At 30.3% G+C, this 144,179-nt stretch overlaps 1 protein-coding gene across 1 annotated transcript; it reads left to right on the top strand.

The window, feature by feature from the left end:
- Nucleotides 1-44,464: 44,464 nt before the first annotated feature.
- Nucleotides 44,465-104,766, top strand: LOC145310023 (uncharacterized). Its single transcript, XM_080150377.1, has 4 exons — nt 44,465-44,679; nt 69,671-71,292; nt 97,439-97,646; nt 101,194-104,766. The coding sequence occupies exons 2-4, from the start codon at nt 69,697-69,699 to the stop codon at nt 101,352-101,354; spliced, it is 1,965 nt and encodes a 654-aa protein (XP_080006503.1). The 5' UTR covers nt 44,465-44,679; nt 69,671-69,696; the 3' UTR covers nt 101,355-104,766.
- The last annotated feature ends 39,413 nt before the right edge of the window (nt 104,767-144,179 follow it).

Here is a 144,179-nt window from a genome sequence, read left to right as displayed (position 1 = left end):
TTAATTTTGGGGTATTTTAGTCAACTTTTTTAGTCACACAGTTGGTATTGTAGTGGCTCCAAACATTCAAATTTCTCTTTGCAATAAAGCAAAAGAGATAAATTTTGGAAAATATTATTATCAGTGGGCTTGTACAACGCAAGAAAAGTTAACAAATCCAGGGATCTAAAGGGATAAGACAATGGCCGAAAAATTTATGTACATCCCTAATGATTATATACAAAATTACCCCTTCTGTCGATTAAAATTAGTGGATGAAACGTTTGAACTTACAACTTAATTAGCCAACCAATCAAAATTAACTAAAGTCTCCAAAGTTGTTAAGCTAATGAATAAGAACACGTTATTATAAAACTTGGGGGGCTTTTAAAAAGTAAAATAAAAAGTCCATTGTCCCCCCTCTCTCTGCAACAAATGACAAAGAAAAACATGATGGAAAACAAATAATAGTTATTTCTCGCATCGTATTATAAACGGCTTTCCGCGGATATAGAAAGTACAAAAATAAGATTAAAACTAGTTTTTTTTAGCCCCGAGGTGCCGAAGGCACCGGCTAAAAAAACTGGTTTTAATCTTATGATTGTACATTTCTATATTCGTAGAAAGCTGGATATAATACGATGCTAGACATAGTTTTTTCGTATGGATGAGAACCGGTTCCTATTTACCGGATTCGAATGAATACGAGAAAACTATGTATGTTCCTTTCTGTGAGGTAAAAAATGAAAAAATCATATAGAAATTCTTTCAAAATTTTGTTATATTTTTAAAAAATTTATACCCTTAATATTATGACTATACCCGGAACAAAAATATGCACAATCACGTGTCAGAAGAGATTAAACCGTTATACAGAGCAGCATCGTAATAAAAAACGCAAGTTAACACAAAGGTCAAATTCTTTAGTTTTGTAGGTGGGAAGGGGACATTGGACTGGAAATATTAATGTAAAAGTTTTATGAAAGTCTCATTCGTTGGCTTAAAAACATGGGGCACTTTACAAAGCTTCAGTGATCCAAGCATTCCACCAATAAAATAATCTACAGAAGTAATAATTTCTTATAGTGATTAAGGGTTGTATATACAATCAATCTTATTCATCATATAAAATCCTACTTTTAAGTTTTATGGAAACAAGGAAAGTTATGTCCATAAGTATCGAAGCATTGACATTAACTAAAAACAAAAAGAAGTCAGTTATATTTAAAAATCAGGGAATTATAAAATCCAAAAGGCTTTCTATAATGATTCTAAATGTAGTGAATTATTATATCGTCACATTAATTTATTTTGCTTCCTGTAATCTATGGCTGCTAGTCTTCTAGGGCAATGATTTTCTTTTATATTTAGACAGATATATTGGATACTTGGGATATTTTTGTAATATAACAATTTTAATATTAGCGCATTCTCATCTTTTATGGTTATAAACATAAAGATTAGATTTAATTTTCAAATTTCATAAGATTGGTCAAGGTTTGAATATAATCAACATTGTCTGCAAAGAAATAATAAGCTAATATATACGTTGACAGTAACCATCCAAATAATGCAGCTATATATATTATATATAATTAAGTACTAATTTGATAATCGCTGCCATTTTAGCATAGTTTCTGTAATGAGTTTTAATCTTAATATAATAATTCTTGAATAAAATTTATAAGAAACTTTCATTTATTTTTATAAGCATACTTAAATTTAGCTAAAAATGCTATTTTGCAAGAGCACACGCAAAAAAATTCTAGGTCAAAAGTTTAGGTTTCTACACGAAAAAAAAAACAAGTGGGTTTTAAAATAGGCACCTTGCATTTTAGTTTCTTTTACAATTCATAAAGACCTCCAAGAAACAGTCCAAAGAACACAGAAATAGTGTCTGACTGATTATGACGTAACAAAAAAAATTAGCCAATGAGAGGCCACTATAAATTTAACCACTGGTCAATAACGGCCTCTCATTGGCTATTCTTTTTTGTTACGTCATAATCAGTCAGACACTATTACTGTGTTCAGTCCAAAGGGTAAAAATCACGAAATATAAGGGAAAATAGTTTTGAATAATGTTTTATATCAAAAATTTCATAATGATTTACATTGAATATACGGTATTAAACGAAGGTAACCACTGGGGCTTTTGTTATTGAAACGAAATAAAATGGATACTGTATAAAAAGAAACAATAGCAAAAAAGTTGGAATTTCCTTAAATTCGTCATTTACGTTGTATACCATGTTTAGATAAAACAGAAAAAAATAATTTAGAAAGATATCTCTGTTGCTTTATCTAGGTACTAGCGGCTTCGCCCCTAGCCTCTAGGGGCTTTGTCCCAAGAGGATATAAAAAAAATATTAAGTACTTCTGGTGCCTTGACCATTATATTTCATTAATCTTAAATTTATTAATCTAAACAAGGGGTAACTTTTTGATTTTTGGGGGGTTGTTGGTGTCCCACAACCACAAGAAAATAGCCTAAAACAAATACAGGACCAGTAGGTATATTCCCTGAAGAGGAGAATCCAATCGGTTCGGTAATTACCGAGATCTTAAGGTACAGACAGACGGACGGACGGTCGGACAGACAGACAGACGGACTTTGTATTATAGGTTATGAATGTTTTAAGTAAGTGTGTATGTAATTATAATTTCTTTTAACTGTAATGTCGCTGCTATGTCAACTATTACCAATATTTTCAAATGTCTTGAAGACGACCTTGTTTATGACAGACTTTTGCATTATATTTGCCTCAAAAGTAAAATAAACATTCAAAACCTATCTATTGATTTTTAATAAAATGTGGGCTTAGTCATTCTATTGTAATAGTAACTCTAGTATTTACAGTTTTTATTAAAGCAGAAAACAACATATTTAGTAGACCAGTAATTTAGTTTAAAATGGGGTTAAAAATGCCTTTTTTAGTCTTGTCATGATCTTTTCTTTTTTAACCCTAGTTTAAGAATCACAGCTACTATTTAGATAAATTCGAGATTATAATCAGTTATTTTTTTTGCAAGACACAGTCGAGTCCATACAAAAGAACTGAAAGCAATTTGCTCGCAGACGAAAAGAAAAAATGCCTCTAGGGGATGGATGTTATTGAAATAACCTTAAACCTTTCCAAAAATGGAGACCTTAATAGGTTTAGTGGTAAGCAAAACGAACACCCTACTACAATATAAAATAGGATTAATTTAAGATTAAACCATCCATGCACCTATCTCAAGCTTTCCTAAAACGTAGAACTTGTTATTTCAGTGGACTGCAAGATTACAATGGACAAAAATACCTACTACATTACTAATTTCAAAACAAAGATGCCTATTAATTTTTGGTAAATACTGTAGTATAATCATGCGAAATATTATTATTTAGTTAATTATTGTTGCGCTCGATATTTACATATTTTCTCTTGTTTTTAGCTAAATAGGTAACAACATGTGCGTTGCTGAGAAGTGACTTGGCTTTTTTTATTTTATTCAAAAATCATTTTTGAAAAGAGGTAATTTAATTAATTTACTAGATAGAACAGGATATACCATACCAAAAACAAGAACACAAATAAATGTGAGTCTTTTTTATGGTGTGTCTGTCCGTCAGTTATGGCTAGTTCTTATAATTAATATAGGAGTGTTAGGTTAGGTCCACTAATTTCATATCTTGCATGAGGATTCCTGTCAAAACTGAGTACAAATTTTCTTCTTTAAAATATTGATTTCTAAGACTATTAAACGAAATGTTATTCAGGAATTAAAATAAGAATATATGTTCATATTCAGCAACCTTTATACATGCATAGTCATTTTGTGACTTGTCTGTATAGTTTCCATTTAGTTTCACTTTCATGGATTTTATCAACCTCGCTTAATTCTAAGTTGTTTCATTTCATTCACAAGAATTCCGATTTCCAAACTGTAAGTATTTATTGCTTGAAGGCGTTGACCATTGAATTTCAAAGTTCCAGGAAGAGAAGGTGAAAAATGCCTTTTTTTAAAATGATATTTAGGTTCCTCCTTTGAGATTTTTTAATATCAGTAAATGTAGTCAAATATTTCCTTCTTTCTTGATATTGGTAGGTTGATCTTTTTTGATATTTTTGTCTTATTTTAATATCACTCTTTTTTACCAATTTTAGATATTTTTCTGTATATAAGATTTTAATTGTTCAAAATTTATGTTTTAATCCATATATCTTAATCCTCATAATCTTTTAATGTAATACTTTACAATTTATTTCACAATTCTTTGAGAATGTCTCTATGTTATGGTTTCACTTTCTTTATAAATGCATGCATTAAAGATTAGATAAAATTCTTATTTTTTGTTTAAAAGAAGAATGCTATGTTTTAGGGGAGATCAATTGATCTTCCATTATTTATAAATTTCGTATATCTACTTTATTTCATAGATACAGACAAATAACAATTAATCTTCCCTAAACTTCTTATGTGTAAAATTCTACCATTGTTCTACAGTTAGGCGAAATAATAGCATATAGTTTTTTTTACCTGCGAGAGTCCTTTCCCTTCCTGAATTAATCCTATATTTAACTAGGTGTATCAACTTTACTGAAAGACATGAGAAAAAAACCTCAACTCCTAGGAAAACACCCTTGAAATATAAGTTAGATCTCTAAATAGGACTATAAATCTTTTTTAGAAAGATCATAAAGAATAAAAGCAATGATATGATATTTAAAACATTAGAAATAAGAATGACACTATCCATAAAATGGAAGCTATGAAATCAAATAATCTAAAAAAAGAACATGAACACCTTTAGAGTGTCAAAACTGAATAGGTAAGCTGAATATCAATTTAAAAGTATGAATAAAAAAATATATAAAATTGTTACATAAATACAGGATTCTGTTTAAGGTCATACTTAAAGTTTTAAGTCTTGATTACAGAGATGCTTACCTGAAATATTTTACTTTGTATAAAAAAGAAATAACATATTTTGAATGGACGTTGGGACTTTATGGTAACGATTATATAAGTGTACGTTTTGATTGACATACAGACAGAAATATTAAGGTGCCCTTGTTATAGAGCAACTGCGCTTCTATTAAAAATAAAAATCAAATTCACTATACTTAAATATCTAAAAGCGTTACCTTTAATGATGTCCATTAAATAGCCAAAACTGTTATGTTGGGAGTAGGTTGATTTTAGATTAAAATAAGGAAGAATTCGTCTTTGTAATGCTTTTATGGCACACTTCAAGGGTTTAAAGGTACACTCTGCATTTTTTCTCTTATCATGAGAAATTGAGGAAAAGGTTTCCTCAGTTAAATCTGACAGCAGAAAACACATAAAAAACTCCTTATTCATTATCAGATTCGTTTTTGCAAGATAAGACCCATAGAATAAGGAGGAATAGAAATGAAAACCATAAATATTTCTGGGAAATTTGAAGGAATCTTTGACTTGCGCAGTTAAGACAATAATGATAAAGTACAAATCACAATGACTAGTTGGATAAAACTAGAAAAGTTTAATTTGTATCAACATCTAATATAAGAAACATAAGAGCGCAACCTAGTTTTATAACATAAATACTGAGACCAATATTTTTTTGTAAATTTTCTTACATAATTATTTTTTTAAGGCTTAATATGCACATTAAATTCATTTTTAATCCATTGTGAATAGGGAAGAGGAAGCTGGATTCTTGGCTACATGGCTTTTAGTAAATCATTGGAAAAGAAATTTATTTTGAATATTTTTTCGTAATAATTACTGAAATCATGTTATTTACTAACAGCCTTGTAGCCGTTTTGGTCTTTCAAAAGTTCCAATTTTACTTCAGGCTAGCAAGGCAGAATCTTCTACCTGGATTCTATTCTATACTTTATCTTCTTTGGATAAGACCAGTTCTAATTCGTGTTGAAAACACATGTATATTGTATATATATGTATGGTTGCCTAGAAATTTTCCACGAAAAAAAAAATTAATTAAAACTTTAAACGCAAGGCATTTACATATCCTCAACGAAATTTTGAGGCCTTTGAATTGGATGTATATGGAATGTCCATTTGAAACTTTAAAATGTTATTGTGGGGCAATTAGTTGAATCCAAAGAGTTTATACCAAAATTGGATTTTTAAGGCCCATAATAGTTGGCTTAAAAGGTAGACAGTAAAAGGATGCGTCTTTTTTTAAAGCGAGCTTTTCTATAATTGGTGTCTTTACGTTTTTTTCTATAGAAACAGTTATGCATCATTGTCATGTTTCTAAACACTTTTTTAATTCTTTAAATGTATTAACCCTAAATGACGAAGATATTTAGGTGGTTTCCCTCAAAGTTCCTAGTCGATCACAGAAACAATCCACACTCTCCGCCACATAGTATTAAGAAATGAAATGAAAAAAAAATGGGATTTTTTTTGTTTGTTTATTTATTAGATACTTGGTAGCCCTGCAGGGTTAGGCATATGATTTTTTATTTATAATTTTGCAGTATAATGCTCAGTAGTGGCGTACTTCAATATTATTGTGTTGATATGATAACATCAAAACTGATTGATTGGGACAACTTTCCAGCATTTTCTACATTACTAAGCTTTGCCATATAAATATTATCATTCTTTTTAAACTTGACAAGTTTTAGATAATACAACATAGCTGTAATTATAAATGGTTATTTTTGGAAAATTTTTAAAAAGGTTTTATTTTTATTTTAATGGGCGGGTTATTTTATGTCATTTTTATAGCTTTTAAAATCCCGTTTTATATAATGTAAAGGCGGTAAAAAAGTTTTAAAGTTTATTTTGGGATTGCCTAAATCTGGAGTGGGGACAAAACACCTAATTTAAAAATGCCTAACTAAAAATGCCTAACTAAAAACACCTAAGTTTAAAAATACCTAATGTTAAAAACACCTACGTTAAAAACACCTAATTTAAAAACACCTAATTTATAAATGCCTAAATCAAAAACGCCTAACTAAAAATGCCTAACTAAAAATACCTAATTTTAAAAATGTCTAATTTTAAAAATGCCTAATTTAAAAATCATCAGACGCATCTCTCTTTTTGACTGTGAAGGCCAGAGAATACGGACACCTTGTTCCTCCATGAATTCCTGCTGTCTTTGGCAAGTTTCTCAGCTTCTCCCCATGTTAATTCCAAATTAAAGAGGTCCTTTTCAGTGCTCCGCCTCCAGGTCATTTTTGGTTGTCCCCGATTACGTTTACCAGTGGTGGGGTTCCATTTTAAGCACTTTTTTGGAAACCTATTTTGTTCCATTCTGAGCACATGTCCTAGCCACCTTAGTCTTTTATATTTCACTTCTGCTTCAATACTATTGCACTTGGTCTTAGCATACAGCTCAAGGTTTGATATTTTGTTTGGCCAGAATATTTTGCAAATTCTTCTTAGGCAGCTATTGTGAAATGCATTAAGTTGATTTGTTTCAGTTTTCAAAGTTCTCCAGCATTCCGCTCCATAGAGAAGAACTGATTTCAAATTACTGTTGTAAAGTCTGATTTTTGTTTTTAGAGCAAGTTTCTTTGAATTCCAAACGTTGTGTAGACTGTTGAAAGCAACCCTAGCCTTATCAATCCTGGTTTTAATATCAGCTTTTGAGCCATTTTCACTGCTGATAACACTCCCCAGATAGGTGAATTTGTTGCTTTGTTTCAATTGTTCACCATTTATTGTTATAGTTTGATCAGGGTTTGTAGGTATATTCATAATTTCAGTCTTCTTGACATTAACAAAGAGCCCGACTTGTCCTGCATATTTGACTAGTCTATCTGTCTTAGCTTGTAGATGTTTAATTGTTTCTGAAATCAGTGCAAGGTCATCAGCAAAGTCCAGATCTCCTAAGTGTCCTAGTATGCCCAGCTGGAGACCACGTTTTTTGTCCTCTGTGGTTTTCTTCATCACCCAGTCAATGACCAATATAAATAGAATAGGTGATAAAATGCATCCCTGTCTAACTCCAGTGCTTATTTTAAAGAAATCAGATGTCTTATTGTTTCCAACTGAAACACAGGCTTGGAAGTTGTCATACAATTTAGTTATCATAATTATCATCTTTTCTGGTATACCATAACTTCTTAGTATTTTCCAGAGTGTTTGTCTGTGTATGGAGTCAAAGGCCTTAGAGTAATCAACAAAATTTACGTGAAGTGGCTTGTTAAATTCAACACATTGTTCAATAACTGTCCTAAGGGTGAAAATTTGATCAACACAGCCCCTTCCAGCATGGAATCCAGCTTGTTCTTCTCTCAGTTTATTGTCAATTTTCTCATCAATTCTGTTTAAAATAACTTTACATAGGACCTTGCTTGGGATAGAAAGCAGCATAATTCCTCTCCAATTATCACAATTGTTCAAATCTCCCTTCTTAGGTAGTTTTATGATTATACCTTTAGACCAGTCCGTTGGTATCTTTTCTTGCCTCCAAATTTTATCAAAAAGATCAGTTAGAGTCCTAGCAGAAAGATCTATGTCTGCCTTAAGCATTTCACCAATTATCAAGTCAGGTCCTGGTGCTTTGTCATTCTTTAGGCTATGTATAGCAGCTTTAACTTCTTGAATAGTTGGTGGTCTTATATCTATGTCTATTTCATGTCCTGGTTCTGGTTCAGCAGTAATTTCTGGTTCAGGTCTGTTCAACACTTCTTCAAAATGTGATTTCCACCTTTCAGCAATTTCTTTTTCTGTAGTGAGTAATTTACCATCTTTAGCCTTGATAGTTTCACCACTCTTTTTGCTATATTTGCCACTTAATTGCTTGGTTATGTTGTATACTGTTTTCATGTTACCAAAGTCAGCTGCTCTCTGGGCCTTTTCAGCCAGATTGTCAATGTAATCTCTCTTGTCTTTCCTTGTGCACTTTTTGACTTCTTTGTCTTTAGCAGTATATTCAGCTTTTAAATTGCTCATGTCAGCCAAATGTTGAGCATTATGGATTTTGTTTTTGAGCTTCTTTCTCTCTTCTATTTTGATCCATGTTTCTTCAGAGATCCAGTCCTTTTTCTCTGGTTTCTTGTGTCCTAGGATTTCCTAAGCAGTAGATTGAAAGTTTTCTTTAATTGAAGTCCATGTGATCTCAGTCTCGTCATTTAGGTCCTCTAAGACTTGAAATCTATTTCTGAGTTTTAAGACAAATTCATTCTTTATCACAGGGTCCTTTAATCTTGAATAATCATATTGTCTACCAATCTCACTCTTTTTATCATGGCCAGTACGCTTCAGCTTTAATTTAATCTTACTGACAACTAGTCCATGGTCACTAAATATGTCGGCTCCTCTATAGCTCCTACAGTCTTGCATTGACTTGACCCATTTTCTATTGATCATAATGTGGTCAATCATGTTTCTTGTTTGTCCATCAGGTGTTCTCCAGGTATATTTGTGAATGTTTTTGTTATTATTTAAACAGAATTCAAGTAAAAGTTCTCCATTTTCATTTCTTGTACCTATGCCAAAGTGTCCCATTGCATTCTCCACTCCAGTCCTGTCAGTTCCTACTTTAGCATTCATATCTCCAAGAACTAGGCACATGTCATGTTTGGGTACTGAGTTTCTGATTGATTGCAGTTGATCATAAAACTCTTGTTTTACTTCTTCATCTTTGTCATTTGTTGGGGCATAGCATTGGATAATGGTCAACTTGCAGGGCCTTGATTGGAATCTAGCCTTAATTATTCTGTCTGATATAGGTTTCCAGTCTATTAGTGAATTGACATGTCGTTTTTGAATAAGGGGGGGGGGGGTTTAATGCAACCATCTCGTAATCAGTGAGCAAATGGCTCTTAGAATTCGAATTCCCATCTGAAATTTTACATGAGTAATCCTTGGTAGGTCTATTATCCCTAAATTGAACAAAAAGTTGGAAAAGTAACGGCTAACGGCTCAGCCGTTTTGCCATTTTTTGGATATCTATATTTCAAATTAGTCACGAAACCTATCTCAACATAATATTCTTTTCCACTCCAAAATGCTTTCAAACGGTTCTAGACGGCAGCTGTTGGTACTAGAAGTTTTAAAAATGGTTATTGCTATCATTTAACATGAATTAAACCAAAAAAGTGTTTTAAATGTTGATTCCTACGTAATTGATGATAGATTTACCCTGAAAATAAGCAAAAAACGGCTAAACGGCTGAGCCGCCAGCCGTTACTTTTCCAACTTTTTGTTCGATTTAGGGAAAATAGACCTACCAAGGATTACTCATGCAGAAGTTCCGATCGAAATTCGAATTCTAAGTGCCATTTGCTCACTGATTACGAGATGGTTGCATTAAAAAAATACCCCTTATAGCAACACCATACATATGTTGGCTTTCATGACCAGAATAAAGTATTAGGTGGCCATCTTTGGTAGTAGTTTGTCCTTGTCCTGTCCATCTACATTCTGCAATCCCAAGTATTCCAATATTGTAACTTGTCATTTCTTTAACTACTTGGGCTGTTTTAGTTGACTCATACATTGTTCTAACATTCCAGGTTCCTATCTTACAGCTTTGCTTAGAACTTATTGGTCCTGTCATCAAGTTGATAGCTTCCTTTCGGATTTCACCATCATCTTTCATATTCTCAGTAAACTGAGCATCAGTTCCAACGGTTCTTGTTTCATGCACACCTCTGGCTGTGTGAAAGCCATTAGTGTTTGAGGTTCTGTGGGTGTTTTCTTGAACTTTTTGGTTTTATAGGTAGGATAGTTAGTCCTACGCAAACCTTCCATATCCCTGGAAGGATGGGTGACTGGTAAGGGGAGGGACGTCAATATCCCCCAGTACTTCAAGAAGTACCTCCTGCCCTTAATTAATTTAAAAATACCTAATTTAAAAATACCTAATTCTAAACTATCTAAACGCCTAATTTAGAAATGCCTAATTCTAGAATATATAATTTTTTCACTAAACTACCTAAAATTTTGATAACATTAATACAATTGGATAATGATTCTTGCTGAAGGAGCTCGATAATCGATGAACCAATATGATTCATCTTTACAATGAAGCTTCCCATAGGTCATGGGAATGTTTATATCGCTTTTGGGGAGGTTACCAACACCTTCCAATGAGAAATTGCCCTTTGAAAAAATCCTCCCCCCCCATTTTTTATATCTCTTCAATTGTTCTAGAATTAAATTTTAAAACTAGAATTAAAATGGGGGATGGTCAACTACCACCCCCCAAAAAAATCAACCTACTCTTACCTTTCTCTCTATTACCTCTGACTGACCATCCCCTTGACGAGTTTGTAATGCGACGCTACGGCTACTTAGGTTAGGGAAGAAACCAATAAAAAATAAAAATTAATTTGCTTTCTTTGTCCTTCAACCTTTGATTTTACTAATTAATTTATTTCTCACGTGAGGTGCCACAGCTTATACCAACAATGAAATTAATTCAGAAAAAAAATCACGAAACCTATATGTTTTTTTCAGCTGTCGTTGGGGGGCAACACATCATAAAATTTACGACCTCTCCATTTGACCCCCAAATATTATTTTATATTTATTTCGCTTGTTGGTTATTTACTAAGTATATTTGCGATAACTTTTATTTAATAGATTCTTCCAATTTTTAACATTTACAAAACAGCCTACTTTATTGCTTCAAGATCCATGTCAGATCTATATAGGAAATAAATGTCTATAAATGAGCTCAAGTCTTCCAAGGGATTAATGTTTATAACTCATAGTGCTCCAATAATCCATAATAAACTCTCATTGCCCAGAACGATAAGACCCAATATTTTACTTTATTAAGAATAAATTCATTTTTTTTATTTCATGTTGCTATTTAAATAATATTGAAGTATTTAATTACTATTCTTAAAACAGAAAATTTAAATTCATAATATAGTAAATTTAAGAAAACTGAGTTTTAAAATAAATTGATTCTAGCGCCACTTTTAATGTGTTCAGATTTACAAACAAAAATTAAAAACATTTTAACCCTTTCATGACGGTTATATAAAAAAATATATATTGGAAAATAAATTCCATAATTCAAATTGCATTTTTGAAAAAATGAAAAAAAGCATTGTTATAAATATGTATCTGAAGATTAATTAAAGAAATCAAAAGAAAAATGGAAGAAAAAGCGAGTGTGAGAGAGATTTAAAAAAAAACAAGAAAACGCTAAGGCAGAATGTTCATAGTATCAAAGGCTTTTATTATAAAATAAATAACTAAAATCATCCGGACAGAAATTCTAACGTAAGTAGTTGAACTTGAAGTAATCTTTATATGCAAGTTAATATATTTATTTTCTAATATTTCCCCTGTGAATATACAGTGACCCCCCCCCCCATAAAAAAAGGGCATAGGAATTGTCAGGGAAATTTTAACAAAATCCATATTTTTAATTCTGAATAAAAAAAATGCATACCTAGCAGATGCGTACCTAGCATCCAGGGGCTCTGTAATTAAAGTGGCAGAAAATGGCTAGAAAAAATAGCTTAAAACCATCTGAAAATGAAATAGCCTTATACCCTCATGAGACCTATTTGAAGCTTACCTAAAATTATGAACCCAATCGCTTTAGTAGTTATTGAGATTTAAACCTTCAGACAAAAAAACTTTTTATATATTATTAGCGTTTGGCCCTTTATTATCTACGGACTAGAAAAAAAGCTTAAACCCATCCCAAGACTTACATCTAAAAATTTAATAGCCTAAAACCATCACGGGACCGATGTTAAGTTTATATAAAATAGAGAACCCAATCAGTTAAGTAGATTAGATATTAAGAATGAGACATCGAAACCAAATTGACAATATATTTACAAATAAAATATTTTGATTAGTTATTTATTGTTGTATGTTGTAAATCATACAAAACTTGAATAGAAGCTAAGATAATAAAGTCTTCCCTGGAAATACTAAAAACTATACTGTCAGGTCGACGGTAAAAATGTGTGGCCTCTAGACTACTGCAGACAGACTGACCGGCCAATTGAGATGTAGAGTAGGTGCTCATCGCCCTGTAAAATTTTACCTGAGAAAAATCATCTTTCTATCAATCAAATGACCATCAGAGCATTACCGATAGACTGACAGACCAGGTAAATTATATAATGGATGCTTATTTGTAAAGGAGAACCATATCGATTCTGCGTTTATTAGGGTTGGGCCGGATATCCGGCCGGATATCCGGCCATTTTCAATATCCGGCCGGATACCGGATATTGAAACTATCCGGCCGGATATCCGGCTCTATAATTTTTTATACTTTACACCAAAAATCTCTGCTTTTTAAAATCTTAAATGGCTATAATTTTCTTATTATTGAAGCTAGAAGAACATTTTTTCTGAATAAGTTTAACTTTATGTAAATTTATATAAGATTTCTGAAGAAATTTTTTTTTACTACTTTAATATCTGGTAATTTGGCCGGTTATCCGGCCGGATATCCGGTAATTTGGCCGGATAACCGGATATTTGCCGGATATCCGGCGTTGGCCGGATATCCGGCCGGTTACCGGATATCCGGCATTTGAAATCAGCCGGATATCCGGGTATATATTTAATAATAATTAAGCAAGGACAGCCAAAGTAAGGTTTAGGGTGCTTTCCCATATCGAGTACATATCAAGCATTGAAAATACACTTCCATATTTTATAAATAAATTGTAAATTAGAAGGGATAGGTTTTTCCCATAAGCCTAACTCTTGCAGGGGGCCCTAACCCACCAAGGTTTACACTTGATGTGCCTTTACTCTTGATAGGATTAATTATAGAATATATAGAAAATCTAAGAAATTTTAAAGCTTAACAAGGATGACATCATTTATAAGTCCTTAGTAAAGCTAAAAAACATGGAAAGGTTTACAATAGAATTTATACAATATCTTTGATAGTAGATGCATATCAAAGCATTCCAACAGACGGACGGACAAAGTAAGTTTTATACTGGATGATCATCAGCATGGGGATGTTTTTTTAATTCCAGCCATTTATCTTTAATAACTGAAGAGAAATTCACGTTTACTCCTTTACGGTTTCTTACAGACAGACAAACATTTCAATTAGAGTACAGAGAAACATATGATAACATCCATAAACTTTGTGAAGTTAATAAAAATCTAATAAGATAGAAAATATTTTTTAGTAGAGAAGCTACTATATAATTTGAAATATCCCTCTGTTTTTTTCTAATAACTCGGACCCTAAGGCGGCCTAAGGCCGCTTCGTCACTTGTACCTTATACCTGGAGGTGCCACAAACTAATCATAAATTTAACATCATTTAACAACAGTTTTAAGATATGCTTAAAATTAGGTTTTTTTAAATTAGGTATTTTAAAATTAGGTATTTTTAAACTTAGGTATTTATAGTTAGGTATTTATAAAATTAGGCATTTTTAAAATTAGGTGTTTTGTCACATTAGGCATTTTTAAAATTAGGCATTTTTAAATTAGACATTTTTAAATTAGGTATTTATAAATTAGGTGTTTTGTCACATTAGACATTTATAAAATTAGTCATTTTTAAATTAGGTATTTTTAAATTAGGTGTTTTGTCCCCACTCCCTAAATCTTGCAGACTTTTGTGCTGTTAATGTATTAATGTAGTAATTATTTTGGTAATATTATTGTCATGAAATAGGCGACATTAATAATTTAATTTGTGTGCTATTTCCAGTAGCGGGCTTAAGGTTTGCATACAGGGATCTAAAGGGATAAGACAATGGCCGACATCACCAGTGATGATAAACAAAATGATAAATGCTGCCTAATAAAGTCCTAAACAGCATACCCCCACCCATCCATGCATCTGAAAAGGAGCTCTTCAGATGAACCAGATCCACATTAGCCCAGCTGCGCTCTGGATACAGCAACTACCTGTACAGTTACAAGGCCCGGATCAATCCAACTATACAGGACAAATGCCCACTCTGTTTAAACCCTTCACACTCAACAACACACCTGTTTGATTGCCCAAATAACAGGACCGACCTCACTGTCTATGATCTATGGAACCGACCAATGGAAGCTGCCAGATTTCTGAACCTGGCCACACGTGACAACGACGATAATGGATGAGTAGAAATGGGCTAAACAAACAAACAAACATGATAAACAAAATTACCCCTTCTGTAGATTAAAATAGTGTAAAACTTTTAGATACTCAAATTAATGAATCAACCAATCAAAATTAACGAAAGTCCCCAAGGTTGTTAAGCCAACGAATAAGAAAGTTATTGTAAAACTTTGGGGACTAGTGTAATAAACAGCCCATTGTACACACTCTCTCAGTTATATTTCTCTATTTTTGTTAATTTTCCAAACAAAGCCCCTATCACTATTAACATGTGAAAAATTGTGAAAATTGATTTGAACATATCAAAACATCAAAATTACATTGAAAACCGCATCTATCAATTTTTCATCAAAATTGAAGAAAATTCGTCAATATCTTTTAAACTTAAACATGGCCCACCTTCATTTAAACAAAATTGTTTAAAAATACTTTTTCAAATGTATCAAATATATTTGAATATCAAACATTTTTAAAACCTTTTTGGCCAAGGCATCATACCATTGCATTGAAATAAAATATTGGAGTAGTTGGTTTCATTTTAATACTTTTACCTATTTATAAAGAAAGTTTATTATCTGAATAATTTTTGAAATCTTGCCTTATTTTAAAATTCACTAGAAGTGGGATGGGGGGTTAAAGAAGTTAGAATCGTCTTACATGGATAATGCTTTAAAAATCTATTAACGCTATAGTCTATAACAATTCCTTCAGTTTTAAACGTTGGAATATCATAGTTTTTTTTTCTCTTTTCGTGTTGGAATTATAATGTTACTTAACTAAAACTGTTATAGATGAGACTCGAAAGGGAGCATCAGTTGGGTAGTTGACAATATTTATCTTCAATTTACAATCATTCTTGATGAAAGTACAGTATTAAACATTAAAAAAAAAACAATAAAAACAATATATTTTACAAAGGTTGATAGTGGGATGATTCTAGAGAAGCTATGCCAATTCTCAAAAACTCTCAAAATTGTGTTTTTTAAAGTCATTTCTAAGGCTAGGAACAAGATATTTTTAAACCGAAAAAAAGTTCCTGATTCTATCCCCCGGGGCCTTTTTTTCTGTTTCAAGAAATTCAGCTTTTTATAGCTGACTTATTTCATGGATGAAAACCTACCCTTCTCATCTGCTTAACTGTGTTTTATAACACATTTCTGAATTAACACAAAACACGTAAAAAAATGTATAAAACCGCAAAGAACTGTTGTCGCTAACATAAGACATATAAATACATAGTTTTCTTTGTGTTAATGAAAATGAAAAGTCTATGTATGAATGTTTTTCTCAATGTTTAACAAATAAAGAGATTGTCTGTTCTAATAAAAATACTTTAAAAATTAAAATAGTATATATTCTAAATCTTTTTTCTCCATTATATTAATAGAGTGTTTTAATATCACTAAAACGTCTGGTGTGAGTTTATATAGTAAACAGTCTCGTGTTTTAAACTTTACTTCTGAGGACAAAAATTATATTCAGTCCCCAAAAAATAAGTCAACTGGGATTTGAATAATTTTTTTCTAGATTCGAAATCGTATTCAGCCTTGTTATAAATATCAATTTCTAAACGTCTCATCTCTAAAAAGAAAAGACAACAAAGAAAGCTTGAACGAGGGCATATTTGGAATTTTCAAAATGGAAGATTTTTATTTTAAACAAATACTATTTTCATATTCTAAAGTAATTGAATGTTCGTCTGTAAGTGTGAGTGTACAGTCTAGAAGTATTTCAAGGTCCACTGGAAGGTCATATTCTTGTGTTTCAAAACAAAAATATAAAATTTACCTACAAGTTGATTTCTATTTAAATCTTATTTATCTACGAAATAAGATCAAAATTTCTTCCTTCTTCAAGTAGTATTTATTCTGTATAAGGCTAGGGAAAATGAATGCAATCATTTAAAACAGGAACTAGCCCTGCACTCCCCTAGAAACGACATTTTGCTAGTGTGCATATTTTTGACATACAAATTCATTTTCTATACACTCTGCCTAGGATGATCAATCGTTGATATTAAACTTTTACGCATTTTATTTAGACGATAAAATGTTGACATTGATTAAATTGATAAACTTAATTGCTGTAGTAAAAAAAACAATAAACTATGGACTCCTAACAGCTAAAAGCTCATAATATTGATCTATTTAGAATATTAGAAGCAAAAAATGTAAAAACAAAGAATATTTTATTTATCGCTAAATTACACACATATATATAAATTTGTTGTATATCAAATACTGATCTTCAAAGTCTGTAGATTTTCTTTTGTATTATGAATGACGACTGTTGCTTTTATTACAATGCAAAAAATAATTCAAGGATGAAATAGTTAAAAACATGGGGAGTATTTATTTTTCTTTAAATGGTATTCAACATACACTTACATAGCTTGTTGCTGCTTGGTAAGTAAGGTGAGTCGGCAAACTGGTTATGTAACTTTAGGAGAAGTAATGGCTCTGAAGGCTGATTATTATCCCTTAAAGAAAACCCTCAAAAGTATCTTAGTGTTGTCTTTCGACTTAAAATTTTTCGATATGATTCGATTTACAAATAAACATATTATTTCAAATGATATTTCTTATTTTGAATATTATTTTACAAATTTTTCAGTAATCTTCGGGAGTTAGAGAAATTGACTTATATTATGATTTAAAAATACTACTACTTTTCTAGATAAAAGTTATTTATAAAAAAGTTCTGCTAGTTAGTATAGTTAGTATAATCCAATCAAGTACCCAAAATCTTAGCCCAGCGAATGAAAGAACGGATTATGTCCCCTTCCTTTCCGTACATTTCTATAAGGTTGATAAAAATCTCCAATCTCAACCAGCAATAATTTCTTAGAGGTGAGCGGAAGGTTTTATTTTGCAGGAGGGGTTGTCCCATATCTATAAATATACCTTAAATAACCACAGTTAGGTAAAGATATGTATGACCCAGACAGCTAACTGGCCCAAATGGTGGATACATTTTTAATCTGCTAGCGAATTGCTTTCTTCTCTTTTGTAACAATTTTGCTGTGTTAATATTTCCGACACTATTAGCAGATATTCAAAGACCTAATTGAAATGGCAGTGTCCCCACCTCGTGGATTAAGTTTCATATGACTATTTTACCCTTTGTTCTTTAATTTTCTTTCATGTATGGTCATCAGTTTTATTCCCTGTAAGCAAAATATTATCTATCCAACCATCAGCGAGATCTGACAAATCAGTAAAGTAGAGTTGTTGAAATCTGTATCTCAGCGTCTCTTTGTTATTGAAATGGTTATTGAAAATGTCAATTTTAGGCACAAATCATCAACTTAGGATAATAGATTTATTTCTAGATTCATCAAAACCCCAAATTCGTTAATAAGTCGGACAAAAGCCATACATGATGAGTACCTGAACAATTAGTCATACTCAATCTTTTTAAGAATAAACCAGGATAAATTGTTTCGCTTTTCAAAAATTTTGTCTTAATAGTCATAACAATACTAACGCTTTTTCTCTGAATATTTAATGAAGTATTTTTTTCTTTTAAAATATCTTTTTTTATTATTCTGTAAAATTAGCCTAATACTGCAATCATAAAATGAAAACCAAGCACTTGTTATTATATTAGCTAGATCAAGTTTTGTATTGTACATGGACATTTCAGCATTTTTGTTTTAATTTAGCAATTTAATTATTTTATCCATATTTATCCCAAAAGAATAATCTTTAGCGAAATCATCAAATTTTGCATTTAATTTTCTGATAGACAATAAAAGATTGGTTTCTTTATTTCATTTTTGACACTTTTTATACTAATCTAAAAAAGGTTAAATTGAAAACAAGCCTTTGTATTCTATTGTAGAGTATTTGTAGATGTTGTTAGCTTGTGCTCGGCAGTTCTATTTAGTACAAGTTTCCCACTAATGTTCGATTCATAGGCAAGCTCAGTTATAGCAGTGGATTGACAAAAGGGGGGAGTTTGTCTGCGGCTAGGTTGCAGCTAAGGATTGTTGAACTAATTGCAGCAACAGCTTTGGCTGTAGATTGTTTATGAATTTGACAGCTTTAGTGCAATTATGGCATTCATAAAACAGTCGCAACTGCAGTCTGCAGATAATCGACTTACTGCCGGTTGCGGATAGTCAAATTTAAAGGCTTTCGACGAAGTAACTACATGTTTTAGTTAATCATTAGTTTGGAAATTGCAGAACATTTTTTTTACTTAAGCTTTATTAAAAAAACTGATTACAAATTAAAGACTTTAAGATTCTTAGATAAAAATAAAGAAACAAGAGAAAATGATACTTTCTTGGAATGAAAATGAATACAAAGACAAAGCTTATTTTAGAAGTGAAAGGGTGGAGTAAAAATAAACTTTGCCCATAAAAGATCAACACAAGTATTACCTAAATATAAGAAAATAAATGCCGTATTGACAGGGAGGGAGATGGTAATGGACTATAATTTACAAACCCCTCCATCATTAATCTTAATCTATCAAAGGGGTTTATTTGGTTTATCATGAATAGGGGATAAATTAATTAATTTTCCATTTTCAATGTCTAAAGATATCTGGTTTAAACATATTTGAATATTTGAAATGTTAGAATTAATATTCTCATTACATTACAAATACCAAATTGTGCTGATATCATATTAAAATAAAACCATAAAAAGGGAATCAATTGCTCAATGTTGGTCATAGTGTCTACCTTTTTGTTATTTTTTTGATAATCTTTTAGAAAAAATCCTCTAAATTTCAAACCTTATGAGCAAAATTCTTGGAGAAAAATTAGGAAAACTCCGCCATATTTAGCAACAAAAAGATATCAAATTAGTTATGTTTAACTAACTTTCAAAGTTTGGAAAACAATAAAATATCTAAAAAGGAGGATTTTTACCATTATGTTTATGCTTAATTACATCACTGACTGGTAACAAGCTAGATTTTTATTTTTTTAGGGGGGGGGGGGCAGAGATCTCATTATAGCTGCAAAATCCGAAACATTTTTAGCCATAACAGTTTTTTTTCTTTCATCGGAGAGAAAGCAGTAAACAACATTCAGTCCTGTTTCACTGTGAGGGAAAAAGGGAAGTTAATTAGTCAAATAATCGTTTCCATATCCTTAACTTGCAAAAAGTAAAAACATTTTATCAGTATGCAATTTCAATACTTATGTCGACTTACACATAAAGTGGTGGTGGCTGACATAGTTTTGAAATACAACTCTTATAACATAAGTTATATTCAATATTCTGTTGACTATATGGTATTGGTCTTGGCTGACATAATATTCTAGTCACACTATAAATACATACATACTTAAATTTGCAATGATATCCAAGCTCAGCAAAGTATTGGTCTACAAAGATTAAAGTCTAAACTGAAGATGGCATTGTTTGGTGTATATTTATTTCTGCCCCTCCCATTCTAACATAGATAAATATTCTCAAAATAAATTTTTATTTTTTAGTAGCGAAGCTACTCTATAATTCACTTTGTCCGTCCGTCAGTCAGTCAGTCAGTCCGTCAGTCCGTCAGTCCGTAACGCTATGGGGGAAATGGGATTTACTCAGCTCCTATAAAAGATAGAATTCTGAAATTTTTTGACAACATTCCCATTATTAAGGAGCACAATTGACTATAAAACATCATTTGCGGTCGGACCGATTTTTAGCAGGTTTTAGGCTATTTTTATATTTTTCACATTTTTCTCCATATCTTCAGTGTTTATGGTCCGATTTTCAAAATTTTTTCAGTTACAGATATAGAAAATTAAATTTCCTGTCGTTTAAAGAAACAATCATGAAGGCCAGACTGCCTTTTTAGCAGGTTTTAGGCTATTTTTATATTTTTCACATTTTTCTCCATATCTTCAGTGTATGGTCCAATTTTCAAAATTTTTTCAGTTATAGATATCAAAATTAAATTTCTCGTCTTTTCAAGAAGACAACCATGACGGCCAGACTGCCTTTTCAGCAGGTTTTAGGCTGTTTTTTTTATATCTTAAACATTTTTCTCCATATCTTCAGTGTTTATAGTCCGATTTTCAAAATTTTTTTCAGTTGTAGTTATCAAAATTAAATTTCCCGTCTTTAAAGGAAATAACCATGACGGCCAGACTGCCTTCTTGGCAGGTTTTAGGCTATTTATAAATATATTTAACACTTTTTTCCATATCTTCAGTGTATATGGTCCGATTTTCCAAATTATTAAAGTTTTTAAGGATTTAAAAATTTAATTTTTTGTCGTTTTAAGAAAACAACCATGGAGGCCAGACTGCCTTTTATCAGGTTTTTGGCTATTTTTATATGTTTTACATATTTCCCAAGATCTTTGTTTATTTTGATCCAATTTTCAAACTTTTATGGGATATCAGTATCAAAATAATTCCCATTGTTATGAGCATCTTTAATATAATTAACTTTGACCATCGTCATCATACAAAATAAAACAAGGTTTCATATTTATTTTATCCAATAAATCCATTCTTGATTTTAGTAAAAACCTTTTAAATCTACCTGTACGTATTCCCATCTACGATTTTTTGTGCTTCGCTACTTATGGATGTTGTCATCCTTGTTTTATTCTAAGTAAGAAAATGAAATCATTACCAAACAACAATTATCATTATTTTTCTTCTGTTCCAAAAGAGACTTAATAAATGATTAAAAGACTTAGGTTTAAATTCTCACTTTTATTAGTAGCGAAGCTACTCTATAATTCACTTTGTCCGTCCGTCCGTCAGTCAGTCCGTCAGTCCGTAACGCTATGGGGGAAATGGGATTTACTCAGCTCCTATAAAAGATAGAATGCTGAAATTTTTTGACAACATTCCCATTATTAAGGAGCACAATTGACTATAAAACATCATATGCGGTCAGACCGATTTTTAGCAGGTTTTAGGCTATTTTTCTATTTTTCACATTTTTCTCCATATCTTCAGTGTTTATGGTCCGATTTTCAAAATTTTTTCAGTTACAGATATCAAAATTAAATTTCCTGTCGTTTAAAGAAACAATCATGAAGGCCGGACTGCCTTTTTAGCAGGTTTTAGGCTATTTTTATATTTTTCACATTTTTCTCCATATCTTCAGTGTATGGTCCGATTTTCAAAATTTTTTCAGTTATAGATATCAAAATTAAATTTCCCGTATTTTAAAGAAGACAACCATGACGGCCAGACTGCCTTTTCAACAGGTTTTAGGCTGTTTTTTATATTTTTAACATTTTTCTCCATATCTTCAGTGTTTATAGTCCGATTTTCAAATTTTTTTTCAGTTGTAGATATCAAAATTAAATTTCCCGTCTTTAAAGGAAATAACCATGACGGCCAGACTGCCTTTTTGGCAGGTTTTAGGCTATTTATAAATATATTTTTCCATATCTTCAGTGTATATGGTCCGATTTTCCAAATTTTAAAGTTTTTAAGGATTTAAAAATTAAATTTTTTGTCGTTTTAAGAAAACAACCATGGCGGCCAGACTGCCTTTTATCAGGTTTTTGGCTATTTTTATATGTTTTACATCTTAGATCTTTGTTTATTTTGATACAATTTTCAAACTTTTATGGGATATCAGTATCAAAATAATTTTTACCATTGTTATGAGCATCTTTAATATAATTTACCATCGTCATCATACAAAATAAAACAAGGTTTCATATTTATTTTATCCAATAAATCTATTCTTGATTTTAGTAAAAACCTTTTAAATCTACCTGTACGTATTCCTATCTACGATTTTTTGTGCTTCGCTACTTATGGATGTTGTCATCCTTGTTCTTTTATTCTCACATAATATTTTTATTTTACCAAATAATGTTAGTTTTTGCTATTTTCAGGAAGGGTGTTGGTTACATTGAAATTTAAATCATACTGGTCCTCAAAGTTGAACTAAAACGTTCTCTCATTCGTTGGCTGAAATATTGGGTACGTTTTTCGAATTTTGTTTGGTTGATGCAAACAACAATGTCCACAATTCTATACAAATGATTTTATTCTACAAATGAGTCAATCATTGTCTTTTACTATATATTACTTTTGGCTTTCTGTAATTCTTTTCAGGATATTTGTCTCTATCCCACCCACAACCATTCAAACATTTAGAAACCAAAATTTATGTTACATATTACATAATAAACAATTACAAAATTCTATATTGATTTTAAAACAATTCTAATGATAATGTTTAATGAGAAATAAAATCAACAAAAATTTAAGAAAGTATGATAAACTAGCCTTAACAATATCTATTTAAAACTACTCTCCTTGTTTTTTAAATTGAGAGTTCAAGTGTCAAAAAATGTTTTGAATTATAAAAGTATAATAAATTTTTCATTAAGAGTAGCATTTCTTTTAAAATGTTGTCTTTTTGTATCCCTACTTTAAATGCTATTAGTAAAAATTGTAAATCTATGTGCGAATAATTTATAATGTTTAGTTTGGTTGTCCCCATAGATAGAGATTTATTTTCTTATAAACAAAATTAGCAATGTAAGCCATGTTAGATATTTTGTTTAAATCAAGGAATAAGACTGTATAATCATTGTAAAAATCAATCTAGCTATAAACAATAATCATCTCAGTTTATTTATCAATAGACAAATAAAGAATTTTCAAATGAACAGTCTATAATTAGACCAAACAATATATTTGTCTACTTTGGTTTTCTAATAAAGAAAATTTTGTTTTTCCGTGAATACTAATATGAAAAAAACCTACCCTCTCATTCATTAATTATTCTTCATGGCATTGAAATAATTTCATATTCCATTGCCATGTCCCTGGGTGTGATTTTGTTTGTTAATGTGTGGGTTGGGTTGCAGGGGTGTGAGGAGAACGGGGTAGAGGGTGTCAAGGGGTGCATTCAAATTTTGGGAGTTAACCTAATCTTTTTGTTTGTTGCATAACTTTCTTTATAATTTGGTAAGTCCGTCTGTTTATTACTCAGTAAGTGGGATACGGTACCATGTTAAGAAAAATATTTCATTCAAAATCTATATCTTTCCAAAAGTTTATTTTAGTTATAACACTCACAGCATGCTGGTCTAAAGTAAAAAGTTTAAAGCTAAAATATATCGGTCACAATAATGATAATTTTTAACATAGATCTCTTTATCTGGTGTCACAACCCTAATTTGGTCAATTAGTCAATTTTGTAAGACCTAAATTTTGGCTTGTGAAAAAATTCATTAAGTTTCTACAGAAGTACCATGTACCTCATAAAGTTATACTTTATAAGCATACCTATACTAGAGATTAGTAATCCTTTAGAAATTTTTAAAAAGCTTTGCATGCCTAGTCTACCATTTATTTTGCCGAATCTGTGGTTTAATCCCATTTTTTCTCTCCATAATAATGGTTTAACCCTTTTTCTTTGTTTATCATCTGTGAGTGGGAGAATTTTCAGAACTAATATTTTGGCAATACAGAATAATAAAAATTTACATTCTTTTAAATATAAAAGAAACAAGGACAACAAAATCAATGGCTAGCGTAACTACTATTCCATGAAAGACAATTGCTTTATGAGACTCGGGCACATAATTTTTTTGAGAAGTTGTGCGCGAAGCACCCCGAATTTTTCTATAAACAAGCAGTTTAATAGTATAGATGTATATACATACAACTATTCCCCCCCCCCCTTTCCGTCTGCTAACAAATTGTTTTCGCCTACTTGGCTATGGTAAGATTCCAAATACTATTGGTTGATTTTCAAAGACCCAATTGAGAGTCGACACAAGGCTCTTTGGATGGGGACTTATAGTTATTATTTAACCCCTTCCCCCTCTATTTTTTTACTATAATTGCCGTTTAATTTGTTGTTTAGAAATGTATTTTTGCAAAGGTGAATTTTTTAAAGAGAGGGGGGGGGGAGTATCACCCTTACTTAAATTCAGGAAACGCCCTTGCTTAACATGTCCCTCATAAACATAAATACTCATTGCTGCTGCTATCACAGGAAATGTAAGTTGACCTTTTAACAGGTAAATTATATGGCTGCTACGTTCCAACAATATCGTAAATATTTATTTTGAAATTTGAAAAAAGATAAACCTTGTTGAAAAAGTCAATTAATTTTTCCTTTTCAACAAAAATTATTGATTTAAATGGTCCAATGGTGACCTCTATAAACAATTGTCTCCAGTCCTTCGTTGTAAAATTTGGCATCTCTTAGTCGATTTTCATCTGATTTTCAATTTTTGTTTGGCTAAACGTATTACAAAATTATCAGCAGTTGTTTTATGTAGTAATTGAATGTCTGTATGGCAAAGGAGTAGAAATTATATGTGTCAGTATATATGAAATTTTGTTTATTTTGTGACCTATAAACATCAATCTTCCTTCTTTTTATAATGATTTTTAACCCATTTGTGAAAACACCATTTTTATGACAAAGTCTGAATAAAGGGCATGGAGTAAAAGAGTTAATAGGTGGGGATTTCAGTCAGGAAAGGTTAAGTAATAGGTAAAAACGACCTTTTAAAGGACTTCCTATTTTATTTTCACTTGGTAAAGATCGATTCTAGTCCATATTGAAAAATATCAATGTTTGGTTGTAGAAATTGGATATCCTAGAAATTTATCGTAGACGAAGTTAAAAACAATTTGATTAATCACCTTACAAGTACTAGCGGATACGGCCCTAGAGGTCTCTAGGGAGACTTGAGGGAAGTGATGAGCAGAGTCGATCATCCTTGAATGATTTATAAAGAAAAAGTAAGAAACATTTTTTTGGGGGTGGGTGATCTCTTCCTGGGGCGATTTCTCTTGGAAGGGTGAAGGTTTCGTCCTCCGAAATAGTTATTAAAATCCAAGGACCTATGAGAAGCTTCACTGTAAAGAGAATCATATCGGACCATCAGTTAGCAAGATTCTTTGGTACACAGTCCGACTTAAACATCCTGTTACATTCTCCAACACTCATACACCTCTGCCTGTATCCGTAAGAAAGAAGGATGTATGGATGATTTGTTAGATGGGTAATAGGGTTAATCCTTTTATTAGGGGGGAGGGGAGAAGGTTGTTTTACAAATGAATATTGTCAGGCGATTTCAAGTCTTATGTTATATTATTACCTTGATTTTAAGAAAAAAGAATATTTAAACATTAAAGTAAGGCTACGCCCTTAGAAGCCTCTAGGCGCACTTCATGTGAGTGTGGAGGGGGAAGGGGGGTGGGGGGGGTGGGGAGAGTCGACTCCCAATTTTAATTTTAGTATTAAAAGTTAATAATAAAATTATTTTTATTGCAGAAGGAGGGGGCAAATAGTTTGAAATCTTCTCAAGATACATTGTAAAGGAGAAAACTATATTGCTTCAGCGGTTAGCGAGATCCTTCGGTACACACATACTGTCAGGTAGACATCCTGCTACTTTTAATATTAAAACACAACAAATTTAGATTCTAGTCGATTTGAATTTATATATTTATTTTGTTACCTTTACGGAGAATCAATTGTAGAAGACAATTAAAAGCAGTATTTTCATTCAATGCTATAGTGCTTTACATAGATTAAAATCACTACATATCTACTCTTACGGGAGGTATCAAAATTTTGGCAGTTATCGATACTAAATCTTAAAGTTAATGGTAAAGACAGCTAATAAAGAATGTATAGGGGAAGTGAGAGAAATGGGGCGAGACACACTAATTACAATAGGATGATATTAGACAGTGAATTAATAGACTGGTCGAAAGGATACCTTTTCTTTATCATAGCTGCTCTACTTATGAATATGATTGTATTTTTAAAATACTATAAAGTCTATTTTGATAAAAATAAAAACAATAATTATGATTGATTGATATATTTCCAAAAGTCAGATAAATAATAGTTATTTCACGCGTCGTATTATAAACATTTTTCCGCGGATATAAAATTTTAAGATTAAATTAGTTTTTTAGCCCCGAGATGCCAAAGGCAAAGGCTAAAAAAATGGTTTTAATCTTATGATTGTACATTTTAATATTCATAGAAAACTGGAGATAATACTATGCCAGACATAGTTTTTTTTGTATGGATGAGAACCGGTTCTAATCAGCCGGAAATTAGTCAGTTTCGAATGAATACGAGAAATGCAGTTCTATTCTTTGAAAATCAAGTCATGAGCAATTTCATTAGAAAGAGGAAAGATTTGGGGTAAACAATCTATGATTGGTTTGTATAACAGGATACATATATTAACAATTATTAAAAAAAATGAAAAATATATAATTCTAAACTATACCAAAATGTTAAAATGAATAACTGGATAAAAAATTATATTTTTGAGCATTTTTAAAGATATTGATCTAATTTTAAGGTGCATATCAAAGACTAGCTTCATAAAGGTTAGTAAAATAACAACCAAAATTTCTAATATTTCAAAAAAATAATGAAAGATTTTTCTTTTAAAACTAATTTTGGTAGTACAACTACCCTATAGCTTATTCTAATATTGGCTATATCTAGATTGCTTAACCCTAACTAAATAACTAAAAATGTAAGCTAAAAAAATAACAACATTATGAAAATAATTATCAAAAATTAAAATGAAGGTAATGTTTGCCTCTTTATAGTTTATTATAGAGCAGTTTCTAACTAAAGATTTTATTTGACAGCTATAAGATAATTCTTACAAACCTTAATTTTCCAATCCTAAAGAAAACATACCTTGGTGCCTAGTACTTATTTTTTGACATGTGTCTTTGTATTTTAACGGGACCAGAATGTCAAAATTTGGTAATGGAGTTGTTGGTTAATTTTCTAGTGTTTACAGTATAAAATTTTATATCAAAGCTATTGTCATTTGTTTCTAGATTTGTGCTGTTAGAACATGAATATAATACTACTGTCATAACTTATCATTAAATTAAAATAAGTGTTTTAACGTAGTTATATGATTCTATTGGTACTAAAAGTGGTTATGTAAGACATGAATTCTAAATTATAATAGTACACAAAATCTTATAAACATGTTCTTTGATTTGTTTGCTTAAAAACTTTCGGTAATTTTATTAAATTTTGATCGGTTGGTTCAAAATGAGATTTTCCCAACTTTCCAACAAATAATCTAAATCTGCAGAAGGGATTATGGAATGCACATTTAGTCCACTGTTTTATCCTTTATGATCCCTGATCATATCTATAAATTCCCATCCCTCTTCTTTTTTTGTCACACACCTGGCATAATAGCAGAAGGTAATAACCTGAAGACGATAGATTTACACTTTAATATTAATACAGTATAAAAAGTAACCATTTACCAGCTACCATAGAATTTAACCTAATGACACAGTCACCCAAAACTACACTGTAATACACATAGGACAATTTCAAGTCCCCAATAGGAAAACTAAAAATCACACTTCATATACTAGAGGTTCGTCGATTGATGAAACCACTTGGTTATTACATGTTTTCTAGATTGAATCGTACTACATCTCGCTTACAAGGCACATTAATAAAAAGACCCAATTCTACTATGTCAAGTGCATGACAACATTAGTAAGATTTGAGGAATATCAATATGACCAAAAACAGGTTCATATATCTCAATACCCAGCTAGAAAGTTTTATTCCATCTTTAATTGTAACCTTATAAACTTTAGTAACTCTACGATAAGAAATGAGTTTTCAAATGGATAATTCAACCTGTGTTTAAAATTCTCATCACTCTAAGTATATTGTATATTATAAGATGCTTCAAATTTAAAAAGGAAAAATCCCGTAAAGTTAAATTTGTATAATTGATTTGATACACATTTTTGTTTGTATATTAATTTGATTAAGAAATATATTTTGTTTTTGTTACATAAGATAATTACCGTTTGGATGTCAGACGTTCGGATAGTATAGTACACATTTATAGCATGAAGCAGACTTTTTTAACTTGTTTATAATTCTACTAGTGGTTTCAACCTCTAAGAAGTTAACTATTAAATGGACAGTACATTAAGTATGTTCCCAATTGGATTATCTGTTAGAAAGATCTTAAGGGACCAAAGAAAACAAAAAATAGACAGACGGCTAACTAGCAAGGATGATTTCATTCTTATCAAGAAATTTATACAATAAATGAATATACAATATACATCCCCAATGTTGATTAACTTCGCTGTAAATTGAAATTATTGGTTGAAAGTTTGGAACCCAAATTCATTCAGTACTCAATTCAATACTGTACCTCACCTTATTGATTTTGTCCGTTTATAAACTACGAAGAATTATAGAGTAGCCACGCCAGTTGGGGGCACAAAATAGGTCTCATAAATACGCCATATGACTTTGTATCGCGATCACAACTTTGATAAAAATTTTAGATTAAAAATTAGTTTACATCAAAAATGACATATTACATTTGTTAATAAGATTATATTACAAGCTGCATGTGTTTACTAGTGAGCGAAGCAACTATACATTGTTGCCAGCGGCTTGACTCTAGAGGCATGAAATTCAGCTTAAAATAGGAGGGGGGGGGGGTGACCCACAACCTTAAACGTCAGTGTTATGAAGAACAAATAAAAATAAATAAAGGGAGGAAATCTAGGGACGATTTTAATTTATCTTTATAAAAACTTACCGGGAAAATTAAGAATTTTCTTTATTAGTGAAACAGACAGAAAGACATGTATCCTGTTAAGAAATGTCAAAAAATATTAATTTACCAATTGGAAATAAAGCTTACTACTTATACAACATGGATGTTGTCATCCTTGTTAGATAACTCATACATGTGACGTACGTAATAAAAGGGATTATCAAACTAAAAACAGTTTTAAAAATATTTTTCGACTTAAAAGTTCACAAAATATTATTGTACATATTTCATGCTTTAACATTGGTTAGCCCTAATATGTTATATCCTGGAAACTTTTGCTCTATTTTATAGTTTACATAACACCACATAAATTCATTTTGTTTTTTCAAGTTCAATCTTTATCCTATGCATCCCTGTAAAGATGTACTGATATTGTGAAGCCATAAAAAGTAGGTAATTCTATCTAAATAGAAAATATGTTAGAGGAACATATCTAATAAAAGAGAAACTATTCTATTATTATGGTCAGTCCTTCCCTACATCAGTCCATAAAGGTTTGCTCTTTTTTTTATATTAGACATGTTAGAATTGTCCTATCAATTTCAAACTTTGCATGATGATTTCCATAACAGTTTAGTAAAGTTTAGAAAGCTTAGCAACTCTATAATCGTTACCAGAATGTCCGTACTTACAATTTTGTTAAACCATATACATTTTTATTCTGCTTATTCAGTTTTGACATGAGTTAATGTTCACTTGTCCTGTCGTTTCAGAGCTTTGGTTTAATGAATATTGTCATCCTTGTTTTTGAAATCTTAAATACACTGTGGTAGCTAAGGGTAATTGTGTGTATGTAAGATTCTGGAAACCACAAGAAAGTATGTTTATGCAGGGTTTAGGCTATTAGCCAAGGTGAGAGAGCTAGGAAGCTAAGAGGGGGTTATGTCTCAAAAGAAATGATCAGCTCCCCTTTCCTTTGAAAGTGCAGTCAGATCGATTAAGCTGTTCAGAAGATTTTAAGTAACTAATAAATTTCAGATAATAGTCTTAATCTAAATAACCCTTTTTATTATATTTATTGCATAAACGTAACTTTTACATAATCTTGTATGAAGGCTAATAAATTATACAAGAAGTTACTATATAACGTGTAATAACAAGTCTAATTATATCTGTATCAAGCAAAGATAGAAATTATATTAGGGTTACATGTTTTAACGTTAGGTTAAAAAAAGATGTAGAGTAAATTTCATATTTTTTCTGTCGAAATCCCCAACAGATAACCATCAATTTGATTTCACGAATAATGTCTCAAATTCCTTCTGTTTAACAGAGAGAGAGAGAGAGAGAGAGAGAGAGAGAGAGAGAGAGAGAGAGAGAGAGAGATTAAGGACAAGCGCTGTTTATTACACTAGTCCCCAAAGTTTTATAAAAGTTTCTTATTGGCTTAACAACTTTGGGGACTTTAGTAAATTTTTATTGGTTGCTTAGTTATGTTGAGTTTTCAAACGTTTCAACCACTAATTTTAATTTTGATAAAATTGGGGGTACATTGTACACCAATTTATCGGCCATGGTGTTGTCCCTTTAGACTGCATAATGGGAATGAATTTTCACATGTTTCAGTGCCAAGACATTCCTCCACTTACTTTCCATCAGCGTCATGTTTTTAATGATGTTTATTGCTGCGCTAGCATAGAATAGTTATTTTTCGCTTAGTATTATAAATAGCTATAATCTAAGCTGTATAGAACACAACGTACATATACTAAAGAAATAAATTCAAATTGTGTTCTATTAATTTATGATAAAACTTAAGTATAATCGGTTTAACATATTTAAATATGACAAAAAGAATAATTTCTTTAATAACTTTAGAACACACAAAGATAAGTATACTAGAAAATTTTTAAAATATAGTTTTTAAAATCAGCACTTACAACAGAAATAGCTCGGACAACTTAAATATTATTTTTACATTTTCGATCGTATCTAAAAGCCTGCTCATAAATAATTTCCTTTTAAATAGAAATATAATTCTAACTTTAATCAATATAACAAGTATTTGATAAATTTTTATACTTATCTTTACATGTGGTAAAGCTGCTCTATAGCTCAAAATAACCGCCAGTCTGTGTTTCACTAACGTTTTGTTAAAATGTTAGTATGTATATCTTTTTTTTTTATTTTCCCGGCAAATGAGCTTTTTTTCTGTAAAATACTTTGTCTGTCTTTCCGTCCATAAAGCTTTATCAGCAACGAGATTTTTTAAAAAAGAGTAATGTATTCTAATATTTCTATCCTGTATCTTACTCATGTAATTTGTCATCCTTGTTAGATTATGTAAATAAAATGAACAATAATATGAAAGGATTAAATTAAGGCTTCTTGCTAGAATTTAGGGGGAGTAACAGTGTCCAAGTATTGTTGTTTCGAAACTATTTACACCCCCCCCCCCCTCTTGATATTTATATCATGCAGTGGGGAGGGGAAATTAGTTTGTAAAATATAGTTGCCTCCAAAGTTTTACAAACACGCTTTCTCATTAGTTGGCTCAAAAACTTTGAAGGCGTTGATTAGATATTGATTGATTGTTACATACTATACTAGCAGTGTCCAAACTTTTCAAAAATATACTTGTATGATTTGACTATCAAATTGAATATTACTTGATTTAAAAAGTCTATAATTATTTTAATTTGAAGAATGTAGCTTCCTTGTTTAATTTATGGTATGATTTGCTATAATTTGTAATATCTTAGGTCATACTTATATTTAAAGTGTCTAAATAAAACAAAATATAAAATTAAAGAAAATAAAATGAACGGGGCAAATAGAAAGGGATTTACATACAAAAACAAGGATGACAACATCCATAAAAGCGAAGCTCTGAAACGGTAGGACAAACGGACATTAACACTTGTATAATGTCAGAACTGAATAATTAGAATGCGAATGTATAAGAGTCAAAGCAAAATTGTAAGTAAATTTGTTGAAAAACTGCTTGATACAGGATAATGTTTATGGACATACTTACATTTTTAGGACTAGATTATAGAGTTGCTTCGCTTATAATATTGTACTTTGTTGTCCCAGGAATCAGTATACCAAAAATCAGACAAATCGGATAATTAGGTCACATATAAATTTGTTGTTAAAAATGTAAAAAAATCAACATGTTTAAAATAGACGTACGGACATTCTGGTGATGATTATAGAGTTGCTACACTTTCTAACTCGTACCTAACTATTATAGGAATCACCATGCAAAATTTGAAATCGATAGGACAATTCTAACATGCCTAAATTGACGAAAAAAGCTATTTAAAAAAGTAAAAAAATCAACATGTTTAAAATGGACGTACGGACATTTTGGTAATGATTATAGAGTTGCTACGCTTTCTAAATCGTACCTAACTACTAAAGGAATCACCATGCAAAATTTGAAATCGATAGGACAATTCTAACATGTCTAAATTAACGAAAAAAAGCTATCCGTTACGGACGGACGGACGGACGGACGGACCGACCCTAATTATAGAAAAGCTTCGCTTTTAAAAATAATAAGAACATTACATCTAGAGCCGCCCTAAAAAATTAATTCAGTCGCATCTGTGTAATTAAAGGCGCGGCTGCTGAACTTGCTAAAATTACCTGGAAACCAATAAAAATGTTTATCTGATCTTTGAAGTGTTAAACTGTTTTATGAAACTTTGTGAAAACATATTTAAAACTGACCCATAAAATGAAATATCTCATTGATATGATAATTATGACAAATTTACTCAATCATTTGGTACTATAGGGCTGCAAAATAGGGGGATATACAAAGTGGTGTTCACAGCAAGGGGGGGGGGGTGCGAAACCAGGAGGTGAAAAAGGGAAATGCTGGTCTTCCAAATTCTAAATTTATTGGGGGTGTTTACACCCCCTACAGCACACGCCAGTGGGTATATATAACTATTCAGCAGTAATATTCTTATAACATGCACGAAGACTTCAATTGTATTTGAAAGCTGAATAATGAGCAGCAATTTTAAAAATTCAAGCAACCTTTTCAGGAGAGTGTCTTATCCTGGAGAAAAAACAGCTTGAATGGGTTCCATTAGTCTTAGGTTACCTAAAACAGAACTTGCTAATTTAAACTAATACTAACATGTAAGCATTTTAATTTTCCAACAATTTTGTAAATTTTCTTGAATTTGCCCATAGAAAGTTTTGAGAAATTTTCTCTGCTTCTAGCTAAACGTTTCTGATTCTATTATGGACAAATAGATAGATAGATAGAATTTGAAAAGTATCCTTAAATTTTGATAGTTTTAATGAATATATCTAACTGACCAATGACATAAGTAATGGGCTTTCATAGTGATCCTTTCAATAATTTTACATATTGTATAAGTACTATATGATGTAAATATTTTACTATTATATTATCTTATTTGAAGACTTTAAAACCAAGCAAAGATTAGATTAAAGTTGTAGGAAAACGGGGGCAAGTTTCTGATTGATTTGATTGTGGCCTGCTTATGATAATAAAAGTTCAGGGATATACACATTTCAAATACTAAATTATCGCATTTTTAAATATCTTATACCTTTACCAAACATCCTTTCTTCTAGAAATACAATTCAAATATTTGTAAGTAGTTTTCCAGTATGGCTTCGAAACCGATTAATATTCGCTAGAATACAACTGGTTCTCAGCAATACTGAAAAATCATGTATAGCATCGAAATACAGACAATTTTTCACAATTAATAAATTAAAAATCATTAAATTAATACCTATAATCTTAGCCTGGGCTTTCGGCACCGCCGGGTTACAAATCTGGTTTCAATCTTAATTTTCATTTACTCTCCGCGGAAAGCTGTCCTAAAAAGAGTTATTAATCTATTAAGCAATGTAGGCTGCGCATCTAGCTCAACCTCTAGTCTAAATTTTTTGTTGAGGTGTTCGACATCGACTTAATAATTATCTGACTAATACTAAAACATGCAAACTGATTAAATTTGAAGTAAAATATAAATTGAATTAAATGCAAAGATCCATTATAAATCAATTTTCTCGTTGTACCTTATAGTTTGAAATTTTGATTTTATACCTATATTTCTGAACTTAAATAATCTAATTGATGAGGTATAAGTGATAAATTTAATGAGCGGATATCACCACAGAATAATTAAGTAGTAATTTCCACCAAGTTTTTAAATATATTGTTCAGAATAAATGTTTTGTTTTTTTGTTCGTGTCTTAGTGTTAAATAATTCAATTCAATATGGCTTTTTTGTGTTCAAAAATATTCTATGATTTGTTATATTTTGAATGATTATTCATGAATAAAGATAAATTGTATACCTAATTATTTTCTGTCTACATGCGACATTTGTATTTTAAACTGCAAACCTTTGCCTATCAAATGAGCATGAACCACTGACGACCCAGCAATCTATAACTCAGTCGCTAATTTAGTCTAGCCGGATTAAAAACTAGCGACTATTCAGAAAGGCTATCCGTGTCTATGTAATATTTGGGTATAACCATTTCTTACTCACTCATTTGATTCATTATCAGAGATTTTAATCAAAGTTATCATATATTGTGTAGCAAATAAGAACTATTTCTTCCAACATATGCATAATAGCAGATACTTTTTATTCTGATAGGAGAGAGGGTAATTGTTGATCAAATAAGGATAACAACATGCATAAAAGCGAAGCTAAGAAATTGCAGGACAAACCAACATTAACGCTTGTAGACTGTCAAAACTGAATAAGCAGAATGTAAAATTTTAAAAAATAGTTAAACACAGGATACTGCTAAATGACATACTTACATTTTTACGATAACATTCTCTCTTTGATGTTTTATTTTTCTATAAATCTTTTATTGGCTTTATGTTCTATTGCCATCTTTTTGAATGAATCTAATTTTTCTCCCTTTGTGTATTATATAATTTGTGCTTTTTATCTCTATTTTAGAAAACGCTGTTTTTTTTCTTAACTACTTACTATGATCACGTTGGACCAATCTTCATATATTTTGTTTGTCCATTTAAATTTTGATCAATGAATATCTCTTACCTCCTACCCCATCTATGGCCCAACCCCTTATCTTCAATTAATTTATCTAAAGATCTGTTGTATACAGCACGTAGCTACTTTACTGATGACCTTGTCCGTCCCTTGTTGTAATACTGTAGCATCTAGATTTATTATTCAAAGAGGTAAAGGAGAAGCAGATAATTAACCAATCTATGACCATAATAAAGTAGCCTAAAACCAACCTAGGAACTATATGAAACATAATCGTTTCAGTAACACATTGAAACAGAAAAAAACGGTACTACTTTTCATAATAACCTAAGATAAAAAAAATTGGTGTGAATTTACTATTATTAAGCATCTAAAATTACATGTTATCATATGAAAATTAAAAGTGATTCAACTAATTAATCGATTGAAAAACTGTAAATTTGTTGCTGCGCTATTTATAAAATCATCCTTGTTTATTGAGATAGCTCATGGTTTAAACCCTTCTAATATTTCATTCAATAATGAAAGCATTGAAAGATATGATAATTCTAAACATTTTATGTAATAAGTTGCATTGAATAAAGCAAAATTATTTAACCTCGATGACCTCTTGATGACGTGTTACATCCTTTTGTCTTATATTAATGTTATTTCTAAACCAGATCTTCTTCATAAAGTGCAGGTTTGCGTTCTAATAGACAACCAACTCTTTGATTGCATGACCTTTGTCTGGAAGTCCTGACTATGCATGTTAATTAGTTGCTTGGGCCCCGAAAAGTAGTAGGAACAAAATCTTTACCTAACAAAGTCCAAAATAATCATGTGAATAAAATTTTTCCAATTAAAAACTTTGGTCCTTTTCCTAATACCTATCTCTGCTTATGTTATTTGTATTGAAATCTAAAGAGACAATCAATTATGATTAAATTTAATATTACAATTACCTAACTGTTATCAAAATTGGGGATAAATACTAAGAAAACAAATAACACTAAAGAATAATAAACCATAAATGGAGGACGATAGAGTCAGTTTTATATAAAATAAATACTGTCCCAGGGAATCTTCACAAAAACTCAACTCATGAATCTTCAATAGCAGCGTAATAAATCAAGACGGCATCATAGCACTATTTGAGAGAACCCCCCCCCCCTCCAAAAAAAAAAAAAAAAAAATTGCTGTCTAAATTAAATAACCTAGAAAATTACGTTTTTGTCAAAACGTTCTTTTTTTGACCTTGGGCATAAGCAGACTGATAGACTGACGGACATTTGAAAACGAAGCTTTGCTAGTAAAAATTATCTTTCTCCTTTACATATATGTATTAATGTTACATTGTAAATTTATGTCTCTCCAATTATGAATGTATCAAAAAAATTGTGATTTCCTTTTTAATCTTTTTGAGCCTAAAATGGCCTGCAATTAGGATTAACAAGTATCAAACTTTCATAAAAGCGAACCTCTAAAATTGTACGTTATGACTAACGAATAGAAACTCTTGCAGATTGTCAAAACTTAATAAGCAGAATATAATTTTTAAGTGTAAACAAAATTGTATTAAAAAATGATGAAAAATTACTTGAATACAGGATACTGTTTAAGGAAAAACTTACATTTCTAGGCCGTAAATTATAGAGAAGCTTCGCTTAGAATATTGACAATGACACCTCAAAGCCGCTATATGCAGTTAAGATATGAATGTTTAGGGGTTTGTAAAGGATCTAAATTGGTCCAATTACCACTGTAAAGGAAAGCGCCTGGCCTATAAAAACGCCCTCTTGTTCCTCCTTCCTCTATAATGTTGTCCGGCCATCATAATAAAGGAAAATGTGATTTAATCACCGGATGTTGATTGTGATTTTTATGGATTACTTAAATACACGTTAGGAAATAAACTATTCCTTTTAAATCTATAAATTATCAATGATCACATTTAATTTAAATTTTCGCCCTTATCCTCTAGAATGGTTGGTTGGAAACTAGTACATAGTGTCGTATTTATAAATTAAAACTGCATAGGGGTTGATTTGTTTAACATCAATAGGAATGTATATCAATTGATCGTTCATTGTCTTATTTCTTTAGATATCAGAATTTGTTCTAAACTTTACCTATCATATATATAATGTAATTTTAATATTGATTACTAAAGGAAGATGTCTTATTTAAAAACTTTTGAGAAAAAAACCCTTGAAAATTTAAAATATGATTTCCAATGAGGGCGTAATAACTAAACAACTTCAACAAGTTAATATATGTATGTAATATGTATGTACATTTAGTTACGTCACTCCACTATAATTTACTTTGTTAATATGTACACATTGTCCATATGTCTTCTTTTCACTATTATATAATAGAACATAATATCATTGTCAGAATATTTGTTTGTCTGTCTGTCTATCGTTAACTTATTACTCTTGTATTCTACTTGTCTGTCTTACTTCTCTAGTCTATATGTCTATCTGTAGACTGTTTCATCTATGTTTAGAATGCCCAAGAAAATTTGTAAGAAGATTCTTATTATTTTTCATTGAATATATTTATGTATTAGAAATTTCTGCTACTGTAATACTCCGATTTTAAAAATGTATGAAGTAAAGTTGGAATAAAAATCATTTTCATAAGAATAAAATCATCTCAAAAGTCACAAAATGGCCGTGAGCTATGCGATATGGTTTCTTTAAATAAACAAGGATAGATTTGTCAAAAAAACATCGAGAATTATGCGTTTAATAGAGCTGTAACTCTGTTAATTCCACATCAATGTAAGCAAAGAATTTTAGTATTGTAAATGACCAAAAAGATAAAGAGAGCCAGAAACAATAATTTTTGAGGATTATAACTTCTTCTTTTATTATCGGGTTTCATTCAGAATATTGCCCCCCCCCCCCCCCCACCGCAGGTCTCTAGGGGCTCCACCATAGGGAATAATAAACTGATAGGAAAGGTATAAAATATATTCAGTCTTAGAGTTGGGGATTAAAAGAGCTGTAGCAACTTTATTGTGTGTAAAACAGATTTATAACTTTATTAATTCTGATAGAAAAATTAATCATAAATGATTTTGAATCACTTCATATTATTTTTGCAGATAATGTTAACACAATCTGTTATTTATAAATTTAAGAGATGCTCTGCTGAAAACATTGTGCCAAATCGTCTAAGAAATGAATATGCCAAATTTCAAGAATAGTTGGCTCTATTATCATATGGTCAATTTCGTATAAATATTATGGATAATTTATCTTATCTTGAAAATAATTTATGAATTTTCTCTTGTAAAAATTAATTAACATAAAATAATAAAATGAATAACAGTTCCATAAGAAAAGACGGTACAATTAAAATTTTATCTAGTTAAGTTTAAGATTATTCATTCCTTTAACCAATCATTTTATTAAAAATTTGGCGGTTTCCCTCATATTAGCTCTTAAAACAGCATGTCGATAAAATATTAGCCATTACAGGTTTATAAAACTTTCATAGATTTAACTATTTGTTTCGTCCCTAGCCTCAAAAGGGCGAGAAAGATAAATAAAATAGACCAAACTACCCCCAAGACATCTATAAAGCTTTCAAGAAAAGTACAACCAATTTGGGTCATTATTTTCCGAGATCTTTAGCTTAAAACCAAAAAAAAACATTATATAATAGATTTTTAAAAACCGAAAGCAAAAGCCGAAATATGCTTCCAATGTTGACAAGACTTTCTTGTTAACATTTTGTAAAACATAAAAGTATCGAAAGTACACACCTTTCAAAATTTTTATTTTCAAGCTTGAATTGTTTTGTAATGGTTTTAAACAGGTGAGCACCATCTGGGTTGGAGATCTAACTAGAACACCTAATTCATAAAAAAGGATGAACTATTGAAAGATAAAAAATCTCTATGCCTAATTTATTTTAAAATTCATATTTTTGTTCTCATCTTTCCTGTTTTGCTTTAGAGAAAAAACTATTTTGCCCTCAACTTTTCTGCCATTTTGATCAAAAATATTTGTTATCAATTTCATTGTTGCTCAATGGCATGCTACTATTGTAATCTTTTCCAAAATGATAGATTACTTATAAACTACTTTGGTTAAAAAATAAGGGTAAGATAGTTTTTCTACAGGTTATTATATAGATGCTGTCCCTTTTGTGCCATTCAGATTTCCTCAGCTATTTAAGTTATCAATCAAATACCCAACTTTATCTTAAATCTATGCACTCACATGTGTTCATATCAAAATTTATCATTAACAATTCTTAAACAGGATAATGTACAATATTGTGTCTCTTTTTTTCAGTAATCACATCAAAAGCGTAAAGAAGGGTGGTGTTGAAGGTTCTCAAGCTTTTTCATAGCACCTGGTTCGTCGTTTTTTTAAACTACAAAAATAAATAGATTTATAAAAATGACATAGCAGTGAGCACATTATTAAACATTACATTAAGTCTACAAAGTACAGGAATAATAGGGATTGCAAAAGAATTCCTATTTCTAAACTGTTAAAACTGTTCATATCCAGGTTAGAACCTCCTTAAAGTCTGATAAATTAATCTTATTACCATCAGTATTGGTCTTATGCTGCTCAAATGTTTTATAGGAATTGAAGGCGGTAGATTAATTTGTCTTCAATTTACTTATAGATAGTTTTTATCATACAAACCTTTCTTGGGAGGCAAATATAGATCACCCAAAGGAGTTCTTTAACTTCATATAATCATTTCATAAGATAGATTCAACAAAAAAATACCTTATTACCAAATATCTATCATCCTTGTGAAAAATCGTATATTACTCTAAATTATATTACTATAGCTTTCTAAACCATTTCCACCTTAAAAGGAAGCTATGTAGCTTAGTTTTAAATTGCGATATCATTTTCTGTTTGTAGTTTAGAATTTACAAAAAAATATGTCAAAACTAAAAGTATTATATGGTTAAACAATTGAATTGGTATTTGTCGTCCGAAGGCTTTTAGTAAAAAATGATTTCAAAAGACATGATGTAGTCTTTGTGGCAATTTTAATATCGCTTATAAGACATTAAAACTGGTCATTGCTGACATTATAACAACATGAAGTTGTTATTATGACATTATTCATGTCGACTATACGACAATTCATAAAAGAAATATTTGCTGACATAAAAAAACTCCATGCTGTTAAAATATTTTGCAAAGTTGGAGTGTCCTTATTAATGAAAGGTTGTTTGTGGAAGGAAGGGGGGTAATCATGCTGAGATATATAAAAATCATGGATAGGGACATGTTTGTGTAAGGAAGGAGGGTAATCTTGGTGAGATATATAAAAATCATGGATAGGGACATGTTTGTGGAAGGAAGGAGGGTAATCATGCTGAGATATATAAAAATCATGGATAGGGACATGTTTGTGTAAGGAAGGAGGGTAATCATGGTGAGATATATAAAAATCATGGATAGGGACATGTTTGTGGACGGAAGGAGGGTAATCATGCTGAGGTATATAATAATCATGGATAGGGACATGTTTGTGGAAGGAAGGGGGGTAATCATGCTGAGATATATAATAATCATGGATAGGGACATGTTTGTGGAAGGAAGGGGGGTAATCGTGCTGAGATATATAAAAATCATGGATAGGGACATGTTTGTGAAAGGAAGTGGGAGGTAATCATGCTGAGACATATAATAATCATGGATAGGGACATGTTTGTGGAAGGAAGGAGGGTAATCATGCTGAGATATATGAAAATCATTGATAGGGACATGTTTGTGGAAGGAAGGGGATAATCTTAATGAGATATATAAAAATCATGCATAGGAACATGTTTGTGGAAGGAAGGGGGGGGGGTAATCATGCTGAGATATATAAAAATCATAGATAGGGACATGTTTGTGGAAGGAAGGGGATAATCACAATGAGATATATAAAAATCATGGATAGAAACATGTTTGTGGAAGGAAAGAGGGTAATCATGCTAAGATATATAAAAATCATGAATAGGGACATGTTTGTTGAAGGAAAGGGGGGTAGTCATGCTGAGATATATAATAATCTTGGATAGGGACATGTTTGTGGAAGGAAGGAGGTTACGTCTTAATTGTCAGAAAAAGTCTAAAAATACTTCAAAAATTGCCGAGAAAAGTACAAAAGTACATGTAGTCATTTAGAGTAAAAAAGCTTAGCTTTGTTCTATGTATAAAGTCTGCAAATTAATTTTTACAATAGATATCCTTGTAGTTTGTGAAAATATACAAACATATATGAGTCATTTACTATTATAAAATAATAATTGTATACATTTTTCTGCGCGTGTTATTTTCCATGTTTTTAACTTTTGTAGATACTCTACATGTCGGTCTGTCTAAAAGGCTGGCATTCGCTAGCATTATGTTACAATATTATTATATTATAGATTTAGATATAAGTAACTTGAAGTAAAAATACTTGTTGTGTGACGTAATATGCAAAAAATGGCACTTATATTGCCGTTGTGGGATGCTCCACACACACTCAAAATAAGGTTATGAAGCACCTAGTTTGAACTAACCAATCAAGATTTAATAAAAGTGCATAAAACCTTTAAGCCAACCTATAAGAAAATAACTTTAGGTACACCCTTCAAAGATGTAATTCATAAATTGCATACATGTAGCTGCGATTATCTTATTTGCTACTCTATCAATGGATGATTTCAGACTTGTGATCCATATTCATAATGCTTATTTTCAAACAACTAAATAATGCATAATGTCACATAATGTAAAAAATGTGGGTTCTTTGTATGAGATCAACAATCCTACCCCCACTTCAGAATTGTTAGTTTTTAAATAATGAACAAGGATAACATTATATCAAAGTGGGATAGTTATTCTATAAGATAACATAAAGGATGGAGAAAATTGGAAAATGTATTCATAAACTATAATCTTTCTATATGTATATCATTTACTTATTTGACTTGACTTGCGGGTATTATTTCCACTAAAGTTAGTTTCTAAAAATAATTAAACCATAATCGGACTAAAAAAAACACTTACCTAAGGAGCAGAAATAATACAGTCGCACTTTTAATAAGATCTGTTGCTTTAGATGAACAAACAACAATTTTCACAAAATAAATATTATTTTTTCGTATTTCAAAATTCACCAAACCTTCCAATATAATTTTTTAAGGAAATAATTTCTAAATGCAATTTAAAAGGAAATCAAGATATGAACCTGTCAAAATATACCCAATCACCTAAAGAAACAAATGATAGTATGTCAGCTGTAAAACCGTCTATTAAAGTAAGTTATATGGCAATAAGTTTTATGTTCATTAATTGAGTTATTTAAGCAAACAAAATTTAGCATAAATGGATATTTAAATCCCAAGGTATTAAATGATCGAGCGTTAGCTCATCATTTAATACCGAGGGATTTAAATATCCATTTATGCTAAATTTTGTTTGCTTAAATAACATTCTGTTGCAACAAAAAGGTGATGTTAGCAAATAATTTCTTGAATAAAATCATAAAACGTTTTTTCATTTAATTTTCATTTTTTTCACTGTTGTGTTTTTATTTGACATTAAAAATAAAAATCATAAAAAATCTTCCAAATCAAAGAGAAAAAATCTTTGAATTATTGGTCAATTTAAGTTCAAAGATTTTTTTATTGTAAAAGTAAAATTTTTTAAAAATATTTTAGAAAAAAAATCTTCTAACAAAAAAGAATTATCATAATCCAATATGGCGTCAATACATGTAAAATAATATTTTCAAAAAAAAAATTAAAACTTGAATATCTTTTTTCACAGATTGAATTTCAAAAATCGGTCTGACAGTTTTTCCAAAGTCAGCATGATCTATCAAATGAAAAAGGTTTGAAACTGATAGAACATTTCTTTATACTAAAACATATTTTTTCTCCCGTTTTTTCCCACACTTCCAAAAAATGAAATTCAATGAAAATTAAATGGTTCTCACGTTAAAAAAATTTTCTCACGGGTCCAAAAAATGAATTTAAATGAAAATCATATGTACCATTTAAATCAAAATAAATGGTTCCCACATTCTAAAAATTTTCCCACGCTTGACATTCTTGAAAAATGCTAAATAAATGGACATTTAAACAAACCAAAGATCGCGTTTTTTGCAATGGAATGATTAATTAAAGGCCCGGGCTAAAAGACTTGTATAAATGTTATGATTTTATTTTAGTATTCGTAGAAAATTGTCTGTATTACGATGCTATACATAATATTTCAGTATTACAAAGAACCGGTTTTTATCCTAGTAATATTTATCGGTTTCATACTGGAAATTGATTTACAGAATGTGAAATGTTATATTAAATGTTTTGTTACCGGCTATAAAATGTAAACTGACTGTAATCTTTTTGTTTTAAAATATTATTATCTTGTTATTGTTGCGCTACAGGATTATGAAAATGATTTTTCTCTCTCATTTGTATACTCCTAAATTCGCATATTAAAGCATAATTTATTTGGAGTAATTTCAAGTCGCTAAAACATATACAAACATTGCAAAAATACTTTTTTATAATGAAAATTTCTGTATTGATGAATTTATTAAGGATGGGATCATTTACACACACACACACACACACACACACACACTCACACAAACATTAACATATTTATTCTTTTATTTTTGTTTTTCTCAAACCATGCACTTTAATCCTCCACGCCCCTTCTATCACACCCCCACTTCCCTTTGCCTCTACCCTTTCAGGGGTGGGAAATTAAGCAACATGCCCCTAACTAAACTCTCTCCCCTCCCCCTATTTTTGTCATGCATTTAAGGGCGCTTACACTTAATCCTTCCTTTGCGCTCTCTTTCTCTATCTCTCAATGTCTCTTTCTCTACGTCCCTCCCTCTCTCTTAGGCGCTCTCTCTCTATGTCTCTCTCTCAATCTCAAAAATTTATCGCTCAGTTGAAAAATCAAATTGCCCAGAGTTAGACCACGTCTCTGAGTTTCTTTAAAATTGGTGATTTTTTTTTGAGAAAAATTATATAAGTGAAAAATATACATACTTAACAATAACATTATAGTGAATTAACAATTTAGTGAAATATATAATTTTAGTTACAACAAACTGATCCAAAATATAAAAATATGTGATTTTTCAACTCTTAGTTACTAAAACAAGGTGAGTTTAAATAGATTTTATCTTATTAAAAAAAAATCCCCAGCTAATTTTGATAAGATTATAATAACAAAATAAGTTGAACTATGAAGGATAAATTTAAATCCTAAAAATTATATCTACATATTAAAAAAAAAATTTTGTATCAATACAAGACTGTAGATATAAATATTATTTTATGATAGATATACCCATTATTTGTGTAGTAATGTTTAAGTTGTAAATAAAATCAAAGTAAATTGAAAATTACTTACCTATTCCTTTTTTTCTGTTGCGATTTGATTTTTTTCTGTTATCCCAGAATTTAATTTTTATAAGAATCAATATTTTCACAAGGGAAAATTTTATATTTAGCGGTTTTGATATAATTGTTTTTGACATATAAGGACACAAAAATAAATACTTGTTAAAAACTAGAAAAAATTATTAATCTTATTTGTTAACTACATACTATTGGCTTCGCCCCTTTCTGGAAAAGACCATGTAAGTGAAAAAAATAGCCTAAAACGTATAGAAAGATGTAAAAAAACCTTACTACTTTGGTTCTTCAGTAATAAGAAAATAACAAAGCATCAACATAAGTCAAATGTACCTACAAGAAACCATTTAAAAGTTAGCTGCGCTTCTAACGTATAGATGAACACTTGAAATTTCTGTAGAAAATATTATTAGTCATCTCTCAAATATCTTGAAAGCTATCATGCAATTAGAATGGAAGGAATAGGTATCTAAACACTGCTTTGCTTTGGCAAAGACATCCCTACATAAATAGGAGATTCTTCTATTTTTTTTATAATAATGTGGGGGGGGGGGAGGGGTAAATGATTTATTCCAAGCTTGTTTTACGAATGAAATAAGTTTTTAAAAGATTTAATTCTAAGATTTAAGATTCTAAGCTAGAGAACCAGCGTTTTAAACTGTATATGAGGAAAGCTTAAAATATCAGCTAAAACCTTTTCCTTTTAAATTTTTTAAACATAAAATTTTAGGGTGATTATCTATTCATTTATTCCAGGAATCCGTCTAACCTTTTTTCAATTATTTTACTCGCGCTTTTTTATCTTTTAGTCATGTATCATTTTAGCAAATATCTTTATATTTAGTGGTATAGGTTGTGTTTTTCAGCTTTTCATTTATTCCCTTCAAACTTAAATTTGAAAAAAAATATGGCCTGAAACCATCCTGGTACCTATGTAAAGCTTCCTTTAACAGGAGAACTCAATTAGTTCAAAGATTAGTGAGTTCTTTTAGGATAACCAAAAACCTTAGTGTTTTATACAATAGAATTTTATGTTTATTTGATAAACTACCTAATATCAAAAGTTTTTTTTTCTCTGATGTTTAATTTTGTAAAAAAAAACCTATATAAAGTATCTTTACCTAAGTACTTTTGATAAAAAACAAGAGAATTTTGTGTTACATATTTTCATGTTAACAATTAAGATAACTTTAGTTTTTGCCTTGTCAGCGAGCTATCTAATTTTTTTAACATTCAGCAATTGAAAGCACTGTAAAAAATGCGTTAAAGTCTTCATAATATTTTATCAATTTTGATAGTTGTAAAGACAATATATATTACAGAGCACTTTTACATTCACATTCTAGTGTAAAAGAATCAGAGATTATAAAAATGTATGCTTAGGAAAATATGATATTTTTAATGTTTTTTTAGAGTTCTACGTGTCAGTTATAGAAACATGTAATTTTACCACTCAGCATTTTTGAGGCATCAACTTTTTTTGTTTCAACTTGTTTTCTACTTTTACCTCTTTCTTTAAAAAAAAAAAAAAACATCTGTTATTATCAAGTCTAACAATAATATTTAACTAGCGGCTGAGCCCCCAGCATCTATGGGATCTATATTCAAAGGAGTAGAGAAGAAAAGATTATGGCTTAAAATTATCCCAATTCGTATTTAAAAAAAGACTATGCTAAATCCTTTCTGGGATCTATAGGAAGCCTAAAATAAAGAAGCCTATCGGTTCATTAGTTATTGAAATTTTAAGCTACAGACTAAAAAAACTTTACTACTTCAATATGATAAAATATAGATAAGTTGTATTTTCAATTTGGAGTAACAGCGTACTGCGAGAAAAATTGATTTCCAATTCTAATGATTGATTTTGATTGTTGGGGGGAGAAAGGGGGGAGATTGCAGCACTATAGTTGGTAAGAGGGGGAGGGGGCTTACCCCCAGGGGGCCCCTATATGGTCAGACAGTAAGTTAGGTAGATATAGGGACAATTATCATTTAACAAAATTTAGTTATATTATTAAAAAACTTTTGCTAAAAATTGTTTGTAATTTAAAGTTATTATAATTTAAAATCTTTCTCTAACTTTTTACTAATTGTTTTCCATAATACTTGTCCTTTATTTGTGCTATACCGATTGCAATGTGGTCTCAATATATTCAATTCAATCCCATAGCAATACCAATTTCGGGGATTTTAAATTTACTTGAAAAAAAACACATATTTTCTGAAGTTGGAGGATTTTTGGTGAAAAAATTTTCTAGCTAGCGAAACATCTCTATATTTATGCGTTTAAAAACCTATGGTATTTAATTGGTTAAGTTGAGGTTAGAAGACTATTTTTAGGGTCGGACATACCCCCTAGAAATAACCAAAAACCTAAACATTGAAATAAAAATTATTAGTTTAAAATAACATAAAAAAAATTTGGGGAATTTAATAGACACATTCACACTTTAGCAACCTAAACTAGTCTAAAAAAATGTTGTACAAAATTAGCTTCTAAACTTTCATCTTTTAGAAATATATAAAAAATCATTCATCTAAATTTTGAATGCTTAGGATTAGTGTAAAATAGAATTACTCCTAATTATACGCTTTTACATGACCACATTTGGTTTTATACCCTTTTTAGACCATTTTTTTTTTACAAAATCAAGTTACTTACTCTTAAAAATGTGCTTTATCGATTGAACACTGTAAAAAAGTGTAAAAATAATCAAGTCATATACAACACTACGCCAAATCAAATTAGTTTCTACTAGAGGAAAACCGTGGTGAAAACGTGGATCATATGGTTTTATCTTAAAAAGATAAATGCAGCGTTTTCTATCCACTGACGACTCCCTGAACCATACGATAAAAAGATATTAAGTCTTAAACCTATACCAATAATTTTCAAAATACAGGTACCTTACAATTAACTTTGGCATAGCAACTGATTAAGATGTTGTTTTTAACAGTGTTTTAGTTTTAGTAGATTGAAACATTATCTCAGATATTTACAGAGATTAAGTAATGGGTAATTTGACTGTTGTACCTTTTGATTTTTTCCCTTTATTTTCCCACCAATTATGCAGGGTTTTTATAATGGTTTATATAAATATATATTTTTTTCTGTAAACTGTCATTGTTGTCAATAAAGTTAATCATTTTAAAATCTACCTACAATATTCTGACCGTCGGAACAAGGAGCCCATTTTTAGTCATTTTCTTGATCATTTTATCTTTAACCGTTTTACATAGAATTTAAATAATTTACATTTACTTAACTTTAATTGCTATTTAAATTATATTTTGAATGCTTTAATATGAGTATGTTAAATTTATTCTACACCCTTTCGTTCTCCCAAACCATTATAATCTAAAAGAATTTAACACCCAAGAAATGGGGTAAGATTGATTTATTGTCCATTACCCTATCTCGATATCCTTAATATGTTATAGAAAATCCCTAAAAAACTTATATTGAATAAAAATATCTATTTCAAAATTAAATATCCATTTGAATAATATCAAAGGTTTTTAAAGGATAATTTTTATATTATTGAATATGGATTTTTCTAACCTATGAAGGACAAAATATTTTGCTGATATCATATTAACATAAGATTATAATAAAACTCTAATTATTAACAGATTCTTAAGTAGAGGTTTAAAATAGAGGTGTTCCAACTTTTCGACCGATAATTTGTCTAGATTAGTGATAATTTTGGGGATCTACACCAATTCATCGAACATTGTCTTATCCCTATAATATCTCTCTTATCAGACTTCCAAAATTATGTAAATTCAATATTCTCTTCTTATAGTTGAAATATTCTCGATTTTAATTTTAATTTAGTTTCCAAGTTCACGGCCATGCTCAGGGTTAGATGACTAGTTCTGAGTAGACTAGCCTCACCAAAAATTGAATTTTCATTTTTAGAAGAGAACAAAGGAGATACGTTAAGTTTCATGTGTGACGTCATTAAAATACGTCTAAATTCATCTCTTTTTAGGGGTTTACTTTCCCACTTTTTCTCTCATCCTTCCTTTTTCGACGTATTTTTATGACGTCACACATGATTCTTTCTGTATCTCCGAGAAGAAACTATATTTTCTTTGCTTTATTAAGTTATGCATTTTTTGTGATTTTTTTTGAGTCTTTACCTACCTACTATTCTTTTAATTCTGAGATATTGTTAGTTTGTTTTTCCTGCGATTCTTATGAACATATTTGTCCCTGTTTTTTACAAGGTAAAAGGAAATTTTTAGTTAATTTAGTTATATAACTTTCTTAATAATTAATTTCCATAAAATTTTGATTGAATAAAACTGATTGTTATAAAATGTTTCTTTTGTTTTATAAATTGGCAAGAAAAATGTATATTTGTATATTCAAATTATTCTTTTTTGTGTTTGTCCATCTATTTAGAATTTATTTACAGTAAAATTTCAAAAGTCAAGAAGATAGAGCGATTTTAAAGGTATACTCTTATATAGTGAAATATCCAATAGGTTTATTTCAATCTCATTAGTATTTTCTTATTATGTAAAGCGTTTCTTCTCATTCGATTTTTAGGATTTTTGTAACTAAACTTATCAGAAATTATGTTTAATTGTTTTTTTTTTTTGGAATTGCCTTTAAGCTTTTTTTCTTATGCAAATGTGTCATATTTGGGACAGCGGAAAGTGTCACGTGTGGCGTCATAACAATACGTGTAAAAAGGAAAGAAATTTAGACGTATTTTTATGACGTCACACACGAAACTTTCAGTATCTCCCAAAGTAGGGCAAAAAGTAAATCGCAGATATTCCTTTTAATCTGTATGCGAGAAGATTGATTTTGATAGGTTTGGGCAATATACAAGCTCAAACACAGTCATATAGTCATAAAAGTAAAAAGATGTCGGGTTCGATTCCTGCTTATTTGTTTTTAAATGCCAAGAATCCTACTTCTTACTGCTATATCAGGTAGGTGATTCTGAGGAATGTATTTCACTATCAACGATAAAAAGATACCTAAAAAATACCTCTTCTGTAAAAATTTAGTTTGAGACGTTTGGGGCCTGCTACTATATACCATATTCAATATTGAAAATTTGATAAAAGTACCCAACGAATGACAGACATTGTTGTTTAGTAAACACTGGATACCATATATTTTACAGTCCAATGTCATCTCCCTACCTGGTCATCAGTAAAAATTTGCGTGGTCATTAGTTTTCTGATTAGTTGTCAATGTCTTTAAGGCCTACTTGGAAATAATAGACACACACACTCACACTCACACATATTCATAGATATACACATATTTTATCATATTACTCTCTTATGTGAATGTATGCATCAATTTCAAGTCCTATTTCGAGCTATGGACCAAAAAGTCAGTTTTTAAAATATTTTATTTAAATTTTTGTGCCATCATTGCAATACTACAATCATATGCTAGCTTTTTATATAAAGCCGTAAGGTCTTTTTTTACACGTTATGATCGTCAACCATTGAACGTATTGAGATCTCTATTTAATGAAGCTTTGCATAAGGCTGGGATGTTTTAGGCTATTTTTTCCTTTTGAATACAGAGTCCTTAGATTCTAGTGGCGCAACCCTTTTTTTGGAATATGATAAAGCACGAACATTTTATATGGATCTTTCAGAACCATCATTAAAAAAATTAAAAAGTGTTAATGATAATTTATTTAAAAACTGTTAATTAAATTTATTTTGAATTGAGAGGTCAACGCCTCAAAGAGAGTATTTAATAGTTGAAATTGTCAATTTTAATTATTAAATTTTCTTTAACATCACAAATTGTCTATCAACTAGAGAAATAGTTTGCAGATTAAAAGCCATTGCCCCCCCCCCCCAAACATCAAAGTTTTGAGAAAAATTTGAAGTAAGAACTTTATTATTAACGTTTGAATACTGTTTTTATTCATAAAATTTTATATATTCTATTATTATTAAGTTGGGAATGTTGACCACCACCCCCCCCCCCCCCCTCCATTAAGTAACACCAGAGGCCTCTGGGGGCGTAGTTGCTAGTTTATTTTTTTGTCTTAAAATAGTATATCTTTAGTGTGATTAAGTTAAAAACATTCTAACATTTTCAATAAAAAATATGCAATGCATAGATTGTTATTGCTGCGCTACTTATGAAATAATTTAAATAATTTACAGTGTTTATCAAATATTCTACAGAAAATCAATAAATTTTTCAATAATTTTTAAACAAACAATTTTTCAAAAATTTTGAGAAAAAAAAACAATTATTCTTATGAAAATGCCTATAATCATTTAGAAAAGGAAATACCAAAAAATTGTGAGATAGAAACAAAAATCAAGGTTTTTCAACAAAAGTAAAAAAATTTACAGGTTTTATAAGACAATACTTGTTTATTAGTGTAGCTAGTACAGTAATATATCTTGATGATATATATCGGAGGACACACAGAAAACTGTCCCGAATTTGTATTAATTTTGAGGAACAAGACTCCAGTGACGTCATATTTTTCTTTCCCGAAAAAGGGAAGGGGGGAAGAAAATCTCTTCAAAAGAAATGGGGAAAACCCCCTTTTCTCCCATCTCTTTTTTCTTCCCCCCTTCCCTTTTTTTCTTTCCCTCTTCCCTTTTTCGGGAAAGAAAAATATGACGTAACTGGAGTCTTGTTCCTCAAAATTAATACAAATTCGGGACAGTTTTCTGTGTGTCATATCGGAGGGGTGTGTAGGACCGTCAAACCCTCGAACCAACAAACCTTTTACATTTTTATATTACTTGACAAATAGCTGTGTATGCACCTGGTATTCAAATCTAAACCATGCAAAAGGGAGATGTAACGATTTTTTTTTAAAACCTTTAACACAATTATCTCGAGGAAAAGAAGGCGAACGGCCTATTTCAGAGAATAAAGAAGGGCAAAGAGGATCGGATAAGTAATTTATTAAAAATGTAAAAAAGTTATAATGTCATTATAAGAATCGCGTTACTTGTTAGTTGTAGATTTGTAGTACTAATACATAATATTCATGTAGTTAATAAGCATTTTAGCAGAATTTTATATAGGCTATGTCAACTTTAAATTTGTGTATTCTAGTTCTACTATTGTTTATATCAGAATACTTATGCCCAAAAAAAGGGCAAAGTGAAATTTTCCGGGCAAAAATGAGAGATAAAAATAATAGTTTTTTGATATTTATTTGCTTCAAGCGTTTCCGAATTCTTGAAATAATGATGCACAGAGAGAGAGTGAAAGAAGAGGATAGTTTATATTCCAAATGTTTATCTATTATAGCACAAAAGGATAAAAGTTAATTGAACAATTTAACCTCAGATTTGTCCCATACAAATATTAGACTTAATCTTTTGAACGCCTCAATAACATTAATTTTAACTTTTTTTTCTTCAAATTTTGCTAAACTTAATATAAAATATTAATCTGTCAATTTTAAATAATCTTATTTATGACATAAAAAAAAAATCAAAAAACTTTACTTTCAATATTTAGTTTCAATTAAGTTTAATTGAGTAATTGAGGTTAATAAAAGTACCAAAAGTTAAATAAAAATATAATAATAAATAACAACCTAAAACCAACCTTAAAACTAAATAGAAAGCAGTCTTTTTGGTCTTTTATTATTTTTGAGGAACACTATATGTGCTAAAATGACAGGGTGTATGGTATATTACAAGGTCCACTTCTAGGAACCACCATTATTGGATGTGAACCTTATGTATATATGTATATACTTCTTGGCAGGTTTATTAGTCTGTATTTGGTGTGTCACAAGGTTCACTTCTAAGAACTACCATTATTGGATGAGAACCTTATGTATATACATCTTGGTAGGTTTATTAGTCTGTGTTTGGTGTATTACAAGGTTCACTTCTAGGAACTACCATTATTGGATGAGAACCTTATGTATATACATCTTGGTAGGTTTATTAGTCTGTGTTTGGTGTATTAAAAGGTTCACCACTAGGAACAATCACTATTGGTTGATAACTTTATGTATTTACACCATGGCGAGTGTTAAAGTCTAATTATAAATATTATATTTGTTTGTCCAAATGTATTTTTAATGTATTTTTTTTACAGGTAATGTCATAAAATCTACTGAACTGGTCAATCTATATGGTTATGGAATGTGTAGAAAGTTTGCAACAGATTCGTGCAAGATTCCTGGGAATACTTCTCATGCAAGCACGATACCCTCCCCTCCCTCTCTCCCTGGCATCTATATTGCACATTACTACTCATCCCCATTCCCCTGCCCCTTTTCTGGAATTATTTATCCACGAAAAACAACCCTCTAACCTTCTCCCAGAATTTTTTTTGGATATTGTAAAATTGCGCCTTCAAAAAATTATTTTAGAATAATATTTCAAAAACCTATGTTAGTTTTACACAAACAATTATTCTTTTTTCTTCAAAAAATTGTAAAAATGTTTATATTCTAACTTCTAGTTTTCGATTATTTTTTCCATTGTGATTTCCACCCCTAAATCTTCTTATGCTATTCATGGGAAAGAGTTTTGCGAATTTTTAGCGAAGAATTCGCGAAGGCTTTGCTAGAAATTAAAGGGATAGGACAATTGTTCAAAAATACACAATTTTTTTTTATTATTTTAAGGTTTTATATATTATCTAAAAATTTCGGGGGCTATCCAAACAAAAATAAGTTTTCAAAAAAAATGCTAGTATTCTCTTTTTCTAAATTCCTGATTTATCGCCTCTGTGAAACAAATTATGCAATGATAGGAATTATTTGCTATAGTATATCCGCCTACAATTCCTATAATTTTCCTATAGCTACAAGTGCAGCTATTCTTTAGAATTATCTGTAGGTCTGTCTGTCTTGAAATTGCACTTTGAGTTATCTACAGCAAGCATATTTTAAAAATTTTAACGACAAGTAATATTTTCGCTTAAAATGTTTTAAAATCCATCAACAAATAGCTGCTATTTGTTATTGTTTTTTTCCGTTGTTGACTGTAGGATAGACGTACATACTTAGTAACAGATAAGCTTTGCTTTAAAATAAGAACAATCAAAAAACAATTTAATGTTTTTCTAAATAAAACAATATGTTAAAATCAACCAACTGTTATATATAAGTGTCAATCCAATTTATTAAATTCAATAAAATCATAGAAATAACAAGGATGACAGCATTCATTTAAGTTTTTTAAACTCAAGTTCAGATTCTTTTCTTAAAATTCAGATTCTATTTCAACTTATTTAATATTAAACCTACTAAACTTAAAGTTTGATAAAAATCACTAGAAGTAAGACAGATGAAAAGATTTATATATTTTGAAGTTGAATTTAAATGCCCAAAAATACAGCTGTCAAATAAATAAAAAAGGAACGTCAATATTCCTTTTGATGCAGACGGACAAACAAACTTAGTAGTAGCAGCGCTTAAACATTAATAAATATCAATTATTGCCAAATATCACTTACGATATTTTTCCGATTGCCTTTGTTAATCATTTTATTTCGTTGATTTCACTTACTTATCATAGACAGATATAGAACTACTAAAATACAGATGTTTTTGTTTTGTTGTACTTTTTTATTGTGTAGCTTCTCCACAACGTGTTTGTATATCCGACCTTCCGAGTTTTCGACTTTAACTTGCTTTAAGTTGAATATATAGTGAACAAACACACTTTTATACAGAAATTAGCTGCAACGGATCAAAATAAATTCTTACATTTGAGCTATGTTTTTTTTCTGTTGGCTGTCTCTTTTCAACACTAGCGCCATGTATTGTTCCAATTCCAAAAATGTTTACTTGTTGCTTTCCTACTTATGTATAATATTTATCTTTGATTTATTATAATTCTAGTCCCTTGCTCCTTGATGGATTAAATTAAAATGTTTGATTTTTGTATGATGAAAAATATGTCAATGTTTAACGTACCGTGAAAAGACGAGTCAATACGACACTTCCTGCAGTACTTTAAGACTTATTAGAAAAACCTTCCATTTATAAAGCTTTTCTGAAAAGTATAACCAATTAGGACTAGCATTTTCCGAGACCTTAAGCTTCAGGCAAAAAAACCTTACCACTTTATGGCAAGAGTATGTAACAGAGTTCACAAAAGATAGTTAGGATCCGTAAGCACAGTCCAGTCTCTTACGATTTTCTCTCTTTGTTTTTATGTGATTTACTGTTTTCTTTATTACAGTATGGCTATGCTTTAATTGCTATGAAACTGTCTCCAAAGTCTTGATTAAGCTAGGAAGTGGTGTGTTCAGCATTTTTCCATTGGTTGGTTGACCATTCAGGGTGGAAAAAGATTTCTAGCCATGCTTGTACTTCAACAAGAAATCTTTTCGATTTCTCATTTTAAATTTTAGATGTGTGGCTTTTCTATAAGCGTCCTTTCACATCACTCTAAAACAAGACAAAGCCCAAATTGTGTCAAAAATGATCGATGTGACGTAATAAAAATGAGGGGTTATCCATCTCTTTTTTAGGGGTTTTCTTTCCCACTTCTCCTCTTATCGCCTTCATTTTATTACGTCACATGGATCATTTTTGACACAAATTTAACACAATTTGGGCTTTGTCTAAAACAACACTTTTTGCCTTTTTTAGCTGTTAAAATTTTGTTTTATGATTCATTCGTCTAGTATGATTTTATTTCAGGATAATTTTGTCTGCTTCTATTCCATTTAAGTTTGTAAAAAGTACTTAAATACAGGCGAATATAAATTAATTAATTTTTATGTGTTAGTTAATGAATGATGAAAATTAAGAAATTTTAAGTTTCTTATTTGATGCCTTTTTTCGTTATTTGTCTGAACGAATTTCTCGCCCGACTTTGCATGAAATAGTACTCTAGAAAAATATAAGAATTAGAAATAATCCGGTTTAAAAAACTAAACCGACAAAGACTTCTTTTTTAACCGTTTACGAGCCTTTCAACTATGTTTGTTAATTTAGGGGCTTTTAAAAAATTGCACCAGCATAAATTGTTTTTTTAATAATGTTAGCTTTTAGTATTAGAAGAGCGACCCTTTCATTGCACAACATTTGTTTGGAAGTCTGAAGTAAGCGTATGTTGGAAATCTGTTTCACTTTCTAATTTTAATGTCATGCGTCTAACATTGCCGTGGAAGGTACTAACCTATGTATTCTAATTTATGGAGAGGTTTTGGCTGAGACTCGAACTTTCTTTATAGATGGCAAAAGCGTTTTGAGCTTTTTGCTAAAAGCTTCCTGGTTTACTAGCCATCAAATAAATATCAGATAAAAGTGTTAAACAGTCATTATCTTATTCTTCATCACCAAAAGAAATGACATCCGATAATAAAAGGAAACTGACGAATTTTTTATTTTTGGTGACAAAAATTAAATAAAACTAGCTGATTCTTTTGAGGATTTACCTTTCTCTCCTTTAAATAGATGAAAACCTACCCAGGACTTACAAAGAAAGATTCTTTGAAAGAAGTAACCTATTTGTCCACTAATTGATGACAAACAAACTTACAGACGTACATCCTGTCTCCATGGACATTGGATTGTAAATTATAGTGTTCCCCAAATTTTTATAAACACATTTGTTGGCTTAAAAACTTTGGGAAGAGAATCTCTTTAATATTCTAAACTTACAGACTTTTTTCTATTTCATCTATTTCAACTGTAATTTGTTTCAGCGAATTGTTTAAAAACGTTCTAAAACATCATTTTTGAAGTATGTAATTTCTCAAAAACTATGAGAAAAAGACGTTGGTTTTATATTTGAATTTTAGCCCTTTTTAATGTTATTCGGGGAGCAAATTTTATTGTTTTAGCCCTCGTAATTCTTTGTATTTGATTAAAACATTTTCTAACTTTACAAGAAAACTGTTTATCCACTACAAGTATCTCTTACTCTTTGCATATTCCTACCTTTCTTTACTCATCGTTAAAGTTACTTTTCTATTCTGCTTTATAACTATGGATACAGTATATGACAATGGGTAATAGATTATTTTTACCACAATATAATATGAAAAATTTGACTTTTTAAATATCTAGTTTAACTGAATTCTCTCCTTAACTGCTTTCTTTCTTTCTCTTTTACTCCCTTGCAATTTATAGATATTTATTGCCTTTTTCATAATATATCTACCTATCTATTTATGAATTTCTTGATTCATAATTTGAGTTCTAAAGCCAACAATCCACCCACTCCTAACAATTAGTTCAACTTTTTACCATTCAAACAATAAAAATGAATTATATTCGAATGAATCAAACCCTAAAAAACCGTGGATCTTAGTGGTGACTTTTTTATACTACAGATTTATGTCGACTATCTAATTTTTGTTAAAAGTGTTTATAGCTGACATATTACCTAAGGGCTAATAATCTTTAACAATTAGTTCTCTGTTCCTTTAATAATAGTTTATATTGATGGATTTAAGATATTATTTCAGCTTTCTACGTAATTGAATTCTTTCTGTTAGATTTAAAGATGAAACTCTTTTTACGTCAAGCCTTTTAAGATCATAGATTTTTATTAATACTTTAACTCTTTTATGGCGGGGGTTGAAAATCGTTTTAAATATCCGTTTTTTTAATATCTTCCTTTGCTAATACAGTAATTGTAACTAATATGTTTCATTCTTTTTAGGTAAGCCCAAAGTTAATCATAGAGCAATTGGTTGACAGCAAACAGATGATGTACTTCATAAATTGATTTACACAACCTCCTACAACTCCTAAAAATTCTAAAAGAGAAAGATTCTTAATTTGAAACGTAAAAGTTTTAAGGGGGCGACTGAGAGAGAGGGGAGAATGGGAAGTTTATTATAATGGTCCCCAAAGTTTTATAATAACGTTATCATATTCGTTGGCTTAACAACTTTGGGGCACTTTCGTGAATTTTTATTTGATTTGATCATTGTATATCAATTTATCGGCCATTGTCTTATCACTTTAGATTCGGGGGGAGACTTATTTTTAAGCTTGTCTTGGTATAAAAAATCAAAGTACATCGAATAGTATTGTGAAAAAGGATACAAACACCTAATATACGGTGACCAATACTATGATAAAAATATTAGAACATATTGTTGAGTAAATAAATTGGGGGAAATATTCATATTATTAAATTCTGAAGTTTTATGCTAAAGGGGTGAGCAATTTATGTTAATCTTAAAAAGGCGCCAAAATTGGTCATTAAAAAATAAACAAACAGATGTATAAATGATGAACAAAAAATCCGAGGGAAATTATAAATGAATGGTTAGCATACAAAAACGCAGATTTACAATAAAAATCACTTGGAAAAAAGATAATGGCTTTGAGCACTAAATGCTATTGTATAAATAACTTGTTTTGTTAAAAATTATCTACTATTTAAACCATAAAAAGATGTTTCTTCAATAATCTAAAATAAATAGCAATTAAATTCTATAGTTTTTCTATTATTCAAAACTTGTTAAGAAAAACTTTACAAGAATATGAAAATGAGCTAATTTACTGTAACGTAAAACTTTTCAAGATAAGTGGTCATTCTTAAAAAAATGTTCTAAAAGCCATTAAGTCATAGCAATATTGCAATAATTTACAAGGCTTACCAAGGCAGTTATTCTAATGTAATCCTAAAGTTTAAAACAGTCACGGGAGACGCCTTTATTCTAATACATCTGGTTTTTAACAATCTTAAATAATAGCAAGTGTAAGAGATATGGATAAGAACTGAAAATAAAGGAGCGAAGCTACTCTATAACTAGGCTATGTGAAAGTCAGTCTATCACTGCATCTTATCTAGTAGCGTAATAAGGGCTGTAAATTGCTTGTCCTCTCGTCGATTTCTTTCAAAATCAGAAAACATAAATTTACTTATTATATTTTGTATGATTATTTCTGTAAAACGAATAAATCATTTCAACACACACACACAGAAAACATACATTTTACAAATAAACAAAAATCAAATTAGTGTTTAATTAACAATACCTGCCAAAACTTATATATGTGTTTAAAATCTTGCTTATATAATTATTCCTTTATCTAGTGAGAAGTAAAAAAAATAGGGAGGGAAAGAAACTCGTAAATTTTATATTCATAATTTATTATGAGAATAACTAGCTAGTTAAAATCTTATGTTTTTAGTTATTTATTTTAGATTTCAGATAATTTTTGCAGGTTTCTAAAACGTTGGGTTTTTGGGCCTTAAACCAAATTTTTACAAAGTAATAAGTAATAACATTTTAGTTTCATTGTATATTACTAAAGAAAAAAATTTTTTTTTTATGAAATACATTTTCAAATTTGCCCTTGAATTTAAAGTAAATTTTCTCATTTAACCTTTAATTTGTTTTCAATAATTTATTTGTTTAAGAAATAAATAAGAAATTTCGAAATATATTGCTTATTTATTTATCTTTAAAAACATATTTTGGTGTTTCCATGTTAAAACATTATTTAAATGTTAGCAAAGTATTCTGTTTTTTTTCTTTTAAGAGATGGTTTTTAGTTTGTTGCTTTATTTCATTAAGTCATGTATGCCATACCGGGTAGCCCCGTAGATATATACCCCACAGGGTTAGAGCCCCCCACCCCTACTATTCAAATTATAAAAATCATTTTTGTTGTTTTGATAATACGTCCAAATTTATACGTTTTTGGTTGGGCGTTGCGTAATTTAAAACCAGACACGCAGGGAGAGGGGGGGAGGGTTTCGTTGCGGGAGGATGCGACATTCCCCCTGGGGGGAAAATATAAGGATAGAAATTGCGGTTAAAATTTCCCGCAAAAGATGATGTGATTTTAAACACATAGTTTCATACAGGGCGGAGTTTATTTAACATGCCCTACCATCTTTGGCAGGGATATGTATTCTAAACAAAATATTGTAGAAAAAAGGACAGCAACCTGTAATCTAGAAAGTTTTTTAAAATGTATATATATTAGATTTAAGAAACATTTTAAATAAGAACGAAAAATATTTTCCTTTTTCTTTTAGTCAAAATTACTTTTATCGAGACACGTGCTATTGTTTTCAAATAATAATAATAACTGTTACTTTTGACAGGAGGATAAGTTACAGGCAAATAGTTTTTTAGTAATGGAAACATATCTTCCCTGAGGTTTTACAAATGTAGATAATCTTCCTTGTTTTGGAGTTGTTTAAATCTGTTCTAATTCTTTACATTGATTTTTATCCAATTTCTCAGGCACTCTACAATTACAAAAACCACTCATTTAGTTATAGGCATATATGTATGTAATATTGAGTGAAACAGTGATAGGACAATGGATGTCAAACTAAACTTCTACCGAATTCCTAGTTCAATTTATTATTTTTTTTTTGCTGGATTTGCAAAGGTTGTAAATTGTGCCTGTTTATTGGTCAATGCACTTCCCACACTTTTATTTTTTTTTATCACTTGACGAACATTGCAACAAATTTTTCGAACGCCTATAGCACTAATATTGTATGATATTATTTTATTATTATATAAGTTAAAATCAACGAATATCCTTTTAGATAAAGAAATTTTCTTTTAAATTGGCTAAAAATCTTCGTATTTTTGGTTACGTTAGAAAAATTTTATGGTTTTGTTCATAATTTTGGTATTTTGATGAATACCTATTCTAAAAGATTTTTTTCACGAAATGGTAAATGATTAGAAACTATACCCCAATCTAAAGGGAATGCTTTTATTATTGAAAATCCTCTTCATTTTAAAGCTATAATAGTATTAAGTAAGGAATTGTTACAAAATCTGTTAGCTTTCTTATTTTAGCTAGATTAATAATGTTTGTAAAACCGTGCATCTATAACACAATTCTCCATTAAGATATTTGTCCTAACTGTCATAGAGAACAAGGATAAACAAGATCTAAAAATAATTGTTGACAGAAAAATTTGATACTTCCTCATCAAATGGGAATATTTGTTCACTCCTATCCCCTGCCCTAGCTAAAATACACTACTTTTCATTATTCCTAGGAATTATTTAGTTTATCATAATTTGGTACATTAATACTTACTTTCCACTGTCTTATCCTGTAAGATTCCTTACTTTTCATTCTTTTTATTTTTGCCATTTTTATGAACATTTTCGTCTCTGTTTTTTTCTTTCTCTATTTTCATTAAGTCTATTGGAATCACTGATTTTGCTTCTGTTATTTGTCTTCATTTTTTTTGTGTATGTGTGTTTGTTTGTTTGTTTGTGTGTGTGTGTGTGTGTGTGTGTATATTTATCAATGCAAAGTCGGGATTATTGTAATCATAATTTGAAGTTAAAAAGTTTAAATATCTGCCTTTTGATATCAATTTTGTGTCCAATTTTGTTTCTAACAGTAAAATAAAATTGTATACATTACACAAGGATGGCAATTCTCATGGTTTTCAAAAAGGAAAGCAGAAAAAAACATAAGTTTTCAATGAAATTGTTATAGTTTACTCGATAACAAATAACTTCAATATGCTCTACCCCTTTAAAAAGTATTTTTTTTATAGGAACAATTTCTCTCGGGAGGGTTGGGATAATAATTTAAAAAACTTCCTGGACCTCTTAAAAGCTTCACGGTAAAGGAGAATCATATCGGTTCAGTGGTTAGCGAGATCCTTTGCTACAGACAGATAGACAGGATGTTACTTCAATATGATGATATGTTGGTTTGTGTTGCTAATTTGATTATGAAATAAAACAAACAGCAGTCTAATTTTAGAGAAGTCACGCTTTTCTAACCAAAGGTTTTAAGATAACAAACAAAGTGGCAGGATCAAGGATACAAGGGGATACGCCAATATATCAAAAATTGATGCAGACACCCATTTATTATAAACAAAATTATCACTTCTGTAGATTACAAATATTGGTGGATGTGTTTATATATTGCTTGCTTGTACCATTCAATTAGGATGTAAAAAAAACTATTTAAGCCAAAAAACAAATTGTTTGGGGACCAGTATAATTTCGATTCCACTATCTGCTCCTCCCTGGAAAGATTTATTGAAAATTGTAAACTGTCTCTGCCACCCCCCACATCCGTAAATCTATTGTTATAAAATATGAAAGGACACTCTTGGTGCCTTATTTCATGGTTTTTATAGCGCAGCTACCATGTAAGTTCTCTGTAATGTCCGTATGTTTCACTCATTGACCGACACTGAAGCATTGTAAAGTAAGATTACTATGATCTCTTGCTTTGATGGTTTTTAAAATATTTTTAAACAATTGTATCGTAACCTAAAATTCTCAGAAATTGTCATATTCGATAATTCATTGGCACAACCTACACTGTCTTTACTGTTTATTACTAGTTTCTAGCTCAGTAATTACAAGAGCATAATTTAAAAAAATATATTTTTTGTTTAAAAAACTTACAAGGACGGTCCTTTTAAGCTTTTAAGATAATTTGTTATGTGTTTAATTTCCTTTAATCTTATAAGTATTTCGCACGAAGTAAATTGATGTCTTTTATTTTTAATTATATGGTCAAAGACGTTTGTTTTTATGTGGGAAATAATTTGAAATAATGCCTTCTATTTAAAGTTGTTGTTACAGAAACAAAAGATTCTTTTCCTCTAAATGCCGGTCGAGGAATAAACCCCCTCATCCAAATTTAAAGATAAATTAAAAGGGGGGGGAGGGAGGTTGTTTTTTTTCCTATGACCAAACACAGCGGGGTTTATACATCCGGTGCACTAACCCTGCAGGGCTACAAAGTACTAAATAGAACCTAACCAAAATCTACCTAAAGTGATAAAAACATTCAAATATCTATACGTCCCCCCTCTCTTATTTTCAAATTATTTCAAATCAAGGGGAGGTTTCTTTTCTTGACTATTGAGGGAAAGCGCCAAACATAAAGGTACAGAAAAAGATTTAGGAATCAACTATTATTTAGAATGCATTGAATTTTTTGAGGTAGCAATTTTTTTCTTCTTCTTAGCTTATCATAAATTTACTTTAATCATGAAACAGAAATTCCTGTAGATTTTAAGCGAAGCTACTCTTTTATTCGTCATTTACATATACATGTAATACATGTACAGACACTTGTTTTAAAGCTATTCTACAATTAAAGTTTATTTATAAATAATGAACAAGACTTTCAAAACGTTCACTGTATTATAGTTTAATTTTCCTTTTTAAAATAAGGCCTTTTTTTATTTTTGAATGTGGTGTTCTTGTTTTGTTTTACTAATTGTTAATCATTAAGGAAACTGCATTTTTAACTACTCTACATAAATCTTAAGTAACTATTCTACAAATTTTAAGTGTAAGAATTATAACAAATTTGCTTTTAATGTTTAAATCATTAAGTTATGATTTAAACTTAAATTTTAATTAGATTTTGTTTAACTGTTTTTTAGTCTAATATTTAATTAATTTTTTTTTAGGTATGTCTTCAAATACAGAAAAAAGACATCTTTTCCAAGCTGAAATTTCATGGTTTTGGCCTGACATTAATGATATACAACTCTGTTAAAAGCTTCTGCTAGCAAATTATCGACATCCCATTTTTTAAATTGAATCATCATTATTTTTTTCTGTATGTTGACTTAATAAAAGTGGCCATGGCTGACATGTCCTTGACATGAAGAAGTTTTAAAGATAGTGTGATGACATACTTAATACACGCATAAAAACTACACAAAATTTTAATAGAGAACAATAGCCTCTGTCTTTGGGCATAAGTATAATATAAAGACTTACTAATCGATGCCAAAAATAACTCAGTCTTCTTTAATTGGTATTTGACATTTTTGAGCAATTGGATAGCTCTTTAAGTTATTAGCTTTTTGTTTGACTTTTTGGTAATTGAAGATATACAGGGATAGGTTCATTGAGGATAGATTAATATTCAAAGAAAGGAGAAAAATAAAATGTTTTTGGGTCAGGGATACAAGGATAGGCAATTAATGATATATTATAGGGCGATTCTTTTTTCTCCAATTTACCTACCTCAGTAACCTTTGTTTTGTACAATTTAAACAGAAATAGATTAATTTCTTCTTCCTTCATTTGTCAATTTAAAATTTGGCAATAAGAATCTGAAACAAAAAAATGAACCGAAATATATATAAATTTTTTCTCATAAATTATATTTTTTTTCTTATAAATTTAATATTTTTCCCCCTCATAATTTAAAAGTTTTAGTATTATTATTAGCCTTTTAAATATACTTCTTTAATAACAAAAAGTTATACGTTAAGCCTAAACATATAATCTAAGATATTAAGAAATGAAAAAAAGTATACACACACACACACAGAGGGGTGTAATTGAACAAATGTGTATATTCTAATAACTTAAATTGAACTTGACCCCACCCCCCATATTTTCATAATTTCAAGGATTTTTAGGGTGGGTGGGGGGAGGGGTATCTAATAATGATGGGAAAAGAATTAAGAGGGGGGGGGGGGGTTAGTCAATTATAAAAAAGCTCACTGAAAATTGGTGAGGTCAGAAAATATTATTAACATCTATACTCAACTCCTTCCCCCTATGATCCCAGAGGGTGTAACTACCCCCCCCCTCCCATCGCAAATAAGATGCATTTTGAAAAGAATTAGATAAACAAAACAAATCTCAATTTAAACTCCAAAGGATAAAGAAATATGTAAAAATGATTTTTCTTTCATAATTGTTTTAATGTTTTTATCATGAACTGAAAAAATTTGAAATTTTTTATTAGAGTTCAATATTTTTCATTTAAATGTGGTATTTTGTATTCTTTCAAACTAATTTTTCTATTTATTTCACCCTGACAAAAACCCCACCCCTCCCTCCCCCCTAATATGTATGCCTAACATACAAAAGTTAATGAAAAAGAGATGGAACCTTTTTTTTCCAAATGCTTTTTTGATAATTGGTATTAGCCTTTGTGTGAGTGAGAGCATTTTTTTCTGTTGTGTTGGTTATTTAAAGGTTGGTGTATATATAGATAGGGTTTGGTAATTTAGACCTAATTGTGTAGTTTTAATTAAAATAGGCCCAAAAGGTTATAAATGATATCTGTATTGATATATTAGATCATTTATAAGATAAAATAGCAGAAAAAAGTATATTTATTTCTATGATTATATTTGAAATGAAAAATGATTTTGTAAAAAGGTATAAAGTTGGCTAAAAATAGATGGACATTTGTCAATTAGGTTGTATAAAAGCCAATGGTAGATGTAAATTTGGCAGAATACCTGCAAATTAAAAAAGGCAACACCACATAACAGTTTTTTGTCATACAATTCATACAATCCAATTACAGGTCAAAGTTAAATAGAGGAGCTTTGCTGCTAAAACAAAATATAGACAATGAGATTTAATTTTTTTACCATCTACATTCTAAAAATTACCTATTTAGATCCATGACGTAAACATTTTTTTCAGCGTAGTTATTCACAATAAAATAACCATATCGAATTGAAACTAATCATAAGTTTTTTTTTACTTTAATCTAACAAGCTAATACATTAAATATTCCTTTCCTGAAGATATTTGTAAATCAGAAAGGCTTTAATGATTTGATTTAGTTAAGAGAAATACAGTAAACAATATCTCCTGGTTTTGCATCATTGGCACAATTGGATTTTACTAAAATTTACTCTTTTTTAAAGAAAGGTAGACAAAAAATGTTACTTTTCTGCAAGATGCGTGACATTATGAGTAAAAGCAATGGGAATGTCTTTGTTTTAAGCATCCAAATACATATTTAAAACTCATAGACTAAAGCTATTTTGTCAAATGGTTTCTTTTTAATAAAATTTCAAAAAGTATAATTTTGGGTTTAAAAGCTTAAAATGGCGAAGTTTTTAAATTTTTTATTCTAATAGACTTTAAGTAATACATGTATGTGGTAATTTGACCAAAACAGTTGTTAATAATGCTTCTTAATATTATTGTTCTCATATAATCACGGTCTACGTGTCGGTCCAGGGAACTAAGGATGGTGACATGCAAAATATATTTTGTTTTGCCTCTAAATATACCTATAGAGAATAGGGATACTGGTTGGCAATATAGATAGATTGTATTGCCAAAATAGGGTTTTACTAACCTATTGATTGCAGAACGCTTATTTGAATGTCCATTTAGTGTATGGTTATGAGTTAAAAACGTATATGGGCCAAGGCATTCCTCAAACTTTTGCTATTTTCTAATGCATCAAAGAAATAAAATAAGAAAAAAATTAGATTGAAAATGCATTATCTATCCCTTAATTGTAAAAATGTTATTATGTATGTTACTATTATATAAGACATGTAGGAAGCTGTAAAATAGCCCACACAACAACACAACAACACACCCGCAAGCTAACAGCTGGATACAAAAACTATTTTATCACAACAAAATATAAGCCAATACTGTTATATTACTGTCAAAGAAGATAAAGTATAGAATAGAATCCAGGTAGAAGATTCTGCCTGGCTAGCCTGAAATAAAATTGGAACTTTTGAAAGCCCTAAATGGCTACAAGGCTTGTAGTAAAATCACATGATTTCAGATATTATCGAGAAATGATATGAAAAATAAATGCCTTTTTTAACAGTATACTAAAAGCCTTATAGCCAGTCGTCCAGCCATATTTGTCCTATTCACAATGGATTAAAACCTTATAGTACGAGCAAAACTTTAAACAAAAATTCATTTCAACATGAATTTAGTAAAAAAATGACTTAAGAAATATTTGGTTAAAAATAATGATCACGGCATTTGTATTATGGTTGCGCATGAATTTGTTTACAAAAAATCCTTAGCAGCTGATTTTTAATTCTTTCAAGGTCTGAGATTAAAAGATGTTTATATCCAATCTTATATTTTTCAGTATTCTAATTTCAATTATTATCATAAAATATTTTATTAATTGTTGATTTATACACAAGTTACGTTTACATTTCATTAGCATGCGCAGTTGATTAAATTATGAAAATTTAATTTTACATTTATTTGATTTTATTTCAGCTTAAAATAATTTTTAACAGTAGAGACATAAAGTTAGAGAAAAACTTTAATAATTTTCGATATATTTGCATCAAAAAGATATTATTTCAGTTTTGTCCCAACTTGACATGTGTACCACTTAAGTTTCATATTATGTTTTTATTGCGCAAGCGCAACTTTTCTTCAATATTCCCTAAAATATTTGAGGTTTTCATTTCTATTCCTCCTTATTCTATGATTACTGTACTGTAATATACTGTACCACATCGTTCTAGAACTCGTCCCTATGTATCAATTACTTCAAAACACAAGTATATTACGTTGAACAAGCATTATGTAAGGGTAAAGACAAATATAAGCGTAGCAATAACAAACTAATAACAATTCTTTTCATATGAATAACATAACTTTTGCTTGCATTAACTGAATTATTAAGAGTTGTGAATTTTTATATACCAATGTACATTATTAATATAGCGTCGTCGCCGTGTCTAAGTTGAGTAAATTGACAAGAAGCAATGCCTAATAAAAAATGACGTCATACAATACAAATGATCAATGATTGGCCAGAATGTATTGTAATCGACCAATGGTAAAATGTATACTGGTCTATCATTGGTCATTTATATTGTATGACGTCATTTGTATTAGGCACAATCAGCTGCTTCATTTGACCATTCGTTCCTTGTTTATTTTTGGTTGATAGACAAAGTATCACTTCCCTCTCTGCTGAATATAGAACATATTTTGCCCTGGGTGACAATTATCATCATAAATAGACATTATTTTATTTACATTCAATTTTAACAAAAACAGGGATGACAATATCAATTGGTAGAGATATACAATCATAGCAGCCTGAATAATTTAGCCAAAAAGAATCTTAACTTTAAATTTGAGAAGCTAAAAATGCAGCCAAGAAAATATTTCCCATTATAGTCTCTTCTCAAAATTCATGTCTAATATTAACTGAGATAGAAGTTTTTCCAATAGACAAACCGGACGAAGTGAGTTTAAGAGTAGTTTCGCTGTTAAAAAGAAAGAAATGACCATTGACAAAATATGTATACTAGCATGTTTGTCGCTTCAGGAACAAGGCATCGTGTCATTATTAGAATAGCTTCCTGTCAAAAAATTGTGTAGTTATCATATAGGCGATATTGTGGTGATTTTTATTTGAAAATTAGTGAAGACCAGTCCCAAATTCCCTGAACCTAAATGAACATAATTCTGAAAGCTCTAAAATCACACACAAACGTCAACCATAGTTCTCATCAGAGATGCAGCGATAGAACAATCGGATATATATTAATCTTTCTGTGTACAGAGAACAGAATTTTGAAATTTGACCTATTTTTCAAGGAATAAATTTAGAACTCTCACTTTCTTAGGCAAGTGTCGCATTTCAAAATAATTATTTGTTCCTGGGACTTTCTAATGAAGGGGTTGCACTTCCCTCCCCCCTCTTTGATTATATAATTTAATCAAGGACTCTATTAATAAAGAATAGAATGCATTTTTTTTTCTGGGAAAAAATCAGGGAAAGAGAACAATAATTTAAAGAAAAAAAATCACAGAACAGACAAGAGCAAGATTATTGTACGAACATTTGAATATCCTTCAAGAGATTTGTTTTCACCCCCCGTGATCCTTCAATTATTATTAATTATTCATGGCCATAAATGTCCTTGTTAAAAATATTTTTTCCTTTAGGAAACACTTACCTGCCTTCTTGGAAAAAAACATGAATTAAAGTACCCTTTGTCCTGTATTATACTAATTTATCTATCCTTTTTAATGAATATGTCACTACGCTTTTATTATTATATTATGGTTGAATAGAAAACAAGGATGAAAACATCAAAAGCTGAAAAAGTGACTTCTGAATTAGGGTATGATGGAATACAATTTGTTTAAGATAGTAAATTTGCTTATTGTATTATAACGTCGCTATTTATGCGCAAAAGTATCCTTGTTAACTAATTTTAATGATTTTGAAAAAATTTAATTTTTTTTTGTAAATGTTCATTTAAGAGAAAATTATAAAATATTAAAATTTTATCCTAAAAAATAATTGTTTAATATATTTTACTTTTTGTATTATTCTTTTTCTGTATTCTAGCTATTGTTTGACATATAATAAGTAGTTTTAGTTTCAGCAGCGAGGGAGGTACGACCCAATATTTGATTTTTTAGCAGATTTTTACATGAATAGCGACTATACCTGTCGTTAAAACAACTGTATCTTTATCGTTGTATAGTGGATTATATCAAAGTACTAACGTTCTTCATATAAACCATTTTTACACGTTTGCTATTTAAAACTACCTAAAAATAGCTCTAAACATTTTCTTTGTCCTTGATTTATACTGAATTTTCAAAGAAATTCTTTTAATGCTAAAATTCGACTTTGCACACCCCTGAAATTTTAATAAACCAGGAACTTTAGAATTATTTGGCTTTTATCATCATTTGTATTTTTGACAGCTAGTTAAATTATAAAGAAAAAGGAATTATTGTTTTTTTCTTCTTTTTTGTCAAAATTTTAACAATTTGATTTAATATTATGTCCTTTATTTGTGCAGCTACTCTATAATATTTAATATCTTTCCATCTTTATATAAAAGTAAGAGGATGTCTCTCTATCTGTCTGTGTGTTGCGAAATATCTAAATAACCACTGAACCAATATCATTGAACCAAGCTTATCAAGGTCAAGGGAAGATTGGGGAAAAATAATTCTAAATATTAAAAGTTGAGGTTTGACTCCCCCACACTTCCTTCAAATGTCTCTAGTGGACTCTAAGGGCATTTATAATATGTTTACTAATTATATATTATTTATTTCAGGTATTGACCAGCAGTACGGCTATAGGATGTCGCCTCCAACAGACACTATTGCCAGAAAATGGCGCAAACTCAAAAAACGCTGCAGCTTTTCCGGCAGCGACCGCGCGGAGCGGCTAGTCCGCAGCAAATCATTTACAGAGCCAGAAATTATGGCAGGCAAAAAAGAAAATAGCGGAAATGATCATTACAACGGAGATTATCAGGAAAATAATCGGTTGGCAGAAACAAGAATTACTTCAGATAAAGACAAATACTTGACTGTGGGTAGTAAGGATATGCCAAAGTTTCAAGGATTACGAGATCGTATAAGCCAATGGAATAGTGAATTAAAGAAACGCCGAGCATCCACAGAAAACTTATCTGCCCTGCAGGCGGCCAAAATTGAAGCGGCCGCGGCAAATTCTGGCGGCTCATCATTGATAACATTTACCAACTCTAACAATTGTAAAATTTCCCCAGAAGACAATTCTATGTTTGTAATGGCCTCGCCCAAGCAGGGCTATGTTAAAAGTGCTGTTGTTATCTCATCAAACGCCAAAGAATCTACTGCCGTTATTGATAATAATTCCCCCATAATGTCAAAATCAACAAGTCTAAACCGCTTTAACCACTACAACAATAATACCAACCGCCAACCCGCGCATAGAATATCGCCACGGAACTCAACTCCCGTTAAGTCATCGGGGAAAGAAATTAGCGGCAACGGCAGTGAAACGCCGCACCAACAGCACAGCCCACTGGCCGACAGCCTGGCGTGGTCAAGCCCTAGCCCGTCACCGCCGGCTAGTGAAGACTCCGGAGAGTTTCACCACCATCACAACCAAAGAAACACGAGCAACTGTAATGACTCCACCCCGTCTCCCTTCTCTAACTCCTCCTCCTCCCAGCAGATGATGTTCATGGACCAAGACTCGGGCTACGACGGCTTCTGTCCTGAAAAGTCTATCTACTCTACAGGATCATCGGAGACTAGCTCACTGCTGTCATCCGACGGCCATGAAGGTGGGGTACATCACGCCAACCAATATCCTATGTCGGCGGATTATACATTTCCACGGGCCAGAACCGGACGGCCACGCCCTAGTCCAATTTATGAGAAGCATAGCGAGTATGGAAACAGGGATATGTTACGTGATAGTAATACGAGTAGCAGTAGTGGTGTTGATACATCGCCAATGCCATCACGAAACAGCGGTAGCATGAATCATTATGGCACCGTTAATACGTCGCCGCGCGCCAAAATAGCTCAGGCCACAGTTGTTAACCTAGTCAACAAGTCACACAATCATCCCCGCCAATACAGTCGCCAAAACCAATCGCCGCCGTGCACGCCACCCCCGCCGTTACCGCCACGTCCTGCCTTGCACCCAGTGTCACCTAACTCACTACCGCCGATTCCAAGCAGTTTGACAAAACCAATTGGCCGACATAATATTCAACACGGCGCCGTTTCTCTACCGCGTAAAAAGTTTGAATTTGCAGAGCGGGCTCGCCGGCGGGGTAGTTATCATGATGACCAGCCGGCATCCACAGATGCAGGTGGTAAAAACAGTAGCGCAACTCTGGATAAACGCAGTGACATCCATATTGGATCTGAGTTGGTTTTGGAGCCATTGTCTAAGGTGAGCTTTACAAAAAATCTAACTTAATCATGTGAAAAGGGGATAGAATAAATAATAAAAACACGACATTTATGATTTAACTTAACTGAAAAATTGTCATATAAATGTCGCAAATTATAATTTATTATTATAACATGATACAAAAGCCTCCTTGTGGACAGGGATATTTATTTGTGAAATAATTGCAACAAGAAAATAACATTATTAAAATCTACTTTACAAGAAAAAAACAATATTTTCTTTAAAACATAAATAATGTGACAAAAATACAACAAACTTAACTTATTTAACTCACTTTGATTTAAAGACGAACGGCCGTACATTTTATTATCATATTTTCTTTCTTGGAATATTAAACCCTGCCTTTATATAGTAGAAATATTGAAACCAAATTTCCCAAGTCAAAGTAGTTTGCTTCCTTTTAAACATACATGCAACCCCCGCAGGGGTAAAGAAATACTTTAGCTAGCCCAAATAAAGATTTTTGAAAACAAAATATCAGTTAATCCGTTTTGCAAAAGGGCCTTTTGTAATCTATAACTTTTTACTAATAAAACCTTTTGAATAATTTTTCATCTTCAATCTACTTGAATTTTGATTTTTCTTGCACCCTTGCACTAAATAAAACACACACACACACACACACACATACAAACACACACGCATATTAAAGCTACACATGAAAAGCCACCATGAGAAAATATTATTTTGCCTTTGTAGTTTAGTAGGATATTATTTTGAAGCATCCACATTCTTTTAATAAGGCAGTCTTTTTTTTTATCTCTGTTCTACTTTTACGTATGAAGCAGCTTATAGTGCATAGTAAAAAAATGACTTCATACAATACAAATGACCAATGATAGGCCAGTATACATTTTCCTTTGGTCCAATACAATGTATACTGGATTATCATTGGTCTTTTGTATTGTATGACGTCATTTTTATAGGCTGCTTCTTAATTTCTAGTTATTTTATGTCAGCGTTGTGGATTTAGATAAAAGTGTTGATTAACAGGACAAAAAACCTATTGATTCTTGCAAGTAAACTATGCATTCACAGACTTCTTACATCTTATTTTGTAGATGTATACAAATATCAATGTTGGACGTATAAAAGTATCCTGATCCCAAAATATTGTGCCTTAAATCAAAATTGGCTGAAGTAGGCTAAACACATACATATACCACACAGCAAGAGGGAGGGTTAATATAAAAAAACAAGTAGTAAATTGATAGGACAATTCTAGCATGCTTAAATTAACGAAAAGAGCTTAAGAACACCCCTTATTAAAAATAATTCTAATCTTTGTATATTTTTTTAAGTTAAGGACATAAATTGTCCTTTATTATTTTACCTAACTGTTTATTTATATAATACCTATTCCAAACTCTGTATATTACGCTAGGGGGCATTTGGGGGGAAGGTAGATATAATTATTTCCTGGCTAGCTTGAGAGAAACCAACAATTTGGGGGAGAAATCAAACCAATACAAAACATTCAAACGATGAGAATTATGAGATTTATTATTTTATAGTTATTTTTTTATTTCTTGGTAAATATTTTGAATTTGAAATAAATTTGATATTATAATTAAAACCCAGATGCATCTCGGAAATGGATGGTTGGCTGGAGTTTTGCCTTTCAAAGAAGTCAGAAAGTGGATTTGCCACCAGCAGAGCACCATTGAGCAACTTTTAATTAAATGACATATTAGATATAATAAAATTTAAGTTTTTTCTATTTTCTATACACAACAATGAACAATGGCGAACTGTCTTAATGTTTAAATTATCATTCAGATTCGCTACTTTAAAGTACAGAATTTTTAGATACTATTAAGAAAAACCATAAATAATTATATTTCAGAAAAAAATAACAAAAGATAAATAAATTCAATAGTAGTAGAGCTTTACCTAAGTATCATTTATTTAATAAAAGTTGGGATCAAGTCTATATGAATATATTTTTTCACCAATTTTAATTGTTGATCCAACCAAAAGTTTAAACATCACTATAACCAGCAAAAACCCGGCCCCTTATAAACGATTTTGCAAAATATGTTAAAGTTGATTAAATTTAATTACATTTGGTACGATATGAATTTTTAAACATGCCTAATGTACCAACCTCAAAAGTTTTCTATTTGCTTGGTCCAAATGTTCTTTACAAGAATCTAGGCTAACACGCGATTTACATTAACAAGAATGTCATTCAGTCATTCATGATAAAACAATTACATGAATGCTAAGCTTCCATTATGAAATTTAATTTTATCAGTAGCATAATATCTGAAAATGTTCATTTGCTTTTTTCAGATTTTTGTACATATTAAAATCAACCAATAAACAATGATTTTACAGTCATTTTAACTTTACATAAATAACAAAAGGATAAAAAGTTCCTAATTACAGAGAAGCTACGCTAAAAATTTTAAAGATAAAAATGTAAAGAAAACCTTGTTCCCATGAATTGTTTATTTTTTTATATTTTTGTTATTATTAGATTAATATTTTTCTTTATAAACTAAGTTCATGGTTAAATCATTATTGAAAATGAAAGAAAAAGAACGGAAAACTTGACGAAAAGTATTTAACTTCTGCACTGAAATAACATCATTTTAAATTGCAAAATGAGCCATTGGATTACATTTGGCATGCCTTGTTTGATGTTCAGCAGGACGGACGAACGTAAAATTATAGACACGCTCTAGTTATATATCATCAGAACTCATAAAAGGGTTCTTTTTCAGAGCCCACATATCTATTCCTATATTTATGCCTTTAAAAGAACAATTCCAATGCCTTCATAAATTGGTTTACTTTGTTTAGAAATTTAATTGTATTAGTAAAACAGGTAGATTAAGTTCATAGTTAGCGCAGCAATAAACCAAAATCTATATATTAGCTTATTAGAAGATTTAACAAGGATAACAAATTATAATATAATACTAGGATTTTTGGAAAACGTCTGAAAATACATTTCACAGGACTGCAAGAGATATAAGAACAGTCGTTCAAATAAAGATATAGAGTTGATACACTTTAAAAAATGTATATTTTTTAAATCGCAATATTACAGTTGTATAACTTACTTTTTTTGTATTGTTTTTGATTTCTTAGTAATATTATATACAAAATATTAACCTAGAAATAGTGTCTAACTTTTTATCTTTGTGACGTAACAAAAATCGAAGGATAAGAGGGGAGGTGGGATAGGAAACCCCTAAAAAAAGAAGGATTTTTGTTACGTCACAAAGATAAAAAGTTAGACACTATTACTAGGTTCCAAAATATAAATATTAAAAAAATCTTTCAGTATTTTTTTCATATTAATAATAGCAAATACATTTATAAGGGTTTCGTTGTAATTTTTAAAGAATTCTACATCTAGTTTTTATTAAATGATAATACTTTGACAAATGGTCTTTATGAAACAACCCCTGTACTATTTAAATGTAGGACGTAGGTCGGTCTATTCTTTGTAATGGTTAGCACATAGAAACCATAAACCTGTATTCACACGATATCAAACAAGGATGTAATACTTACATTTAGGGAAAGGGAAGTATTTTCCTAATAGGCCTGCTTAGATTATCTGACAAATATATAGGCTTTCATATCTTAGAAAATATGTTTAAAATAAAGAATATTGCTTTAAAAGAAACTTTAATATTAAGTTTGTTATATAAATTGATAAAACTTTATGGAAACCCCACTTTGATTGTGGGGTAGGGGGGAAGTGAGGCATTAGATGCTTAGCTTTTTGGTTAGAGGGATGGGGGATGGGTCACAGGTTATTTTTGATTAGGTTTCCACCAAAGTTCATTGGAGACTTATATCTATCTACCAATTCCTCCAATTATCGATCTATTCAATTCAATTTATTTATTTTTGATATACAGGAGGGGAAAGAAAATTGAACGATAAAAATATCTTTTTCTTGTTAAATTTTTAAACTACAAAGGTTTAATTTTCTTTATTATAGCGAAACTTTTCTATAATTAGGGTCGGTCCATCCGTCCGTACGTCTGAGACAGATAGCTTTTTTCGCTAATTTAGGCATGTTAAAATTGTCCTATCGATTTCAAACTTTGCATGGTGATTCCTGTATAAGTTAGGTACGATTTAGAAAGCATAGCAACTCTATAATCATTACCAGAATGTCCGTACGTCCATTTTAAACATGTTGATTTTTATACTTTTTTAACAACAAATTTTTATGTGATCTAATTATCCGAATTATCTGATTTTTGGTATATTGATTCCTGTTGTCATCTTTGTTATGTTAACATAAATATATCATTCTAATGTCCCATTCCTGTATCCCCAATCAGATAGAAGGATGTTATTGCAATTAAATACATAATTTATAATTTGTAATAATTCTTTGACTGTTTGTTGTTGGGTGTAGATAGGTTTTTTTTTATTTGAAGGGTGAGGGGGGGGGGTTGTTTTCTAAAAGGGGGGTTGGGGAAATAATAATTTGTGAGAATAAGTGATGAGTGGTTGCATAGAACGCAGCTACTCTATAATTAACTGGGCTTGTATGTCTGTATTTTTTAGGGTTCCATATCTTCTACCATTCCGAAAAATTGCAAAACACTTGTTCAGGATGAAGAATTAGCTTGCATGAAAATTGTAGACCGATAGGTCAGCCGTTAAATTGATTTTAATGGATATAATAAAAGCAACCTTCAAAGTTAATAGAGGCCTTTATAGAAGTATGTAAATTTGACCCACTTAATCTTAAATTTGCCTTGAAATATAATTACAATTATTTTTAAAACAAAGATAACAACACTCATACAAGCAAAGCATGCCTTAACTAGGAAAATAATTATCAAGGAAGTCATGTAATACTGTGAAATGTTGGATGGATGGACGAACGAATCCTTATTGCGCAGAAATTAGGCTTCTAAAAAAGATAATTTTGATCATACACATTCTATATCAAATAATCAAGGATGATGACTGACAGACAGACAAACAAAGTAGTTTGAAGAGTTGCTTCGCTACTAATTTTGTGGAACTAACAGATTACTTCTAATCTTAAGCACTGCATAGAATAATTATTATAAAAAATAATCTGTAAAAAGTAGAGACTAAACTTTATGTAATATTAATTTTACAAGAAAATTTTTTTTTCAGAGTAAAGTAATTATTTTGATTTTTAACTTTTTCCATTTTTTTCCAACAAGTTCGATTCTTAGTCCTAAAATTAAGTAAGTAATCACTTCCCTTATCTTATCATATATAGTCTTCAGTCTTATATCATAGTCCTAATATTTTAGGAGAAATATTAGAATATAGCATTTTAAACTTTTAAAGTAACCCCATGATTTTTTACTTCTTAGTAATAAAAAACCTTTTGTAATTTGGGAGGATGGGGGTTGGGGTGTAGCTACAATTTTTTTTATAGAGAAAAGAACACAAAACAATTGGCTTTATAAGCGTGCGGAAGACGCATATATAAGGTGGCAACCTAACAAATAATATTGAAATTGGGAGGCCCTTCCCTCTTTGTCACCCCCGCAAGGTTTACACCCTCCTTACAACGTGTGCACGCCACCGATTGGCTCCTTTAAAAAAAAAAAACTATAGTATGCAGGGCATATTAAAGTATAATGTGCAACTTATCTATTTTGATGGATAACTTAATAGATTAATAAATTACAAGCTATATTATACATGTACACATCTTGTAGATGAAGGGTCAGATAACTGTAGCCATGAATAACTTAGCATTAGCTAAATGATAATTCCTTTTGATCAAAATTACATCCTAAGTGTATTATTTATTAAAATCTTATTTTTTTGCTTAATTTGTAAATTGATTATTTGAGATTTAGAGACTTAACAATTAAATGATGTAGTTTCTTTTAATTCATAAGCAACATAATGTTATATTTTAAAGTAAGAAGGAAAACTATAGTCAACTTACTGTACCATCTTATTTATACCGCTTTGGATATAAATATTCTAGTTACAGAGTAGCTGAGCTTGTTATAAGAAGTATGGCTGTAATCAATGGAATAATACAGTTGTATAGTTGTATGTATATAAAACAGGTGTCTAGCATAAGTTATGTCCTTACCCTTCCTATTATATATTCTTTCATCCCCTATCTTCAAGCTAAATAATATTGGCAGCTTATAATTTAGTTCTAGTGAGCTAAGTATTTCTTGTTTTACAGTTCGAGTATCCGTAACTTTCGTCTTTAATTATACTGTTATTCGAATGAATTACTGTTCTGGGAACCAGAAAGTATTGTTATTGATTGAGTTTGGCCTAGATTTCAAATGTTTAATTCCCTCCCTCCTTAAGGAATAACCCCCACCCCCAAAAACAAACCCTCCAAATACCCAATAACCTGACCTATCACTGCATTGCATATAATATATTGGAGAAATGTATTGGTAGTTAATAGTGTAGCAAATCTATTATAAAGACATGTATGTATGTCTAGCTGTAATTGGCACTTTAAAAAACTTCCTTGGACATGTATCGTACCATATGATAGAGCATTTTCCGCGAATTATAATATAAAAATCATAAAACCAATCCTTTTTTAGTTAGTTTGGGGCCATCTAACTGGAATTAATAAGAATAAAATTCCTAAATTTACAATCCACAGAAAACCTCGATAATACGATGCGATAAAAAGCTATTACAAATCTACCAATTCCTTTATTTCAGTTGCCAACAATAATATTAAAGCTGTCCCTTTCAGCAAATTTACTCCCAGTTTTGCTGTCCGTGCGTCCATCTGTCTCTAATTAATGAGCAGAAACATTGATTTTGCCACCCATGTGCATGGGTTACCCTGCGGGGCTTTCAAGAATGCTTTTCTTGTTTACGAAGTTAACAGGTATTTACACAGCAAAATAAAAAATGATAAAAATCACAATTATCTCCCTAATGCTGTTTAGAAAAATTATATTTTAGAGTTCTGAATTTCAAACTTTGAACGTATTTATCATTTTAAATCAACATATAAACCTAACACTTAGATTAAATGAAGTACATAAAGTCGGAAAAACAAGGGTAGAGTAAACTGTTAGATTACTTTTTATTTAGGTTTAAAGATAATTTTGTCTGTTAATACGAAAATAAAATTTTTGACCATTTTTAACATGTTGATATTACAAGCATTTTTTCACTTTCTTATCAACATCTTTGATAAGGTTATCTTTATAGTTAAGTATTAGCAAGCATTGTCAATAAATCTTATATTTCCCCACCTTTTGAAAATAACCCATGTAGCACTCCTTCTTCGTTTAACCCTTGAAGATGAAAAATTAGGTTAACTGTCACGCCTCCCCCCATCTCCAATCTTGCTCATAGCTTACTCCAAATTATGTAACCCCCCCACCCCTCTTCCTTCTCTGCTTGTAAGTCCAAGTTTATATGAGAGCAATTCTAAAGCCTTGGGCACTAATATGTTAGGGTGGTCAATTATTTATAGATGTTGATATGCCTATATTTTTTTTCAATTGTCATGGCTGATTTCAGAAAGTTTTAACAACGAAACCATAGATGAATTGTCATATAGCTATTTCTCAAATGATATGTCTTAGTAAAACTATTTTGGATTAATTATGTAAATTAATCTGCGACCCTTTCTCCCCCTCCTAACTTAATTTTACAATGTTAGAATTTCACAATTGAGAATTTATTGTTGTGTTTAAGGCAAAATTAAATTAGGGTATTAATATTTTGAAAATATAAGCCCATCCTAATACACAAACATATCAGTTTATATTGACATCATTTTGGCTCCAAGTCAGGTCCACTTACATGGCCAGGTATTATGAAAAAAAAGGATAAAAATGGCAGAGAATAATTTTAAATTCCCATAAAATAAAGGTTAATTTTATAGGTAAATTTTTTTTCGAAATTAATGTAGACTTTTAATTAGAAGAAAGATTTTTAGCAAAGATATATTCAAAAAACTATTAAAATAATACTGCTTTACAGTTTATTGTTCTTTTTCATTTTCTACATAATTGTTGTTTCACATTTATGGACATAATTGTCCTTGTTAATAATTTTTTCTATTTTTCGTTTTTATTATCCCTATCCATAGTTAGATAAGAAGGGGGAGAAATAAACATTTATATCTGAATCCCTCTCCTTCCAATAAATGCATCAATCAGCTTCCCCCAATTTTAGTTAGCAACCCCTTGAATTAAGTATAACAACTTTGTATATATAATTTGTCAAATTACTATACATATACACAACTATTTCGATTGGCATAAGTGAAGCTTTGCATTAAATATTATAAGTCTGTATGTAAGTCGTTTTCTGATGATTTTTGTTTTGCTTTTTTAATCTTATTTCTTTATGCAGGGAGGAAGGGAATATTTGGACGAACCCCAATCTGTCCTACTTTGAGAAAGACGATTCCAGTGACGTCATATACGTTTAGGGAAGTGGGGAAGAAAATCTTTTTCCTTTTCTCCAATCTCTTTTGAAGAGATTTTCTTCCCCCCTTCCCTTTTTCTTTCCCTAATAGCCGGCAATTTATCATTTATATAACATATAAAAGCTTTGATTCTAAAGAAAATATCATTCTTGTTATTTATGTTTAATAATAAGTTTCACCTTAAGTTGACATAATTGAGATATGTCAATCTGTAATTCATGTCACAATTCATGTGACACGGACAATTACTATGAAACAACATTTTAGTAAATTTAACATATATATTATCAATAAATCACTATACATCATACATGGCACATTTTATTTTATAAATTCGCAAAAATCATATATTCCAACATAGCATACTAGCGGTTGGACGTGGAAGTGAGATTATAGAGTATCTTCACGGCTAAAGAAACACAGTTAGAGTAAAGATCTTAATAAAATAAATCTATAGTATAATCTGTTCTATTATTTATTGTTTACAAAATAATTGTTTATAAGAAGGATATCTGTAATGTGACCCCGGTGTATTATTGCCTTAATTTAGGGTTAAACCAAATGTTATGTTATGTCAAAATGTAAATCTTAAATATTTCAACCTGTCGCGTCTCTATTTTTGATACGATATCTTTTCTTTGTTCGTTGAAATCTAGAACTCTAATACCAGTATAACTTCGAAACCGATTAATATCCGGTGTATTAGAACGTGTTCTCAGCCATACGGAAAATAATGTATAGCATCGAAATACAGACAATTTTCCACGATTATTAAAAATAAATTAATACATTTTGTTTTGCGGTTATTAAAATGAAAAAATATAGGTAGTATATTTCTGTTTTATTGGTATTCACTGTATATTATAGATATAATTATTAAAAATGAACGTATACAAAAATCCCAAAATTACAGAGGTAAAACTTTTTAAACAGAAAGTTTTCTGTAGGAATATAAAAATAAATATGTATATTAATTTTTGTTGTATGTACGTATAATGCATATCTTAAGTGCATTATAATTGAAAGATCTATGATACATTTTTCAACAATTTTTATATGCGTTGCAGCTTTAAAGTTGTAAAATTTCCATTATACATTCGTTTTACCTCTTTTTTCCTTATTTTTATAACATAAACTAGAGTATATATACAAAAAAAAATCTTCGGATAAATATGTACTTGTTTTTATTGTTCAGAAGCATTTTACGGTAGATGTTATAATTCAAATATTGTACAATAAGTACATGTATAAAGTTTATAATTGAAATCTCAATTTTACATATAATAAATATAATATCCGATTATTGTATAAAATTGTATTTTTATTTAAACAAAAGTTTTTTTTGATTTATAATATCGGGGCCATAAAAACACTCTTGATAAATCCCGTTACCAAACCCCTTATTGTAGAGAAGTTTTTTAAAAGAACGATTCTCAAATCTGATAAGTTTAGAATAAATTTAAGAGTATGCAATAAAAATCTTCTTTTTTGTTGTTGTTGCTATGTTTGTTAATGCATATAAAAACAGGGATGTAGGAAAAGCTTTCTGCAAAAAAATAAATTAGAGTTTTAGTTGTGTAGCTTCTCATTAATTAGCAAACATACTTTTAAAAAGAAACAAACATGTTTTCCTTTTTTATAAACGGATTTTGTATAGTTATTATACAAATTGCTTAAAATAGAATCATCATTTTGGGTAAAATGTCACATGTATAATTTTTTTGACACTACCTGCCTAATGTATTGATGTATAGTACAAATTAGGGTACCCAGAGCATTTTCTTATTATCCCTGAAAAAAAAAGTATGGTCTGTATGTTCCTATAAATTAGATTCAATGCACTTATGACAAACTGCCCACTTACTTCTTGCTGGTGCTGAGAAAATGGTTTAATAATTTTGTACAAAATTAGTTTAGGCTTCACTGAATAATTTTGTCTTTTGTACTTTAATTTTGGGTGGAAAGAAAGGCGTGTAGATTTATTAAGAAGCCCTCATCATCCCAGAATAGGAAACAATAATATTAAAATATCTAAAGCTAGTTTTAATAACTTTAGTATTGTACAACAATAAATCGAGGCCATTTACCCTCCTCTAAAAGTGCTGCTTTAAAGTGCCCTCTCCCCCATAAAAATTTGAACTAATTTTGATAATCCACCAACGTTATGTATGCCTTGCATTTTATTACACATTAATTGTAAGAAAAAGTATTCTAAAAAAATATTATTATCCATTACCTACCAAAATTTAAACAGATAAGACATCAATAATAAGAGTTGTTTAAAGAAGCAAACAAGGACGAATACGACTAATACCTTTTTGTTAAACGTCAAGCTATACATTGGGGCACAAATAAAGTAGTTTTGCAGTTAAGATGTTACTTTCTATGAGTCTAAATATTTTCAAGATGTCAAAAAATTAAGGTTGGCCCAAATGACCTAAAAAGGGTTCATATTACCTAAAATTTATCAAATATGTCAATTAAGAAAAATAACCGATGCAGTGTAGTGTCCAACACTTGGAACTTTTATTTGTACATTTTTTATTGTACATATACTTGTTTTTTTCTAGTGGTACATACTTTGGGTTGATACGTGCGTCCATATGACTATACTCAGTCTACGCTCTATAGTAATTACACAGTCTAGTTTCTAACTGAGGAATAAAAATTATAATAAAATGAAATGTATAAATTACTAGTTCCCAGTAAAGGTGACCAATGCATCGAATGTAGGCCTAGTTACAGCAATCTTATTATTTCTATGTAGTTTATAATTAAAACACGCTACATTTTTAAATATTATAAATTAAAAAACCGATAAAAAAAACAATCTGAGCCTAAAAATATAATAGGCTAATGTCTGCTAATGATTGTATTCCAAATATAGGTTGTTTTCTATTAAATAAAAAAATGTACCAATATGTGACATGTTTATCATTATTAAAAATTGACACACATCCCCCAAAAAAGCAAGGAATTTAAACTTGAGTGTATTTTTAATCAGGTGCTACAAAGATTTTAAAAATTGCAAAATGAATTAATAGATGAATTAGCATTTATCCCTAAGTAAACAATATTTATTTTCGAGGTTGATTTTCTAGGGGCACCCAAGAAGAAAAAAAAGCCTTTGCGATTGTTCCTTGTATAAATACACACAAAAAAAGATTTTATGTAAAGCCTTGCCATAGTTTTTAGTTATTGATAATCATCATCATCGCCATTTATCTCTTCTTTCCAGAGCATAGGCCACGCACAATGGTTCTCCATTTATCTTTGAATTGGGCCTCAGTAGAGGCTTCACTGAAAGATGAAAAATTCTTTTTACTCAGTTCTTCAAGGAATTCCCTCCTCCAGGTTGTTTTTGGTCTACCTGGTTTCCTTTTTCCTGTGAAGGGGTCCCAAGTCAAGGCTTGATAGGTTAAATCATCATGCCCTTTCCTTAGAGTGTGCCCCAACCATCTCCATTTTCTCTGTTTTATTGTCAGTTTGATGTCTGACATATCACTGCGCTCTAAAAGCTCAGCATTTGTGATCTTGTTTGGCCAAAAGATCTTGTGGATTCTCCTAAGACATTTGTTGACATATGTCTGAAGCTTGGAGACCACTGCTGTGTTTAGGAACCAAGTTTCGGCCCCATACAGCAAAACAGACAGAACATTTGACTTGAAAAGTCTTAACTTGGTCTTTATGGAGATGTTGTTGGAATTCCAAATTATATTCAAGCTGGCAAAGGCTGTTCTAGATTTGTTAATTCTAGCTTTAACATCTGTCAAAGTGCCTCCAGCTTCATCAATTTTACTTCCAAGATACTCAAAGCAGTTAACATCCTCAAGAATTTGGTTTCCAATAGTTATTGGTTCTTGGGAGTTTGCATTTAATCTGAGTATTTTAGTTTTTGGAACATTTATTTCAAGTCCAACTTTCTTGGAAGTTTCAGCTATCATGTTAGTCCTTCTTTGCATTTGACTTCTATTGCTTATTAACAAAGCAATATCATCAGCAAAGTCCAGATCTCCCAAAAATTTGGGATTGCCAAATAACTGCCAGCGAATGCCATCATTGCTTTCACAGTTCTTCATGATCCAGTCAATGGCAAGGAGGAAAAGGAAGGGAGAGAGAAGGCATCCTTGTCTGACACCTGTTACAATCTCAAAAAAGGTTGATAGTTTACCTTTATACATAACATTTCCACCTCCTTTATGATAGATAGCTTTAATGATATTGATTATCTTTTCTGGAATGCCATAGTGTCGGCAGATTTTCCAGAGTGATTTCCTGTCTAAAGAATCAAATGCTTTTTTGTAGTCAATAAAGTTTACAAAAAGCTCAGAGTTCCATTCCTTGGATTGCTCTATGATGATTCTTAGAGAGGTTATCTGATCAATAGTGGAACGGTTTGGTCTAAATCCAGCCTGATTAGGTCTTAGCTTTTCATTAACCTTCTTCTTTATTCTATTAAGAAGAATCTTACTAAGGATACGGCCAGGTACTGAAAGAAGCATTATCCCTCTGTAGTTTCCACATTGGGTCAAGTCTCCTTTTTTGGCCAGTATTGAGATATGTCCATTTTTCCAGTCCTCTGGGCATAACTCATCATTCCATATCTTAGTGATCAAAGGTAGGAATGCCTCAGCAGATGTGTCTAGGTCTGCTTTCATGACCTCAGCTGGGATGTTATCAGGTCCTGCGGCCTTGTTATTTTTCAAACTTTTAATGGCCTCTTTGATTTCCAATAGATTTGGCGCTCGACAGTCAATGTCAAGTGCATCTGAGGGTGGAATCTCAGTTTCTTCCTCTGGAACTGGAAGATTCAGCAGTTCAGTGAAATGTTCTGCCCATCTATTTAGAATATCCTCATCAGTTTTAAGGAGTGAACCATCCTTATCCCTGATGTGTGATCCTGATTTGTGTACTTTGCCTGCAATGCTCTTAGTAATCTCATAGACATCTTTCATTCTATTTTGATTAGCAGCATTTTCTGCTTGCAAGGCAAGGTTTTCCAAGTGTTCTTTTTTGTCAATTCTGACACTTTTTTGGATTTCCCTGCTGAGCCTCTTATACAGGTCTTTATCTTCTGGAGAGTTTCTAGAGAGTGTCTTTTGTCTTACCTCTCTTCTTTGATCCATGAGATCAATGGATCTTTGAGTGATCCACGGCTTTTGGTTAGCCTTTTTGAAACCTAATTTTTCTTGGCTGGTATCATTATAAACTTTTTTGATACCTTGCCAAATATCTTCCACTCCATCTTCCTCTTGAAGAGTCAGCAACTCAAATCTATTCTTTAGAGTGAGCTTAAACTCTTGCAACTTTTCAGAGTTTTGGAGGGTTGTTAAATTATATTTCTTCCTGGGGTTAGGCTTTGTGTCCTGCTTTTTAAATCTAAGCCGAACTTTAGAAGATAGAAGATAATGGTCTGAATTAACATCAGGTCCTCTTTCAACCCTGACATCAAGGAGAGAACCTTTAAAGCGTCTAGATATACATATGTGGTCTATCTGGTTAAAGGTTCTTTGATCTGGTGATCTCCAGGTGGCAGTATGAATCTTTTTGTGTTTAAAGATGGTTCCACCAATGACAAGTTTGTTTTCAGTACAAAAACTTACAAGTCTATCACCATTGTCATTTTCCTTGCCATTACTTAAGCCTAGGCCATATCTGCCCATAACTTCTTCTAAATTCTCATTATTACTCCCCACTTGAGCATTGAAATCTCCTAGGAGCATGGTCAGATCCTTTTCTTTATGACCATTTTTAAATACAGAGTCAAGCTGGTCATAAAATTCGTTTTTGACCTCTGTATTTGCTTGTTCTGTAGGAGCATATGCTACTATAATTCTCAGTTTGATGTTTTTAACTGAGGATTTGAAATAAGCCTCCATAATTCTAGGACCATGGGGTTGCCAACTGATCATGGCCTGCTCTGCTTGCTTGGTCAGCATAAGAGCCACCCCTTGATTATGGCCTAGATCCTCATTCATATGACCTGAGTATAGTATTTTCAAGCCAGAATGATGTTTAAACTCTCCATTGTTTATCCACCTTGATTCGGTGATAGCCAGGATGTCAACCTTGGCTTTTAGCATTTCTCGGCAAATGTTTTCTGTCTGGCCTGACTGAAACATTGTCCGAACATTCCAGGTGCAAATTTTTGCTGGTCTGCGGGAATTCAGAATCATCCGCCTGACTGGTCCGTTAGCGGTTTCCCAGCCAAACATCATATTGTTGTTTCCAACCTCTACTTCGTTCCCGAGCCCAAAGTTAAATTGGTCATTACTTTGTGCGGGTTGAACATAAGCAGGTTTTTTCTAGGGAGGGATTGTTAGCCCCACCCAAACCCCCTGAACTGGGGGAAGTGACCAGAATTCAGTCTGGCATCTAATAATACACAGGACATATTAAAAGATAAATAAATGTTTTGTGGCACCTCCTGAATTTTTTATGACAGTATTAGTTGCCAAGTTCTTACCAAAAAAATTCTGCTGCCATTGAATTTTTTCCATTAATTCTAACGGTCAAAAAACGCATACACAATATATGTAAATACATGCATATTAGCGGGGACCAAAAGTCTCTTTTCAGTTTCGTTTAATTTGTGTTTGATGTATTGGTTTAATTTGAGACCTTTTGAGTTTTTAGAACTACTTTCAACTGTCCCCAGAGCCGAGCCTCTAGGGGTATCAGAATTACAGAAAATAAAAGAAAAAAACTGCCTGTTATGTTATCTAAATTAATATATTTTTAAAATTTTAAGTTCTTACTACTTAATATTTTAAATGATTTTTTAAAAATCCTTAAATTTACTATACTCCTACATTTCATTTTTATGTTTTTATTAAACTTTAAATATGACCATATTTAACATTGACAAAAAATATAAGTATTGGGACAGTCTAACAAACAGATATATGTGTGTGTGGTGTGTTTTAATGTAAAGAAAAATGACTAGTTCCTTGTATTATCAACTTATATATCTATCTATGTAAAATAAAAATTATCTATCTATCTATTTTATATGAACATATATTGTTGTGTTTTAGCATACAGATACAAATTAATTTCAAACATTTTTTGTTGCTCTATCCTGATTGGCTTTTAGTAGCGTAGCGACTCTATACTTCACTTTGTCGGTAATGATCAATACATTTCCAATTGTTAAATTAATAGAGCCTGAATTTGAAATTAGGGGGGGGGGGGGGAAGGTTGACATTACAAAATTAGCCTAAAACCATTCCAAGATTTAAACTAAAAAAATAGCCTAAAACTTTTACTTCTAAATATGTAAAGCTTCACTAAAATAGAGAACACAATTGGTGCAGAGATAGCAGACATAAAATAAGCTTTAAACAATAAAAAAATTAATAAACTATATTTTAAAATAAAAAACTTATGGATATTGCAATCCTTGTTAGAATAAGCTTTTATGGAATTAGAAAGGCATTGTTTATGATATAATTTTAAGTTATTTAAACAATAGTTTATTAAGTTTTACCGTTTAGGATAAAAGCTTTTTTATTACTTCATTATTTGGTGTTAATTATTAGATTGAGTTTTTTTTAGTTTGTTTCGATGGGAAAAAACAACGAAAGTTTATAACCTCTCCCGCTTATTTCTATATTCATGGCTGTAAAGAATAAAATAGAATTATATGAAAGTAGTCATTGCTGACATAATATCGACATAACACTATTCATTATAATAAACTTAAATAATTAAACAAAAAGTTTACAGAGACCAGATGATTTTTTCCCATTTCAACGTTCATTCATTCATTTCTGTAATAAAACAAGCAGATAAAAAAAACATAAAAATACAGACGGACAAACATACAAGATTATTTATAAAGAATCAGCCGCTTAAAATAATTTACTTTGGTGAAAGTGATATAAAGGGATCAGGGGCGTCCAAGCTTTTTATTTTGGGGGGGGTAAAATTTTTTTAAGGGGGGGGTAATTCGGTTTTGGGGGGGTAAAATGGCGCGCGAAGCGCGCCGCAAATTTTTTTTACCCCCCCCAAAATTTTTACCCCGGGGGTAAAATTTGCTTGGGGGGGGTAATTACCCCCCCTGAAATCTGCTGGCAGGGGTAAAATTTGTTTACCCCCCCCAAAATTTACCCCCGGGGTAAAATTTTTTGGGGGGGTAAGTTAAATTTTATCAAAAATTTAGTATTAAAAATGCGCGCGAAGCGCGCAAAAATTTTTTTTGTTAGAGATTTTCTATTTTGGGGGGGGTATTTACCCCCCCAAAATTGTTTGGGGGGGGTAAATACCCCCTCCTAAATGGATGGGGGTGCCTACGGCACCCCCAGGGTAGGGGTAAATTTTAAATGGGGGGGGTAAAATGAAAAAAAATTCGTTTGGGGGGAGGGGTAATCGCCCCATTACCCCCCCCCCCTTGGACGCCTATGAAAGGGATTTAAACTTTTTATAGGAACAGCCAAGAGTTTCCTAAAAATAATTTTCTGATAGTAATTTTAATAGGAAACTGCTAGTTTGTACAACCCAATCTAGATTTTATATATATCTCTAAAAATTTTAAGCTAGTGTATAGCAGAACGAGTATAAAAAATATTTCGATCAGTATAATTTACAGTCCAATGTCCCAACCTAGCTGGCCATAGTTTTAGTTATAATTGCGACTTAAACATTGTACAAATTCTTATTTTGTTTGTAATAGATATCACCCATGGCCACTAAAGTCGACATTAATAATTGAAATTGTATGTCAACGCAATGCCTCTAGAATTAAAAGCTTATCATCTATTATTTATTTCAAAATTTATACCCCTGTGTGTGGTAATGCAACCTTGAAACTATTTAAACCCTTTGTGCTAATTGACATAAATCCCGAAAGTCATCTACAATGGGTTACAATCAGGAAGCTTATAATAAAAGTTAAAAAATTAGGGTTTCTCTAAGCAGTAACTCAACAACTTTAGTAGGTATGCTTTAAGCTTTTCATTGATCCCTGTTTTACGGTTTATTGTTCTTTTTACGTACGATAGAATTGTTCTAGTTTTGTAATTATATTCTATTATTTCTAATATTTTTTTTTCTTTTTGTAGGTATGTTAAATTCAGCTTTTTCCTACTTTAAGAAACTAAGTCTTGGTTTGTGGTATTAACATTAAGGACAACTACCAAATATGGGAATTTCAGGGGGGACTATACCACCTTGAAAGTCATCCTTAGAAATTACGCGGGGTGTAATTACCCCCCAACTTGACCCCATACCCTCTGACATGAAAAACTCAATTACAATCCTAAACATTATCTGCATGTCTTGAGGTTAAATTACAATCATGTAAAAATTTACAGATGATCCAGGCTGATATACATGTTTGAATATTATATGTATGATTATACTAGGGGCTCTTTATTCGAAGGGATATGGAAGGGCAGAAAAAAAGTCTAAAACCATATCCAGACATACTTATAAAAAAAGGATAGCTTAAAACCATCCAAGGACCTTTGATAAGCTTCATTGTAAAGGAGAATCATATTGGCTCAGTGGTTAGCGAAATCCTTCGCTACAGACATAAAAACCCTACTACTATACAATGTACATAATAGGAAAATTCAAACGTCTGTTGAAATGACAATATGTTATGAAATCAAAGTGACCATTATCGTCATTTCACTATTCTTCGGTTTAATATAGCTAAGTTTTAACTAAGCAAATCATAATTAAATTAGCTGTTTTAAATGCACACATATGCGGATAAGCTAGTGAGTTGGGGTAATTACACCAATTTCTCCTAAATTTCAACATCCTTGCTTAATTTCATGTTAATAATCAAATAATTTATTTGCAAGTATCCTGTGTCGACTATATCACATAGAAATAAAGTTGTCGTGGCTGAAACATTATCGACATGGTGTTCAAATGTCATTTTCACGTCAGTCTTATACTCATATAATAAAGCTTTTTATTTGAAAATGCCTAAAAATATTCTGTGACCAAAAAAATCAACCAATGATGTTATTGAAACCATTTGTAATTTTCGCTCACATGTAACAAATGCTCTTGCTTGCTCTTGTTATAAATTTACGTGTGTGTGTGTTTATGTGTATGTGTGTGTGTGTGTGTGTTTATGTGTATGTATGTATGTATGTGTGTGTGTGTTTATGTGTATGTGTGTGTGTGTTTATGTGTATGTATGTATGTATGTGTGTGTGTGTTTATGTGTATGTGTGTGATTAGAAAAATTTTTCAAAGTAATTGTACCCTTCATATTGTAATGACGGTGATTTATCAAGGTGTATTAAAATTAAAGTTGAAAAATAGGCAAATTAACAACTTTTATTTCTTTGCTTTTGTTTAATAAAAAAAGCCAGAGAGAGGTCTCTAAGAGGTTTCCGAATATGATTCTTTTTAAAATTCTCCTTCAAATGATTCAATAACACTTTTCAGTATTCTATTTATCATTCTGATCTTTTCATACTTGTTGCTTTTCCATGTCTGTAGGGTCTTTGTATCTGAGAGGGAAGGTTGTGGGTTGAAGGAGAATAGCCTAAAACCTCTCTAGCTATGTATAAAAGTTTCTGAGATAATTTCCTTCAGAAATAATTATTACTTTAATTTAGAAAATAATAATTTTTCTAAAACTACTGTAACAACTAGAGGAGTGTTGGCAGTAAAATAGCCTAAAACCATCCCCTACAAGCATGAAGCTTGTCTGAAATGAAGGTTTCAATCGGTGAAGTTGCGAAATCTCAATGAGCAGACAAAAAACCTTACTACTGTAAAGTAATAAGTAAATAAGGGTTAAGAATTTTACGGGGAATTTCCCACCTGATTTGAAATATTCCTTGATGGTTAAATTTCTATGATAATTTGAGTTTGTCGCTTGTCTGTATTTTGTATTTTTTCTCTGGGCAAGGGAAGGGACCATCATTGGAAAAATAAATATGATGTTAATGTAAAGATATAATTAAAAAGGAAAATTTTGTAAGTTCCTACTGCTAATAAATTCCTAATTATGTCATTTTCGTTATATAGCTCATTTTATTATCCCTAAAAATCAGCTAAAAATGTTTTCATTAAAAATTCGCTTGCATTAACTTTACCTAACTTATGTAAAGTCTTTGATAACTAAGGATTAATAAAATAATATTGTTAGCGTTCATTATTATATAGAGACGCTTTAAAAATCGCATTCTTTTCCTAGTAAAGTAAATTATTTTTAAGTTTCTAATCTTTAAAAATATAATAAAATCAAGAATATGATATCTAAAGCGTGTCTTTGAATTTTAAAATTTCAAAGCTTATTGTTTTAAAACATCATACAGACAAGATATTTGATACCCCATTGAAAAAATTAAAATCAAAAAAAAATTCTTTTAATTTACATACAAAAGTTACGACTACAAATTGGATTTAATAAGAGCCACCCTTTAAAAGATTCTTTTAAAGAAATTATTGTATAATTAAACATTTGACAAAAATTCAGTATATAGCCTAAAACTTAATTCAGACTTCTGTTATGATTTACTAATAGCTGAAGGGTTAATTTCTCTTAACTTTCCCCTCCAACCCACCCATAATTTTGCTTGTCAAATCCCCATAATGGGACACACGTAAACATCCCACTTTTTTTGATATTTCCGAATGAATTCGTTTTATTTTACTTTTTTTGAAAAATCATACTGTAATAAAGCACTTGAAGGTTCTCTTTAACTGTTTGTAGGTTAAAATGTATTTCTTCTATTCTACAAAAAATAAAATTATCGAACTGTCCTTTTAATACTAAAAAAAATGTTGAGCTTGGCTTATTGCCCAATCAAGAAATGACACCTAATAATTTTGGTCGCAAGAATTTTTATAAAGATTTGTACTGTACTGTTTGTTTTTAAAAGTGACATTATTACTATTTTTTCCTTCCTATTAAACATCTTACTATTTTACTATAAAACTCAATATGATCATTTTATTTGCAGAAGAAATCTTAAATTTGTTTTCGATCCTTTTAGTATCAATGGGTCGGTTTTGTGGAAAACAAGGATTAAACCATCCATAAGCGAAGCACAGCAAACAGACATTCGAACAAACAAGCATAATAATTGAGCAACTAAACTTTTAAAAATGAAGAAACAATAATATGTACTAAGAATTATAAATAAAAGTTATATTCCTTAAAATCCATATTAAAGCTAAAAATATTAGATAAAAAGGTTTTAAGAAAATTAATGTCATTTTTGGTTGAGATTATAGAAATGAGTTATGTATGTGCTTAATCCTTTAAAATCATGTCATAGAAATTCTACATCTAGTCTGATTCTTAAAAGTTTTCTTTTGGAAATGTGTATTTCAAAGAGAAACTTAATATTTAATTATCTCTTACTCTTCTTTGATACAATTTTGTCAAATCTGATAGATAACTTTTAAGAATTGACTTTAAAATTATGTTAACATTAATGAATTAAGAATATTTAAATATCGAACTATTAACGTTTAAAGAAGAGTAAAAGCAGAGTGTATAAAGCAATAGTTTGATACTGAAAAGTTGGAAAATAAAATCACTTATAATTTCTTTATATATCGCTTTGTATTATATGATGTTTTGTCCAGTTAACCTTATATAAAAGTAAAATGGTGTCTGTGTGTTGTGAAGGATCTTGCTAACCGATAAACTGATATTGTTCTCCTTCACAGTTGAAACTTCTTATGGATCCAGGGAAGATTTAAGAATATTTTGGAAAGGGTACCTCCCTAAAAAAATAACCCGTCACCAAAAAATCTCCATTTAGAAATAAATTTAAGGTGCTACATCTTCCTCTCCTCCTTTCTAAATTTACCTAGAGACCTCTAGAGTTGTCACCAAAAGCAGTTTATTTTTTACCCTTATAGTAAACTTATCTTGTCCTTTGAAGAGTCAAAAGGTCGTTCATAAGCCACCTTATGAGCTGTAAATTTTCGCCCATTATCACAACGCACATAAACTTTCATGCACATACACACACATACACAAACACACACAAAATGCGCACTCACACAAAAATATATTTCGACGTTTTGGCATCTACTCTAAAAGTGTTACGTCCGTCGGCCTTTATATCCTATTATAATTTTTGTTTCTATGTTACGTTAATATTTTTTTAAACACTGATTGTTTGAGTTTTACATTTTAGGGTGATTAGTTACCTATATGATATTTATTTTGGAAATTTAGTTTTTGGATGTTTTTAGTTACATTTCCCTATCCTCCAAATTCCTTCAAATACAGAGCCACTGGATGAAATGAACGCAGCCGCTATTAAAAACTGAACAAATAGGGATAAAAAACTTTTTACTAAAATAATCATAAATGCATCATTTTAAAGATTGGTTGTTGTCATCCTTGTTTTTATGGTTGAGAAGATCCTCATCAGAATGTTTTTAGCTTATGAATTGTCCTCATTAGAAAAGGATCATAAATTGATATAAAAAACTACATACAAAATTGTAGAGTTTTTTTTAGCCCTTTTAGAACGCAAGTTTAAGCGATTTTTGACGCTACCTGTCAAAACCTACGTTAAACAAGGATGACAACATCCATAAAAGCGAAGCACTGAAACGGTCGGACAAACGGACATTAACATTTGTTTAGTGTCTGAACTGAATAATCAGAATATACAAGTATAAGAGTCAAAGCAAGATTGTAAGTAAATTTGTTGAAAAACTGCTTGATACAGGATAATGTTTATGGACATACTTACATTTTTTAGGACTTGATTATAGAGTTGCTTCGCTTAGAATATTGTTCTTTGTTGTCCCAGGAATCAATATACCAAAAATCAGATCAAACGGATAATTAGATCACATAAAAATTTGTTGTTAAAAAAGTAGAAAAATCAACTTGTTTAAAATGGACGTACGGACATTCTGGTAATGATTATAGAGTTGCTACGCTTTCTAAATCGTACCTAACTACTACAGGAATCACCATGCAAAGTTTGAAATCGATAGGACAATTCTAACATGCCTAAATTAACGAATAAAAGCTATCTATCTCTGACGGACGGACCGACCCTAAGTATAAAAAAGCTTCGCTTTTAAAAAAATTGTTGTTTTGTTATTGCTAAGCTAAAATTTTTTAAAAATAATGAAAATGCTACTGTATTGTTGCCCTTTAGTTTTGCTTTCCAGGAAAAATTAGATTTCTAAAGAAGAAACCCAGTTCAAATTTGTCACAGGGACTTAAAGATCATGACTTATAACAAACAAACTGTAAACAAGGATGACAACACCCTTAGATCAAATCTTAATCATATTAATTAATATTATTATTTACTTCGTGATTCTAAACATTAATGAAAAATTATTTCAAATTATTTTAGCTCTAAAGCTATTCTATGACAGAACACGTTAATGAAATATTTTGGAGAAGAATCATTTTTAGAATATTATCTGCTTAGGGCCAAAAAACCTTAATTTTTTGTCGATGGCATAACCTTTCAATGTAGTTGCTTTGATTATTATAGTTTTTGGAGTTTGTTAATAATTGAAGAGCTTTACTCCGCTTTCTTATTTAAAACAAACAACGTTAACAGGACAGGAACATGGCTAAACATTCTAAAACACAAAAAGTATAAAATATAAATTCAAGTAAAATTCCGTCAATAAACAAGAAAATAATTGTTATTTTACATAAATGTGGTTAACTTAGGTCTTTAAGCCGGTATAATCTTCATATAGAGTATCTGTTCTAGAAATAAAATACTTCCAGTTTGTCTGCTAAGTTCGTTTAACTCTTTATTTTTTAGTTAACCCATCCCTCCACGTGATTGTTTATGACTTGCTAGAGTTAAAATCCCTAGGAAAAATAGAAAAGGCCTACCAAGCATTAGCTTTTAAATGTCAATTTCCCAAAAACTTTGTAAGTGTTCAAAATGTACCCCCCTTTCCCAAACCTATTAATTTAATGCATAGTAGTTGACTATGTCAGAAAAGATTGAAATCTTATAATTTATTTGTAGATTTTAAAAATTTCTTTTCTAAATTATGTTGTTAGCTTTTATCCACTTGATGCAATAGAGGATATTGTCGTTTAATGTTTATAGAAATCCCAGAAATTTCTTTGGAAGTCAAAATTAAAATAACAGTAACTTTTTTTTATAAAAAAAACAAATAAGGTACACAACAAAATGAAAGCTTTTCTTACAATTAGAATCTTATACTTATTATTTGGTATTTCTGCTTCTTTTCCTCAATTTATAGATTTAATTTATTTTAAATAAGGGGGGTTGGGCTTTCTTTGCTCGAATAGGCATTTTGAGGGAAACCGCAGTCTTTGCCTGTTACTAACTTATGCAGTCTTCTTATTTCATTTAGCTTCTTTATAATTTGTGAGTTCTTTTAATATCTGATAGAATATAAATTAAATTGTCACTTCAAAAGCCTATTTTTCTTGAAGATTTTTTTCTAAAGAGTAAAATAATAAATGATATTCAACCGAATATACATACCATGTATAAACTCATACACTCACATATTTGAAGCATAACCATTTATATTTCTTCTTTTGAAAAGTAATTATGTTTCCTTTCTTAGATTTAGTATTGATTTATAAACTTTTAGTAAATATTTCTTGCAATTCAAAAAATTTTGGGTTTGGAATAGTTTATCCTACAGTAACATTATAATACCTGCTATTTTTAGTCTCATTATGTTCTGTTATTAACTGTTTTTAGAGGAGTTGAAAGCCCCAAAAGGCGTGTTCGCCAATGCATTTTATTGCATTAATCTTTATCGCACAGGGTGGACGTAAAAATATTAGCTTATATTCAGTGGTGTGGCCAAAAAGAACAATAATTATTGGGCTAAATTGAATTTTTAAAAATATCTTTACTTTTCCCTTAAATTGGCTTACTTAAACATATTATGATTTATATGGATTTTAAGCTTAATTACTGTAAAAAAAATGATATACATATAAGATTATTTATTACTTGTTTTTTAAAGCTATATTTTAAAGATTTGAGATAGGTAGATAATCTTAAATTTGATCAATTTTTATACATCTTTGCATCTGGACTTTTAGAACCATAGATTAATGCAAATAAAGTGTCGAATCTAGGCCAAGAACGCGTCATACTGCTACTATGTCAGGGGCGCAATATCTATAACTAGCGGCTACGCCCCTAGAGGCCTCTAGTGGCCTTTAAATGTTTTTTTTTTATTTTAAATATCTAATTTAAGAAATAACTTGTCTTGTCTATGTTATCAATTGTTAAATTCATGCGTCTACGCAGCACGACTACGCTAGCGAGACTACGCTAGCGACACTACGCTAGCGACACTATGCGGCGGAAATATTTCAATTTCTTTCTCGATTTTATTGTGATTTCTCTTGGGAGGGTGGTGGTACCCTCCCCCAAAATAGTTAAAAACCTTCCTGTGAAATATGACAATCTACCCTGTTAAGGAGAACCCAATCGGTTCAGCGGTTAGCGAGATCCTTTGGTACAGACACACAGATACACAGACACACAGACACACAGACACACACAGACATCCTGTTACTTTAGTATAAGGATTAAGGAATGAGGAATGCCTTTGCGCAACTTATTACCATGCTCAGTAAGGACAATGCACATGTTGATTGTACACAGTTTGTGTCATGGTACCTTTTATAAAGGTCTGGCTCTATGATTTTTAGCATAAACAACTCATCCAATTACTACTTATAATTGAAAATACTTTTATAAGAAAAAAAATGTGCTATTCTTTTCTGTTTTCTCCGTGTTATCAAAGCATTTTCATAATGAACATTTGGCTTGTAGTATTATTATATCATCTAAAAATATGCATTTTTAAAAAGGGCTAAAGGAATAGACAATTTTTAGAAATGATTAAAATTTGTGAGGAAGAAGTTATTGAAGCATTATGAAATTTTCCATATTGTACATACACGCTTCGAGTAAATCTTAAGACTTTTCTAAAGGAGAAATGCAATAAGGATTTATAAAGCTTCCTGGTAATACTTATACATTTGATTATTTTCGAGCATTCCAGCTTTATTTTTGTTACCACCATTTCTTTTTTCCCTGATTATTCTTTATTAAGATGACAGAAATCACTCTCTTCAGAAGGATCCTAAAGATTTCTATGAATCTATCATAACAGCACATTAATAACTTAGGATTTGAAAAAATGAAGTTTTTCTAAATGCTTTAATAACTGAGGAAACGGCCTTTTTTACATCTGGTTCAATTTATGAATATTGTTTCAGCAAATTAAGAGATAATTTATATAGGTTGCTAAAACTTTAGGTTATTCATTCAAAAAATGGATCCTTCTGAATTTATGAAATAAAAAACAGTTGGAAATGAGAAAAACTTTCATTTATGTTGTAAAGAAAATCTAAATTTTAAGATCACTTAAAAATCCTTTATCCGAATCGTCCATTTTAAAGCAACACAATAAGACATTAATATTTTTTGTAATTCATGACCAAAAAAAATATTATCGATGTTGGGTATCCTTAAAAGTATTAATCAATGTAATAAGCATCTAAAAAGGCATTAGCTGTTAAATTAAGAAAAATTTGTTTCGCAGCAACATTAAGCTAAAAAAAGGAGTTTATTTTTTTAAATGCGCTTAAGAAATAACAAATTTTATGGCATACTTAGAAAATAATGAAGAAAAAATAGAACTTCAGCAAGATTTTTGTGTACCGCTCAGAACAGACGTGTTTCCGAACATGAATTATTTATATATAATGTAATTTTCCTTTTTCAGAGCGAAGACAATTCAAAATTCTGCACCCTACCCCGGCGCAGAAACCAGGGTGGATATTCCATCAAGAACATCAGCTTCGAGAAGGGGCCTGGCAACAGGTCCCTGGGCTTCACCGTGGTGGGTGGTAAGGACTCCCCCAAAGGAAGCATTGGGATCTACGTGAAGAGTATCTTTCCCACAGGCCAAGCTAATGGTTTACTAAAAGAAGGTAATTTTAATTATTTGAACTTTTTTTACTTTTAGGGTGTTCAGTCCTTTCGTTTATGGTTAGAACCCTTCAAATTGATTTCAAACCTTTTATGGGGATTCCTGTTAGATTTGGGCATTGCTAAAAGCATAAAATCTCTGCGATCATTACCCGTTAAATTTTACAAAGTATTTATGCTTTCAATATTGTAAGCAGTTTAACGACGTAGTTATATATATCAATTAATATTCCTTTTCTTTTTGTTAATTTACAATTGTTAGACAGTTTGGAACATTGATGTTCACTTTTATGAATGTTGTCATCCTTGATTTACTCAAATCACTACTAATCTATATCTGTCGTGTACCAATAATTGTTTATTCCGTAGTCTAATTAAAATAATTGAAAAATATTTCTTAGTGGCTCCACCCTCCTTTCTTAATTGTGTATATAAGTAACGGAGTTTTTAATGTTGTTGGCATGTTTCTTATTATTAGATACTGTTTATTACAAGAATGAATTCATTGATAGCAACACAGTATAGTAAAATACATGTATATAAACTTGGTATCCTTGTATATACATCATACATATGTGGTGAACTGAAATTAGTTTCCGAATGTGAACACATTTTCCTAGGTGTTTCCCAATCCTATCTCAATATTTGCTACTAGCTAAAAAACCTTCAAACTTCCAAAAAAAAAATCAAAATTTGAAAAATTAAAACTTTGAATGTATAATGTATAAATCGTTAATACATTCAAATTTTTTTTTTTTTTTTGAAGTTTGAAGGTTTTTTTAGCTAGTAGCAAATATTGAGATAGGATTGGGAAACACCTAGGAAAATGTGTTCACATTCGGAAACTAATTTCAGTTCATCTACATATGTATAGAAATAATAACTAGGTTGACTACATCCAAAACAGCGAAGCTCAAGAAGCCAGAAAAAGAACAATTATTGCTTTTCTTATTTAAATATTTGCCATTAATTTCTTTAAATTGCTTAAAATGTTTATATTTACAAAGACAGTAATACCTTTTAACTTTTAAAGTGATAGGTAAAGATATTCCTTAGCATGCTTTATCGTTATAAGACTCATCACCATAAAAAGTTGTAAACTAACAGGATGATTTAAATATCAACACTTTTTATCCATGGCCAAAATACTTCAATACAAACTTTATGTATTTATAAAACATAAATTATACAGACTATTTTATATAAGAATTAGTGATTATTGATATGATTAATTTATCTTCTATTGTCCTATTCCTATAGATATTTGACCACCACGGTCAAGTGAAATTTTTGGCAAAGATTTTTGAAACGATAATTAGTAATATTTAGTAAATGCAACAGTTTAAGAGCGTCGCATTTGCATAATCTGAGTCTTTTTGATCCGCAAATATTCCTCTAATGAAATTGTTTTTCTCCTTTACATTTTTTTATAATTTGATACCTTTGACAATTTGGCATAATATGTAAACAACTCAGTAAGTATTACAGTTGAGGGATAATTCTTGTAAATTAAATTGTGGAAAAAAGTAAGAAATTTTAATTGTTTAATTTTCTTGCTGCATTTTTATGAATTTATTAAACAATCCGAGTTATGTATTAAATTATGAGAATATTTTCTTTTATTTAAATACTTACTCTTTTATGCTATTTAATGATATCAGAGATAGAGTGTAGGCAAATGTAATTAATTGAATTACTATAAAATACTTTTTTTTTACTAATGGCTGTGCCCATTGCTTCCAGGGAATGTGAAAGAGGTAGTGATTGATAATTTTTAATCTTACCCACTTCAAGATAGTTCAAAACCTGTAATGTAGCAATCTAAATTATAAAGGAATCCCAAATTCGTTCAACGATAAGAGATAAAAAAAAATTGATTTTGCCTATATCCCATCGAAATTTGTATTTTTTATAACAAAAAAATTATTTTTCTGATTGTTTTCAATTGCATTTTAAACATTGTTATTATGATTTTTACAAAATTTTCTTTTCAAAACTTTAAAATTTTCTCCCTTATGTAATTGTGTGAAAATTGCGTGGTTTAATGGAATTTTTAAAGAAAAATTGAATATTTACATATTTTAAATAAAATTAATAGAACAGGAAGGATAAAGATCTCAGTAAAAAATTCCAATTTCAGTAAATATGGTAAAGTAACATCAAACAAATACACAACTCATGAAAGTTTAGCCTTTGTCTGAACGTTCTAGCTTTTTTGAAAATGCTTATTTTTACTAAAAGACTCAAAATGACAAAAAAGGTTAAAATTTCCTAAACACAAAGCAATAATCATTTCTAAAATTGCAACTAAACAACTTTTTAATTTCTAAAATTAATGTGTTTTTCTTTGACATTTGATCTCTTTTTCTCTCTCTTTCTATCTTTCTCCTATTTTACTTTTCCCATTTCTTTCTCCTTTCCTTTCCTAGATGTTTTTTTTTGTGGAAAATTTAGGGACAAAGGGTAAATATGATTTTTGGGTGTTGCATACAGCAGTGCGGATCTTACTCTTTTCTTTAAATGCTTTTTTTCAACAGAATAACATAATATAATTATTAGAACAACAACTTTTCCTCCTATAAATTTAAGGGATAAGACAATTGTCAATAAACTGCACACCCAATTATGATTAATTAATTCCTTCTGTAATCTAATCAGTTAATGTAAAATCTGGACATTTACCAACCAATCAAATGAATCCAACGTGTTAAAGCCAACGCATGAGAGACTGTGTTTATAAAAATTCTTATCATCCCCTGCTAGAATTGGGTACCACAGCCCTATTGTGTGATTTTATAACTTGAGTTTGCATAAATAAAATAGAACTTCTTGATACTGTAAAAAAAAATCAGATTTGTTTTTATTTTAAATCCCCCCCCCCATCATTTTTTTTTCAAGTAGATATATACATATAAATTAATAACACGTACCTCATACCGCATATTCAATATCAGTACAATATGTAGTAATTGCCTGAATACTATTATTACATTAGATAGATATACCTAATATAACTGAAATGTGACCTCGTTTAATCATAAATTTGCGTTGGTGTTTTTTTGCAGTGATACCCCCAGTGATGCAATGAAAGCGTAATAATTAAACAAACAGGACGCCAGAGTTCAATGTCAGAAAATATGAAGAAAAAAAAATGCTCAACCCCCCCTTTTTTTCCAACCCAAAACAATAGTCTTTTTAATGTCATTGTAGCATTGAGATTTGAGGCAACGTGCAATGCACAATCACATATGTTTTTGCGTAATTTTTGTTCTCATCTGAATGTTTGATCATAATAATATATGCTTATATATTATACTTTTTCTCTTCAACCCTTTTAAGAACACAACATTTACCAGGAAGTTCTTATTTCAAATGGGAATACATTGCTACTATATATCAATGAATTAGTATGGTTGAGACTTGAACTCAACACTTCCCGACCGCTAGTGGACGCATCATGAACTATATTATCGTGGGTCAGATATTATTGTATTACAGTATACTGTTATTTTATCATACCTTTGAATCAAAACTTTTTATCTATTTCAGGTGATGAGATATTTTCCGTGAACGGAAGATCTGTAGCAGGACTGACCCACCAGGAGGCCATCGGCATCTTCAAGGAGATCAAGGTCGGCACCATCCAGGTCACCATTGGCCGTAGGGAGCCAAAGAAAGTGGTCAAGCTGACCGGGACCGACAAGCTGTAACCGTTGACCTAATAAATAACCAAATTTACGTAAAGTAAATAAACTTTAGCTTTAGCTTAACAAAATGATAACAGATCGAAGATAAAACAATGAGCAAATGACCTAAAACGGTTATAATAGTGATAATATTAGTAATCCTCAAAGACATCAACTTGTAAAAAACATAAAAAAAATAGCAAGTCAAAAGTGAAAAAACTAAGTATCCATCTACCTATCTATCTATGAAACATACATTATTTAGTATGTATTTTTTAATAGTCATTTTCTATATCTTTATATTGATTAATTATTGTGATTTGATAGCTTCTACATATAAAATTAAATTAAATTTTTAATATTACATAAAATTCTAACTCTAAAAACTAGTCTTTAAAATTACCATTTTTTTGCGTTAAGCCCTTTTTGCCATATTCCAAAGCTAGGATTATTCATTTTTAGAAAAGAATCTTTCAGTGTTAGAGTCGAACTTGATAAGAAATAAATAGAATAGTCATTTATTCGGAATTAAAACTGGTTCGGAACCATACTAAATCATATGATATAATTATAGGATGAATTCCTAATTTAATTATTTATTTTCTTATCCGCGGTATTTCTTATTTGTAACACCTCAATCAATTCATATTTTTTTTATTGGAACTGTAATCTGACTTCCAAAAGTGCCTTCTCTTGTTCTACTTATTATAATACATGTCCCTATCTACGTAAGTATATTAAGCATGATATAAATCATATTTCAATAGAAAATCCTTGCTAAAAGATTGCTAAAAATCCTCCAAATTGCAATGTGGGAGAGGGATAAATAGGTCTCATTTTATGTTGAGAACAATTTTTGTTTTTTTAAATTCGACAGTTGTAAAAAATTGTCCTATGAATTTAAGATTGAAACAGGAGAGACTTGTACGTAAGAACATTTTAATTCAGCGATATATATGTTAAATCAAGTGTTCAAATTAAGCCAATTTTTTTGTGTACTTGACAGTACAAAAGTTGTAACCAACTTCCCCTTGACTTTACAGTAGACATTTCTATGATTTATTTGACATTGAGTGCTGACATTCACTAGGAACTTTTAGTTTTTATGTCATTAACATGGAAATGTTTTTAGATTTAAATTAGTTGACAAAAATTAGGGGGAAAATTAGTAATTATATATTAAATAACAACTACAGCTTAAAAAAAAAATCTATCATGTTCTACGATATTCTTTTAAGAATATTATGCTATAAATTTTTAGATACTTTTCCCCGTATTCGGTCGAAACCTATCAATATCCGGTGGAAAATTATGTCTAGCTTCGTATTATATCCAGTTTTCTACGAATTCAAAAATGTAAAATCATAAGACTAAAACCAGTTTTATTATATTCACGGTTATTAGCACGTGTCTTTTACATCTCGGGGCTAAAAAAACTGGTTTTATCTTAAAATTGTACATTTTTATATCCACGGAAAGCTGGTTATAATACGATGTGAGAAATAACTTCAACTAATTTTAAGATACTTAAATGGTCCAATCTCGCCTCCTTTACTTTATGTAATACTTTGTATAATTGCAACTTAAGTGTTATATTCAGGAACTTGCTTATGTACTTTTAATAGCCTTAAAAATGACAAATTATGACTTGACTACCCATCTTTTGTAATCAACCAAGCACAGACACACATACACACTTATAATATGAGATTTAGAGTTCTGTGATATAATCTGAGAGGTTTAACTATCCATATACCATCTAAACTGTTTTTATAGCTTTTTAAAAACTATTTCTTCTGGACAATATTTTAAGTAACTATCTTAACGGGGGGATTAACCAATTTATCGTCCAATGTCTTATCTCAAAAGATCTGTGGGGACAATTAAAGGAAGTAGATTAATTGGAATAGAGGTTACACCAATCAAATTATTAAATCTCTACTGTAGAAAGTATGTAGACATACATGTTTTGCAATCGGGAGAGGAAATTAAAGATCATTCTTTTGAAACATCCCCTTCCACAAATATTTCTGTTGTGGGGAGGGATACCCAATACTGGTTGCTCTTGGAATTATCCTCTTATTTATTTATTTCTATATTAAATAAGATATATAAGACGAACATTTTAACGAAATAAAAGTTTGTTATTCCTTTTATATTTCCATATAACGCTATTCTCAAAATTAGATTAATACCATAGTCTTATATTGATACAACACAAAAGTATGACAGTATACTATCATACAGTAGAATAGTAACAGATAAAGAAGTAAAGAAACAGTCAAATATCAAACTGACAAGACAAAATATTTCGTTTTTTTTCAATAGCTGTTTTAAAGGCACATTCGAAGGTTATAGGAGTTATCAATTTAAATCAATATGAAGTTTAATTTCCAAAAGCTGTCTCTTAGAGTCACGTATAAGATATCATGTATGATATGAAGGACTTTGTATTGCACTATAAATAAATAAGGCAATGAGCAAAGGTATGGGCTGGGTACAAATTCTTTATTTTAGTCATAATGTCGATGTGAATTTTAAACAAGATAGATCATATAAAAACATGTCAGTCACAAACTTTTTTTTGTCGCATGCAATATAGTATGTAAAATTTATATATACATTTTATTTATCTTAATAAAAAAATAGATACACACTTAAATCTGTCCTTGGCCCAAAAGATAATCATTAAAAACTAAATGTTTTAAAACAATTAACTAATTTTAAATTGATACCCCCAAAAATTAATAAATGTACACAAAAAACCATTTGGTTAGAATCGAGAAGAGTATAAAAAGAAGTAGAATAGTACAGACATATTTTTACTTTCAGTAAAATAAAAAGACTGTGTTTTCATTTGATGTCAATGTTTTTTTAGTATCGACTCTAGAACAGAAAAGGCAGATATGTGAAATAAACTAAGAATTTACTCTGACCAACAAATTTTGTGAGAATTGCTAGCCGTGTCCATGGTATAGATAGACAGGCTTCCGGATAAATTGATTAAACCATTAGGCATCCATTTTCATAATTATATTTTCATGATAAACAAATTATTCGGTTTCAAAGCAATCAGATTTTTCCATCATTATTTTGTTTCAAAAGTTCCGTGTCTGGAAATTTAATTTTATCCCTTTTTTATGGAAATGGAATTGCTTAATTGAGTTAAAATTGGGCTAACGCAACTCATAATAAAACCATTTTTATTATTAATTTTTAAAAGTAGAACTATCATTAAAAATATGTATGTTTTAAATACATTAATAAGAGGCTGTGATTTTTTATATTAATCTTTTATTGTAATTTGTATTTCAGTGTTTTTTGGCATTAGTTTGTTTTTATGTAAGTTTTTTTTATATAGATGAATTAATTTTTTTGTATGATTTTATGTAATAGATGTGTTCTTGATTTATATAATAAAAATTTGTTAACCAAATTTAATTTTTTTGTAATTTGTTTTTGTACAGGACTTAAGTTTGTTATTTGCTTAACAAAAAAATTGCTTCAGTAAAAGAATAACGATTATAACATCACTAACAGCAAAGCTGTAATTTCCCTAGCTTATATTTCGATTATAAAAACCTAACCCAAAAATCTATATATAAACAAGGATGACAACATCCATAAAAGCGAAGCTCTGAAACGGTAGGACAAACGGACATTAACACTTGTATGATATCAGAACTGAATAATCAGAATGCGAATGTATAAGAGTCAAAGCAAAATTGTAAGTAAATTTGTTGAAAAACTGCTTGATACAGGATAATGATTATGGACATACTTACATTTTTAGGACTTGATTATAGAGTTGCTTCGCTTATAATATTGTACTTTGTTGTCCCAGGAATCAGTATACCAAAAATCAGACCAAACGGATAATTAGGTAACATACAAATTTGTTGTTAAAAAAGTAAAAAAATCAACATGTTTAAAATGGACGTACGGACATTTTGGTAATGATTATAGAGTTGCTACGCTTTCTAACTCGTACCTAACTATTACAGGAATCACCATGTAAAATTAGAAATCGATAGGACAATTCTAACATGCCTAAATTAACGAAAAAAGCTATTTAAAAAGGTAAAAAAATCAACATGTTTAAAATGGACGTAAGGACATATTGGTTATGATTATAGAGTTGCTACGCTTTCTAAATCGTACCTAACTACTAAAGGAATCACCATGCAAAATTTGAAATCGATAGGACAATTCTAACATGTCTAAATTAACGAAAAAAGCTATCCGTGACGGACGGACGGACGGACCGACCCTAATTATAGAAAAGCTTCGCTTTTAATAAATATAAGAAAGGGACATACTCTACTTTTGTATAAGTGGTATAATAGTTTCGCTCTAAATATTGGGACAAAAATATTATCCCTAGTTTAGTACATTTTAGCAAAAATATACAAATTTGTGCCGTACAAAATAGGAATCTGAATCAGCCTATCATCCAACGTATTTGGGTGTTTATACACAATACACATCGTTACATTCTAGTTATAGAAAAACTTTGCTACAAAAATTTAATGGGTTTGAACTATTTTCGTTAATTTAAAGATGCTCTTTTATTCTATATATGTTTTAGTTAATTATTCTTTGTTAAAGTTAATTAAAAAGCGCCAATTATATTTAAATCTCCCATAATTCTTTTAACTATTCCTTTAACAGTAATTGGATATTAATCTTTTTTCTTTGTAGCATCGCAGCTATTTTTAAAGCTATCCCTTGATTTATCCGTTCGTAATTATTAATAAATGGCGTTCATATGCGGAGGGTTAATCCACACACCTTAAAATATTATTACCATTTCTAGTAAAGATGCTTTTCTTTAATTTGATATGTCCATCCGTAAGCTTCACTATTTAGGAAAAGTAATTTTTTCGGCAGTTTTAATAAGGATCTCATGAGAAATGTGCATCCAGTATATTGTTTACTAGATTTATCAGTCAATTTATAATGCTCTAAAAGCATAGACATTTCTTAAGGTGATCTTTTTTACTCAACTTTGAAGATTGGTGGTTAATTTTATTTCATAGGGAATTCTGTCTTCAATGAGCATCTACACAACTGTGGTCCACTTGAAAAATGTGCTTTACATCAAAAATAGACGACCAATACCTAATTGTTGAAAATCTACTCTTTAACACACTTTGTCTGTCTGTACAACGTTAATTTTTTCTGTACATCTATAATGTTTCACGGGAGATGTGTTTCCTAAGAGGACAAGTGATTTACTAAGCAGCAGAATGAAATTGGCTTCTGAAATTTTTGAAGATGATTCACATGATGAAATTGGTGCAACCAGCAGACAGACATACTAGTCTTGGCAGTGATGCTTCACTCATAAAAATTGTTTGTCTCCATAGTTTTTAATAAAAGTATATCGTGCCGTCTAGCGTGAGTCAACTAAATATTTAATTAAGGTCCGTCAAAAATATGGGTAAAGGAATAGGTTATTGGTTAAAACGTTTTGAAACTCAACTAAATGATCCTACAAATAAAAAATGAATTAAAAGTTCCCAAAGTTGTTGAGTAAACTAATAAATAAACGTTATTAAAAACTTTGGGGATTAGTGTAATACACAATTCATTGCCCCCTTCCTTCCTGCTTATAATATTCTTCAAATTTAATATGCGGTTGTGCACAGAAATTTATTGAAAATTGCTGTACTAAGGGTTGTATATTGATGAAGAATAGGCAAATATAAATATGTGTAAAGAGAAATACAACTGAATAGTTTTAGGCTGGTGTAAACACAAAATGACAATCAATATACATAAACCACTACTTTACCTAAAAATTTACTAGTTCTACTAGTTCCTAATGGCAGAAATAAACATTTACAAATCTGTTTACTCCGAGAATAAACATTTTTTGGGTGGCTTATTCGTCAAAACAACATAGCTCATTATAATAGAACTATCAAACCCATTAAAACATTATGAAATACCAACGTTATCCTAGTAGTTGTATGTCCAGTTTTTTTAAGGTTTGAATCTTTTAAATCAATTACAGATTTCAAAGTATAAAACAAGGGCCGATAAATTGATGTGCATCCAATTGATGATAATCAAAAGTACCCCTTCTGTACAAAAAAAATATTAAAATTTTTAAGCATAAGCATAAGAATAAGATATCTTGTCTATAAATTTTTGAAGTTTGGTTACCATTACATTTTACAGTTTAATGTCCCCTCCCTTCCTTGTAGACAAATAAAATTTAGATCAACAATTATAAACCCTTGTCCCATTTTAGTCTATCTACGAGCATATTTTCTTTCGTATTTTTAACATATTTTACCCGTTTAATTAAGAGTTTATCATAACTGTAAATTTACAAGGACAATTTAATATCTAAATTTCACAGCATGATATGTGTTTAAAACTTGAATAACAACATCCATAGATGGGTGGCTAAAAATACGTCGGAAGTATTTAAAGAAAAAAACAGCCTTCAGCAAAAACTAACATCTTCAAGGAAGCTTTTTAATTCGGACAGGTTTTAGTTTATTTTTTGGGTTTGAACCATTCTATATAATCCTTCTATACGTAGATTTATTTGGGGTGGATAGCTCTGGGTAGTAAAAATTAAAAGATTAAAATGTCATCAAAATGTCATAAATTATAGAATTAAAAAATTTTCATTCATAATGTCTGAAATATATAAATTCGCTAATTTTATTTTGTATACTTTGCTATAATTATTCCTGGAATATCTTCTTAAAGGTTACAATAATACAAGTCGAATTGTAAATATAAATAAAAAAAGATATAGGATCAATTTTATTTCATTACCGACTTTTAAATTTTTTCCCATCCCCCCCCCCCAAAAAAAAATTGTTTTTTTATTAATGTTAATGAAAAAATCTCAAACTACCCATTGTTGATGAATTATTTTTAAAAAATTTTCTCTCTAAAGTCTTGAGTTTGTGCCGCTACGAATGTAATCCTTGTAAGTTCCGGCGAAGGAGACTGACCGCATGATGTGAGCTAGACAGTCAGACAGACGGACAGGTTTAGTAGGTGTCGCGACGCGTCTCAGAATGGTAGTCACAACGTCACAGCGTTGTTTAGACTTAACTGCGAATTAGAGGGGAATAAAAATAGGCTGAAACCATCCCAAGACTTGAATCTAAAAGAAATAGCCTAAAATCATCACGGGCCCTATGTGAAATTTTATGACCATGAAAATTTTATGAAAGTTTGCAAATCATTAAAATTATTTGCATTTTTATTATGATTATTCTAGACACGTTTTCCCACTAATTGAAGAGACTTTGGACAGTTAATTACCAAAAGTTTTATATACTTGTTTTCTCATTCTTTGTCATAAAAATTGGGATACTTTTTAATTGGTTGGTTCAGGTGTCCAGATATTTTAGCCAAATTTCTCAATCTACAGAATGTGTGTTTTTGTTTCCTATCAAAGAGTATTTTAATTTATCGTCCATTGTCTTATTGACTGTTTTATTTTATTTTGAAGAATAACAGTCTCTAAGGCGTTACTTTCAATATTGATTTACTACGCATTTTCAGTATATTTCATATAATAGGACTACAATATAATTCCAGCTCTAGCTAAACTGTCACATACAATTTAAAGTTATTTAGGAACTATTTTTATATATTTATGCCGTAAGCAACAAAAATTATTGAGTTTTGCTTGATATCAGATCTTTTAACTGTGTGTGTCTGGATACCTTTTTAAGGACAAAATTCCACGAAGAAGTATTAGTATGAACAAAGATGACAATACTCTTAAAAGCGAAGTTTAACAAAACAAGTAAGACAACCGATCAATTCTTGTATTAAAGTATCTCTATCTGTCTGTCTGTACCGAAGGATCTCGATAGCCACTGAAACGATATGGTTCTCCTTTACATTCTTTTCATAGATATTGGAAAAGTTTTGGGGTGGATACGGCCAACCGGCTGAGAGAAATGGCCCCTACAAACAAGCCCTTTTTAGTAGCGAAGCTACTCAATAATTCACAATGTCCGTCCGTCCGTCCGTCTGTCCGTCCGTCTGTCCGTCCGTCCGTCTGTCCGTAATTAATGAATTGGGGGAAACGTGATTTTCTCGGCTCCTATAAAAGATAGAGAGCTGAAATTTTTTGACAACATTCCCATCAGTAAGGACCACAATTAACTATAAAACATCAATGGCGGTCGGACTGCTTTTAAGCAGGTTTTAGGCTATTTTTTATATTTTCCAAATTTTCCCCATATCTTTGGTGTTTATGGTCGATTTTCAAAATTTTTTCAGTTAAAGATATCAAAATTAAATTTCCCGTTATTTGAAAAAAAACAATGACGGTCAGACTGCCTTTTTGCAGGTTTTTGGCTATTTTTATATTTTTCACATTTTTCCCCATATCTTTGGTGTTTATGGTCCGATTTTCGAATTTTTTTCAGTTAAATATATCAAAATTAAATTTCCTGTCGTTTGAAGAAAACAACAATGACTGTCAGACTGGCTTTTTGCAGGTTTTTGGCTATTTTTGTATATATCACATTTTTACCCATATCTTTGGTGTTTATAGTCCAATTTTCAAAAAATTTTAAGTTAAAGATATTAACACTAAATTTTTGGTGTTTTAAGAAAAGAAACAATGGCGGCCAAACTGCCTTTTAGCAGGTTTTTGACTATTTTTATATGTTTGACATATTTCCCCATATCTTTGGTATTTTTGGTCCAATTTTAAAACTTTTTTGCATTAACAGTTTCAAATTTTTTTCCCCCATTGTTATGTGCATCTAGTATGTAATTTACTTTAACCGTCTTCATCATACAAAATAAAACAAGGTTTCGTGTTTATTTTCTCCAATAAATCTATTCTTGATTTTAATAAATACACTTTAAATCTACTTCTTCGTATTCCTATCCACAATTTTTTGTGCTTCGCTACTTATGGATGTTGTCATCCTTGTTTGTAATCTAAAATTAAAAATTAAGATGTTCCATTCATTCCCCCCCCCCCAAAAAAAAAAAAAATAATAGAAAAGTGCTTCATTTTTATGAATAGGAAAATTTGAAGCAAAATGCTCTTAATTTCAATATTGATAAAAATATGTAACATATAATTAAAGACCTTTAAAATTTAGCCTAAAACTGAAAAGTTGATTATTTGATAAATTGTAATACTGACTTAATGATGGCTAATTTAGTAATAATTTTAGAGTAGAGCCTTTTTTGTTTAAAATGGGCTTTTGGACGGAAATAAGTTATATGAAAAAATAAGATTGTAATATTTTTCTGATAAGTTTTTTGTAATAAATACCAATGGATGTGAAATCAGTCGGTCAAATAAGCGATAAAGTAGGTTCAAATTTTTCATAAGATTTGCTGACTGATGGACAGTTGGGCATAAGTGATTTAACATATATGATATATAGGCATACCTCCACTCTGGAGATATACATTTTGAAAAAAAGTACACCTACATATTTTGAGGTTCAACAGGGAATTAAAGTTTTATTATCCTAATAATTTTTATTAGGAAAACTTTTCTATGTTATGGAGATTAAAGAAAGCGTAGATTCTCTAAAGTAAAGTTTGTCTGTCTGATTTAGATTATTTCATCACTGTAAAACAATATTTATTCTACTAAAGTAACACATTAAATCTGAATACTTATATAATATTGTGCAGCATACGAATTTTTTCATTCTTGTTTAATCATATTTTATTTAATGTCCCGACTCATTAGTTTACAAGATATAATTTAAAATTTTAGCATGGATAGGAGAATTCTGAGCGTTTTAAAAACATCTTTAAAAAACTAAACGTTGACTTTTTTGGATTAAAGCAATATTAAATTAATTGACAAACCCTTTTTCCCCATTAAAATTGAAAGCTTTAATGACAGACCTTCACATGAAAGATAGTTGTTGGAAGAAAAAAAATTATCCTTTATTGTCCGATCCATCTATAATATAAAGTAGCTTGATGTCTGTCTGTCCTCCGTCCGTCTGAAGCTTAAGATCTCGGTAACCACTAAACCGATTGGATTCTATTCTTCAGGGTATATACCTATTGGTCCTGTAATGGTTTTAAGCTATTTTCTTGGGGGGTGGGACACCCCAAACCCCCCCCCTCCAAAAAAAATTTTTTTTTCTAATTTTTAATGTTTTTTAATTTTTTATATAATTTTATATATGTTTTAAATTTTTTATATCTTTTTATATTTTTTTATACTTTTTTACCTAGGTATATTTTTTATAGTTTTAATTTTTTTTCTTCTTTTAAAATTTCTTTTCTTCTTTTAAACTTTGTTTTTTTAAATTTAAAAAGATTGTGAAACCTTCCTTCTCCTGTAGGGGCGAAGCCCCAAAAAGGCTAATGGCAAAGAAATTTAAAAAAAAAACGTAAAAAGGAGAAATAATTCAAAGGGTTTAGAAAACATAAATTAATATAAATAAATATAAACAGTTATAACAAGTTATAAAGGGTTATAAAATGTTATAAAGAGTTCTGAAAAGTTATAAAATACAGAAAATATCTAAAAAAAGTGTAAAAAAAATTTTAATTCTCCCCTAAACCTTTAGGGAAAAAGCCCCTAGAGGCTAGGGGCGAAGCCGCTAGTGTTTAAAAAGAGTTATCCTAATTTACAGTAAGAATTTTTGTCTGCAATTTTCATAATTACTGAACCGATTAAGTATCCCAATAAAGGGAAGCTTCACATAGGTTCCGATATTTTAGGCTGTTCAATTGTTTAATTTATGTCTTGGGATGGTTCTAACATATTCAAACATAGTGAAAAATTTTTAGTAATTTTCTGCCTGGTCCTCATTTTAGCTTTAGCCATTTTTGGCTATCTCTAAAATTGACAAAATCTGAAAAGAAATGAAATTGTTTTAAACACGCGCTGGTTACTTGAAGAAGGTTTCTTTATAAAATCAAGAAAAGGATAAGTTTTAGTAAAACTAAAAAATAAAAATATGATGCATTTGTACTGATCACAATGGGAGCAAGAAACATTTAGTATTATATCCGACAGTCAATAAGCCGAACCAATTTGGCTCTCCTTTACAGAGAAGGTTTGTGGGAGGGTCTCAAACCTTCTTAGAGATATCGCACCCTAAAAAAAAGTGGAAATAAATAAACTTTTTATTTTTTTTAATGTGTCCCTGTACATTTGTAGACAAAATGGCACAGTCCATATTTGAATGGTAAGCTTTTTTGTCAGTCTTATTGGGTCTTGTTGCAAACTTTAAAGTGTTTTTACTACCTGACATATTTTAGCTCTTAGCACATAAATTATTGCTCAACAGTCGCATTGTATACCTTATGTAGTAACCTTTTTTCAAGTATGGATCCTTTTTCACTGGATTAAAACCGGTTCTGAGCCAATAATTAAAAATTAAAAATTTAAAATACTGAGCCATCCGGCAAGCAAGCAAAACTAGAAATAACTCTAGTCAAGCTAAGAAATATAACCCTTTAAAACAATATCAAGTTTTAGTTACCAACACAATTGATAGACTTCCAAAAATTCGTTTCCTAAGCATTTTTTTAACAGTTGTCAACTTTCTGAGTAAAAGTGAATCTTGAAACAAAATTATATGCAGAAACTTATAATAACTGGATTCCCTTTACTAAACATGAGTGCACCCTAATTATTTTAACAATATTAAATGAACACTCTAAAATAGAACTGATGATTACTAAGAAATAATTATCAGTTGTCTAGCTGTTGTTAGGGATTACAAAAAAGTGAAAATGAAAGAGCTTTTTTATTATCTGCAACTACAGCCACCTATTTTGAGTTGTATTTTGAGGCTAGTAAACTAAATATTTAACCTTAACTGACATTATTCTACACGTTTGTCCAACTGGGCTATTTTCTAGTGCTCTGTGTGTCAAATCACGGATCATGGAAAGGCTTTTGATTAGGTTAGGTTAGGTAAATGTTAATGATTGCCCAGCTGAATTAGGAAATACGCAACGCATGGTTATAGCCTCCCACAGGGGCTAGACTTAGAAGAAAGGCTACTGTGAAAATACGACGAAACCCATTACTTCGTTTTCATCCATTATCCCAAGTCTAAATTCACAGCCATTTTAGAAAAAAAAATTTGCAACTTTAATTTTCAAACATTTTTTGTAGCCCCATAATAAATGTTTGAATGTATAAAGAAGACGTATTGAAAAATTATCCAACAAAAATATAAAGTAGACTAGCGATAATTGACACAATTTTTGGGCCTCATTTGCATTCCTAATTCGTCTAGGGTTCGGTACTTAATTGTTAAAGGTTTTAACACAATTGTAACATTCTTAAGTCTCTTTTTGGTAAGGATTGGGCTTTTATATATCTTTAATAAAGACCCATCTTATCTAAGTGATTTAATGATCAGACTTTTTGTTTCTTTCTTTAACCAAAAGATGTAATTGTATGGAAATTTACGCAGTTATTCAAAGATTAAAACAACATTGAATGTTGAAGGATTAGACTTTAAGCTCTTTTGTGTCATAGTACAGAATCTGTATTTAAATTATTTAAAGATCCGACTTCCAGTTTGTTGCTTAAATAAAGATCAGTGGTTGATTGTTCTTGACATAAATATAAGTTATTTAATGATTAGGCTCCTAGTTTTCTTGTTGTTTAAATAAAGGGCAATGGCTGACTAACAGAAGACATAAAAATGAATTGGCTATAAAATAATTTCTGAATAAATATGACAGCATTGAATTTTATTAATATTGCTAATATTCTTCAGAGTAAGTATGGTTAGATAAGGTAAAAAAACAAAATGCATTTATCCAGTATGGCTTCGAAACCGATTAATATCCGGTGGATAAGAACGGATTCTCAGCCACACTGAAACATCATGCATAGCATCTTTTTTTAAAAACATTTCCACGAATGTTAAATAAAAATCATAGAATTAATACCGGGACTTCGAACTTAATCTCATAATCTTTCATGTTAATATCCACGGAAAACTGTCTTTAATACAATGCGATAATAGTTTTTTCTTTCATCGTATTATAAACCGCTTTCCGCGGATATAGAATGTACAATTATAAGATTAAAACTAGTTTTTTAGCCCCGAGTTGCCGAATGAATACGAGAAATAAATATTCTTTCATCTAGAATTGGACTTATTTTCCAACGAAAGTAAAACTTTTCCCAAAACGTACAGGAAAAGAAAGCCTTGTACTAACGTGTCTGCGTACAAGTTTCTGAAAGATCATACAAGAAATACACATATGATTCAAAATATTAAAATTCTATGTTAAAATAAGGGCCAGACTAATTTCTATTCTTTTGTATAACAAATTAACTCCTTTTTTCTGTTGAATTGAAAATTGAATAATTTCTTCCATTTTTTTATAACGAAGATTATCTGCAAATTACTTTGTCTGTCTGTTCTCAAGTAATTCTGTTAGTAATATATTTTTTATGTTTAAATCTGTTCGTCGATTTTTATTATTATTCCCTAAATCATTTATATTTATGTGATTTGATACCTATTAATATTCTCATCCTTGTTCCAATCTTGCCATTTTCTATCTATTATTCAAGGATAACTTTCTTAAAGACTATACAGACATGCTTTATATTCTTAACACTTTTCGAATTTAATGCATACACTAAACCGATTAGAAATAGTAAATCCGTGCTTGGCGCATGACAATAATAGAAAATTTAATGATTAAATTAGACAGAACACAATACTAATTTCTTTTAGTAATCAAAGACAAAAGTTATTGGAGGTTTATAAAAATTTCAATATGAAGCTCTTAATTTTTAACCTTTAATGATAAAATCTATATTTCAATAATTTTTCATACAAGGATGACAACATACACGAAGAAAGAAACTTTAAAACATTAGGAATGAAGGGGGCATTAGACACTTAAAGTTTATAAACACTATCTGCAATTCGTTGCCCCAAAAACCTGAGAAGTAGGTTGATTATACAGTGTATATATATAGACAGCATTTGCGTTCATACTTTTCCTCCAATAAATTGATCTACACCAGGGGTAAAATTGTTTCTCATAATTGGCGTGTACATTTATTTAGAAGCAGCTATATAGTGTTTATAAAGTGTGTCCAAAAAATGAACCAATCTTCCAACGAATTACGCGCGCGCCAATTGACGTCAAATTCCCTTATAATATTTCACTATAAGCTGCTTCAGGGAAACATAGACTTTCACACTACAAGGTTAGAATAGCTACGCTCAAAATGATAATAATTTAAATCATTTGTTATTGTTAATTTGTCCAAATTTAAGATTAATTATGGACAATGGAATTTTGATTAGATTTTGAATTTTTCATTTCCAGTATTTTCTCTATCTCTCTCACACACTATCCCATTCCTTCTGTAGCTTTCTCTATCGCTTTCTTTCTCTCTTTCTTTCTCTAGCTTGATCTACCTTCTTAGCACCAAAGCTACTCTATTATTACCTTTGTATGTCCGCTATGGGGGAAATGTGATTTTCTCGACTGCTATTAATGATAGAAAGCTGCAGTTTTTAGTGATGGTATATGATAGTATATGTACATCTATTATACATATTAAACTGTCCGTCTACCTGTCGGTCATGCAACAAGACATAAACCTTATCTTTTAAAGGTTTCGTTGTTTGCTTTGAGTTTTTGTGCTTTGCTACTTATGGATTTTGTCATCCTTGTTATTTTAAATTTCTTTCTCTATCTCGTTTTCATTTTTTAAAAGCGAAGCTTTTCTATAATTAGGGTCGATCCGTCCGTACGTCCGTCCGTCCGTCCGTAACGGATAGCTTTTCCCGTTAATTTAGGCATGTTAGAATTGTCCTATCGATTTTAAATTTTGCATGGTGATTACTTTAGTAGTTAGGTACGATTTAGAAAGCGTAGCAACTCTGTAATCATTACCAAAATGTCCGTACGTCCATTTTAAACATGTTGATTTTTTTACTTTTTTAACAACAAATTTTTATGTGATCTAATCATCGGATTGATCTGATCTTTGGTATATTGATTCCTGGGACAACAAAGTATATTGTAATAAGCGAAGCAACTCTATAATCAAGTCCTAAAAATGTAAGTATGTCCATAAAAATTTTTCTGTATCAAGCAGTTTTTCAACAAATTTACTTCCAATTTTGCTTTTATAATGATATTTATTTATAAATTTATATTTGATAATTAAGTTCTAACACTAAGTGTTAATGTCCGTTTGTCCTACCGTTTTAGTGTTTCGCTTTTATGGATGTTGTCATCCTTGTTTTAGTTATGCTCAGAATTGATAGTTTTCTATGCTTAAAAGCTTTCTAACTCAAACCTTAATTGTGTTAGATATCATGACCTTATGACTTTTAATTAGTATTGGAGCTAATCTATAATGTATTATGACGGGGATTGTTTATATCTTTTTAAAGTGAATTTTTTTTTATTTAGAAAGCTTGAATGTTATCATACTGGGGAAAAATGTAGGGAAAGGGTAATTATTCCTCCTTTTACTTACGGTTAAGATGTCCCGAACGATATTGTGCACTAATGGTAGGGTCGAAGCCATTATTCAATAAACATAAAATATCTAGGTATACAATATGTACAAATTAGATTTTAAAAATAAGAGAAGAGATAACTATCGGGTTTTCTCAATGATCTCACTATTTTTTTTTAACAATAATTAAAATGATTAATTGAATACTTAACCCGTTTAATTATAAAAGTTTAGACTAATTGTTAGAGTACTCCCAATACAATCTGAACAAGGTCAATTTTGTACAATTGTATCCAGGGAAATTATTCTGGTACCCAAAGTTTTATGAACACCCTTATTAGCTACCTTAAACTCTATGGTGACTTTTTTTTATCAAAACTTGATTGGGTTTAAAAACTGTACGTCAGTCCTCAAACTTTAAAAGGTACCAAAAATTGTATCTGATTAGCTAGTAATTTCTTATGTTTAATATTTATTTCATTAAATTCTACACCTTTAAATCATTATTTCTAAAGAAAGTGATAAGCTGCATCAGTCGGATTTAGCTGTGTGGCCGACAGAAGCTTCACCATCAGCCGCGCAGCTACACATTACACAAGTCATCCAATAATTATCACTGACAACCGCACCGCTTATTATTTTACCCAATAAGCCCCAACCCCATATGCAGCCACTAAATTCAAATTCAACTATTTACAACTACAGCTACCCTAAGCATCATTATGCTTTAGCCACCTTCAGTCGCAGCCAACCAATTTTAATTCAGCAACAGGTATCCTCAATCTAAGATAAAACAAGCCGGAGCCCTAAGCCACTGGACTAACCGACAGACATGGAAAAGAGAAGTGCAGTATAACTACGCTCCTTACAAATTGAGTCAAATGATTAATATTGTTAATTTTGTCTAGAAGATGATTTAATTAATGATTGAAATAATTTAAAAACAAGTTTTGTTTGATTAAACATTTCTTGTAGAACTTTTTGTTTCAATGTTTAGTATATTTCTACTTCTGGTTTTCTCTATTTTCTACACTTATGTCTTTCTCTCTATCTATCTAGATAGATCACATGTCTATCTATCTGAGTATCTCTCCATTTTCTACCTTCCTTTTAAAACTTTTAATCGAATACAGACTTTGGGCATATTGTTTGGCGTACATTACAAGATATAAAGATATAGAAAATCAACTCTACCAACAATATAAAAAAATTAAATCAAATACAAAGTTGGGTAACATCCTTCTACTCACAGTTATGGAATTTTGACCACAAAGATTTTTTTATCCAATCTTGACAAGTGAGGTATTTTTGGAAAGAGGAATATATATAGAAAACGCCTATGTAAATTAGAAAATCCGCAGAAATCATATTTGCAAGTTATTTGCAAAAATCTGCAATGGCAATTTTAAAAATTAATTTCTTGCCTTAAATGACTAATTTTTAAATAAATCTTTTATGAAATATGTTTATCTTTAAGTTTAGAACATACTTAAGGCAAAAAAAATTCTTTAGTGTTACTTTTTTCACCCTATATATGAAAAAAGCAGTTTTTCACATTTTATGATAAAAAAAAGGTATAGGAACAAAAAATATGTTTTTTCTTGATGTAAACACAATAATTGGCATAAAATCTATCATCCTAAACGTAAAAATCAGATATAGAATCCTTTTTAGAGGAAATATAGTGCAAAAAGTAACCAAGACATTTTTGCAAAGTATGAAAATCTAAAGAAAATAGTTCTTTTTGCTTTTGATATACATATCAGATAAATGTATATAAAATTAGTGATCAAAAACTATAAAACAAGTTATAACTTTTTTCAACCCTATCATTGACTAAAATGCACTTTTAGGTTTACTCATTACCAAAGTTGCACATAAAAACTCTTTTTATTAAGTTAATAAACAAAATAAGTTCAAATCAACAATTAGGCATTTTTTATAATGAAGTAGACCATTATTTAGTTGGTTTTTTGGCATTTATTTTGTTTAATTACTTCATATAAAGAGTTTTTATGCACTACTTCAGTAATTCTTAAACCTAAAAGTGCAATTTAATCAATGACAGTGTTGAAAAAACTTATTACATGTTTTATAGTTTTAGATCACTAATTTTATATACATTTATCTGATATGTATATCAAAAGCAAAAAGAACTATTTTCTTTAGATTTTCATACTTTGCAAAAATGTCTTAGTTACTTTTTGCACAATATTTCCTCTAAAAAGGATTCTATATCTGATTTTTACATTTAGGATGATAGATTTTATGCCAATTATTGTGTTTACATCAAGAAAAAACATAGTTTTTGTTCCTTTACCTTTTTTTATCATAAAATGTGAGAAACTGCTTTTTTCATGTATAGGGTGAAAAAGTAACACTAAAGAAAATTGTTTTGCCTTAATTATGTTCTAAACTTATAGATAAACATGTTTCATAAAAAGATTTTTTCTAAATCTGTCATTTAAGGCATGAAATTAATTTTTCAAATTAACATTGCAGATTTTTGCAAATAACTTGCAAATATGATTTCTGCGGATTTTCTAATTTACATAGGCGTTTTCTATATATATTCCTCTTTCCAAAAATACCTCACTTGTCAAGATTGGATAAAAAAATCTTTGTAGTCAAGATTCCATAACTGTGACTACAATTTTCTAGGGGGACAAATTTGTTAGATCAGTTTTAAAGTTTACTATTTCTTTTTTTAGTAATACAGCTATTATATAATTAGTAAACCGTTAGGTGATTCTATTATATACAGAGACTTTTCAAAATTATTAACATATTTCTTTGGACTAAATTATGTAAACATCTCCAATGAGCTGATTAAGTTCTCCGGTTAACCTTCCCAAAGCTCCAGTAATAAAAAAAAGAAAGTAAGTATTGAGATGATATTATGCTTTCCCATTATCTCCCCTTTGAATCAGAGCCTTTAGACGCTAGTGGAGAACTACGCTAGTATATGATACAATTGTAACTATAAAAAGGTAAATGATATGCCATTATTTTAAAAACTGGGAGTCGCGAAAAAAAGTGACATACGCATCCTAGCTATGATGAAATTTCCACCCTCCCAATATTTGAAGGGAGTCTACTACATTTAATTAAATAAAAATTATTTCCAATACCAATAGATTTTTTTAAAATGGCAAAATATACTTTTATTTATGTCGACTTTATGGCATTAAACTAAAGTAGTCAATCTATGTAAATAACTACAAGATTATGATCTAATAATATTATAATTACATTCTGATTTTATTCTACCTACCAAATGTGTCGCAGTTCTAATAATACATTAAAACTATTCTTTATACCAAATTTTTATGAAAAAAATCCATAGTAAAATAATACAGCTTCTCTGAAAAATTTAACCTCAAAGATCTATTTGATTAAAACCTAGCTTATCTTCCAGTCGTTAACTTAATTCTTTGGATACATAAATGTACCTACAAAGTACCAGTCTAGAATTATTTATCAAATTACTAGCTGTTGCGTTCCTAGCATCTAGAAGCTCTATTATATTCGAAGGAGTAGGGAAAGTAGGAAATAGCCTTAAACCATCTAGGAACAGGAACCTTTAAGAAGCATCCATAAAATGGAGGACTTAGTCGCTTCAGTAGTAATCGAAATCTTAAGCTAAAATAAAAAAAAACATACTGCTTTATACAATAGGATAATAAACAATATCACCGGAGTTTCCTCTTAATGTTTACTATGTGCTAGATCAATTTCCTTTTGCGTATCTACAGGGATCTAAAGGGATAGGACAATCAAAGCTAAATTGTTGTACATTCTCAGGGATGACAAAAAATGCATATTATTAAGATTAATTAAATTTTATATTGGTTGTAAAGTTTGAACACTGTTTACTTAAACCATAAATAATACAATTATACCAACTAATAAGAGAATGTGTTTATAAAAACTTTGGGTACCAGTGTAGTTTAAAGTCCAATATCTCCTCACTTTCGGCGTATCCATGTAGAGTGTAGACTCTGCTAAAGGAAAATGAAAGTAAAATTAACCATCCCCTCAATTTTCCTTCTAATATTAGTTGCAGCTCGAAAAGAAAGAGAGTTATACTTTCTAAGGATGACAGAAACCCATTAGTCTGATAACCACACACAAGTTTAAGAGTACAAGGGCAAATAACCATAAAAAAACTAATCCTATTATGTAAAGTAGTAACCTTTTTTGGGTCTGTGGCAAAGGACCTCGCTAAACGCTCAACAGATATGGGTGTCCTTTACAGTTAAGCTACTTATAGATCCGGAAGGTTCTTAATTATTTTTGGGAAAGGGAAAGAGGAGCGTAACCACTATCTATAATACAAAGTAGAACGATGTCTGTCTGTCCGTCCGTCTGTCTATCGTGTGTCTATCGTCTGTCTATCCGTCTGTCTATCCGTCTGTCTGTCCATCTGTCCCTTAAGATCTCGGTAACTACTGAACCGATCGGATTCTACTCTTCAGGGTTTATACCTATTGGTCCTGTGGTGGTTTTAAGCTATTTTCTTGGGAGATGGGACACCCCCAACCCCCCAAAAACAACCCCCTCCCTTTTTTTAAGAATTTGGTTAAGATTTCACTGGTCCTTTTACGAATTTCGCCCTAATTTTCTTTTTAATCACCTCTTGGGGCAGGGGCGAAGCCGCTAATTAAAAATAATGTATTAACATATTACGATACTGTTTGTCTTTTCGTTTAAATCACTATGAGCGTTGCAATTTCTTTGATCTTAAACAACATACACAACATATGTTGTATATGTTTTAGCATTGAAGGTTAAAATCGGTACAATACCATAACATAAAAATGCAAATATTTTTATTCAGTACTTAAACAAGTAAAGTATTATTCATAGAATACATAATATTGGTTTTAGCCTGTAAGGAATTTTCCAATACCATTTCCCGTATCGCTTCGAAACTGATTATTATCCGGTGGATTAGAACCGGTTCTTAGTCATACTGAAAAATTATATCTAGCATCGTATTATATCTAGTTTTCTACGAATATAAAAACATACCATCATAATATTAAAGCCATTTTTTTTAGCCCAGAGATACCAAAGGCACGGGCTTAAAAACTAGTTCTATTCTTATAATTGTATATTTTATCTCCGTGGAAAGCTGTTTATAAAACGATGCGAGAAATAACAATAATAAAAATCTTTCTAATCAAACCCTTCAGCTGGTGGTTTCAATCGTATTGCACGTAGATCACAGATAAACTTTTTTAAATCGTAGTTTTGATACTTATTTTAGGTAAATAATTGTAAGGGTTAGCAGAGGAATATGTCCTCGAAGAGACTAGAAACTTTGGGTATAGTCCTTTCCACGACATCCCTCCATAAGGAGCGATTCTTCGTATTTTTCACAGTAGCTTTTCTCCTATTTCTAGCCCCTGCGGGGGGCTCTAACCCTGCGGGGCCAATTACCTAACCCTGTGGGGCAATCACCTAACACAATATAACCTAACCTAACCTAAAATAACCTATAAAAAGCCATTTTAAAAATACGAAGAATCGCTCCTTATGGAGGGATGTCGTGAAAAGGACTATACCCGAAACTTTTTGTCAAATAGAAAATAAGGTTTGGTGGTTGGTGGATGGAGGGTTACATATCATAAATATTATTATATATACCATGGATCTAAAGGGATAAGACAATGTACATACATCTCCATTGAAGATAGGCAAAGTTACCCCTTCTGTAAGTTTCAATTAGTGGTTGATACGTTAGGACACTCAACTTCATGAACCAACCAATCCCAGAAGTTGTTGAGCCAACGAATAAGAAAACAGTATTCTAAAAATTTGGGGACTAGTGTAATAAGCAGTCCAAGTTCCCTGGTAATGTACAGTGTTGTACACACAATTACATTACAGACATACGAACAGAGTAAGTTATAGAGAAGCTTTGTCTGCAGCATAAAATAATGTAACTAGTGACCTAACAAGAAAATAATAGAAAATATTATCTTGAACTTTACCTTCACTAAACTTTGTTCATTACTATGCACATACATACAAGAATCGTCATGTACAAAAGTTTCGCTAAAATAAATGAAAATATGAGAAATGTGTAATACAGTAAAATGCGTCTGAAAAATTATTTATGCATTCATTTATTTATTGTGTTTCTATAAATACATACGAGCATACAAAATGGGAGTCTAATGTATTACTTAGGATATCACCGAACTTTGTAAACCAATTACTGCAATTGTTATAGGTTAGTGATGAACGTACAGACACATAAAATAGTTTTAGAGTGGCTGTGCCACTTTTAATCATGTTGATATTTAAAATGCCTGTATATATATTTTTAAAAAAATATTTTTTCGTCTCTCTGACTTAGTGGCTTTCATAGAAAAAATTTTTTATTCCCCCATTGATTCCAATTTTTTTTTCAAATCCTTCCTAAATCTAAGAGGTTCATACTTTTTTTTGACTTGGCTGCCCCTGGCTGTTTTAGGTGGTGTATCAGGCAGACCATTTTTCAAGTGAGTGTATCCACCCTCCTTAGTTTTAACGGGGGGGGGGGGGGGGGGCTGGATACCTATCTATTTTGTTTTTGTATTAACAAATGATTTAAATTCTTATTTTGTCCAATACCGATACTTTATACATATTTTCAATATCTTTACACGGAAGGGCGGATATCTTGTAATACACACATTTTTGGAAAATTAAGTTTTTAGTGAAAAGAAGAAAAATGCCAATTTTAATGAGAATCTAAAAATACCTCTTTTTGGAGACAGGGGTTTCCATGGGAGTTTATTTTTCCCAAAATAGTTAAAAAAAAACTTTCATGAACCTAAAAAAAGCTTCGATGTAAAGGAATCAATATATTTGCAATCAGCACACGAACAGTCACAAACACAGAGAGAAAGACAACCTGCTATTTTTTTTATAAGAACTGTTTATAATGAGAAATGTGGAGCTCGCCCATCATTGACTAACCAAATAGCCGCCTAGTAATTCAAACATAAAATATTAGAATATATTCATGACGTTGTTACAAGGTTTTAAAAAACAAGGTTTACCCATGGTTCTAAAACATAAACAATTATTTGAATCCCCATCTTTAAAAATAGCTTAGAGGGATCTTATATAAACACATGAAAAATATAAACCAAAAAAGCCTCTAGGGGCGCAGGAGGGGGCGTTGACCCTCCCTCACATATAAAAGTATCAAAGAGAAAAAGTAAAAAAATTGAGGGATGGTATTTTTCTCATGATCTATGAGAAGCCCCACTGAAAAGGAATAATATAGGTTTAGGGGTTAGCAATATCCTTTAATACACACAGATAGACATCCTGTTACTTTTATATAAGAATAAATCCAAAATATACAGTCAGACTTACACATTATACATCCATCTTTTGGAACACTATTTAAAAAAAAACTTTAGAAATCCCCCCAAAACATGACAAAACTTCTTCTTATACTCTAAAAATTTTATATCTAATATTTGATGCTTAGTTCTTCTAAGAGAAGTATGGCGTACCTTCAATAAATAACCTTGAATATTCAAAATAATATTTCTTACGGTGCTCTCCCGACGCAAGCATAATTGGCGCGCGAAGCACGTATTAATTTTAACTTATTTACATAAACTATCTTTCCCAATAAGGGCGGCAACTGTAAGGAATTAAACAATACGGTAGAAAATAAAGTAATTTATTGACAATTTATGTTTAATATCTACTAATACTATTGCATATCAATGGATATATTCTTACTTAGATCTTACACATCTTAGATCTCATAATATCCACGAATATTCTACATCCATTGAACTATCCGTCTGTCCGCTATACGTCTAAGTCACATAGTATTAACTAAAATTTAATTATCTTTACTTTAAAATAGACCTTTATACATTACTTGACATATTCTTAAAGTATACATTAAAAATACTAATTATGTATGATTAGGATGTTCAAACTTTTTAATTTTCTAAATTTGCAACCCCAGGGTATCTTTACTATAAAATTGAAATTGCACATAAATTTCGCCTTTTGTCTGTACGTACGCAAATTATTCAACCAAATTTTTGGAGAACAAAATCATCGAAAAATTTTCTGGATAATCTATGAAATTTTACAAAGAAAATTTAATTTACATATTGTACCATTACTTATATGGTAGATATATCGATTTCAAACAAAGATATAAAGGTGTTAAAATGTTTGATTGTCTGTATAAAAAAAATACGTTATAAGATAACATATTGATTTTTTTTTGTTAATAACAGTTATAGGCTATGGATATTTGTATTATGACTTTTACAGCAGAACTTTCATCAATATATTTAAAACAAGGATGATAACATTCATAAAAGCAAAGCTCTGAAACGGTAGGACAGACGAACATTAAAAATTGTAGGTGTTAGAACTTATTAAGAAGAATACTTATATAAAATCTGAACAAAATTGTAAGTAAATTCGTTTAAAAAACTGCTTAGATTAAAGACACTGTTTAAGGACATACATAATTTTTAGGACTTAATTATAGAGATGCTTTGCTTATAACATTTTCCCTTGTTGTCATGAAGATTAAAAATCAACATGCTTTGAATGGACTTACGGACATTCTAGTAACAATTATAGAGTTGCTACGCTTTCTAAAGTGTACCTTACTATTTTAGGAATCAGCATGCAAAGTTTTAAGTAGTTAGGACAATTCTAACATTCTAAGAAATTAAGGATTATAGCTAACCGTTACGGACGCTTTCAACAATATTTATAGTTTGTTTATTCAAGTCGATAGGCGTTGATAGACTTAGGGAGCTTTGTAAAGTCCATAAGATAGTTGGATTGACTGACACATATAGAGACAATTCCTAGTCATAAAGTGTTTGCCTTATCAAAAAGTTGATAATCAAAATTAAATCCTTATCTAAAATAAATATAGAAAGTCTAGATAGTCAATAATTTGATTGGATCAATAGTAACATAGTGTAGGAACAATTCCACTATAATTGGTTAGAAATTGTTCAAATTTTGGTACACAAATTTTTAAAGTTATTTTATGGCATTTATTGAATTTCTTTGAAAAAAGCCTTGATTGGGGAAATTTTTATCGTCGTATACAGTCTTCGTATAATTTAAAAAGTTTGTTTGCTGGAAACTTCATCTCACGAATGAACGAAAATTGTATCTGATTGGCCATCTACGGTAATACATCTATTTTTTCTATATTTGTTTAAAATTTATCATATTGATATGAGGATTTTGAGTTGATTATTAAATAGTGCCAAATTAAAAAGATAATCATTTATTTATAGATCCCGTTGATATAAAATGTTCACAGATATAAGTCAGTGGGAGAAAAATTAATAATCAATAAAAATCAGGCATAATAATTCGTGGCTCAACAAATAGCCCATCAACTTTTCGAAGGGGATATGTTCAAATTTTGGCTCAATGACGTAAAAATGGTTCCTGCTGATGCTATTTCAGGTGCGTGACATGTTTGGACAGAAATGAAGATATTTGGCTCCACTTAGTTAGTTTGTTGTGGACCTGACGTTAGAGTGTCATGGATATTTAGCCCTAATGTATAAAAATGAATTCACTTTTATACAATAATGTGGTCAGATTGTTCCTACACAGTGTTCCTTTTGATCTACTTTTGCGCAAGTCTATGCATGATATAAGGGGCAAAAAAACATATAGGATACACATTTAGCGTATTTAGCGCATTTGCATAAAGCTAGTCTGTAGTCTTTTTTTAACCGTAGTATCTCACTACCAGTTACAGATCTTCTAAGGCAAAAATTTGATGTGTAGATAGAATCTTTAACATCTTTTAAAACCACTTTTCAACTTTCACTAAAAAAAGTTAAATAAAAAGCCTAGAAAACGTGTTCTTATCTTTGAAACCTTTTTGCTTTGTTTTAAGGAGAGTAGCTATTCTATAACTAGATTATGTGAGTCCAACAACTCATTCGCGTTACTTTACCTTAAAGTATCTTGTGAGCATCCTGCACTTAATATAACCAATCCTAACCTAGCCTGAGTCAGGAAAAAAATAACACATGAAAACCTACCCTCCCCCCATCCACTAATATTAATTTAGAGATTCGGAAATTCAATCATATTCTATTGCTAAATTAGCGTACTAATGCAAATATTAGAATATTATTTAAACTACTTTCAATATACTAAGCTTATCTTATTTCTTAGCTACTTATGGATATAAATGTCCTTGTTACAATGTACTTATCGGCAGTTTAGCGATTAAAATAGCCCAATTTCTAATTTGTTAACGAGGTAGAGTTTTAATATTTTAAAGAACACTTTATTTGTTATATTATGATATTAAAGCATATTATATAAAGTAGTAAGGTTTCTTTTATAGTTTTTCTAAATATCAATATAAATTTTATTTCAAAAGCCCAAAAGAAATTATCAATTTCCAGAACCTCCTTAGTTGATATTATCTAGGGAAATCTTTAAATCCTTCTTGCTTCTGGCTTTAACCAAACACATTATAGGTATACAAGCATTATATGGGCTTTATTATTAAAATAACAAGGATGAATTTGACCACATAGGTGAAGTTTAGTAACACAAGGATAAATGTTACGTTGAACGGATAATATGTTTTTTAAACCAAAAAAATCTTCCTATTTCATTAATTAGCCAATGCAATGGTAGGGAAAAAGGGTATTTTATTAATATAAAACTTTTTCTTTCACATATAAAATATGCTGACAAATCAGAAATTCATATTTGATTATTGTGATTGAGATAGATTTCTCGTCATTTTTCCGATCACTGTCTAGATAATGGCTTTCGAAATATATGACAATCCTAATAAACTGCAAGTTGACAAACATGCTTAAAGTTGTAAAATACTCATAAGGCTATTATATAAAAGCCACGATTTCCATGAAAATGAGTAAATAGGAAGGGGGTTGGAACACAGCAGGAGGCCCCCTAAAGGGTTCAAGTGGGTGGGGCAATGCTAGTGGGTCGGGGATGGGGCAATGGATGCTGAAAAACTATTAGTCAGGTAAATATAAATAGGTCTATGGCATAAGGAAGTTTTACAAAGTGTCTGAAAAAATGAGCCGTGTGACGTCAATAGATCTATCTCCTTTAAGGGGTTTCCTTTCCCACTTCTCATCTCATCCCTTATTTCTTCGGACACTTCGCAATAATTATAGACAATAGAGTTGCTACGCTTTTTATATTTCACCTTTATGTTACATAATTATACAAGTTTTTTAAAAGTTCAAATTGATTAATAACTATCCCTTTTCCTTGAATGTAACTAGAAAATAGATTTGAAAGTAGATACCAGCATGCGGGTATTATAGAGTTGTTGTGCTCATACACATTAAGGTGTTTCTTTAAAACTGATGGGGAGAAAAATTGGAATGGAAATTCAAACAAAAAATAATCTGTAAATATGTACTTCACTGTTTTTTTTTATGTTTAGGATTGCGAATTTATTTAATTAATTTTTATTTCATATCTTTAAAATGTTGTTTATAGTAATTATGCGGTTATATGGAAACATTTGTATAGAAAAACACTTAATCATATAAGTATCCAAAGGATACTAAAGACTTAAACAAATTTATAATTTTATCTAAATAATACATATATTATCATAGTTAAACAAAAAACATTGGTAAAAGACCAGTAATCATAAAAAAAATTCAATGAATAGTTAACTGTATGTTTGTACCAGTCTGTAAGTATTTGAACGGGTATGTATACTAGTATGAGAAATGATAATACATTCTTAGGTTTTTTTTCTTAGCAGACTGGAAAATAGCTTAAAAGATTGCCAGAAACAACAAAAAGCTTTCTTAATATGCTAGAAAGTTTTCAAGAAAATGTTACAAAATGAGAAATTTATGCTTCATATGAAAATGTGTAAAAAATAAACAGAAAAAAGTTAAACAAGAGAGTCCATTTAAGCATTAATGTTTGTCATTAAAAGTTTCTCATAAACATATCTTTCATATTTTTTAGTTTTCACATAGAATTTGGGTAATTAACTAAGATTTAATTCTGATTATTGGGTGGTTTCTCTCAAAGTACCTAGTCGTGCAACCCCCCCCCCCTCCTTTAACTTATTTTTGAAAAAAAAATTAAATAAAGGGAGAAAGGAAGTTTTTGGTGTTTTTCTCAACTGTTTGTCAGTTTAAGTTAGGGCACCTTCAGTTGTTATCATAAGGAAAAAGGATAAGAGGATGAATACTCACCCCAATTTCATTGTAAAATATTACTTCCCCCCTACTAAAATAATTTGTCTGCTATTTATCTAAACCGTCCGCGGCTTTTTGCATCTTAATCATAACCTATTCTATATATGTAAAAAAAATAAAAAACTTATTAATTATTATTATTTTTCTGTAATTTATTATGTTTTAAAAAAAATTTAAGAAAATATTTAAAATACAATTTGATTTAGAATCTTAAAAAACAAACAGCCGCGGACGGTCTTAGTGCAGCAGAAAAGTATGTTTCGCCTAGTTTAAAAATAGGAGGGTTCACCTTTTATGATCAAAAATTTATTTTTTTTCAAATTAGCCTAAATGTAATATTTAAATCTAATTAACATGATAAAACTTTTAAATGTTTACTAATAAAAAATTAATAGTTTAGCTCTCAGCCACCAGGTTCGCTAGTTGTCTACTTCAAAGACATACATTAAAACTAAGGCTAAATATTAAATAAAAAAATTCATAACTGAATAATCTAAATAAGTGAATAATCTGTAATGCTATCTATGTTCTTTCTCAGAAAATACTCGTTTTTACAATATTTTTAACATTTTCAAGTGATGTTATTTACCCCTCAGGGTTTGGCCCTTTAGTGACAAAAATCCAAAACAAGAAAAATACAGGCAAAATAAAAATTGATGAACGCTTTGATATTCTAGTTCTATATCCAAAGCTAGATGGCACTGAAAAACTGATTATTATAATTTACAATCAAATGTTCATATTAAATTTGTAAAAACGTTTATTTATTAAAAAATATAAGTTAGATAGACTGCAATATAAATCTTATAAGCTGATAATGAGTGTTATGATTAAAGTCAGTAGCAAAGTCATGAAAAATTAATAATGATAATTTTATATTCTTTCATTAGGTTTCATCAGAATGGATGATAATTCAAAATATTTCTATATCATCCCTTAAAAATTAGATTTATGCTTTAAACAGCAAATATAAATGTCTTGAAATTATATTTAATTTTAAGATATTCCCATTTTGAAAAGTGGTGGAATAACATTAAAAATTCAGCGCGGCAATTGCTCAATATAGGCCTCTAGGCCCACTGCCTATTTTAGTCCTTCAAATACCTCGATTTCTCTCTTTTATTATTTTCTCTATGGTTGTTATACAAAACTAAAAATAATACACCTCCCTTATTTTCAATTTATTCTAAAAATGAAGGTGTGGGGGATTGCTTTCTAGGCACTTTGAGGAAAAGTATCTATTATTGTCTACTGTTAATTAACATAATAACTGGTAAATAATTTGCAGGCATGTTTTTTAAAAAACTTTTCAGCTGCTATTATATCAACATTCTTTATGGTCATTGTATCATTATTCGCATAGCATTATAGAGTAGATAAAGTATTCTATATGTAATGTCTGCGCATATATCAGACAATTAAGGTCTCATAATTGCATATCAATATTATGTAACCTATGAAGTTCTTTACGGTGCCTGTAAAAAAAATGACGTCATACAGTACAAATGACCAATGATAGGCCAATACACAGACTAAATAACCAATTGCAGGCCAGTATATATTTTAAATGACCAATAATGGATAATCCTATCATGTATTAAATTAAATAAAGGAATATTTTAACTTGTAGCAGAGAAAATTTGAAAATTTTAAATCTAAATAGCTGCGTTACGAATTGAAACATCTCCATTTAAAATAGTTTAAATTTTTTAACAAACAAAAAAACTCGCAAAAAGTGTAAAAACTCGTAAAAAAAACTTTTTACCAAGGAATTTACACTAAGAAGTTTGAAAATTATAGTCCTATTACATTTTTCAGTCAACTCTAGCAATCAAGAAGTTTTGGAAATCTTAAAGGGTTTATTTGTGTTAATGGTTAGGTTAGGTAAGCAACGGGTATTGGTATTCAGGCTCCTGCAAGGTTAATTCCTTAATCATTTCTTTTCCAAATGTCCTAGCTCTACATATCAGTAGTATAAGCTTTACTAAGTGTCTCAAAAAAAACAGCCATTTGACGTCATACAAATAAGGGATTATCCATCTCTTTTTGGGGGGTTTTCTTTTCTCAAATCTCCACTCATGCCTTATTTTTATGACGTCACATGGCTGATTTTTTAAGACCCTTTTTTCCAACTTTTTTGTACAAAATTTTTGACATACATCTTCTTTTTGGTTTTGATGATATTTAAAAAGCCGCCGGCTAAAAAAATCTCATTTTTCTAATTCAATTTTAGGCCGTTATACCCATATCTTCACTGTGAGGGCACTTTATTCATATAAAAAATATTAGAACAAGACATCAGAAATGTTATATTAACTAGTTTTAACAACATTAATAACAAGTAACTATGGCTCGGTAGGCAGCCTCATGAGTGCCGATAAGCCTCAGGGAAATCAGCCTTATACAATTTTCAAAATCAGATGGGAGTATAAACCTGGCCCTAATATGCCAATCCCTCTTTTCAATAAAAATTTTAAAGCATCCAAGATGTTTTAATTTGAGGCGTAGTCGCGGCTGACGTGCGGCTGCCGACCCTTTTAAGTAACTGAACACACAAATGAAAACATTGTAAAATATTAAACTTTCAGGTTTCAAATAATTAACAGTAGACGATTAGTTCTATAAAGAATCCTCACGAAATAGTTAAGAAGTTTATCTCAACTATCAGCCAAGTGAACAATTAAAATTAATTTTTTTTTAGAATAATTGTCGCTGTTTACGGATTTTCCATATGCATGAACTTATGAAATTGGGCACATTGGAGTTTTTTTTACTTTTTATTGGACAGACAAATTAATCATTTATTCTTAAATACGTCTACAGTTTTTTAGACAAGGACGAACAAAGTGAGTAGAGCAGATGCTGATTTGTTATAAATGGGAGAATTTTTGATACTAAATTTTGAACATTTACCTTCAAAAGCAGCCGAGAAAATTATCTTTTGTTGAGCTGTTTCTTACTGACAGATAGAGTAAGAAATTATCATTTTAAAATTCTAATAAAGTATCACTGTATGCTAATAGGGTAGGGAAAGAGGGGGGGGGGGAGGTTATGATGGCACCATTTATGGTAAATTTTAATTAGATAAGAAAAGATTAGAAAGAAAGAAAGAAATGTAGAAATAGAAATAGTATAAATAAAGGAATAATTAAAAAGACATTATATATGTACAAAAATGAAACAATTATGAAATTAAAAGTAAGACAGATGAAGTTACCAATCGGTTAAAAAAATAGCTCGGCTGGAAAACAACTATTATAAAAAAAACTTCTGCTACTAGCTCTTTAGCTTGGCCGTCGACCGTCTGCTGCTTATGGTGACTGCGGTTCTAGAGCAGCATTTATTTCGGACAGAAAATGTCGTTTTCATTTTTAAATTATTTACATATTACTTTATCAATGAAATATAGACTGCATAGTCAAACAAAAAGATTGATCTATTTATTAGTTTTTTGAGAAGAGATAGATAAATGAATTTTAAATTACTAAATATTGCTTTATTTATAGTCTTTTTTATACATCAGAGTAAGTATGATATATTTAAAATAGTGGGAAGCTATAATTGTTCTAAAGTCCTACTACTTTTTGACTGTCCAAAAAGTGAAAATTTGTGCGAAGAAAAGACAAGGGAAACTTTACAAATAAAAATTGTATATGATATAATTTTTGGAATAATGATTCCTAGGATAATAATGTAGAATGTTATAAGCGAAGCATCTCTATAGTCAAGTCTTAAAATATAAGTAAGACCTAAACAGTACTCTGTATTTAATCAGATTTGAAAAATAATTTACTCACAATTTTGTTCCTACTTATACATTTGTATTATGCTTATTAAGTTTTGACATTCTACGTGTGTCATTGTTCGTTTGTCCTACCGTTTTAGAGTTTCGCTTTTATTGATGTTGTCATCCTTGTTTTTGCTCAAGGTAGTGTGTGCAGAGTTATGGTAATGACCAAAGTAAAATGTCGTGCATCTAATTTCTACAGTGATTTTATGGCATAGCACAACTCTGAAACCTTTACAATAATTTAGTTTCTAAATCCTTGGTGTTAGGTAAAGCACTTTTAAAATTCCTAAGTGTCTCAGGATTAACTTTATGAGATAAGGATTAGAAACACTTGGGCGCGCGTTTATTAGAAGCGCAACTAACAAGTATTTTTTAAACAAGGATGACAATATCCATAAAAGTGAAGCTCTCAAACAGTATAACACACGAACATTAACTCTTGTGGAGTGTCAGAACTGAATATACGAAATATAGATATATGTTTTGACAAAATTATACATAAACTTGTAGAATACAGAATTCTGTTTAAGGACATACTGACATTTTTAGGACTTGGTTATAGAGATGCTTCGCTTAAAATATTGTACCTTATTGTAATAGGAATCAGTACTCCAAAAATCGAACGGACCTACCCTAATTATAGAAAGGCTTCGCTTTGAAAATATTCTTATATGATGATTATATGTCTAAATGTACCGAAAGAGCTCGCTAACCGCAGGCGGATTTCGTTCTTCAGAACAGCTAAAAGTAAAACCATTTTTAAAAACATATAAAAAGTTCTGTACGATTCCTGTCTCTTATTGCATTCATTTTTATTTAAAGAATAACATTTAATATTTTCGACATAGTAAATAGATAACTTTAATATTACAATTTCTTATTTATTTAATTATAACTATTTTTTTGTGAGATTAGGGTATCTGAACATAAATCTATATTACGTTTAATACCTCAAATAGATAAAATAATAGTTATTTCTTTCATCGTATTATAAACCGCTTTCCGCGGGGCTTCGGCACCTCGGGGCTAAAAAAACTGGTTTTAATCTAATGATTGTACATTTCTATATTCGTAGAAAGCGGTTTATAATACGATGCTAGACATAGTTTTTTCGTATGGATGAGAACCGGTTCCTATCCACCGGATTCGAATGAATACGAGAAACGTTTTTCTATGCTTATAGCATGTCCATACACTTATAAAACTGTCTAGAGGTTGCAGAGTATCAAGAAACAGCTTGACTTTTAAAATAAATGAAAACCATTAACAGAAAAAGAGATATATCTAAATAATGAAGAAAAAAACATTATCATCTTTTGTAAAAACATCCTGTAACATATTTCGTGTAAAAATGTAAAACAATTTACATACTTTTTAAAAGTTATGGTAAGTAGTTACACATCTTGGTGCATTTTTGTAGACTTTACATTTCTGTATAATAATAGAATAATCATGAAAGATTAATTTATCAGTAGCTTGTCTTCTTAGAGAAAGTTTATACATAAAGTTTTTACATTATTGTGTACTAACTTACTGCCAAAATCTGATATACACGCAACTGATTAAGTTCTCCATTTCTTGGTTTCTTTTTATAGGACTTGTTCTTAAGCTATTCCTAATAAGATATAAATGGTGGGCTGGCTTTAGATCTTTTCAGCCTCCTCTTTCTAGTGAAACGATATGAGTGAAGCTATTATCACTGCTGCACATAACAACAAAGTCTAACAGTAGTCAACACAAACAAACAAACAAATACATACTCGGAAAGATTTGAATCAAGAAATAAAAGAGAGAAAGGTATTTAGATGGCTTTCAAGTTGAATTTTTGTTATACATCAATAACAGTCATGAATGTAGGCATAAGAAAATACACCTTTTTATTTGTCTTTGTCATTTAAGTAACAAAGATACTCTATAGCAAGCGTGTGATCACGTCCGTGTGATCAGCTGTCAAATGTGTAAATGCAGTTACATGAATTTAATTTCCTCGTTTAGTGACTTTGACTTTGATTTAAACACTAGTGTTTTAACTTCCTTATAATTAATATAAAATCAGACTATATTAAGTAATTGAAAAAGCAGGAAAGCAGCAATTATTATATTACACTATCTTCCACGAAGGGCCCTATGAAGCCTCTAGGACCGTAGCAGCTGGTAAATTAATGCAGCAATACTTCTACACAATTTGCTTATTCATGTAACCCTGTTTAAAATCAAAGCGTGTTTTCTAAAGGGTGGTTACTTATAGGGGGGTTGGCACAATACCCCTCGTAATAGGAGGTGATAGGTTATTGTAAAAATGTAAAGGGTTAAGCATTAAGGCAAAGCAATTATTGACAAAATTCCTTAACATTCACAGGGAGAGGGACAATTAAAATGATAAATTGAAGAAACGGGATATTCATAAACGGCAATGGTATGATTAGAACACTTGCAAAACTTTCCTTGAACAAAAATAAATTTCTATAATGCTTAAGGTAATTTAATAACAATTTTGTATTTAATTGAACAATAATATGCAGGGGGAAAAACAATACAGTTTGCTATATAGTATTCATTTTGCAAGTTCTGAACTTAAAGAATAATAAGTCCAGGTATTTTCTAGATCTGACTACACACATCACGTTACTTTATTTATTAGAATACTAGCCCCCTCCATCTGTCTTTTGGCTCTCTCTGTAGGATATGAATACCTAAATGACATATATATTTACAAGAGGGGTTGGGTAAATCTTAGCAAAGTTGTGCATTTATTATTTCAATATAAAGCTATGTCATAATATGTTATTTTACAGTTTTACATTTTTAGTTTGATTTTTGTTAAAATGTCTATTGTCAGTTTTATTTAATACCAGTCAATGTTGTAACTTCGAAAGTGCAAATCTTTTATAAAATGTTAGCTTATTTTGGTCTTTTGATTTTCATTGGCTGGAATATGTAAATGTACTAATTATTTTGGCATTTAAATTACTTTTTATTGAAACAGCCAAAAAAATTACGTCATACTATAAAATGACCAATGAGAGGCGAGTATAAATTTTACCATTGGTCAATAGTAATGTATACTGGCCTATCATTGGTCATTTTTTGGAGGCACTTTATGCTGTTGCCTTTACATTTTTAAGGATATTGTAATTTGTAAAAACTTAAATCTAGTAGTTCTTAACCCACACTTTATAAAAGATTGAAGGAAGAAAAGAGGTTGGACTTGTTATGTGTTACTATAACTACCTTTATTATTTTAGGTGTTCATATAAAAATAAAAATAAATTAAACTAGTAAAAACTGAAATAGTTTTCAGCATTAAATGAATAGAAAACGATTATTTTACTAATGAATTTTATATGTCATATTTCACAAATAAATCCGCCAACAATTTAAAAAAAAATGTCGATAATTTTCTTAAATCACGAATAAATAATTTTATGTATTCCCTATATATATATATCTACGCATACATAAAATGATCAAATAGATTTAAATCGTATTTCTGGTGCATCATCTAAACCTACTTTTGGAACACTTACTACCCCTCCCTCTCCGTTTAATAATTGAAAAAAAACACATTTCTCCTATCACTACGGAAAATTTCTGACCTTACTTAACCATACCTAACCTAAAATAAAATAAACATCAGAAATACATTTTAAGAAATTGCAAGCACTTACAATCGTTTAGTTGAAAACAAGATGAGAATAATATTTTGAAAATTGTTGTTTGTGAGCTAAGTTATCTGATGGCACCCTTATGTCATATCACGGATAGAAGCTGGTTGTCTAAAAAACAAATAGATTTTAAGGTCTGTACGTCCGGGACATTTAGTTTAATGTATATTAGCAATTAAGGAATCTTCTAATCGTTATGAAACAAGGAAAAAAATAGGAGGTTATAAGCAACAATAGTTTTATTTTGAACAGAGCTAAAAATGTGTAATTTTTAGCTCCTAGCTGCTACGCCCCTATATGCTTCTAGGGGCACTTCAGGGGTAATTTTTTCTTTGGGCGATTTTTTTTGGGAGGGTGGTGGTATCCTCCACCAAAATAATTATAAACCTCCTTAGGACCTATGAAAAGCTTCCATGTAAAGGAGAACCAAATCGGTTCAGCGGTAAAAGATCATTCGGAACAAACAAACAAACAGACAAAACAGATATCCTGATACTTAAAAAATATTAATTACCAAAATTGTTGATTTATAACTTTAGCTTTATTGTTGATCACTTTTTGATATATTTATTCTTCAGAATTTCTATCTCTCTCCTTAACAAAGTGTGACATGTATGATTTATATTATAAAACTATTTTATCAATGTTTTCATCTATCAACTATTGAAAATTATGCCTCATTGCCTTAAAAACACTTACAGCATATATTTATTTTTTTCTCGTCTAAGTACAATCAAAATAAATATGCCTTTCTCGGTATTCAATAAATAACACTTATTAATTTATTTACTTATTTACACTTATATCAAATAGGTTAGGTTAAGGTGCTATCTACCTCTAAGTGGGATTAGCAGTTTAAGAAGCAGGAATTAGTACTTCCTAAAAAAACATCTCCATTTAGTTTACCTATTGTGTCATATATGACACAAAGGTGGAAAAAATTAAAGGAAGGTATCCCAAATAAAGATGTTAAGGGGTTGCCTATAATAAGGAATAATTATCTTAGCTTCGCTTTGATTATTGCTTTTATCCTTGTTTGTTAAAATAAATTCACAAATATATGTAAAACCTAATTCTAATTTATGACAATAATATATTCATATGTATGCAATGCTAGAGATTCCTTTGTTAATTTTGTTTTATGTTCTAACAATGTATTATAATTTTTATTCCTCTGATTGCTTAGCTTGTGGTGTTGCTGATAAAATTCTATTCAAATAGAGTTCTGTCGCCATTATTCAGTTCACCAGATAGTTAAATTACTCGTGAAATAGCATGGCTGATTTTCAATTTTCTCAAAAAAGTATTATTTAATACCTATATTTGCGACAACTTTTATTCTATAAATTCTTCCAATTTTTAACATCAACAAAAACCCCGCCCCTCTCGGAGAGAATCGAACCCGGTACTCACGGATAAGGAAACCGACATTCTATAATTAAGCTATGAAAGAATCCAATTATCAGAGGTGAAAAAAGACATAGTAAACAAAAACTTATTTCTTATAGTATACTTTAAAATTTCATGGATTTTCATGTCTGTCATTTTGGCTCAGGGGTAGAGGTGAGGTTCCAGTTGGAAGGTTGTGTGTTCGAATCTACCCAACCTCAAAATATAATTTTCAATGTCTGAGATAACAAGTAATATTTGGTAAAAGCAATAATATTTTTAAAAACTACATTATAACAACATTCACTTAAAATATAAAAAAGCTTTTTTATAATTTGCTTAGAGAGTAGATATCATGACAATTGATAAAATAGTAAAACTTTAACATTGTAGGATTTGAACCTGCAATCTTCCTATCCATACCTTAGCGCGATAACCCCTACACTAAAGAAGATAAGATATTATTCAAGAAAATTTAGGTATAGAATACAATACTCTCTCTCCCGTACTCTGCACATATTTTTTCAGTATGGCTGAGAACCGGTTATAATCCAACGAACATAAATCAGTTTCGAAGCACTACTGTTATATGTTATTTTTAAAGGAAGAACAACTTGATGTCTATTATCCCATAATAAAATAATAATTTTTCCTGCACGGTCTAGATCCTGCAACCATTGTAATACAACACTTTGACGCTAACCACAAGACTAAAAAAGAAAAGAATTTTTCTAAAAAACGTTGACTATCCAGTTATGCATTGTATTATAAACAGCTTTTCACGGAGATAAATATGTACAATTACACGATCAAAGCCAGTTAAATTAGACACGAAATGCCAAAGGCAAGGGCTCAAAAATTGGTTTTAATTTATTCTTAGGAGGGTGGTGGAACCCTCACTCAAAATAGTTACAAACCTTCCCAGGAACTATGATAAGCTAACCTGTAAAGGAGAACTATATTGTTTCAGTAGTTAGTGAGATTCTTTGGTACAAATAAATGAACAGAGAGCCAAACAAACATCCTGCTACTTTATTATATGGATGATAGCTACAATCTTTTAAGTTATTTGCCGGGATTTGAACTGGAATTCTTAGATAAGTTATGTAAAAATTTGCCCCAAGACTACAGCGGCACAATTAATTTAATGTGATTTTTATATAAGTATAGCGAAAAAAGACAACATAATCATTTTCATAACATTTCTCTCTCTAATCAAAAAAAATATTAGCTGACACGGAGTTAAAACCTTCCAACTAGCACGATAACCTCTAAAAGAAGAATAGGTATAAAACAGTAAAATTTAAGTCAATGAGCTATGAAAACAACCGAACATTCTTGGTGAAAAAGACAAAGTAGACAACATTTTCAACACTCATTGTTTAAATTCACCATTGTAATCTACTCTGTAGCTCAGTGGATAAGTTCAAATTAAAGTTTTAATCCCAGCAGTCTGAAGCATATCGGATTAAAACCACCTCAGTGAACAAAAATATTATTTTTTAACATTGATAACATCGTAAGTAAAAAAAAATAAAACCAATTTTAAAAAGTCACTTAAAATCTTGGAAAAAGCAATTAAAAAAAGAGAAAGAGAGAGAGAGAAAGAGAGAGAGAGAGAGATAGAGAGAGAGAGAGAGAGAGAGAGAGAGAGAGAGAGAGAGAGAGAGAGAGAGAAAGAGAGAGAGAGAGAGAGAGAGAGAGAGAGAGAGAGAGAGAGAGAGAGAGAGAGAGAGAGAGAGAGAGAGAGAGAGAGAGAAAGAGAGAGAGAAAGAGAAAGAGAGAGAGAAAATTTCAGAAAATAAAAAAAAATAATTTTGTTCTTTGACCGCGGAGATTTGAACACGCGACCTACAGATAAAGTAAAATCTAAAAGAAAAATTTTACTGTAACTCTACCACAGAGCTACGACGGCGCTTAAATGCTGGGAGAAAATAGACATATTTAATGCCAAGAAACACAAATTTTTTGAAGATTTCCACGGATATAAAAATGTACAGAAGTAAGATTAAAAATGATATTTTTTGCACCGATGTCAACAAAAACTGAATAGAATATGATCCCAAATAATTTATCAGTATGACTGATATCCGCTTCTTATCCACCAGAAGCGATACTAGAAAAAGAAGAACTCAATTAAATTAATATTAAAACACAGTAGACAATATTTTATTTATATAGTCATTGTTTACAATTAGACCAATTTTCAAAATAAAATTTAGTGGTGCCAATAGCCCTGAGGTTAAACACCGGTAACGTAAGATCTAGAGTTCCGGTTCAAACCCCCAATCTTGCATCAAATTTTTGGGGGAGTTGTGATTTTATTGGGTGGGGTGGAGGGGGGGGGGGGAAAGGCCAATTAACCTCCATTTTTAATTTAAGTTTTTAATTTTGGGGTGGATTGTAATTTTTTTCTAACGTGATTTTTTTGGCAGTGTGATAATACCCTCCCCCAAAATAGTTATAAACCTTCCGAGGGCCCATAAGAAACTATCCTGTATAAGAGCACCATATCGGTTTAGTGGTTAGCAAGATTCTTTTGGTACCAACAGATAGACAAACAAATGGACATCATATTTTATTTACTGATGTAAGAATAGGACAGATTTTCTACTAAAACAATTTAGTTCTAATAGTTCTTTGGTACAGTGACTGCAGAGAACCATCTATCATCCAGGTTCTAATCCCCGAAGTGTTTTTTGGGGGTAGGGTGATTTTAGTTATTTTTTGGTGGGAAAAGAGAGGGGAGGTCAAGCAACCACCAGTTATAATTTTAGTTTTTTTATAAAAATTCAAAAATTTGGATTTAAAAGAAGAATTAAATCAGTTCAGTTGTTATCGAATTCTTAATCTACAATCAAAATAACCCTTCATACTTACTACAAGGTTTTAAAAATATTCGGTTTCAACACTTGGAGGAATAGAACCGAAAACCTTTCTAACATGAGACTGCCGCTTTAAGCCCTAGACAGTAGGTAAATAGATATGTTAGACAAAAATTTAGGTGATAATAATAAAAATAAAGTAAGTTTTGCTAGAGCAAATCTATTTAACAGAGAAATAGGAATTTCTACAATACCCCCTCTCTCTCCCTCTCTCTCTCTCTCTCTCTCTCTCTCTCTCTCTCTCTCTCTCTCTCATGCTGTGTTAAAAACGGAGGTTTGGTGGGCATAATTTTTGCATAATGGAAATAATAAACAAGGATATTATTACAATAATTTTTTGTGTGTAAAATCTTATATATTGTAAAACCAAAAGAAAGTAAATAAAACATTGAATAAATCTAGCCAATCGCGTGATAATTTTAGAACGCGGCCTCTAATAGTTATATAAGCAGACGCCTTAGCCCTCAAAATCACTCAGCCAATGCAATAGAAGAAGGAATCTTTTAGAATACTGAAATTGTTATAGATTTGTGTTTTGAAAAGAAAAGTTTTATCAGGGAGGGATGAGACATTATAATATAAACTTAAAATCCCACTAATTAATTTTGAATGCTTCGTACACTAAAAAAAATATAGAAATCTTCCTTGAAGGGTAAATAAAAACAGGGGGGTTGCGTGATTTTACATTTAACATTTTGGGAGTTGCGTGATTATCGCAACACAACATTTTGAGTTTTATAACATGTTTCCTTTTTCTAAAAAAAAAATTTTAAAAATATAGTAGGATCCCATACCTAATATTTTTTAAAAAGAGAGGCAAAATTATAAATATGTTTTTAAATAAAATAATGAAACTAATAAAGAGACGGAAGAAAAGGGATGATAGAGAGGGACATTAAATCTTTTAAAAATATGAATATTTGTAGTTTGATTTTTTTCTTACTTTCTTAGTCAGAGATAAGACAACGGAAGAAAAAGTTTAATATTCAGGGATAATACAATGAAAGAAAAGATTTAAAAGGCAGTGATAAGACATTGGAAGAAAAGAGTTAATAGTCAGGTATACGACAATGAAAGTAAAGGGTTAATAGTCAGGGATAAATAGCTATTAGTTGGGGATAAGACAATAAAAGAATTGAATTTTTTAGGTGATGCCTGCACCACGATTTTTCTTGAAAAATTTCAAGAGTAAGATCACCAGAAAATTTGAAAATTGCATTAATTGATGATTATGTAAATAACATTGTATTCAAGGATGTATTAATTTGAATTAATATTTGTAATATACAATAATTGAAATACAAAATAATATTTTGATCCTACAAATAATATATCAGAAGATAGTAAAGAAACGCGCAGCCAATAGCGCGCTCATAGCGCGCTCTTGGCTAGTATTAAGATAACAGCGGTCAAATCAGGCCCAAGTGCTTAAACATATTTTATTTCATTATTAAAAAATTGGACGCATCGTAATTATTTTTATTGAGTTATGTTAAATTTGTGATTCAATACTTTCTTGTTTTTTTTACATGAATTATTTTGTTGTTTTTCAGAAACGTATGGTCAAGTGGCTTGTTATCGGGCAGTGGTAAAGTGATACAATATGCTTGCTCAACAAAAATATCAAGAGAAACTTCAAAATTTTAAAACTTTCCAAAATATAGAAAAATAGGAGATAAGGAAATAATTAGTACTCAAAAATGAAGTTAAATTGTGTAATTGTAAATAAAAAGTTTTTTGGCAAAGTCAAAGATAGTGCAAGTCTTCGTCAATTTCTTTTGAGCGACAAATTAATGTACGTATACTCCAAATTATTATATGGAAAGCTATCCCAGTAGATTAAAATTTGTTCGTACTGCGTTGTTGTGTTACTTTACCTTTATTTAATCTTAAAAGTGATCACAAAAAGAAAAGGTGGAGTGTCCTTTTATGACAAACAAGTGAAATGAATATATTGAGATATGGCACAAACACTTAAGAACAAGAATATTGGGCAGTGTCCTATTAAGATTATTTACCACGACCCCCCTCCCCCCCCCCCCCCCCAATACGTTGTAGTATTTTGATAAGCAGGTAAACAGAAGAATATAAGATAAGTTGTTTCTTTCGCTAATATACGTTTGTAAAATCGTACATTACACTAGAGGTTACGCTTCCTGCATATATGAGCTCTGTATTCGAAGGGGCTATATAGATGGCTTTAAACCATCCCAAGACTTAAACCTTTGAAGTTTACCTAATACTTTGGATACCATTGGTTCAGTAGTTATTGAGATCTTAAGCTTCAGACAATAAACTAATGGGAAGATGCTTATTTGTGATATACATAAAAATGTATTAATCTGCATAGTTTAAATATTATAAGTAGTTTGCATACACAAATTTTTCAGTTTGAGATATTATTCATAAACAAACTTTTCTGTAAATTTTTAGTACACAATTATTTTTTTGCTTGATAATATGAAAAATTGTATGAAAGAACATTTTTAACTCTTAAATTTTGAGTTTATTAGGGCTTTTAATTATATCCCATTTTCTCCTAATGCATTGATCTTTTATAATTCAATCAATGTCCAATTAATTTAAATTAAATTTTTTATATTTGATTAATTTGCACAAACAATTACATTGAAGCATTATTTGATTTTGGTAAAAAGTTGAAAAATCATAAAGTAGAGGGGTATTGTCTATAAAATTATGTTACCCAAACTTTTATAGTCACGATATTCCATGAATGGATTAAAATATTGGTTACTTTTAATAGATCTTAATTGGTTTGATCAAAGTGGCAGTCCAAAATATTTCACATTATAATTTTTATGTACAAAAGAGGTAATTTTGTTCACCATGGATTGGGAATTGTCGTATTCCTGAAGATCCCTGATTAAAATAAATTAATTATGTTGATGAAGTGACAATTGAGCATTCTTTTTGCTCTGATGAGTCAAAGCTCTAATTTTCAACAATTGATGCCGCAAGAAATCTTGTTTTAATTATCCAATAAGGTTTATTTCGACTGTTTGAAATACCTACCTAAATTTATTTAAAACTTAAAAGGACACTTTGCACAGCTGCTAAACAGGTTTGACAACATCCATAAGTAACGAAGCTTATAAATCTAAAAAGTTTATAAAACACAAGCAACAGACATACAGACAAAGTATATAAGTGATAAGATGTTCTTTGGTTAGCAGAATTTTAACATAAAAACCCAGAATCTTTTCGCTAAAAAACATAAATGCCCAGTGGAGCATTACAGATAGTCCGACGGGAAAATTGTCGAGTACATGCTCAACTATCAATAACATACTTAAATAAAAAATTCAGCTATCAATCTGTGATAACAGAGGAGTGAAAAATTTATCTAATAGAAGCTTTAAAGAGTAATTTTAAATTGAATTAGGAAATCATTTAAAAAAAAAACCTT

This window comes from Acartia tonsa, chromosome 2 (genome assembly GCF_053477335.1).
Source record: "Acartia tonsa isolate MP-2025a chromosome 2, ASM5347733v1, whole genome shotgun sequence".
NCBI classification, from domain to species: Eukaryota; Metazoa; Arthropoda; class Copepoda; order Calanoida; family Acartiidae; genus Acartia; species Acartia tonsa.
The sequence above is the reverse complement of the archived record's forward strand: the minus strand, read 5'-3'. Positions and strand labels throughout refer to the sequence as shown.

Coding starts and splice junctions, on each gene's coding strand:
- LOC145310023 (XM_080150377.1), top strand. CDS start 69,697: ATGTCGCCTCCAACAGACACTATTGCCAGAAAATGGCGCAAACTCAAA. Junction 71,293..97,438: donor TTTTGGAGCCATTGTCTAAG/GTGAGCTTTACA, acceptor TTCCTTTTTCAG/AGCGAAGACAATTCAAAATT. Junction 97,647..101,193: donor TAATGGTTTACTAAAAGAAG/GTAATTTTAATT, acceptor TATCTATTTCAG/GTGATGAGATATTTTCCGTG.